The sequence below is a fragment of the Adiantum capillus-veneris genome, chromosome 27 (genome assembly GCF_014529385.1).
Source record: "Adiantum capillus-veneris isolate H3 chromosome 27, ASM1452938v2, whole genome shotgun sequence".
Lineage (NCBI taxonomy): Eukaryota > Viridiplantae > Streptophyta > Polypodiopsida > Polypodiales > Pteridaceae > Adiantum > Adiantum capillus-veneris.
The window spans coordinates 45,889,548-46,033,726 of record NC_140957.1 but is presented as its reverse complement, the minus strand read 5'-3'; the positions used below and the strand labels follow the sequence as shown (position 1 = coordinate 46,033,726).

The window sequence follows — 144,179 nt, the reverse complement described above, 5'->3', positions numbered from 1 at the left end:
CTAAAGCTAACCTTCAAGATGTCTTGAATGTAGCCAAAGTATTCAAGCTGGCTAGTCTGTGTATTCTCATCCCTGGCACTACTCCTACTTTTTTGGACGAAGCTTGCCCTAACACCACTGTCGAAAGTGACCCTTTGTTCGTCGATCCGTTGCACTCTGAAGTGCTTCCCATGCGACCACAAAGGTCCATATTTGTGATATTGCAGCCACAAAATTGAAACAAACTAAAAGTTATTAAAGCAAACTAATTTTCATGTGGAGCTCGAAAAGGAAGTTGTAAAATGTACATGCCAATCGCAACCCCTTGACATCTTCTCTTCCTCTTCAGTAATCAACACTCCACTCCTCTTTGCCTTTGAGAGTGTCGCATCTAACCATCGCCCAGTTGGAAAGTCATGCAATTTCTGAAGATGGTATGGAAAAGAAAGGTTTCTAGTTGCACGGTTGCACTTGAATTGAAGGCGATCTGTCAAACATTGTTGCTTTTCCCCTTTGTACCTCTCTAGCCACTTTTGCATGATGTCTGAGTTGAGAAGGCAAAATCTCATAACCTTTTCTCGCATTGTGATGTCCATCTTCCTAATGATGCCTTGTCCCTGCGGCTCATCCCATGTCACCTTGACGTTGAAAAGCCGTTTTCAAACATCGCATGCACCCTGTGGGAGTCTTGAATGAAGATATAGTCTTCTTCACTTGTTGCTCTTCTGCGTGACTCAGAACCCATGGACCTTTTGGTATAGACCACTTTCCATTGGGTTTATGTCGAGGCCATATCTCTGGCATTCAACCCACAGCCTGCAGCTCATCTCTTTGGGCCTTACTCTCCCTTTTTCCAATGATGGTCTTCCAGATGATCTCCCCCACATTCTTGAAGAGTGCATTGGGTTGAGCAAATGATTAATCAACAGGTCACTCCAGTACGGGAGATCATGGAAAATAGAAAGTCTTTTCATTCCAGGTGGCATCCAATCTCCCCTCTCCAGCCACATCTTTTTCCAATCGCTCGCTTTCAGTGGATGCATGTCATGTTTGCATATGTTTGGTCCACGTAACTCATGTCCTTCAGGCAAAAATCTACCATGCTCCTCATAAACTGTCTTGCTCAAATGCTCAGAGCGGCGGGAGCCAAGTCGAAGACCACATTTCGCACATGCATGATTGTCCGAGTTACTCAAGCCTGAAACATCACATATTAATATTTAAAAGCGACATAGCCATGAATCACATGCGTGTGAGGGTTTAAAGGCACTTACCTGAGCACTCACTGAACCCTGGCCAATCGTGCATGGTCCACATGAGAATGCCTTGCACATGTACATTCCGTCGTCCGATTGGTTGGGACATATCAACCACATTGATTCCTGTCCACAAGATTTAGAGCTCTTCTATAAGTGGTGCCAGATAGACGTCCATGTTCTTAGATTTGTACTTTCTTGGGACGATCAATGACAACAACAGATGGCCCTTCTTGATAGCGAGCCATGGTGGAAGATTATAATTAACAAGATAAATAGGCCACGTGCTCCATGACGAACTCCGTAATCCGAATGGGTTTACTCCGTCCATTGCCAGACCAAAGTAGAAACATCGAGGCTCATTCTTAAATGTAGGCCAACTTTCCTCTATGTGCTTCCATGCACGAGAGTCAGTAGGTACCCGCATAACATCATCTGTCGATCTAGTATTTGAGTGCCATGTCATCAAAGCGGCTATGGATTTGCACCTGAACATGCTCTTTATTATTGGAATGATAGGAAAGTGCCGAAGGACCTTTGCAGGGATAAATTTTCCTTGTGTGTCCTCCCTGTACCTGTTTGATCCACAATTGGGACACTGTTCCAGGTTTGTATACTCATTGCAAAAAAGTATACAACCATTAGGACATGCATGTATTTTCTGATAATCCAAGCCCAAATTAGTAAGAAAATTTTTAGCAGCTGGACGAGTAGGGGGCATGTGATTCCCTTCTGGAAAGATTTGCTCATTCAACAACCTGACATTACATGAACAAGTCAGCCCTGTGATCACTTTATATGAACTGTAATTTACACTTTACCATGCTTAGGATAAATATGTTTACCTGAAAAGCTCTGTGACTGAGACGTCAGACCAACCGTAGACAGACTGCAAATTAAGCATTGCCAATGAGGTACAGAGAACTGAGATTTTTGCACCAGTGTAGAGCTGCATGCGTGCAAGACTTTGCATAATCTTTGCCCTCCTCATCGTTGCTATCATGCCGTCGATATGAACGGATGGTTGAGGATGGTCCACAGTACTGAGTTCAATGTTTTCGCCTTCTATGTTGGAATCCATGTCAAAGAACGCGTCCAACATCTGCTTCATCTCTACTTCTTGAAATGCCACTTCAGGTATTGGTTGGGAGGACTCAATTGATGGCTACTCGTTTGAAAATCATCTTCTCTGGGATGAAGTTGGAGCATTATCTACTTGCGGACTTTGACCTTCAATCTCTAGACCATGAAATGGACAACGCAGGTCTTGTACTTGCTCTATCGGAAAGAGACAGTGATTGCGTATGTGCTGGTCACATATTTTTCATTTTCAAAAGATCTGATGCTTGCAATACGAACAAGGACACGTCATCCTATCGTCCATACTTTATCTACCAATGATGCAACAAATAATTAAAACACTCTAGTTGTTATAACTACACAGTACTAAGTACATGACAAGCTTTAATAACCTCACATTCTCTAGCCATGTCCGATCCATGCTCACCTCGGTCTAGAGGTGCACGGAGATTAGGACCATAGGGTAATAATCTCGTCTTTATTGGTCAATGAATATATATTAGAGTTCTTGAAGTCTGTGTGCATTTTGAAGTTCGATTGCATTTTTCCAACTATTTTTTGCTAGCTCTAACAACCTCACATTCTCTAGCCAGGCCCGATCCCCGCACACCTCGGTCTAGAGGTGCACGGAGATTATGACCACAGGGTAATAATCTCGTCTTTATGGGTCAATGACTATATATTAAGGTTCTTTCAGTCTGTGTTCACTTTTGAAGTCCGATTGCGTTTTTTCTACTATTAAATATTTGACACTAGCTCTAACCTTACCTATAATCTAACTTAACCCATAAGACTTCAGTTAGGTTAGGTTATAGGTTAGGTAGGTGTTATAAGATAGGTTACATTAAGTTAAGTTAGGTATAGGTTTTACGTTAGGTTAGATTATAGGTTAGGCATAACAATTGTAGGTTAAGTTAGAGCTAGCGTCAAATTAATAGTGTAAAAACGCAATTGGACTTCGAAGATGACTCGTGTACTTTTAAAAACGCAAACGAACTTCGGTTAGGTTAGGTTATATGTTAGGTAGATGTTATAAGTTAGGTTACATTAAGGTAAGTTCGGTATAGGTTTTACGTTAGGTTAGATTATAAGTTAGGCATAACGATTATACGTTAAGTTAGAGCTATCGTCAAATTAATAGTAGAAAAAACGCAATCAGACTTCGAAGATGACTTGTGTACTTCTAAAAAAGCAAACGGACTTCAATTAGGTTAGGTTATAAGTTAAGTTACATTAAGTTCGGTTAGGGTTATGTTAAAAGTACACGAATCATCTTCGAAGTCCGATTGCATTTTTAGAAGTACACGAGTCATATTCGAAGTCCGTTTGTATTTTCTCAACTATTATGCAGTCGATAGCTCTAACCTAACCTATAATTTCACCTAACATATAACTTAAACCTAACCTAACTTAACATAACAAAAAAACAACACAATGGTGAGGCCTTTAGCAAAACGACAAGCCATACAGCTTGCCCACAATGCATATGCAATGTGGGCAAGCTCTATGGCTTGCCAATTTGGCAAACGGCTCACCATTGTGTTGTTTCTAGAGTTGCGAAGCGATTTTATGGCCTGAAAACCTCTCGTAGACATATAGACAACACAATGGTGAGCCGTTGGCAATATGGCAAGCCATAGAGCTTTCCCACAATTCATACGCCTTGTGGGCAAGCTTTATGGCTTGTCGTATTGCCAAACGGATCGCCATTGTGTTGTTTTTAGCGGCACGAGGTAATTTTAGTGCTTGAAATCGCTCGCAAACATAGACAACACCATGGAGAGCCGTTTGGCAATACGGCAAGCCATAAAGCTTGCCCACAATGCATCTGCATTGTAAGCAAGATCTATGGCTTGCCGTATTGCCAAACGACTCGCCATGGTGCTATTTTAGGACTTGAAAACTGCTCGCAGACTTATAAACAACACAATGGCGAGCCGTTGGCAATATGGAAAGCCATAGAGCTTGCCCACAATGCATATGTGTTGTAGGTAAGCTTTATGGCTTGCCGTATTGACGAACGGATCGCCATTGTGTTGTTTTTAATATGCACTGTGGGTAAGCTCTATAGCTTGCCATATTGTCGAACGTAGCTTAACCTAACTTAACCTAATGTAGCTTTACCTAACCTAACGTAGATTAACTTAACCTAACCTAACTTAACGTAGGTTAACCTAACCTAACCTAATATAACTTAACCTAATTGTGCGCTCCTTGACGCACTGTCGAAGCAAGGGACTTGCCGATACACCGTGTGGGAGCCACAAATGGCTCCAAGCACACAACAAGCCTAAACTAGCAAGCTCAAGAGAGCAAAGGGTGTGTCACTCACCGCTCTACGCTCGCCTTCGTGGTGGATTCCTCGCCGCGATGAAGAAGAAGCTGCAGTCGTGCCGTGCTCAACCGCTTCGCCGCCGTCGTGCCTTCATAATGCTCGATCGCACACACACTCTCCCTCTCTCTCTCTCACATACACACACACACACAAGGAGGTGAAGAAGAAGAAGATGGAGATGGAGCAAGAGCACTCTTCTATTGCACAAATGAGAGAATGAATGAATTTTATGTTTAGTTGGCTTTTATATGAGCTCACCCCATTCACACTTGGGCGCCCATGCTTAGCCAACTAATCCCTTGAATGTCCCAGTTAGAGTGCGCCTCTCATCGGCGATCACTCTTACCCTTTTCCTATTGGTCGGACAAGCCCGGTACCTGACTCTACCAAATACATAATACACGTCCGTCATAGGTGATGGGGTGTCCGTGAGCCGTGAGGGTTAACATGCCCCCCTTCCTGATCTAGATTCCGTCCTCGGAAGCTATTGAGTTGAAGCTCGTTCGTCGAGGTGGAAGAGCATTTGAGATGAATGTCCTTAGCCTTCTTCAGTCACTGCAAAATCAAACAACATTGGCACAATAAGTGCATTCTCATAAGTGATTAAAAAGCATATGCAGTTTTAGGTAGACAAATTGATTGGTAAAAGAATTTCAAACAATTTGTCAGCAATGAACATTAAATTGCAATGTAATCAAATGCATAAATAGATGTAAAGGTAAAAAATTAAACAAGTCCGGGGTCGCTAATTTGACGGTCGAAAGGCACTAGAGATCGAATATTAATACCATGGATAAGCTTCTTAATTTTCTGTGGTCAATTAAGTTGTTTAATCGCGAGAGCCAAGTATTCATGTTTGAGGGCTGACTAGAGGCTATATCTAGAAGACCTTGTAGTTAAGCTACCATAAAAGGAATTTCTCATGAAATCATCGCCTGACTGATTACTTTTTCTTTGACCCCCCAAATTCTTTTCACAGTGATTCAATTTTGATGTGTGTGCTTATTTTGTATGCCTTGGGTTTTTTTTCTTTTCAAGTAAAAGCGCCCATACTGGGAACCTCTAGGGCTCTAGTACCATAGGCAATACATGTGAGTGAAGTACCAAATCAAGCTGAGATTTCTCTTCCAGCTTAAGATTTTACAGTGTGGCACTTTGATTTTTTGTTTGTTCATTTTCAGCATTTTAATTTTGTAACTTTGGGGGGTCATATAACACTGATACACCTCCCCAGGCTCATCACACTAGTAAACTCCCTTTATAATACTTAAGCTAAAGGTCAATAGGGTCAAGCCCACTAGAAATCCCTAGTACATTTCACACAATGCTGCCTAAATCGGATTAAGAACCTAAGTAACCATTGATTATTAGGAAGGCATTCCCCATGGTATTAAGAGAAGATCTCTAACGCCTAACTTGGTCAAACTAGCTTAGTCGGACTGCTTGATTTTTAAACCTAGACAAGTGATTATGACAAAAAATTACATTGAATTAAATGTTTGATACTAAGCAAATGCGGTGAATATTAGGCTACCAATCACAATTAAAGCAGACAATCATAGATGCAAAAAAGATAAGGGGCAATGCTAATGGACAAGAAACACCTGTTTGTGTCGATGGCCGCGCTTGATTTGAAGAGTGAGTCGAGATAAAGATTCTATGAAGATCCAAATCCTATCAATAGCAACACGCTCCTGTACACACTAGGAAACAAAAGGAATACCTCCAGGAGGCACATTAGTGGGAAAAGGTACCAACACTTATTGAACACAACAAAAAACATAAGGAACCCTAACCTAATTATTTGCACTCCCCCTAGAGAGTCAAGGGAATAGGATATTGTAGAGGTTGGGGGGAAACCCTAAGGCTAAACCCCTATCCTCGTCGTCGAGATAAACAAAGTCATCATCCATGAGACCATATGTGCCATCCGTGTAGTCCTGTAAATTTTCTTCTTCATCATAGGTGCCCATGTTTACTAAGAAGGTCACTAGACGCCTATAGTCATCTTGGTCAAAAGGGTAGGCTTGTGCAATGGGAGAAACGCTCTCTACTAAGTATGGATCAGACGTGGTCAAGAGACGTATCAGCCATTCTAACTCCTCAAAATTCCTCTCACATGCTAGCGTACCTATCAAATCCCATTCACATGCAAGCACTGGAAAGACCATGTGAAATATTTGTGAAAAGTAACAAGGGTACCTCTCACCCAAGGCACGAGTGGATGATTCTAGCGTACTAGCCATATCTGTACACGCAAATAGATGATGGTTAGAGTGCAAATATTATAAGGGTCGTGTTCTTGTGCATAATTTGTTTTTATGATTTGTGTTATGGCTCTTGATCTTTTACTTTTTTATCTTGTTTTTGTGAGTATAAGGCTTTATATATACATTCCCTAAGATTGGAGATTAAGGGATCAGGGGGAAAGGTTGAGAGGAAAGTGAGTGAGTGATGACTGTCAGCAAACACTCCCCCCTTCCTTGGGTAGATCATACCGTTTGAAATGAACTCGTCACCCTTTGAAACCAATTGTTCCAGTTGGTAATAGGTGAGGCTTTTTGCCATTAGTTTTCTATTATCCTAGGTGCCTCGTCAAGTTACAAGGGTGGTAAGGTACTCTCCCAGGATCGAACTTGAAGTGGTTCATCAGGTGATTCTTGAACACTGGGAGGTGTGGATTCTTTTGTAGCTTCATGGAGGTCCACTACTATAGATGGAAGCTGTGTAGAAGCTTTTACCTCTATGGATGAATTACATGAGGAGCTAGAAGCTTCAGGGAACTCCCCCCTTCCTGAGCTAGGTGGAATAAATTGGTTTTGCCTTGGAGCCCAAACTAGCTCTGGACTAGGTGTGTAGCATTCTGTGATCTTTCCCTTCCCACGGTCTGCCATTGGCTTTAGCGTTACACTGTTTGACTCATATGGGTTTTTTGTCGATAGGGAAGGACACATTTTACAATTAGGTACCCAAATTTGCTCATTTCCATCATAGTAGCCTTGGGCTTCTAATAGTCGTTTTGGAATCCATCGTGATTTGGTCTTGAATCTCCTAGAGCGCGCTCTTGGTTCTCCAGGGAAAATTTTTCTTGAAATGGATGGGAGGGTTGAGGTAGTTGGAAGTAAGGCCTTGGGGACCCATTGATATGTACTCTTAGGTCGTGCAGGTTGAGTACTTGCAATATTACTGCTTGCTGCAACTACAAGTGTTGAAGTGCTAGGTTCATGGGTAGCCGACAAAGACGAGTTAACCACCTTGGCTTGTGAATGTTGGCTATCCTTCAACTTTGCTAGAGTTTGCAACGTAGGTGACTTTGCTTGAATGATAGGGGTAAGAGTCGGTGGTCGCGTCGTGACACTACCAGTATCCCAATCAATAGTGCATTTGGTTGCCAACATCCACGTGCGTCCCAAGTTTACGTTGCCTTCCATAGCTCTCGCGGGCATGACTAGAAACCTCGGCACTATGCTTCCATTGTCATAGACAATAGGGGTCTGAAGGACTCCAAGAATAGCAGTTTTCTTTTTATTAATGCCCTTGACTTGCATCGTACTCGGGGATAGGGTCGGTTTCCCTAATTGACACCAAACTCCATAGGATAACAAATTGTGTTTAGCTCCCGTATCTAATAAGGCATTGTAGAGTACTTTCCCATAGGGGCTATTTAGCTCAATTGGGTATCGTAGGGGTGGCTTAGATTCTAATGAGTCATCATCTGTGTCCTCGAAAAATGCTTGCGTGATTCCCAGATTAGCCTCTCGTTGGCGTCTAGGACGTTGTTGTCGTTCTCGAGCCTCAACTCTTGCTTGGATTTTTTAAAGCTCTGCTTGTTCCTTGGCAGCCTTCTTTTGATGGATGGCTTGCAACTCTTCCTGGCTTAGAGGATCATAATATCTTTTGAATTTACTCCCATTAAGGAATCCAATGGTTTCAACTCCATCTAGAGTCTCCACACGAATGGTACCTTGCGGGGTAATTTCACACACTCGATATGGTCCCTTACCAGCGTATTTCAATTTCTTCTTTTCATTACACACCCCGTACATAAGAACTTTATCACCAACCTTGATGTCTTTATCCTTTAAATGGCTATCGAACCACTTCTTTCTCCTATCCTTCTCCACTAGAGCATTTCGCACAGCTAATTGCCTCTCTTCATATAGCCTTTCCAGGATATATAATCGCCCAACTAAGGGGTTACCATCCCAACCTTCTTGAGAAGCTACTCGAAGACTAAGAATGACAAACTCCCATGGCATAACTGCTTCTTGGCCATACACCATTTTAAACGGTGTGCAATTAATAGCAACTTTATACGCAGTACGATAAGCCCATAAAGATGATGTAAGCTTTAGGTCCCAATCAGTGCGATTAGCCTCAACTGTCTTTTTCAAAATGGAGATGAGAGTTTTGTTGGTACTCTCAGCTTGGCCATTTGCTTGGGGATAATAGGGTGTAGACTTGTGGTGAGATATCATGAAGTTTGATGTGAGTTCTTTTATTACTTCATTTATAAAATGAGTTCCATTGTCACTCACAAGTTCAAAGGGGTATCCAAAATGTGTGATAATGTTCTCAAAGAGGAACTTAGCTATTGTTTTTGCATCCGCCTTTCGTGTTGCTTTTGCTTCAGCCCATTTGGTTACATAGTCGGTAGCCACAATGATATATCGTGATTGCGTGTTACGTGCAGCCGGACTAATCGGTCCTACAAAGTCTAAGCCCCACTTTTCAAATGGTTGGGTTACCTTGATGGGATGTAGAGGCATCCTATCACTTCTTTGTGGCTTCTTGAAACGTTGGCATTCATCACATCCCTTTGCAAAAAGTGATGCATCATTAAACAGAGTGGGCCACCAATAGCCTGACTGTAAGATCTTTCGGGCAGTCAACTTTCCTGAAAAGTGACCACCAGTTACGCCCATGTGTGCCTCTTGTAGAATATATAAATACTCATCCTCGCAGGCACAGCGTCTAAGAACATCATCTTTTCCTCTCTTATTGAGAGTTCCAGCTAGTAAGCAATAGGGTTCGCATTCCTTGATTAATTTTTGAGCTATATCTTTTCGCAGTTCTTTGGGTGGAAAACCATTAACTAAGAAGTTAACAATCTTTTCACTCCATTCAGGCATTGTCTCAATAATCAACAAAGGAGTATCAGGCAATTCATCATCAACCCCCGTAGGAGCTTCGCCATTAGGGATACGAGATAAATGATCCGCCATGACATGTTTCCTCCCAGGCCTCACAACAACGGTGAAGTCAAACTCAAGAAGAATTAACAACCATCGTGTAATTCGACCTGTGGAACACGGCTTGTTTACCAAATATAGCAATGCTTGATGATCAACATAAAACACAAACTTGGTAGCAAGAAGGTAATAGCGAAATTTCTTTACTGCGTAAATCATAGCTAGACCTTCGCGCTCTGTAGTAGTGTAGTTCATCTCGGCATCATTTAATTGGCGACTTGCAAAGCTAATAGGGTAGTCTAATTTATGTTCTCTTGGTTGAGTTAGAACACACCCAATAGCAAAATTTGATGCATCAATATGCACATGAAAAGGTACATTCCAATCAGGTGTTCGCAGGATTGGAGAACTTGTTAGGGCCTTCTTTAATAACTCATAAGATTGATGAAATTCTTCCGTCTAGTGAAACTCGATAAGAAGCTTGTACAATGGACGTGCTATCTCGGCAAAGTTTAAAATAAATCTTCGATAATAACCAACATGACCCATAAATCTTTGAATTCCTTTATAGTTCGTAGGTGGTGGCAAATCGGTAATGGCTTTAATCTTACTCTCATCTGTGGATATCCCGTTCTTGGACACTATATGCCCTAGAATGACTCCATGCTTAACCCAAAATTGGCATTTGAAAGGGTTCAATGAGATGCGATAAAATCTGCACCTTTCAAATATTTTTCGTAGATATAACAAATGCTTCTCGCAAGAAGAATAAACACAAAGGTCGTCTAGGAAAGCTTCACAAAACTCCCTTAGAAATTCTTTAAACGCAGTGTTTATTAATCGTTGGAATGTAGCAGGGGCATTTGTTAAGCCAAAAGCCATAACACGAAATGCAAACACTCCAAACTCTGTGATAAAAGCAGTTTTAGCTTGGTCCTCTAATGCAATTGTGATTTGATTGTAACCAGAGTACCCATCTAAAAAGCTATAAGCTTCCTTGCCCGCAACTCTTTCAAGCACATGTTCTGAATATGGCAAGGGATAATGATCTCTCCTAGTAGCTGCATTAACTTTCTTGAGGTCCACGCACACTCTTAGTTTATCATTCTTTTTTGGCACAATGACTATTGGAGAAACCCATTCTGAGTGCTCAATAGGGTATATGAATCCACATTGGATAAGTTTTTCAATCTCCTCTTGTACAATTTTGGCGTACTTAGGATTCATTGGATAGGGTCGTTGCTAGACGGGTTTAGCAGTGTTGATCATGGGAATCGTATGTTGCACCACAGAAGGTGGGACGCCCTTCATGTCATGATATGTCCAAGCAAAGATATCCTTGTATTCCTTGAGGAGCTCCTTAAGTATAGCCTCTTCAGTTTCGGTAAGGTCTTGAGCAATAAAAACTGGTTTGGACTCCTCACCTGGTTCTGCTAATTCTATCTCTTTAACTACCGCTGGACCATCATAGACTCCAGTGCTTCCATTGGTAGGTATTCGTTGGGCTTTGGCATACACAACCTTTCGCTCCCCCGTGGTATAAGATTTAAAATGTTCAGGAGCCGTATGTAAGTCAGCAGGCTCTTGTCCTGACAGAGACCTTTCTTTTAGTTCTGCCTCCTTTTGTTGTTGAGCTAACTCTCGGTTTTGACGTCTTCTTATAGTTCGACTCAATTTCGGCTCTGTAACCTCCAATTGAGCGAGGTCAATGGGTCGCGGACTGCACCACATGACACTCTAGAGATGTTCACCCCAATTGTCTACTAGCTTTCGATGAGCATCACATGCCCCTAGATAGCTAAGCCATTCTGCAGTAGATCTTTCCTTGTTTATCCTAGCTCTCACATTTGCTCGATATCGTCGTCTCTTATATGACCTTTGTTTCTTGTTAAGGTTTTGATTTTGGTAAATGTTTGAACTCGACTCGCCTGATAGGTCTTCGCTTGTATCTTCTTCACTCTCATATAAATTACCATAGATGGTTGTACTAGGCCTTGAGTGTTCAGTTTCTATACTTGGTTCACTCGATGTTTCCTCAGGTTCTGAATCCATTTCTCCCTGAGATTCCGTTTCTGATGTGTATTGGCCTGAAGCCTTTGAGGAATCATCGGTTTCACTCTCAGGTAGGTGTGCCTCTTTCTTATCATCGGATGTTACCTGCGCTACACCTAACATGTTTATTGGTGCAATGTGTGGTATCTCTTCCCCATCTGGTGTTACCCAGGTTGTTCCTCTAGCTCCCCATGTATCTATAGTTGCCGCTAGGTGTACCCAATCGACATTGTCTGACTCAGCCATTCCGGATAGGATATCCATATAAGGAGAGTTCTCCCCAATATCCGTGTCTTCGTTACACGTGTAACAATACTGTAATGGAGCTGAGTGAATTGTTGTGTCTGATCGATTATCAATACTGAATTTATTTCCTAGAGGATGCGTTCGACCACTTAAAAGATCAACTCGAATGACAAAGTCTTGGAACTGTAAGTAGACGTGGTTTTTGGACCAGTCATGCACCATTTTTGCTTCCCTCATGAATGGACGCCCTAAGATCATCTCAAATGACATAGGATGCTTGGAAAAATCCATAACAATGAAAGTCTGCCTTACCTTGTGTCCCAAGACTTTGATCCTGAGATCCTTTAGCATTCCAATAGGCGTAACAATAGATCCATTAGCCATTTTTACCACTACGCTTGTGGCTTCAAGGTGAGGTCGCCCCATAGACTCCCAACAACTCTTTGTCACCATGCTGACTCCCGTACCACCGTCAAGGACCCCCTTTACAGTTAATCCTTTAGTAGTGATTGGTAGAGTAGCATTAGATTCATCACCTTCAAAGTATTGCCCCAATTTGTTAACGGGTACTTCAATTACAGATTCATGTTCCGCTAGGTCAGATGGTGGTGCTAAATGTTCCTCATCATTCATTACCGAGTCAAGTTTGTTCATATGTGCAAACTATGGTAATCCGGCCTGTAATTTTCCATTGAGGAAGGCTCGAAGAGCTGAGACTAGCTCGGGGTCTTTATATAGTTTGGACATGATGGTGGTTCTAACTTCTGAAGACATGAAATCCATCAATTTGGCAACATTTAATGGCATCTTGTGGGACATAGGACCCTAACAAGAGAATGGTGAAGATGGAATCTCCACTTCCTCAAGGGGGTCGGGCATTCCCTCACCAAACATTCTCTCTAGTAGGAAAGGTGTGTGTCCACTTTCAGATGTCCTACCCTCACTCTCTTCCCGAATGATACTGGGTATAGCTAACGGCCTGTAGTTCTTGTGAGGTTGAACTTGTGTGGGAAACACTGTGTCCGACATCTGGATATGTTTGGGTTCAGGTTCTAATGTTCGTTGAGTTTCTTCCACCAAACCCCTCAGTTGTTGGACTCGTTCAATTTCCACTGTTGGGTTTGGATAGGTTCCAATCTTTCTCTTGCAATCCTCATTTTTTGTCTCTCGTGGCTTATCTTGGGGGTTCGCAACTCGGTGGTTTAACTTTGAATACTCTTTTGGTGTTCGTCGTAATTCCCTCTCGTGATCCTCCTCACTGGCTTTTTCCTTTGTAGTAACAGTTTTGGCCTCCGTGGTCTCTATCGAATCTGAGTCATCCTCAGGGTCATTCATATACACGGGATCCTCTCCTGTCCCTATGTTAGTCTTCGAACTAGGTTTTGAGCTAGAAGCATTAAGGGATTTCTTTCTTCGTGTTTTCTTCTTTCTCGCTCCGCCAATGGATGCAGCATCTCTCTCTTCGAGGATGTAATTTTGCTTTTGGAGCATCGACCGTGTGAGTGCATTCACTGGTGCTATGTTTATAGTTGGTGGTGTCCCATCAACAATCTCTATTAAGTTCAATGGTGTGATTTTCGGCGCGTTTGGATTGTTAGGACACTGTGCGATCAAATGATCTATGCCACAACGATTACAAGTGAGTATTGGCATTGCCAATGCACTCCCTTGACTTGTTTGCATTAGTGCGGCATTCTTTTACATTCTAATGGGGCACTCAGCTACTCGATGTGGTCCACCACATTCGTAGCACTGAAGAGGTGGTCTCCTAGCAAAACTATTAATGTTTTGGCCTCTTGCTGCTAGCGCAGTAGCTTGATATACCGGTATGATTTGTCCCCAATGGTCTTCCATATAGTACATGGGACACTCCTCAAGCATGTCGACTCCATAGGTGATACTAGAGTCTATGTCCTCTTCGCAATCTACATAAGTACTAGATGACTCACAACCTATTTGGTTCATAGGTGTAACTCTTGGATGAGGGGGTTGCGGTCCTAGCACTGGAGGTGGCAACGGTGTGCTTTGGACCACATTTTGGGTTCTAGGGACCATGTGCTGTAATGGCAACTGTTGCTCCATGGGTGGGGTAGGCATCAATGCAGGAACTCGAGGTGAGTCTGCCCAAGCTATAGGCGGTCTATTTTCCATGATGCGTTTAAGCATTAGGCAATCCTTCGCTTGATGGCCATACCTACCACACGCGTTACAAGTCCCGTTAAACTTTACTCTGAAAGTAGGGCATTCACTCGTAGTATGTGGGCCCAAGCAAATTGAGCACCATTGTTGCTCCCTTCTTGGATACATATGAGTGTTTTGTGGAGCACGATTACCCCTAAGGCTTTCTTGGATGGCCTTGGTGAGATCTGCCAAAGTCATCTCAGATATTGTTTGCTCTTTCACGATTGGATTTATCTTCATTGGCTCATGCCCTGATGCTTGCGAGCTACTAGACTTCGGCTCGGCGGACACTCTTTCTCGTGCAATCATTAAATTATCCTCCAATTGGATTGCATTCATGGTGACTGCTTCCCAAGTAGTGATTCCTCTAATGACTAGGCCATTATTGTTACCATATACATGTGGTAGTGATGTGTGTGAACACACTAGGACCGCCGGGGCATTTTTTCCCTCTTTAGGAGGTTTTTTCCCCCGTGCATTGTATATACGTCCATCACTCTAGGGCTAACTATCTTTCCATTGTACACTAAGTAACATACTCTCTATTGTGTGCCTTGAGCTTCCTTCGTCTTCTCCAAGCTGTGTGTGTTTCTCTGCAACCCTAATTCCAACAATTGGTATCAGAGCAGGTCACGTCCTCCCGGGCTTAGTCGCCAACTGCTCCAGCACACGCCTGCTCACTTTCTCCGATTTCAGTGAGCTTTGGCGAGCGTTCGCAAGTCGACAAATATTTTGGGCAAGCTTGAAGAGCTTGGTCTGCTCAGAATTTTGATTTGGGTTCATTTCGGCCTCCGTTTCCACTACGGGCAGTACTGCACATGCTATTTCGTCATTTTGTGCAGATTTTCTGTCAGTGCCGTTTTCTGCATAATAGGTGCCTTATAGTCTTCTACGGTTTGTGCTATATAGCACAAGTTGTTCCCGCTCCATTTCTCCTATTTTCGGGTAGTTTTCACATCAAGTGCAGCATTTACCATGGCTGACAACAACAACACATATGTGTTCAAGATGTTTGCTGCTGAGGACAGGTTGGATGGGGACAACTACCCTATGTGGGCTTATATGATGCAACATGTTCTTGTGTCAAAAGGTGTCTGGAACATTGTGCAGGGCATTGATGTACGTCCTGGTTCTGAAGATGTAGGCGATGTTGAGGATGTTGCAGGTCTTGCTGCAAGGATTGCAGCTGTTAGAGTTGTTTTGCCTACGGCAGAACAAGCTCGTTGGGATGTTAAGGATGCGCAGGCTCATGCATTGATTGCGTTGTCTGTGAAGCGCACCATTATTCCTCACATCCGTTCAGCAAAATCTGCAAAATAGGCTTGGGATATTCTAGCAGGTCTTTATGCAAGCCGCAATGAGGCTAAAATTGCTTTGCTGCGTAAAGAGCTAGAGTCGAAGATTATGCATGAGGAAGATGATATGGACACTTTCCTTGCTAGTGTCAAGGATATCAATGAGCAACTCATTTCTGCAGGTGAAGTCATTTCGGACAGTTCCCTTGTGCAGACTGTTCTTGATGCCTTACCAGATTCCTACCAGACTTTTGCTAGTACTTGGAGACTGATGACCCAAGGAAATCCTGAAGTTGTCAAGTTTGATGCATTATGCACATTGCTGTTGCAAGAGTCACTTTCTAGAAAAAACAGGACTAGGCAGCGTGCAGTTGAACAGGCTTTTATTGCTTCTCAAAGAAAGGGTGGTAACAGTAATGCAGCCACTTCTTATGGTTCTGCTGCGAGTGGCAAAAATTCTGTTCCTAATGCTTCTGCTGGCAGCACTTCGTCTGGCAATTCTGGTGATAAGGGCAAAAAGAAGATGCGTTGCCATTATTGTAAAGCCAATGATCACTTGATCAAGTCGTGTCCTAAGTTGAAGGCCAAAGAGGCTAAGAAGAAAGAGGGTGGTTCCACTGCAAATGCTGGTTCCACTACAAATGCAGCCATTGTTGAGTCTTCTGTGAAAGGAGATTGTGATGCTGATGTTGATGCAGAATGGGCTTTTAGCGCAGAGTGCACTTACAATCCTGCTATCCATGATGCATGCTTGTCAGTTGCTGCAGATTCACATGTGTGGTATTTCGACAGTGGTGCTACAAAGCACATTACCTCACATCGTGAATTGTTTACCTCTCTCGAGTCTGTCCCTCATGGGAATTCAGTCACTTGTGCCAACAACGCCTCTTATCCAGTTCAGGGAGTTGGAAAGATTGTGCTCACTGTTGCTAATGGCAGTTCCTTCACACTTGTTAATGCACTTTATGTACCTGGGATCAAGAAGAATCTCTTGTCTGTATCCGCACTTGCTAGACTTGGACTTGTAGTCAAATTTGTGGATGACAGATGTACAGTTCATGATCTCAGTTTTGGTGATGAAATTGTTGCATCTGGGCTTTTGTGCCGTGGGCTGTATAAGCTCACTTTCTATGACAAGTGTGGAAAAAATTTTGCAAATGATGTTGTAGATTCAAGGGCTATTTCAGATGCAAAACTTTGGCATGCACGTTTTGGTCATCTGAATTTTGCCAGTTTGCTGCGTTTGCAGAAATCTGATATGGTTGCTTCTTTGCCGCCTCTTGAAGCACCTGTCAAACATGTTTGTGAAGGCTGTATCCTGGGTAAAATGCAGCGTTCTAAGTTTCCAAAGGATGGTTCAGTTAGGGCCACATGCAGGTTGCAGCTTGTGCATAGTGATGTTTGTGGGCCCATGCAAACTCCGTCTTTGGGCAATTACCTGTACTTCGTGACTTTCATTGATGATTACTCCAGGCATGCATGGGTATTTCCACTTAAAGCGAAGTCCGAAGTTTTTATGTGCTTCAATCAATTTTTGGCTATGGCTGAAAATGTCTCAAAATGTACTATGGGCACCCTCCGTTCCGATCGAGGGGGGGAGTATATGTCTCATGAATTTAATGCATTTCTCGCTAGTCGTGGGATAAAACACCAATGTAGAGTGCCTTATACACCTCAGCAAAATGGTGTTGCTGAGAGGAAAAACAGGTCACTAACAGAAATGGCACGATGTATGGTCAAAAGTCAAGCTTTGCCGCATTCTTTTTGGCTTGAGGCCATCATGTGTGCCACTTATGTACTTAACAGGTGTCCTACGAAAGCTTTGCAGTCTATTACTCCATATGAAGCATGGCATGATAGAAAACCTTCTATTGAGCACATGCGTGTTTTTGGCTGTTTGGCATATGCTTTGGTGCCACAAGTGCAGCGCAGAAAATTGGATGATAAGGCTGTCAAATGTATTTTTGTTGGTTATAGTGCTGAAAGCAAAGGTTACAAGTTGTATCATCCGCAAACAAAACGTATTCTGGTTTCACGGGATGTAGTGTTTGTGGAAGATTCTGTTCAGCCCTTGCTGTCATGTACTAGAGACAGTAATGTAAGCTCACAGGACATTTATGACACTTTGTTGCCTCTTTTCAGTGGTGGAAATACGAATGTAAGTTCCAATGAGGCAAATGTACAGCCTATGGGGGTTTCTGAAAATGTTTTAGAACAGCCTATTACTGATGCAGATGTACATGATGTACTTGATGAGGAAAGGGCTGAAAATGAGCAGGCTAGAGGTATGCCAAAATGGCTGGTGCACACATTGCGTGACAGTAAATTGGATGCACCTTTATCTAGTCGTACTCGTTCAGGCTCTCGCCATGCATCTTATGCATCAGATTGTTATGCTTTGGCTGTGTCTAGTTTACATGATGTTGAGGAGCCTCTGTCTTTTGATGAAGCACAGAATTCAGAAAATTGGATTGCTGCCATGAAATCAGAATATGATGCACTTATAGAGAATGACACATGGACTTTATGTGATTTGCCTCCTGGAAAAAAGGCCATTGGTACGAAGTGGGTTTATAAGTTGAAACGCAAGCCGGATGGTGAGATCGATCGCCATAAGGCTCGACTTGTTGCAAAGGGTTATGCACAACAAAAAGGCATAGATTATGAAGAGACTTTTGCTCCCACTTGTCGTATGACTACTGTACGTTTTCTATGTGCATTGGCAGCTCATTTTGGTTGGGATGTACATCAATCAGACATTGTTACTGCTTTCTTGAATGGTGACATATTTGAGGAAGTTTATGTAACGCAGCCTCGCGGTTTTGTCATAAAAGGACAAGAGGACAAAGTGTGCAAATGTAAGAAGGCTTTGTATGAGTTGAAGCAATCTCCTCGTGCTTGGTATGAGAAAGCTGACACTCATTTGGTTAAACGAGGCTTTCGTAACAGTCCAACAGAAAGCACATTGTATGTAAAGCGTGAGGATGATGTATTTCTCATTGTGGTTCTTTATGTTGATGATTTGCTGATCACTGGACCAAATGAGAGACATATTGCTGAATTTAAGGCTGATTTGAATGCTACTTTCAAGATGAAAGATTTGGGGCTGTTGCATCATTACTTGGGTATACAGTTTAAGCAGTGTGATGGTGGTATTGCCTTGTGTCAGAAAAGTTACATAGAGACATTGCTATGTATGTTTGGACTTGAGGATTGCAAACCTATTGCCACTCCCATGGAAACAGGTTTGAAGTTGAGTCTACATGATGCTGGCGATCCTGTTGATGTCACTCTTTACCAAACTGCTGTTGGCTGCCTCATTTATGTATGCAACACGAGGCCAGATATTCAGTTTGCAGTCTCGCAGGTCAGCAGATTTATGCATAGCCCAGGGTCTAAGCATTGGCAGGCTGTCAAGAGGATTTTCCGCTACCTTAGTGGCACTTTACATCTTGGCTTGTTTTATCCCAAGGGGGGATCATTGCCGCCAGACTTACATGCTTTTTCGGACTCAGATTGGGCTGGTTGTTTTGACACGCGAGTGTCCACAAGTGGTTTTTGTTTCATGCTTGGCAGTTCATGTATATCATGGTTGAGCAAGAAGCAACCTATTGCCGCCAGACTTACATGCTTTTTTGGACTCAGATTGGGCTTTTTTTTTGACACGCGAGTGTCCACAAGTAGTTTTTGTTTCATACTTGGCAGTTCATGTATATCATGGTTGAGCAAGAAGCAACCTACTGTGGCCACTTCGAGTTGTGAGGCTGAGTACAGGGCAGTCTTCACAGCTACGGTTGAGTGTGTATGGCTCAGACGCCTTATGGCTGACTTGGGTGTTGGACAGGACACTGCCAACACTATCTACACTGACAGTCAGAGCACATTGGCAGTTGCGAGGAACCCAGTTTTTCATGCTCGCACAAAGCACATTGAGGTGCATTACCACTATGTCAGGGAGAGGCTCTCAGCAGGAGAGATCAGCTTGGCTTATGTGCCAACACAGGACAACCTTGCAGATGTTTTCACAAAGGCATTGTCTCGTGAGAAGCTTGAAGCTTTTCGCAAAGCTTTGGGCTTACTCCCCTTTGTGGACTGATCGTGTCCTCAGGGCATGGCACTTCCCTTTACTCATGTGCCAGCTCTCGTTCACCGCATCACTCCAGGGGGGATTTGTTACCATATACATGTGGTAGTGATGTGTGTGAACACACTAGGACCGCCGGGGCATTTTTTCCCCCGTGCATTGTATATACGCCCATCACTCTAGGGCTAACTATCTTTCCATTGCACACTAAGTAACATACTCTCTATTGTGTGCCTTGAGCTTCCTTGGTCTTCTCCAAGCTGTGTGTGTTTCTCTGCAATCCTAATTCCAACAATTATAGATACTTTCATGTCGTAGTCCCCTAATGAATCTATCGAGCAATTGGTTGTTGTTGAATCGCTCGTTTGGATTGCATCGAGAATTCAAATTCTTTAGGCGACTAATGAAGTCTCTCACGGATTCACCTTCTTCTCGTTGGGCCTTCTGGAGCTGAGAGACTACACCCCAAAGTACTCCCTCTCGTATGTATTCTTTTAAGAACAGTCTCCTAAGAGTAGAGTAGATCGTTTTCTCTTCTACTCTTAAGGTTCTATACCAATCTCCAGCCTTTCCGGTTAGGGTCAAACTCAAATCCTTACACTTATGTAGCTCATTGTGCTCTTCCAAGGAATCGCACACATGTTCAAAGACTTCCATATCCTTCTAGCATCTCTGTCTCCACTGAATTTCTGTGTGAGCTTAGCTACTTGAACTGCCTTGCTCCTAGGCTCTCTATCAGGTGCACTATGCATGTTTTCCGCAATAGAGCGACCGATAGTTTGAGCAAATGCTGCCAAATCTCCTATTTGAGCAGGTATAATGGGTGTATGTGCTCTTGGAACCACATGTGAGATGGGAGTTGGCCTTGGCCTTGGCATACGCGCGGCTCTTGGGTCCCATATTTCGTATGGTGGTGTACCAGACGGTGGTCCAAAGTTTACAGGCGTGGCGCTAGGCATAGGGGGTGCCTGATATGGCATGTTATTATTAAATGGCATGGATCCACTTGTATGAGAGCTTGGATAATGCCATTGTGGATTGTAAGCTCTTGGAATAATCGGAGGTGTGGGAGCTACATGAGGCTGAGGTACGACAGGTGCACATGATTGATACATACATGTAGGTATAGTTGGGGGCACTGTGCTACTAGGCATTGGCGCAGTGTTAACAAATGAACTCCATGGTGTACTTCTTGTCATGCTCACCACTGGGATATGCATGGTAACCGTAGTGTCATTAACAGAAAGATGAGCTAGATATGGGAAGGTAAAGCTGCCACTTGTGGGCTCAGATTGTACTGAGGCTCCTGGCGAAACAACATATGGAGGATCAATGGGGCTCACTGAGGGAGACTCCATTTGTGATAGGGTTGGTTGGTTGGCCTTTCCCGTATCCAAGAATCTCATTAGGCCTATTGAAGGCATCTTGATCCCAGTGTTCTGTCTTTCTAACTCGACAATCCTATGGAGGACATGACAGACTTTCTGTTGTTGCTCATCTATGCTAGTAGCACCCGATGTGGATTGTAGAACATCTAACCAACCCACATGATAGGTGTGTCCTATGTACCGATCAGTTAAAGCTTCTGCTTGTAGGTCATACTCCCAATTTTCGTTTAGGAATATCCCATCTAGGCCTGGCGTGCTAGAGGTTTCCCTTGAAGTGGAAGCATTATTGCTCCCCATTGCTTGCCCTCCGTGACTGCTACCTTGGGAGCACTCGGTTGCTCGGCTGGCATGATTGTTGTCATAGGAGCCTTTGCTTCCAGGGCTCGACTTTGTTCTAGCTTTCGTAGGTTCTCAATTTCCCTCTCCCTTGTTGCTTGCATATAGCGTTCGATCTCTTGCACTTCGGCAAGACTCCTACCATCGGGTAGTAGAACCTCAAAGGGAGATAGTCCTAAAGGATCAGGAGGTGCAGTGGATGGAACATTCACATGCACACTCTCAAGAAGCATAGGGTCTATTTTAGGCATGAATGATGAATTTACTTCCCCACTCCCTTCATTTATTTCATTAACCGCATGTTCGGAGCGAGTAGCTCTACTAAGGGTCTCTTTTAAGCGGCTAAACACGCTGGACCCGGGCCGTGGGCCCATGGCATGCATGTCTTGACTTGAACTATCAGGGTTTGGTGTAGGATACCCCTCCATGACTTCGTAGTCAGAGGAAGAATCACTAGACGTGATATGAGGATCTTGGGTCGCGCTACCTTGAGTCCCGGCCGAAGGTCCAGAACCTAGGGTGGAGGAATAATGGGTGCCCGCGTAAATGGAGGCACTACCAATATGCTCGTGCTCTAACACTCGTCCAAAGCATAGGTTCATATGACTTCCACACTCTAAGCGCGTTGGTGAGTGCCCGTGAAGGCCGCTCACTTAGTTTTTTTTTGTTTTTTTTTTAAAGGTGTTTATAACCCAAGTTTTTCGTTATTCTTGGTTATTTTTTGTAAGCAAGCCACAAAATATGGCGTGTAATAGCTCAAGACGAGCGTTTTGGCTAAAGGAACGTGCCGTGCTTTACAGCTCCCTATTCGGCTACGTGAAGCCCTCGAAATCCTAAAAATAGTCTTTATAGTCCTCGAAATCCTAAAAATAGTTTTTAAATATAAAAAGGTGTATAAACTATATTTTAAAACTGAGGACTGAGGTCTGGGTTTGAGCTTGGGCTTGGGGAATGATCCCCAGCCCGATCCTTCTTTTTAATTTTTTTTTTTAAAGATAAAAAAAAAAAAGTCGCCGCAGTCGCGCCGCGCACGCGCGCACACACACACTTAACCTACACCTAACTTATCTACTTACAGCTAATAGAGATATTGCTACACACACTCTAACACTGTTTACACAGTACTACAGTAGCTAACATATCTACAAAACTAACCTTACAGAACTAACATTGAACCTTACAGAACTAACATTCCATAGCTAATACCTTAATTCTAACAGTACATTGCAAAAAAATTGTAACTCCTTCTTTACAGAAAACAAAAAAGACAGTACAGTGTAACAAAAATCTTCTCCACACAACCACACACCTTCCTTCTTCACAAATCCTTCTCCACACAACCACACCTTCCTTCTTCACAAATCCTTCAATTGAAATTGCATCACAAGAAAGCGTAAAGTGCTTAACCGAGCTTAGTGTAGGACATTTCCCCGGCAGCGGCGCCAAAAATGTGCGCTCCTTGCCGCACTGTCGAAGCAAGGGACTTGCCGATACACCGTGTGCGAGCCACAAATGGCTCCAAGCACACAACAAGCCTAAACTAGCAAGCTCAAGAGAGCAAAGGGTGTGTCACTCACCGCTCTACGCTCGCCTTCGTGGTGGATTCCTCGCCGCGATGAAGAAGAAGCTACAGTCGTGCCGCGCTCAACCGCTTCGCCGCCATCGTGCCTTCGTAATGCTCGATCGCACACACACTCTCCCTCTCTCTCTCTCTCACATACACACACACACACACACACAAGGAGGTGAAGAAGAAGAAGATGGAGATGGAGCAAGAGAACTCTTCTATTGCACAAATGAGAGAATGAATGAATTTTAGGTTTAGTTGGCTCTTATATGAGCTCACCCCATTCACACTTGGGCGCCCATGCTTAGCCAACTAATCCCTTGAATGTCCCAGTTAGAGTGCGCCTCTCATCGGCGATCACTCTTACCCTTTTCCTATTGGTCCGACAAGCCCGGTACCTGACTCTACCAAATACATAATACACGTCCGTCGTAGGTGATGGGGTGTCCGTGAGCCGTGAGGGTTAACACTAATGTAGCTTAACTTAATCTAACGTAACGTATAAGATAACTTAACCAAACCTAACATATAACTTAACATAACAATGTAGCTTAACTTAACGTAAGTTAACCTAATGTAACTTAACTTATAACTTAAACTTAACCTAAAACATAAACCCCATCAATTACATAATTTGAAAAACGACATAATTCAATAAACAATTTCTTCAAAACAAGATTTTTTCATAAACTTAAACAAATTTATTCCATAATTTAAAATGAAATTTTACATAACAAATCCTAATTTCTTATAAAGCATTCAAAGTTTAAAGCATGAAATTTTCTTTTCTTAATATATAAAGTAATTTAAATAAACTTAATATGCATTTAAAGGTTTGAGCACTCACATTCGTTCTATTTGAGCAATGAAAGTTGTTGTAAAAGTCCTGGAACCTGCAAAAACGCACACACAAACACAAAGTTAAACCTAAACCCTAAATCTACAAGTAAACATGAAAACAATCTTACCTTAGTGTTATGCGCTAACCCACAAGCAAGATGAGCACCTCCGACGGCGTGTATCATAGCATATCTGTGAGAGATGGTGAAGAGGAGAGCTTGAGATGTGGCGCAAGAACTAGGAGAAATGTGCAGAGAAAGCCCACGGTTTTGGTTTTTGCAGGTACCGACGGTAAAGCTATCGGTACAGCCGTCGGAACAATCATCTAAAGGGGTGTCGGAATGCGTATTCGTGCTGCCGTTGGAAGACGTGTCGAAAGAGGCGTCGGAAATTTGAAAATGAAATTAAAAAAAAAACCTTGGCTCTCTCCATAAATACACACACATATACCGACGCCCGCCAGTGACGCCGGTAATGTGGCGCCGGAATTCAAGTGACCTCTTGTAGTGATTGCCAATTGTGGGCTGCGTGCCTTGCTGACAAGAAAGTGGGAGAGAGAGAGACCTTGAGATTGTGTGAGAGAGAGATAAAGATCACGAGAGTAGATGCGCCATGCTATCCGCTCTGCGAAGCTAGCACGCTCTTGTTGTGGGCGCCAACAATCCACTATAGCCTAGGTGGTACCTTCCACCTATTGCCTCACTGATAGAGATATATAGAGAAGAGAAGAAGAAGAGGATTTTTAACGTCATAGAAAACTATCCCAAGAGACCTTAAAGATCTATCGCACGCGGAGAGTTCAAGACTTGTTATTCAAGAGGGACATGCATAGGAAGCGTAGACCTCCAAAAAGAGTTTCACCACATTTTCTCCTACATGGAATTCGCAAAGATTCCACACAACCAAGAATTTTCAATTAATCGATACCTCCTCCTTCAAATACAGGTTGCCACGAGTTGGGTAGTTGAGAGAGAGCTTCAAAAAAACATTAAAATATAATAATATTTATATAGAGAGAGAATGAGTTGGGTGGCAGCGAGCCTGGTTGTGATATGGGTCGGCCTGCATAGATTTGGGCAACGTCATAGCCCCGATCCCAAGATGTGGCCTCTTGTAGGCGCGCAACTGGAAACTTTGCTCAACTTCCATTGTCTGCATGACTGCCTCCTCCTCTTCTTCAGCGGTTGCCACCGTACAGTCAAGCTCTCGCTCATCTCTTCCACAACCTTATTCTTCACTCTGGATCCTTGCAATTTTGAGCACATCCTCAAGGGAAACTTCTACAACCATCCCAAGGTACTCCTCTCTCCTTTCTTCTTCCTCTTCCTTTTTCTGTGTCTATATTCCCCAACTATCCCAAGGTACTCCTCTCTACTTTCTTCTTTCTCCTCCTTTTCCCTTGTGCATGAATCTGAGCCTCTTTCTTTCGGCATCATGTGTTCCTGTCAAATAGTACTTTAGATTTTACTCAAAATTTAATTTTTGTTGTTGAAAGCTGGTGATGACAGGGAGAGAGAGTGTGTGTGTGTCATGCAATGTATGATTCCTTAGCTCGGATGGAGAGACATGGAAGAAGCATCGTAAGGTGGCCAATCTTGAGTTTTCAAACAGAAAGCTGCAAGATTTCAGCACAAATGCTTTTAGGGAAGATGCACTCCTCCTCCTTCAGATTCTTGACGCAGTACCATCCTCACAGAAAGTTGTTGATTTGCAAGTAATGGTCTTGTACCTCAATTCTTTACAGCACAAGCATGGAGATTCACCCACACACACACAAACACATGCGCACACACAAATGCTTCAGTAGAGGACATTGCCAGTGCTTTACAAGTGGTTGCATGCATGCATGCACAATAGCCATGATTAAGTCTCTCAAAAAACCACCAATTGACATCTACATAACACATGCTGGATTGGTCATTTAGAGAATGAATCTTGTGCATATGCAAACAAAGTTGGGTACAACCTTTTCTTTTTTAGATGCAGGGCTTAAAAATTACAATTTCTAGAATTGAGAAACTGGATGAGGTTGAGACAGATTCGGAAGCAAATTTATAGCAAACAAAATCTCATTGATTGGGGGCGTAGATTCTTATCTGCAATTTAGAGAATTTACTCCCTTCATGATCTCGATGGGGAGCTGTATGAAGATCTAAGTTCATGTACGGTTTTGAAATAGAGGCGGGAGAATCCGTCGACCATAGTCTTTGTTATTGGCAAGAAGCCTATGTTCTGTGTTGCCATCTAAAAACCTTGCATAGTGGTCAGGATGTAAGGATGTAGAGTTTGAACTATGATCGGACCCTCTTTTGTGCATCCAAAGAGGGTCACATCAAACCAAACATGTGACCCTCTTTTGTGCATGCAAAGAGGGACGAGGAGCCAACAAGTCTCTCAACAATGATGACAAAAACATAATGCCAATCTTTGTATGTACCTCAATATCTCTTCCACAAATTCTTTCGGATATCCCATTTTTTCGGATGAGGACTCTGACTTCAGCCTCAGTTTTCTCAAACTTTCCACCAGATAGCTCCTAATAGCTCTCCTACAACGTTGTTGCAAAGCCAAGCAGGATCAAGAATGATAGGTGCCGTGACAAGAATGATAGGTGCCGTGACAGGTCTACAATTTATTTTTCGTGCCACACATGGATTAATCACACAACTTTGGAAAGCCTTGAGTGTTCTTTTCTAACCAGGTTTCAATATATGCTAGAGGCTAGGATTCTTTTTTTCATTGTTGCTTTCTAAATTACTATGAAGTAATTGCTACTGTAAGTATCACAATGTTGTGCTAGTAAGGTTTCGTTGTTTCAAGCTGCCATGGCTAAAGCATTAACTTGGTGTCAGAAGTTTAAGCTTTAATACAAGCTAATGCTCATAAATCTACACTTTTGTGACAGTTTGTACACTGATGCTTGATTTATGGTTAACCGGATATACTTTATTTATGCTTTGGAATATATTTTAATTTTATTACTTCATTGTTACACTTCTTTCCAAATAATATAATATTTTATTGTGATACCACATGTTTTAAAATACTAGTGTCGCTTTCTATTTTTCTCTCTCACAAAGAAGCCTCTTATTATGGAATACCCATCAATAGCCTTACTAGACCATAGTTAATTTTCACCTTGCTTAAACTTTTTGATTGAAAGTGAAAAAGCATGATGACAATCTCATTGGAATTTACTTTCATATTTAACATTGAGAGACACGTTTGTGACATTTCAAACTTTTTGTCTTTCTACTATATAATATGTCTGTGTCAATGCTTATCTCATGAAAATAATAATAAAACAAAATACTAAAGGTACTTTATACATTTTACAACAATAAAACAAATTGTCAGGGTAATTCATTTAACGAAGGATCCATTCACTAACTAAACAAATGCACGATGGGGAGGATTGTCAGGACACATTTGAAAGTTTTTGGCTTTTCAACATGTACTAGTGTGTGACCCGTGCGTTGCTGCGGCCAAAGAAATATTGCCTCTATTCTTGTAGGGCTATCTTCTTTTCCAAGTGGAACACTATCAATACTCTCTTCCTATTATTGCATTTTTTGAAATGATGCATGACACAACCTCTTGATATATTCTAACAAACATAAACATATGTAAGATGCAACAAACATAAATATATGTAAGAATACTGCAAATCATTCTTTGATACCAAAATTGGAAGCTTTTGATAGACATTAATTTTCATGAGGTGCTAGCCCTTGTTCAACAAACTTAGGAGTACTCTACTTCTATTGGGGTAGGTAGAGAGAGAGAGAGAGAGAGAGAGAGAGAGAGAGAGAGAGAGAGTCGTGCTTTTGGTATATCTTGGTCTAGCAATGCTACCAAACTTGATTATATAGATTAGATAAGTTAGCATTCTGTGAAGTGATGAAAGCTTAGAGAAGCCAATGTAATAATAAAGTTTTTTTAGCTTGCACAAAGCCATAGGGGAAGGTTGAGAAAATGTGCATCTTTTGAACCATTGATATAGAGGTTTTTGATGGTGGACAAAGTCCTCTTTGATTGGAAAGGAAGGTTACATAAATGTTATCTTTCTTCTATAATGTAAATGTTCTTTTACAACTCTCATCTACTTTTGCATTACATTTCCTTAGCAGGCCACAATGATTCTTCACCTTGTTTTTCTTTCTTATTATGCACTAGGCTTGTTTAGATTTTCTTCTCTGGACATTGGACACTAAGGTGCATTCGCATGCTATAGATGCAGCAGTTTGGGGTACGTAAGCAGTTCGAGTCGGATTGTCTAACCAACTCGCATGCACGTATTGGTTGAAAGCCATTTGAAAAACGATCATGCTCATATTTTTCCTTCAAAGAATCCAACAAACTCACTTCAAATTTTCATGAATAGAAGAGAGTTGATCTCAAGCATACGACTAAGAGCGTCATCCACCACATTGTATCATCTTTTACGATACCGGAGCTTTGCGTCATACTCCTGAAGAATCTTCGTCCACCTGGCCTTTCGACCCTTCAAAATCAATTTGTTGTGTAAAGCATTTTATGCTTTCATGGTCGAACACAATCTCAAACTGAGCTCCATACAAATAATGCCACCATGTCTTCAAGGCAGATGCTATTTCATATAGTTAACATTCATAAGCAGAGTAACTCTATTCTGTTGAATCGAGCTTCTTGCTTTCAAATGCAATTGGCCTGCCCTCCTGTAGAACGGTTGCTCCAATAGCATGATTACTGGCATCTGTTTCTAAAACGAATGGCTTCAAAGGATCCACAATAGTTAGAATAGGAGTTGAGCTAATGCATCCTTGAGAGTATCAAAACTTTGTTGTTGACGGTACCCCACTAAAAGGTTTTTCCCTTGCTTTTCAGTTGGTTCGTCATCGGCATAGCAATGTGAGCATAGTTTTTAACGAACCTTCGATAAAAACTTGCAAATCCCAAGAAAATCTATAACTCTTCCAAGTTCTTGGGAGAAGGCCACTTCCGAATGGCATCCACTTCGGATTGATCCATGTGAAGTCCGTCAGCTGAGATGACATGCCATAGATAGTGAATTTCCTCCTTGAAAAATCACACTTCGAATCTTTGGTATATAACTCGTTTTTTGCGTAGCAATTCAAACACCTGCCACCGCTGCAGATGTTGCAAGTACTCTTCTTCAGAGGCACTGTACACAAGAATGTCATTGAGAAAGATGATAACAAACTTATCCAAATACAGTCTCAAGACACTATCCATGAGCATCATGAAAGTTGCGGGCGCATTGGCTAACCCAAAGGGCATAACCAAAAACTCGTAATGTCCAAACCTTGTTCGGAATGCAGTTTTGGATATATCAGCAAGTTGAATGTGTACTTGGTGATATCGCGACCGCAACTCTATCTTAGTAAAAATACAAGTCTGAGTGATTTTGTCGACCAACTCATTCACTCGTGGTAATGGGTACTTGTTTTTAACAGTTATCACATTCAAACCACGGTAGTTAATGCACATGTGCATGCTATTGTCCTTTTTCTTCACCAATAGAATTGGAGAAGCCCATGGTGACGAACTAGGTTGAATAAACCCTCTACTAAGATATTCAGCAAGCTGACGTTCCACCTCAGCAGCCTCAGAATGGCTCATTCTACAGGGTGGTTTGCTAACCGGTTTACTACCTACAACCACGTCTATGCCATATTGCACAGATTGCGTCAATAGTAATCCTGGTGGTAAATCATTGGGAAAAACATCTTGAAATTTCATTAACAAATTTTTTAAGTGACTAGCAACTTTGCTTGTTCATTAGGAAGGGAATGGGGTATAGAAGGGCCTCTTTATTTGGCTGTTTAAGGAAATGCTTAAAGCTTAAGCCAAGTTTGACCAAGCCTAAAAGAGAGGGCAAAAAGGCCTAAGTTGAGATTTTAAAAAATACCATTTGTATATTTTGTATTTTGAAAATAAGCTATTTTAACACAAAAGAGAGGTGGGTAACTGAATTTTATAATGTCTTTTCCCCATCTCTCTCCTCTCTCTCTCTAACATATAAAACACTCTCGCTCACTTTGTTCTCATTAAAAGAAGCACTTTTCAGTCCCCCAGTCGAAAAAGCAGATTTTGCATATTCTCTCATTGAATTCTCTCTCTAAAACGTGAGCCAAATCTTTCTCTTCCCCCCCCTTTTCTCTCTTGTCACTTCCACCTCCCAATCATCAAGAGGACATTCTATGCTGCCTACATCTGACAGAAAGTGCAGATCCTCCAAGGATGCAGATCTACTCTCTCTCCCACTCTCTTCCTTTATGTCTTTCTCTCTCTCTCTCTCTCTCTCTCTCATGCTTCTCCCACTCCAGCTTCAGGTGAGAGCAATGGAGAACTCCATTACCTCTGTGTGAAGATGCATTTCTCCCTCTAAAGCTCTCATGATCAACATTTTGAATTCAAATGAGATTGAGCTACACTCACTCTCTTTCTTCCCTCCACAACATAATCCTTTTCTACTATCTCTGAGTACCTTCCACTTTTTCCCTCCATAGCTAGCTTTCCCTGCTTGCAGCAGTCACCATTACACATTCTCTCTCTATTTTGCTTAATTAGCTATCAAAAATTTCATTCAATCGCCATCCACTACAAGATATTACTAATAGGCCAAAACGATATAGATTAAATGCTGATTTGGAGCAGGAGTACGCTACTGTCCAACTTGGCACATTGAATCCCAATGTTGCAGATCAGCTACAAAGCATTGGGTGCAAGGCAATCAACTTATGGGTTGATGGCCACATTTACCCAAGTGATCCAACGACTGATGCACCACTACCCTTCGTAATGTCATCGAGCTTCTGCATTTTATTGGAGATGGAAGAGACGGACTGTTTGGCTACTGTCGGAGATTGTATTCAGCTTTTGTCAATGAAAGGGAAGCAAGCAGGGATTTCAAAATGACGTGATCACACTATAATTTCAGGTTAATAACAATAGAAATGCAAAATAACAAATATTATGCTAATTGACATTCATCTTTTTTGACCTGCAAGGAGACTTGGAGACCGGCTAAAGGCCCGCCGGGCTAAGTAGTTAACCCGCCGGGCCCGCCGGGTAAAGCCACTTCCCCGCCGGGCCCGCCGTGGCTATATAAAGACGACGCCGGTGCTTGTCTTTTTCACAAGAGAGGTACATTGAAAAGTCTTCTTCACCAAACTTTCTGGCAGCTTTCCACATTCTCAAAGCAGTGTAGCGGTAATTTTTTAATCCCTTCCTTATTTTATTGATGTTTTTTTGAGTTTTTTGCGTTAAAACTCGAAGGTATAAAATTTCTTTTATCAAATCATCGTACGTGGATGCACAGGCATATAGTTGCAATTGCGGCTATGTGTGTCATTGGAAAAGCGTACGATGATTATGTTTTATATTGCTCCCAGTCATTCATGCTTCGGCACATGGTTGCAATTGCGACTAGGTGTGTTGCTTCTAGATTGACGGTAGCATCTGTTTGAAAGAAGTCACCGTGCGTGGATGCACTGGCACATGGTTGCAATTGCGGCTAGGTGTGTCATTGCAAAAGCGTAGGGTGACTATGTTTTATGTTTCTCCCAGTCATTCATGCTTCGGCACATGGTTGCAAATGCGACTAGGTGTGTTGCTGCTAGAATGACAGGAGCATCTGCTAGAAAGAACTCACCGTGCGTGGATGCACTGGCACATGGTTGCAATTGCGGCTAGGTGTGTCATTGCAAAAACTCAAGATGACTATGTTTTATGTTGCTTCCCGTCATTCATGCTTCGGCACATGGTTGCAATTGCAACTAGGTGTGTTGCTGCTAGAATGACGGTAGCATCTAATGCATGAATGTGTGCTCAAATAATTTCATAATATTTCATATGCTTGAATCTTGAAAGAAGACATCGTGCGTCGATGCATTGGCACATGGTTGCAATTGCGACTAGGTGTGTCATTGCAAAAGCGTAGGATGACTATGTTTTATGTTGCTCCTAGTCATTCATGCTTCGGCACATGGTTGCAATTGCGACTAGGTGTGTTGCTGCTAGATTGACGATAGCTTCAGTTTGAAAGAAGTCACCGTGCGTGGATGCACTGGCACATGGTTGCAATTGCGGCTAGGTGTGTCATTGCAAAAGCGTAGGGTGACTATGTTTTATGTTGCTCCCAGTCATTCATGCTTCAACACATGGTTGCAATTGCGACTAGGTGTGTTGCTGCTAGAATGACAGGAGCATCTGTTTGTAAGTTGTTGTACGGTGAGGCATACTGCACTTTTTCTATACTGCACTTTTTTTTTCACGTAGAAAAGATCCAAATGGAGTGGCACATAGTTATATTTCACAATGTGTCGTTTGCAATAATACCATTGCAGGCAAAATGGATCCTTCTGCTACTTCAGTGATAGAGTTCAAAAGGAAAATTAGACAATTGTTGATTACAATCGTCAGTGCACTAGATCCCGACGATATAGCGCAGATTGTTGCAGATGAGTCTAGATTGCAATCATTATATAGTGAGATTGCCCGCAAAATTTTGTTGTTATATCCAGACAAAACAACCAAATCAATAATCTCATTACTGAGCAGTTGGGTGGGCAATTTGCCCAAGGTGGCCTCTGATTTGAAAGAGGAATGCCCTCAAGAAGTAGACAAGGGTAAGCTAGAGCATTGGAACGCGAGATGGAGAGCTGAAAAGGAGAGGTCAAGGCGAGCATCCCACATAGACACACAGTTTGGCCTAAGCAAGAAAATGCGACTGGCTATCATGAGAGTTATGGGGAGCAGCCAAGTTGGAGAACCGTTTATTGAGGAGGCTGCCATTGAGGGAACATCGGGTGCTATTGCTTCTGCCAGTCACCTGGAGAGCAGTATATACAATTCTGAATGTAGTATGACTTTGGGAATTCCAAATAAGTCCATTAAGAAGATCAAGAAACTTGGGTCAGGGGCTTATGGCACAGGGTGGCAAGTTCAAATCAAAGGGATCAGTTTCCTTCCTGCAACGAATACTTATTGTGCCAAGGAGTTCAAAGGATAGGCCAAGCATCAGTGGAAAAGCTTTGCATCAGAAAGTGGAGTAGATCTCAACCATAGAGGGATTGTGAGGAGTATTGCCCACTCTGTAACGTTGCCATGGTTTCTGATATTCCCCTACTTCAATGGGGGGACTTTAGGTGATCTTATGGAGACAATGCCCCTTCCACATGGCTCTTTCACGACGCTTGTAGCGCATCAAGAGGGGAAAGGAAAGATCCTTGAAGACTTTAAATGGGAGCAGCCCTCTGAAGACAAGAAAAAACGTATCAAGAGCCTGTGCAATCATGCTCCCTCGTTGATCCATGCCTTGGTGAAGGCATTGCGATTCGCACATGACGAGGGAGTGATCCACAATGATCTCCATCCATGGAACATCATGTTGGACTTTACCAAGGATCTCACTCCCCGTATTGGAATAATTGATTGGGGATTGGCTCTGCGTGTTGGCTTAGAGACACAAAAGACCAACAATACCAATGAAAACTGGCAAAAGCTTCATCCTTGGCGAGCTCCTGAGTTACTAGATGGCAAGAATTTATGCCCATGGACCAAGGCCACATATGTGTACGCCATAGGATGGGTGATATGGAAATTTTGTAAGTTTTGTGGAGAGTTCTCTGACTACTACAAAACAGATTGGTTCAAACATAAGGTTTCAGTGGAGATACAAGCCATATCTAGGATTTTTGTGGAAGGTTGGGTGAGGAAGAAATCCACAGATAGAAAGACCTTGGCACTTTTGGACGAAGAATTAGAAAGATTTGAAGCCCAGCTAGAACGACGCTTACGCCCTCCCTCTGAAATGAGTGTAGCCTTTTTTTTATGGATATATGATGTACTTTATTAAGCAAGGTTTTCTGAGACTTGTGACTTATAAAAGCACTTTTAAACATTGGGTTTTATGCGCAATGGATGATGTATGAGTAATAAAAACACTTTGTTATATCTCAATAGACAACAAATTTTCTATGAGTTTTGTTTTTTTACTTAAGTTTCAAGCAATAAGCCACGTGGAGTCACTGATTGTCATTCATTGATTTAAAAAATGGTGGTTACTCTTATATCAATTGATTGTCGTAAGATGGTGGTTATTCTAATATCAATTGATTGACGTAAAATGGTGGTTAAAATTATAGCAATTGATTATCATTAAGTTTGTATGCCGTAACTGAAGTATAGTGTTTAATTAGGATATGGATAATGATAATCAAAGGGCTAAGCACGCTTTTGAGCGTCTCAGATCCATGTGTCAAGGCGGTGGAGTGAACGACACCGCTCGAATTGCTGCTCGTTGCTCCCAGTGGGCCAACCCGGTGGGTACACAATGGAAAGAGGTGAACACTAGGATTGACTGAGAAATGGTGAAATCCATATGGCCATGCGTTGCAGATGACAACATCAAGAAAGGCCGACTCAAGCTATCACAATGCATTAATGCAGACATACGAGACAATGGAGAGAACATATATCTCGATGTTATGGGTCATCCTATGCATCATATGGATTGTCCATTGTGGTTTGCCAAGATGTTATACATGCATTATGTCTTGGGTGAAGCAGTGGACTTTAGCTCAAGGACACCTCACATGACGGTTGAGGACATTCGCAGTACTGCAATCGCCGTCACACGGCAAGAGATGTCATTGGCACTAGAAGGTGCATCAATGGAAGTGCATCAAGTTAAGGAGGAGCTTCAAACTCAACTCACGCAAGCATCACAAGCTACACAAGGCTCTCATGCAGAAGAAACCCTAAATAGAGACTTGCAAAGGGAGGTGAAGGTGCTATCTCGCCACGTAAAAGAGTTAGAGGCGACTATAAAAAAACAAAATGCTGCCACATTGATTGAGCACCCAACATCTATTGAGGCCCCTCCAGCTTTTGGTGAGCACGGTGGTCCTTGCCCCATATGTAGATCATTCTTTCATGAGTGGTGTGGTCACTTCAGCTTGCCATGCGGACATATGTATCATATATCATGCTTGATGCAAAGCATGATGAATACATTTCATTGTGCTATATGTGAGTTTGAGATATCCAAAAAGCTATATGCAATGTTTAAAATGTCCGAAGACTATAATAAGCTTAAATGTCAGCGTGAACAGGAGAATGAAGATATTCTCACAAATATTTCACTATCACTTGGATAGTTTTTCTAACATTTGATAACATTGACTCCTTGTCTTGCGAGAATTTATTAGTGAATTGTGAATTGTCTTCTCTTCAGCTTCAATTATGATATGTGATAATGCAACGATTTGTTAGGGCTTTGTATATTATGAAGCTTTAATAGTGATTTGTGGCCTTGTAAAGGTTTTTAAGGGCTTTGTTTATTATTAAGCAAATGTCTGAACCTTAAACTAAATATAAAAAAAAGCTTATAAGATAAACAGTTTCTGAACTTAAGCAAAAGTCACTCAATGGATTCGATAATCTATTAATTAAACCACCGTCGCTTGCTGCGACGGGTCAAAGTTGGTTCAATTTCCAAATTCTCTTCAATCTCTTCTAAAGTACACGTAGTTTCTACTTCATGAGATTCCCCTTGCAGCTCACTGTCTTCGTCCACCTCATCATTGGTTACATCATAAGTCCAACACGGCATCTCCTCTTTGTAGTTCTCAGCTTGCACTCTTGCCAATAGCCGATGGTTGCAGTACATATACACCAATTTTTCAGCTCTTGAATTTAGAAGGCGGTTTCTGATGGTGGAATATACATATTTATATGTACTCCAGTTTCTCTCAGAACTTGAATTGGATGCACATTGGGCTAGGATTCTAACAGCTAGGCGTTTAAGGGTGGGTGCACTACCACCATTCATCATCCACCACTTCCACGCTGGTTGCTCCGTGGCAAGTTTCTGCACAAATTCTGTACCGAACTTACCCTCTTTGAGTTTAAACTTCGTAAGATCAGTAACAGCTGATGCATGCTCATCAAGATCATCATAAAACCTGCCTATCACATCATAAAAGTCTTCCAGCACCTCCTCATCAAGTTTGTCTATTTCCATTGCCCAATACTCTGGATCCAATAAGAAAGCTACGCTGTGTAGTGGACTATGTGCTCCAACCCATCGACCATGCACATACTTTCTCAAAATTTCTCTCCTCTTTTGAGTGAATGGTGTCTTCCAAGGCTTCACAATTGGCTCCTGGGGCTCCTTTGGATTTGCAAGGCTTTCTTGAACAGTCCACCAAGCCATCCACACCTTACCTATGTTAGGCAAGGCAGAATCCAGTTGGCGTAATGCGAGCATAATGGGCATCATGACATTGTGCACATCCACCACATCATCCCAGAAGTGGCGATCAGCTAGTAGATCTCTGATCACCCCTATTTTGCTTTTTATCTTCTCCCTTTGACCAGCCTCCCATTCTGAAAAAGTGGCACAAACAAATGTCTCCATCACAGCATTCTTATTTTTTATTAGTGATTCTACCGTATAGTAGTTGGTGCAAAATCTAGTTTCGCACGGCAGTTTTAACATAGTAGACATCCTCTGACGGTACATGTCAAGAATCCTCTGACGCTTCAAAACAAACTTGCCTATTAAGCGAGCATTGTCTACTATCCATTTGAACCACTCTGTGTCCTCCCTCTTGTACCAATCTTGCAATACCAAGTTCAAGCTGTGTGTACTGCAACCAACACTATATAGGTGAGAGAAGCGACTTTCAAGTATTCTACCTGCAGCCCTGCAATTTTTGGCATTGTCCATGATTACTTGGACAACATTTTCTTTTCCAAGTTCCTCAACTGCGTCGCCAATGATGTCAGCTATAAAACTGCCAGACTTTATTTGACCAGAGCTATCCATAGCTTTGATAAAACATTCACCACGAGGACATACAAGCATGATGTTGATCAATGGCCGCCTTTGAACGTTGGACCAACCATCACTAACTATGGTGTATCCAGATTGTTCTGTTGCATTTAATATTACCCTTTGAATATCCTGTTGTGTGCTTGTGTAACATTTATCCAACAGTTGGTTTCTCATATGGTGATATGTTGGAGGGGTAATTCCAGCACCATACTCCCCAATGCGTTTCCAAGCTGACTTCCATGCATCACGGGTGACAATGGCCAATGATCCCCCAGTGAAATAGACGGCTTTAGCTAGTGCAAGTTGTGCTTCTTCTAAGGCAAGTGTTTTGAAGCTCGTCTGTAAGCTAACCTGTCTAATTTTTGACGAACCTACCTGAAAGTCAGGAGATCCATGGTTTGGAGGAGTACTTCCATCGATATGAGAAGTTGGTTCCCTACTTTGAGTGCTTCTATTGGTGGGCGTTACACCCAATGATCCCTCATACTGATTTGATCTTATCGATACGGGGGTGTGATGGTCGAAAGTAGAGAGTTTTGATCTTTTGCTCGTGGAAATTAGCTTACCAATTAAAGCTTTTAAGCGCATAGCTGCTTCTTCTGCACCTAAGCCCTTGCACTTTCCTCCTTGAATTCTGGTATTGCCACCTAGCAAATGATCCCTTATTCTTGGTGCTCCTCCAGATTTCTCTTCGCCACAAAAGTTACATTTCCAATCTTGATACTTATTTAAATTTGTGGCAAAATTTCACTCGGGTCCTGGACTTTCCACCTGCCTTTCGCTTGCCCTGCGAAGTGGTGCCCTGCGAAGCAAGACCTGGCATCGAGGTAGGAGGTCTCCTCAAGGAAGCCAGGCTTGGGACACCAACACCACCGCTGACGTTCCCGGTGGAAGACATACTTATTGGATGCCTGCAATACCAATAAACACAGCTCAGTATGCTATCTTTTCTTTCAAGTATTATTCAAACCAAACATTAGCGTTATAATCAATATCACACACAAGCGTAGTAGTGAAGCCTGAAGGGAATAACCTCAATCTACTCAAACATGAGCAAGCAAATACAACGGTGAATCAAATATGTGATCAGTCCATCCCAAAAGTAGAGATATCAACCCAAAGATTCACCTTCCTACCCCTTTCATGAATCAGTCCAGTCCAAAAAAGAACTAATGACCCATGATTGGAGCTCTAATAGAAATAGCAAGCAAATACAGCGGTGAATCAAACATGTGATCAGTCCATCCCAAAAGTAGAGATATCGACCCAAAGATTCACCTTCCTACCTCCTTTCATGAATCAGTCCAGTCCAAAAAAGAACTAATGACCCATGATTGGAGCTCTAATCGGAATAGCAAGCAAATACAACGTTGAATCAAATATGTGATCATTCCATCCCAAAAGTAGAGATATCGACCCAAAGATTCACCTTTCTATCTCTTTTCAAGAATCAGTTCAGTCCAAAAAAGAACTAATGACCCATGATAGAAGTTCTAATCAATATAGCAATCAATTTAGCAAATATAACGGTGAACCAAACATGAGATTAGTCCATCCCAAATGTAGAGATACCGACCCAAAGATTCACCTTGCTACCTCCTTTCAAGAATCAGTTCAGTCCAAAAAAGAACTAATGATCCATGTAACTGGGAGATAGTTCTTCTATCAAGAGAAACTTAGCTCAACCACCATCATTGCTAAAATGGAAAGAGTTGGTCACTTGTCACAGCTATTCCAGGTTGGTCAATTAGAGTTAGTTCAGACCAGGCAAGCAAAATCAAATAGAGACGTCAAATATCTGAACAGACAGACCAAAATGAAATACGAGACTTGAACTAAAAATTGAAATGGAAACAGGAATGAGATGAAAGTGGAATATATATTCAGATGAGTACAATTGGAGTACAAATAATATGAGCCAAAAACTGCTTTGGGCTTAATGACAAAAGAGTATAAGAGCATAATGATCTCCAAGACACTAGATATCGTGGTAGTGGAAATTAAAGTACAAAATGAATAGAAAACCCTATTTATAGCTTCTAGAATGGGCCTCTCATACTGATTGTCCCTGTGCAGTTATTGCAGTAACTTTTGATATTTACCATTTTTTGCTGACTTTGCGACTAGAATTTGCGTTACCATATATGTGGTAGTGATGTGTGTGTGGCATTTTTCCCCGCACTAGGAGGTTTTTTCCATGTGCATTGTATATACACCTATCATTCTAGGGCTAACTTATCTTTCCATTGTGTACTAAGCAATACACTCATTGTTGTGTGCCTTGAACTTCTTCATCTTCTCCAAGTTGTGTGTGCATTCCTGCAACCCTAATTCCAATAATTGGTATCAGAGTAGGTTGTGTCCTCTCGGGCATAGTCATCAATGTCACTAGCATCTGCCTCTTCATTTTCTCCGATTTGGGTGAGCGTCAACAAGTCAAAAAATTAGGTATTCAAAAGCCTACAAAGAGTAATGAAATTTTTCCCACCCCTTGAAGAGTACTTAAATTTCCTTTAGATTATTCCCATCTTAATGATTTTTGAGATCTCTTAACTGGGTCTTCACCTAAAGTGTTTGGATGTGCTTGCCCACTTTATGGACTCACTCTCCCATTTGATGAAGCATAAAATTCAAAAAAATAGTTAGCTACTCTGCAATTTGAGTATAAGGCTATTGTGGAGAGTGGCATGTGGTCTTTGTGTGATTTTCCTCCTTGGAAAGAGGCCATTGAAACTACGTGGGTTTTCAAGTTGAAAGGTAAGGTTGCTAGTTGTGTTCATTGCTACAATGCTAGACATGGCAAAAGACCATTCACAAGAGAAAGGCATTGAATTTGATGAGACTTTTGCTCTCACTTATGACTATCATTTATAGAAATTTGTGCATTTACAGTAATGGTTTAAAAGGTATTCCTAATGGCTTCAAAAAAATTAAAAGGTTCTCTTAATTCAAAGATTCCACTCAAAAACAAAAAAAACGATGAGTTAAACTATAGCACGTAATGATAGGCAATGACAAAGCACATAGATTGGCAACAATATTGTTGGAATTAGGGTTGCAGAGAAACACACACAGCTTGGAGAAGACGAAGGAAGCTCAAGGCACAATAGAGAGTGTGTTACTTAGTGTGCAATGGAAAGATAGATAGCCCTAGAGTGATGGGCGTATATACAATGCACGAGGGAAAAAACCTCCTAAAGAGGGAAAAAATGCCCCGGCGGTCCTAGTGTGTTCACACACATCACTACCACAGATATATGGTAACAAATCCCCCCTGGAGTGATGCGGTGAACGAGAGCTGGCACATGAGTAAAGGGAAGTGTCATTCCCTGAGGACAGGATCAGTCCACAAAGGGGAGTAAGCCCAAAGCTTTGCGGAAATCTTCAAGCTTCTCACGAGACAATGCCTTTGTGAAAAGATCTGCAAGGTTGTCCTGTGTTGGCACATAAGCTAAGCTCATCTCTCCTGCTGAGAGCCTCTCCCTGACATAGTGGTAATGCACCTCAATGTGCTTTGTGCGAGCATGAAAAACTAGGTTCCTCGCAACTGCCAATGTGCTCTGACTGTCAGTGTAGATAGTGTTGGCAGTGTCCTGTCCAACACCCAAATCAGCCATAAGGCGTATGAGCCATACACACTCAACCGTAGATGTGAAGACTGTCCTGTACTCAGCCTCACAACTCGAAGTGGCCACAGTAGGTTGCTTCTTGCTCAACCATGATATACATGAACTACCAAGCATGAAACAAAAACCACTTGTGGACACTCGCGTGTCAAAACAACCAGCCCAGTCTGAGTCCGAAAAGCAAATAAGTCTAGCGGCAATGATCCCCCCTTGGGATAAAACAAGCCAAGATGTAAAGTGCCACTAAGGTAGCGGAAAATCCTCTTGACAGTCTGCAAATGCTTAGAGCCTGGGCTATGCATAAATCTGCTGACCTGTGAGACTGCAAACTGAATATCGGGCCTCGTGTTGCATACATAAATGAGGCAGCCAACAGCAGTTTGGTAAAGAGTGACATCAGCAGGATCGCCAGCATCATGTAGACTCAACTTCAAACCTGTTTCCATGGGAGTGGCAATAGGTTTGCAATCCTCAAGTCCAAACTTACATAGCAATGTCTCTATGTAACTTTTCTGACACAAGGCAATACCACCATCACACTGCTAAAACTGTATACCCAAGTAATGATGCAACAGTCCCAAATCTTTCATCTTGAAAGTAGCATTCAAATCAGCCTTAAATTCAGCAATATGTCTCTCATTTGGTCCAGTGATCAACAAATCATCAACATAAAGAACCACAATGAGAAATACATCATCCTCACGCTTTACATACAATGTGCTTTCTGTTGGACTGTTACGAAAGCTTTGTTTAACCAAATGAGTGTCAGCTTTCTCATACCAAGCACGAGGAGATTGCTTCAACCCATACAAAGCCTTCTTACACCTGCACACTTTGTCCTCTTGTCCTTTTATGACATAACCGCGAGGCTGCGTTACATAAACTTCCTCAAATATGTCACCATTCAAGAAAGCAGTAACAATGTCTGATTGATGTACATCCCAACCAAAATGAGCTGCCAATGCACATAGAAAATGTACAGTAGTCATACGACAAGTGGGAGCAAAAGTCTCTTCATAATCTATGCCTTTTTGTTGTGCATAACCTTTTGCAACAAGTCGAGCCTTATGGCAATCGATCTCACCATCCGGCTTGTGTTTCAACTTGTAAACCCACTTCGTACCAATGGCCTTTTTGCCAGGAGGCAAATCACATAAAGTCCATGTGTTATTTTCTATAAGTGCATCATATTCTGATTGCATGGCAACCATCCAATTTTTTGAATTCTGTGCTTCATCAAAAGAAAGAGCCTCCTCAACATCATGTAAGCTAGACACAGCCAAAGCATAACAATTTGAGCCTGAACAAGTACGACTAGACAAAGGTGCATCCAATTTACTGTCACGCAAAGTGTGCACCAATCATTTTGGCATACCTCTAGCCTTCTCATTTTCAGCCCTTTCCTCATCAAGTACATCATGTACATCTGCATCAAGTACATCAAGTACATCTGCTCATTTTCAGCCCTTTCCTCATCAAGTACATCAAGTACATCATGTACATTTGCATCAGTAACAGGCTTATCTAAAACATTTTCAGAAACCCTCATAGGTTTTTTCATTTGCCTGATTGAACTTACATTCGTATTTCCACCACTGAAAAGAGGCAACAAAGTGTCATAAATGTCCTGTGAGCTTACATTACTGTCTCTAGTACATGACAACAAGGGCTGAACAGAATCTTCCACAAACACTACATCCCGAGAAACCAGAATACGTTTTGTTTGTGGATGATACAACCTGTAACCTTTGCTTTCAGCACTATAACCAACAAAAATACATTTGACAACCTTATCATCCAATTTTCTGCGCTGCACTTGTGGCACCAAAGTATATGCCAAACAGCCAAAAACACGCATGTGCTCAATAGAAGGCTTTCTATCACGCCATGCTTCATATGGAGTAATAGACTACAAAGCTTTCGTAGGACACCTGTTAAGTACACAAGTGGCACACATGATGGCCTCAAGCCAAAATAAATGCGGCAAAGCTTGACTTTTGACCATACATCGTGCCATTTCCGTTAGTGACCTGTTTTTCCTCTCAGCAACACCATTTTGCTGAGGTGTATAAGGCACTGTACATTGGTGTTTTATCCCATGACTAGCCAGAAATGCATTAAATTCATGAGACATATACTCCCCCCCTCGATCGGAACGGAGGGTGCCCATAGTACATTTTGAGACATTTTCAGCCATAGCCAGAAATTGTTTGAAGCACATAAAAACTTCGGACTTCGCTTTAAGCGGAAATACCCATGCATGCCTGGAGTAATCATCAATGAAAGTCACGAAGTACAAGTAATTGCCCAAGGACGAAGTTTGCATGGGCCCACAAACATCACTATGCACAAGCTGCAACCTGCATGTGGCCCGAACTGAACCATCCTTTGGAAATTTTGGAACGCTCCATCTTACCCAAAATACAGCTTTCACAAACATGTTTGACAGGTGCTTCAAGAGGCGGCAAAGAAGCAACCATATCAGATTTTTGCAAACGCAGCAAACTGGCAAAATTGAGATGACCAAAACGTGCATGCCAAAGTTTTGCATCTGAAATAGCCCTTGAATCTGCAACAGCATTTGCAAAATTTTGTCCACACTTGTCATACAAAGTAAGCTTATACAGCCCACGGCACAAAAGCCCAGATGCAACAATTTCATCACCAAAACTGAGATCATGAACTGTACATTTGTCATCCACAAATTTGACTACAAGTCCAAGTCTAGCAAGTGCGGATACAGACAAGAGATTCTTCTTGATCCCAGGTACATAAAGTCCATCAACAAGTGTGAAGGAACTGCCATTAGCAGCAGTGAGCATAATCTTTCCAACTCCCTGAACTGGATAAGAGGCGTTGTTGCCACAAGTGACTAAATTCCCATGAGGGACAGACTCGAGAGAGGTAAACAATTCACGATGTGATGTAATGTGCTTTGTAGCACCACTGTCAAAATACCACACATGTGAATCTACAGCAACTGACAAGCATGCATCATGGAAAGCAGGATTGTAAGTGCACTCTGCGCTAAAAGCCCATTCTGCATCAACATCAGCGACACACTCTCCTTTCACAGAAGACTCAACAATGGCTGCATTTGTAGTGGAACCAGCATTTGCAATGGAACCACCCTCTTTCTTCTTAGCCTCTTTGGCCTTCAACTTAACACACGACTTGATCAAGTGATCAATGGCTTTACAATAATGGCAACGCATCTTCTTTTTGCCCTTATCACCAGAATTTCCAGACGAATTGCTGCCAGCAAACTCATTAGGAATAGAATTTTTGCCACTCGTAGAAGAACCATAAGAAGTGGCTGCATTGCTGTTACCACCCTTTCTTTGAGAAGCAATAAAAGCCTGTTCAACTGCACGCTGTCTAGTCCTGTTTTTTCTGGAAAGTGACTCTTGCAACAGCAATGTGCATAATGCATCAAACTTGACAACTTCTGGATTTCCTTGGGTCATAAGTCTCCAAGTACTAGCAAAAGTCTGGTAGGAATCTGATAAGGCATCAAGAACAGTCTGCACAAGGGAACTGTCTGAAATGACTTCACCTGCAGAAATAAGTTACTCATTGATATCCTTGACACTAGCAAGGAAAGTGTCCATATCATCTTCCTCATGCATAATCTTCGACTCCAGCTCTTTACGCAGCAAAGCAATTTTAGCCTCATTGCGGCTTGCATAAAGACCTGCTAGAATATCCCAAGCCTGTTTTGCAGATTTTGCTGAACGGATGTGAGGAACAATGGTGCGCTTCACAGACAACGCAATCAATGCATGAGCTTGCGCATCCTTAACATCCCAACGAGCTTGTTTTGTCGTAGGCAAAACAACTCTAACAGCTGCAATCCTTGCAGCAAGACCTGCAACATCCTCAACATCGCCTACATCCTCAGAACCAGGACGTACATCAATGCCCTGCACAATGTTCCAGACACCCTTTGACACAATAACATGTTGCATCATATAAGCCCACATAGGGTAGTTATCCCCATCCAACCTGTCCTCAGCAACAAACATCTTGAACACATCTGTGTTGTTGTTGTCAGCCATGGTAAATGCTGCACTAGATGTGGAAACTGCCCGAAAATAGGAGAAACGGAGCGGGAATAACCTGTGCTATATAGAACAAACCGTAGAAGACTATAAAACACATGTTATGCAAAAAACGGCACTAACAGAAATTCTGCACAAAATGACGAAATAGCCTGTGCAGTACTGCATGTAGTGGAAACGAAGGCCGAAATGAGCCCAAATCAAAATTCTGAGCAGACATGTGCTGGAGCAGCTGGCGACTAAGCCCGGGAGGACGTGACCTGCTCTGATACCAATTGTTGGAATTAGGGTTGCAGAGAAACACACACAGCTTGGAGAAGACGAAGGAAGCTCAAGGCACACAATAGAGAGTGTGTTACTTAGTGTGCAATGGAAAGATAGATAGCCCTAGAGTGATGGGCGTATATACAATGCACGGGGGAAAAAACCTCCTAAAGAGGGAAAAAATGCCCCGACAGTCCTAGTGTGTTCACACACATCACTACCACAGATATATGGTAACAAATATTACCTACTAACAAAGATGAATACAACATTGCGAGAGAGAGAGAGAGAGAGAGAGAGAGAGAGAGAGAGAGAGAGGAAAATGCTAAAGAGAACTTAGAAGAAAACGCTAAAGGAAAAATGAAAGAGCAGAGAAACACCTATTTATATGGACACTAAAAGGTCTTTTGACTTTCCATCTTCAGTTGCCTTTTGACTTTCTATCTTCATTCGTCTTTTGACTTTTCACCTTCATCTGTCTTTTCATTTCCTAAACTCACCCTTCACTTGTTCACTTAATATGTTTTGAAAGAATTTTTATTTTCGTGAGATTGGGGAGACCTAATGATTGAAACGTACATCAATTGGACATAAAGTCTACATTTTTTAATAGCGATTTTCATGAAGAAATGTGTGTAGCACAGCCTCATAGTTTTGTACAAAAAGGGCAGGAAAGCAAGGTGGGTGGGCTTCAAAAAGCTTTGTGTGGGTTGAAGCAATCTCCACGTTCTTGGTATGAAAAGATACATCTTATTTGGCTACACATGGCTTTCAAAATAGTCCAACTAAAAGAACTTTGTATAACAAGCATGTGGATGATGTATTTCTTATCATTGTGCTCTATTTTGATGATGTGTTGCTCAGTATACCAAATGAGGGATATATTATTGAGTTTTAATTTGAATCTCTCTTTTGAAATGTTAAGACTTCAAGATTTTGCGTCATTATTTAGGCATATAGTTTAAGGAGATTGATGGAGGTATTGGTAGTGTCGGAATAAAGTACACTAATACATTATTCTGTAGGTTCACTATACCAAATGAGGGACATAGTACTAATTTTAAGTCTAATTTGATCCCTCTTTTGAAATGCTAGAATTCAAGATTTTGCATTATTATAGTTTAAAAAGATTAATGGAAGTATTGGTGGTATTAAATTAAAGTACATTAAGACATTGTTACAGAGGTTCAACCTTGAGGATTGCAAGCCTATTGCTACTCCTATGAAGCTAGGTTTGAATCTTAGTCTTCACATGCGAGAACTTACTTTGATGTTACTCTCTATCAATAGGCTATTGGGTGCCTTATTTATGTCTCCTTTACCAATCTCCAATACTGAACTAGCCTAAAGGTTGGAACTCTACACAACATGCTAACTTATGATATAATACTTTATATCCATATAGAATGACTTAATGACTTTTACAATATTCATGTAGCACAAGTGCTTAATGAGTTCATCTTTCATTGGTATGGGAGAAGTGCAAGAGAAATGTGTGCTTCTATTTGTTCATTGTGTGACAATGATTTTAGCACTACGTTCGTCAAAGTTGTACCAAAGTTAGATTTTGGACATTCATTATCCAAGTGTCCTACGATGCGATTGTGAAAACACCTATAATGTTTTCTTTACTCTGTCATTTTTTGTTTGTGAGCTTACCTACTAAGATGACTTGTGAAAAAAAATGGAGCGAGCCTAGCATCATTTGAATAGATATAGTGGTCTTTTTTGATGCATCGAAATTGTGAGACTAATAATGTTTTTTTCCATTCTTGCCACCTATGGACTTGAATAAATTTATCAAGAATGGATCCTTGGGTGTCTTCAACTTAGCTTTGGTGTTCTTCATCTCCTATAGTTGGGTTAATTGACTAGTGTTGCCAATCTCATTGGGTTACTAGCCTCCATGCAAAACTTGATCAATGGTCCAACCCAATTCACAAGGCCTTTAAAAGCTCCTAACTTGCTTTTCTAAATTGCCCAACTTTAAAGTCTCTTGGACTTTTTTACAATTCTGCATAAAATCCCAAAGATCCTACTTCAATGCATGCAAGTATTGTGAAGGCATGCAGAAAGCCTTTAGGTGGTTCTTGTGTAGTCGCAATAGCATAGCAAGCCTAAGACACACATCCCTTGGATTGTTAGCTTATGAGCATGACCTGGCTAGGGCAAGGAGCATCTCTCCTAAAGTGAGAGTTAGAAAGGTGACCAATTGGAGAGGAGCCATGGCAAAGCACCCTCCTACTTCCTATCACCCTCTCACACACACAATCTACTTGCTATATACCTACAGTCTCTCTCTACATGCACACATACACGTGGAATGGCATAGATTTACATCCATAGACAACGACACACCTCAAACTTCTCAAAACACATGCATGCATGGAGATGAGTCGACAAAGAACAAGCATGCTCAAGCACATAATCTACTTGTTATCTATCTACAGTCTCTGTCCACATGCACACATACACGTGCAATGGCGTAGATTTACATCCATAGACAATGATACACCTCGAACTTCTCAAAACACATGCATGCATGGAGATGAATCGAGAAACAACAAGCATGCTCAAACACACCTCGCTAGCATTGAAAGATGCAATGGGTGGCCCTATGATTATACATCATGACACTAGGGTTGTGTAAGCACAAACCCCTTTGTGGTTGTAGGCAACATGTGTAGAATCTATTTCTTTCAATTCAAAGAAAACCTCATAAAACAAAGGATTTTTCTCAAATAGTTGAAACAATATACAAAGTTTTTTCACACTACAATGTGTTTTTTCAAGGATCATTGTTTAAGAACAATGGGACAAAAAGTGCGCAATATCAATGATACTCAATGTAGGCCCTTTGAAAACTTCCAATGCAAACAAAAATCTTTTGGAAAGTACATTGACATGTGCGCAATGCAATTCTATAAGTATAGTATTTTTTAGGGTAAAAACTGTCAACTAATTTAGGCCTATGCCACCATAATGTGACAATTGATTTTGTAGCTTTTGACACATTTTTTATTTCAAAAACATGATTTTCTATTGTTACATAAAGGATATTCCTCTTTGTAACGTGACCTCATTGGTAGACTATGTTCTCTGCTTGTTGATGAATTCTCTTAGAGCAAGTTGTCCCTTACTCCCTCTGCATGTGCAATGTCTAGCCTTGTCCAGACCATAGCATACATTAGAGAACCTACCGTTGCAACATATGAAACTTTAGACATATAGGCTATCTCCTCTGGCATCTTTGGACACATATCATTGGTTAGTTTGAAGTGACTAGCCAAAGGTGTAAACATTTTGCATCTTGCAAAACATAGATGTAGTAATAATCATAGACAATGTAGGTTGTTTTGTATAGCAAACCAAATTGACTTGCCAAGCTCAAAGCAAATCGATGATGTGATTGGACTATTCGAGTCGCATCAATTTTTGGAAGTTCTGCTCACCAAAAGTGGGAAAAAACCCTCCAAATAATTTCAATGATAAAGTTAACTAGCACATGTATGCAATTAATAAGATGGCCAACACATAAAGCTCACGGTGTATTGAAAGACAACTTCTTTGCCATGTAATATGCTGGAGTCAATGGTGCTCGACTGAGAGTGCCACTTGAAATGAAAATCCTTGACATTTGGGCATAATATCATGAAATGAACATCACGATATAATAGTGACATATCTTAAATGCATCCCATGTAGACTGTCAGACAAGCAAATGCTACTTGACCAATGCAGTAGATTTGGCGCGACTACCAAGGGGACATGGAATAACAGAACATGGCAGGGAAAGACCTTTTACTCCCCGAGGGGGGAACCTGCTTCTTGCCCCCGGCAGCTGGAGGCTCTTTTCCCCTTGCCAGCTTGCCGGCTTGCCGGCTCTAGCCCGAAAAAGTAAAAAGTAAAGTAAAATAGAACTACATATCAATGTAAGGTACTTACACCTCAGCTCACTACAAACCACAAAAGAGAACAAGAAAACTGTCAGAAGGCGGTGGAACCATAGATAAGCTTTATTCGTACTACAAGTATATCACCATACTTGTTTCGTCCACCATAAAAACAATGGCTCCAGCCTGCCACATGCAGGACTCCCGTGCTGTTCAGCATTGACATTTTGTCACTGCAGAGCAAGGTATAGAGTAACAATACAAGCTTCTGCATTGCCAATATATCCATCGAGCGCTATGAAAGAGAGCCCCATGTTTCATAGATGACCAAATTTTAGGCCCACATTATCAAAAAATGGGGTCTAATTCTTTGCAAGAGGCACTCGCAAGCAGTTCGATACATCTTTTCACAGCAGTATGCCTCATCCTTGCTTTGCATTCCTGATGCACCCAGGAAACTAATCTGACGATGTAGCTTTATCTGAAGCATTGAAAGAAAGCTCCACGACCGGCGCATTGCCATAGAACTCCTCCAGATTGTAGAATGCTCTCTCTTTTGGAAGAAAGACATGCACAACCACATCTCCTGTAATACAGATAAATCGTCATATTGAGTCTGCACATACACACATTCCTATACAGTTCAAAACCTCATGCAAAAAAAAGCACCAACTGGTGTATTAAGCTACTCCGCTAGTCCAATATGCATTCTGTGGGCTAGAGTGCATGTACTCTATCTATAAAAAAAAGGGGGGAAGGGGGGGGGGGGTGTAGCCTATGCATTACATAAAGTTACACTATATATCAATATACAAGAAATATGGGAAAAACCCTGGAGAAGATACAATGACATCAAAGGGACAAACAACCACAGGATAAATGAATGATAAGGTACAATCAATCATCAAGAATGGTAAACTGGCTTCATGAAGTCATACACAAATTGTCACAAAACGGACACAGAACTGAATTTAGCACTTTAAGAATATCAGAAAACCCCTCTCAGAAGCCAGACTGTGAGATGAGACGAGGAAAGCATAGAGAGTCAACACCAGACTGGGGACTAGAATACCAGTGCCTTTCAACTAGAATGGAGAGCTGAGCTGGTGAGTTGAGCACCTAGAGAGAGAGAGAGAGAGAGAGAGAGAGGAAAAAGAAGAAGAAGAGAAGAGAATTTTAACGTCGTGGGAAACTAGACAGAGAGACCAGATTAGGGAAGGGATTGTCACAAAATGATGATGTGGCAGGACTGCCCGGACAGCAGTACGGACAGATGGTGTGGCAGCATGGTGACGTGGCACTCTGTACGGTGTGATGACCTGGCAGAACTGTAAGGACACCCGGATTTTGCGCTGGCATGATGACGTAGCAGACTGTACGGATTTCTGCGTTTTGCGTTGGCTGCTGACGTGGCAATTGTACGAAGTTCGGTAAATTACGTTGGTGCTTTTTGCTGGCAGATTTTGGGAACAATTGCTTTTGGAACAGTTTGCTTTCGAGTTTAACTACTTTTGGGGCTCTGCTTTTGGCATCCCTTGAAAGAATAAAAGAGCCGTAAGGGCCTCACTCTTCAGAGCATCTGGATGCAGAGTCTAAGAGCAGAGGACCCTTTGAGAGTTGTACTTTGCTCAAAGATTAATATAAAAGAAATACCGAAAGGGGCGCAAGTCTTTGGGGCCGCCGTGTTGACCAAATTGAACTATGATTTTAAAGTTGTGAGTATATTAAATGATTCTCTCTCGTGTCGCGACAAAATCTTGACTTGGGGTGTCCCAAGTTTGTTACAGTGGTATCAGAGCACAGAAAGATTCTTCTTCTACGGAGGATCCGATCCTTTTTGCAGCACACGCAGACTTTTGTGAAAGAATCCTCAGGCCCAAACCTCGGAGTTATTAGCCACTCCCACCCTTCATACATCGCGCATCGGGCATGCTCCCGTCTTCATCGCTCTGTCTTACAGGGCATAAAGCCATTAAGAATCCCAGATTACACATGGGTTCTCGTGGAGAATCTGATAGAGATAACACCTCTCAACGGGAAGGCAAAGAAAAGTTGAAATCAAGCACGGGTGTCACAAACTCCTCACGTGTCAAGTCAGTGAAGAGCAGACCCAACCTTCAGATAACGGCCGAGGGGCCAGTTACACATGGGTTCTCGTGAAGAATCTGATAGAGATAACACCTCTCAACGGGAAGGCAAAGAAAAGTTGAAATCAAGCACGGGTGTCACAAACTGCTGATGTGTCGAGTCAATCAAGAATAGAGCCAACCTTCAGATACGGCCAAGGGGCGTAAACCCTAAGAAGAACAAGCAACAGCAAAAGAAGAAGTCCTACCAACTAATGGGACCCCGTCTCATGGGGCCCAAGTGCATAAAGGCATATAAATAAGGCAGGACCCACACACACAGAAAGATTTGCGTGGAGCTTACGACGTGGCGACAACTGTACGGATCTCCGCGATCTGCACTAGTCAGTGGCAACTGTACGGAAAATCCGGATTTTCCGCTGACAGTGTGATGTGGCAAATTTCTGCAAAACGCACTGACAATGCTGACGTGGCAGCTGTACAGATTTCCGTGATTTACGCTGGCAGCTTTTGGGCATCGCTTTAGGACCAGATGCTTTTGAGTTTAAAACTTTTCACCGTAAATGCTTTTAATGGCCAAGGGCCTTTAAATATGAGGCTAAGACTCATTCTCTAGCATGCTTCCTAGAGAAGGTGCAGAGTTTGGAGTACCGGCTTGTACTGAGTTGATGCAATATAAAGAAATACCGAAAGGGACGCCAAGGTTTGGGGCCAATTATCTCTGGGTTGGAATTCCGCCACTCCGTGTCGCATGTCATCTCTCTCTCTTTCACTCCAGTTGTTATTGAAGTGCTCAAAGTCTGTTCAGTCTGTTCTTTTCTATTGGCACGTGGTGCCCGTCTTGTGACAACAGGAATCGAAGAAAAGAAAGTAGAATTGGGCCCAAAAAAAATAAAATGGGCAAAGTTTGCCAGAGCAGAACACAAGCGTCCACTGCAAGTTGACATGGGCGTGAAAAGATTGATGAAGTACTCCAGAGACCCGAGATTACGAAACACCTGAAGGATTACCTGATTGATGAGATTCACTCGAGATAGCGTAATGCCATTGAGTCTCCTCTCAAGACGGGGTGGAAAGCTGAAAGGACAGACGAGTGCAAAAAAGCGGAAGCTTTACTCGCAGGAAGAGCTAGAACAGAACTGTTGACCAGAAGAAGAACCAAAACTGGAAAGGACACTGAAAGGGATATTGATGTACTGACAATCTGGTTGTTTGAGACAAATTACAGGAAATAGAAGCGAGGAACTTGCTTCAGTATGGATTGGGAAGCATGGAGCTTGACATCCACTCTTTTTTGTTGCCCAATCTGAAGATGCCAACGGGGATGCTCGCACGTGCCCCTCTCTTTACCGCCACCCCGTTTGAAACGCCATCTCCTTGCATGTTTTGCAGGTGAAATCGAGGATGAGATGGTGACATCGAGAGCGACGGAAGCTCAGGAACGAATCGGATATCCTTTCGATTCGAGATAAGAACGATGAATTGGAATGAACAAATGATTATGCATGTTGAATGATTCTAGTGCATCAAGATTCCCATATGAATGAGATGACTCGATACTGTGGTGAGCGCATCAAGAGTTCCTGCCAGATGAGATGGCTACACAGGGATCTAGGTGCATCAAGACTTCTTGACGGATGAGATAACTAGATGATTGGAACACTTTGTTCAATATGAACTAAGTGTGTGAATAAAGAACTTTGAAATAGGAATTTCCGAAGATGATTCTGATTTATGTATGAGATTGATGTTGTCTGAAGAACTTGCTAGTTGTGTGCAGATAATAGGTGAAATTGATGATGATGAATGCAATGGGGAGCAATGACTGCCCCAGAATAAATCCGTTAAGTATCATGAACTTTGAATGAAACTAATATGGAAGAATTTTCTATTTGTGAACAGACAATAGGATTGAGAATGAGATCATGATGATGATTTGGGAGCAGTGACCGCTCCCGACTAAACCTGATAACGAATCATGGATCACGACTGATTTAATCGAATAAATGATTAAACCACTCTGTTCAGTATGAACTTGGTGATGGATTGGGACCCCCGGAAAAGATTTCTCGCATACAACAATGCTTGAGGCGAATGATTCTCGCACACGATAGTACTGGAGGCGAATGACTACTTGCACACGACAGTGCTTGAGTCGAAAATCACTACATAATCGTAATATGGGATTAGTTAACCCAACATAAGTGAGGTCCGGAATGGATCTAGACATGGTTACTAAATACGTAGCTGGCAATCATGGTCTAAGATTTGGAATGAATTTTTCTGTGATTTGTCATGTGATGTCTTGTAATGTGAATGTCGTCTTTGTACAAGTGCTAGATATGTCGTGTCTAGTGATCTAATGAACTAGTTTATGACTTATGTCTGATTTTGCAGGCGTAATCGAGGGCGATTACAATTCTTTCAAGAGGGGGGTATGTCACAAAATATGACGTGGCAAGACTGCCCGGATAGTAGTACGAACAGATGGCGTCGCAACATGGTGCGTGGTAGGCTACACGACGTGATGACGAGGCAGAACTGTACGAACACCCGATTTCGCGTTGGCATGACGACGTGGCAGACTGTATGGATTTCTGCGTTTTGCGTTGATTGTTGACGTGGCAATTGTACGGATTTCCGTAAGTCACACTGGTGCTTTTGGCTGGGAGATTCTGGGAACAAATGCTTTTGGAACAGTTTGCTTTTGAGTTTAACTGCTTTTGGGACGCTCTTCAGAGCATCTGGACGCAGAGTCTGAGAGCAGAGGACCCTTCGGGAGTTGTACTTTGCTCAAAGATAAATATAAAAGAAATACCGAAAAGGGCGCCAATCTTTGAGGTCAATCTCTTTGGGTACGGGACTACGTTGGGCCGTGTCGACCAAATCGAATTGTGATTTTAAAGTTGTGAAATATTTTAAGTGATTCTCTCTCATGTCGCAACAGAATCTTGACTTGGGGCGTCCAAGTTTGTTACACGGACTGATTTTCTAGCGCCTGGAATAGGGGGCTGCCTAGTGATATCATCTTATGGTAGTGATGTGTGGAAACACTTTGGACCACCACCCTCATCACTAATTAGCACCTCCCTAGGGAAAGTGGGATCAATTGCCCACATTAGGCGTCGGGAAGCGGGAGCATTCCGAGCAATCCGATCACCTTTTGAAGTAAGTGTGCACCTCACCAAATTTTGTGTGAACTCAATGTGAACTATGTGTGAGCTTGCTGTGAACTTGGGAGGGTATGTGTACCACACCAAATTTGGTGTGAGCTCGATGTAAACTAAGTGTGCACTTATCCGCGACGAGGTGATCTATAAACTTATGATACAAACACTTTCAATGAGCACATGATAGCTTAGCAGTTAGAGTTGATCTCAGGGGGAGAGGGGGAATGGGTTCAAACCCCAGATCTGAAAGCGTGGGAATCTTTTGCATTCCCTAGGCAATCCAACGGTCACGATCAACTGGCAATCGTGACCCATTGATCCCACCTCCACAAAAAGAGGTGTCAATTAGTGCCATGGGACAAGCAGAGCGCTTTATTCCTTGTTGCTAGGAGATTTGTTTTTCCCAATTTGTATGTACGACCGTCACTATAGGGCAAGCCGTATCTTTGTACTGGCACACTCAATAATATTACGCTTCTCCTTCATCTTCTCCATATTCGCTTGCATTCCTAGTGAAACGAACTCAGGGAGTGGATCTCCCGGCTACACGGACCGCCTACAAACATCTCGGACGAACCACCCGACCATAACCACCATCCGGCAGCTCCCCCCGCGCTGGGGCCAGCATCAAAGGACGTAGGCGTGCACTTGGAAGACTGAGCGTCCCATACCACTCGGACTCACCTCCTCGAGGTGACCTCGCGCACTCCTAGCCTCGCGGGCTAACCACTGGCACTCTGCCAGTGAGGGTCGATAACTGCAAATGAGGCCTTGGCCTCCCTTTTATTATAATGGCCGGCCACACTTGCTGTGTTCACACTACGTCCGCCCGGACACTAGACGCCCATCTCGACGGCGTCTGGGCTAGATCTCCTCTCTGTGAGCGGGACATAATATACTTCACCCCTTAAGAACCATTGATCTCCCATCTTGACCCTTCCATTTAATTAAGTACTCGTCATACGCCTTTTGGCGCGAATGACGCATACAAAGATCTAAAACTGCCTTTGGTTCTCGAGGAATATACTCTGTTTGCATATCTTGCCATACATTTTCCTCGATGGGCACAACAACGTCGGCTTCGCCCAATTTCACTTTAAGGCGGCTGACATGAAACACTAGATCTACACTAACATCCGAAGGAAGAGCCAGTTTATAGGCAACTTGGCCAATTTTCTTTTGTGATCAAGAACGGACCACAATATCTAGCTGAAAGCTTATAATGCTTTCCTGTTCGCATAGTCTTGAAATCCTTAGGTATCTTCAAATAGACCCATTGTCCCACATCAAGAGTCCTTGGAGATCTCTTTTGATTAGCATAAGTAGTGACTCGATCACGAGCCGTTCTTATACTATCTTCAGCCAATTCGAGCATTTCTTGCATGTCATACAGGAAATCACGAGCTTGGCGTTCCTTGACTTTCTCTAAGCCAATAGCAATCGGGGATTTAGGCTCAAATCCATACATCGGCATGAAGGGGCTAAATCCAGTAGCAGAATGCTTGCTACTATTATAGGCAAACTCTAACTGTGGAAGATACCTTTCCCAATCAGACTGCCTGTGAGAGACATAAGCTCTCAACATGTCTTCTAACGTCTGATTCATCCTCTCAGTTTGTCCGTTGGACTCAGGATGGTCAGAAGACCACATACTTAACTTCGTCTGAAGATGAACAAACACATCTCGCCAAAATCGGCCAGTGAACTTAGTATCTCAATCACTGACGATCCCCTCTGGCAAACCATACAGCTTATAAAGCTGACCGACAAATAAAACCGCCAACTCATGGCTTTTTACTGTCGACTTCGTTGGTGTAAACTTCGCCATTTTTGTGAGTCTATCGACCACAACCCAAATGGCGTCATTGCCCCGACTAGTATTTGGCAAACCAACGATAAAGTCCATGGAAATACTCTGCCACTTGGCATCTGGATTTCCAATGCATATAGCAGGCCAGCTTTCTTAAGGCGCTCTGCCTTATTGACCTCACACTGAGCGCATCTCTTCACATAGCTCTCTATGTAAGAGTGCATTCTTGGCCAATAAAAATATCGCTTGACCAAAGCCAAAGTTCTTTGAATGCCTAGGTGCCCAGCGCTAGGAACATCGTGGCATTCGCACAAAATCCTTTGTCAAACCTCATCGATTTCCGGCACGCAGACTTTACCATTTCTGAACAATAGTCAACCTCTAATGAAATATTGTCGCTGTCTCGTCTCTCCAGCACGACTCACTTGGGTCTCCGGATCACCCAAGACTGTACGCGAGTCATGCCCCGCTTCGACCTCGTCCCATATCTTGCCAAAATGGCCATCGAAACGACATAGCCCTCGAAGAGAGAGATAGAGATCCATCGAGATTTCAGCCATAGACAAGGCGTTAACCTCAGGAATCTTGCTGAGCGCATCACCAACTAGATTGCTAGATCCTTTTCTATAACGGATCTCAAAGTCAAACTCTTGCATAAGCTCAACCCATCTAGCCTTCCGGCCTCTGAGATCACCCTGATCACAGATATAGCACAAGGAGTGATGATCTGTCCATGCAACAAACGTAGAGCCGTACAAGTAGTGTCGCCATTTCCTCAAGGCGTGGACTACGGCGTAAACCTCCTTCTCATACGTTGGATAACGCATCTCAGCATCATAAAGTTTCTTACTTTCAAACGCAATAGGACGTCCATCCTGGTATAACGCCGCACCAATGGCATAATCACTAGTATCCGTTTCAACCACAACGGTTTGCTAGGATCCACAATGTGCAATATTTGGTAGTAGTCACCAAGTGCTTCAGTGTCCGAAAGCTCTCGTCGAGACGCTCATTCTAGACAACAGGGGGGTTACTTTTATGGTGAGGACCCGAAGTCTTCGGCCCTTTTAAAAGTTGTGTGAGCAGAGCAGCAACTTTAGAGTAATCCTTGATGAATTTGCGAAAGAATCTTGTAAAGCCTAAAAAGGACTGTACTTGGCGCACATTCTTCCGAATGGGCCAATTTCGCACTCTATCCAATTTTTCAAGGTCGACGTGAATTCCATCGCGAGTAATGATGTGACCCAAGTAAAGAAGCTCTTTTCTAAAGAATTCACACTTAGAAGCCTTGGCATAAAGCTTCTCAATTCTCAGTACTTCGAGAGCAGCGCGTATATGCGCTAAGTGCTCAAACAAACTTCGACTGTAAATCAAGATGTCATCGAGAAATACAACAACGAAGTTGCCAAGAAACGGTCTCAGCAGATCATTCATCATCTACTAAAACGTAGCTGGAGTATTGGTCAAACCAAAAAGCAAGACCAAAAACTCATAGTGACCATAACGTGTATGGAAACCTATCTTAGGAATATCTTCCAGTTTGATTCGTATTTGGTGATAGCCTGATCGCAGGTCTATCTTCGTAAAATACAATGCTCCATGGAGCCAATCTATCAGATCGTCCATGCGTGGGAGCGGATACTTATTCTTGACAGTGAGCTTATTCAACCCCTTGTAATCTACGCAGAAGCGCTAGTGTTATCCTTCTTTCGAGAAAGTAACATTGGCGCTCCCCACCGGGATTTACTTGGGCGAACAAAGCCCATGTCGAGATAATCTTTTAGCTGTTGCTGAATCTCCTCCTCCTCAATTTTACTAAACCGATAGGGTTGCTTTGAGAAGGGTTGACTACCAACCACCAACTCAATGCCATGATCTACTCCTCTCGAAGGCGGCAAGCCAGGAGGTAGATCATCAGGAAAAACATCCATGAAATCAATCACGATTTCTCGGATAAGGTTGGATTCGTTGGAATCCCCAAGTTCAACAAAAGAACATGAAACACTTTTACGAAATTCAGTGACAGAAGTACCAAGCACTAATGAATCAAACCAAGTAGATGGTACACATTGATAAAAGTCAACATCAGAAGACTTTGTATCTTTATACATTTCCAAAGCAGTAACAACCGGTATTGCAAAACCATTATTTACAGAATTTTGATTACAAAGTGACACAGATACATGAGGCATGTCCTGCTTAACAAAAACAAGAGAGTGATGTACATAGTCTATATACAATGAGTCTTATTGATCATAAAACCATGGGATTCCTAAAATAACATCTGCTCTGTCCAAGCGCATGATGTGGAAATCCAGGTTCTCTTTGTAATCAACTACCTCGAGCGACAAATCTAGAACCATCCGATTCCATACATCCGTATCCTCGCCACGAGCCATCTTCACGCGATACTCATGGTCACTGTCCTAACTCCTGCATCCGCAGGTTCAGTTTCTGCATCAATTTTGCATCCACAAAATTGTGTGAGCTTCCATTATCAAGGAGTACGGTCACGTCATGACCATTGATCTTCCCGAGGAAACGGAGAAGATCGTGCGTATCAAACACTTTGGTGCTAAAAGTACAGTTAGTGCATGAATTGTGCGCTAGATAATGAATTTCAACTTGAATGACATTAGAGTTACCTGAGATCTCGTGAATCTGAACCGAAGGACGACCTTGCGGTTTCTTTGTCTTCTTCTTGGGGCAATCCTTGATTTGATGACCCATCTGGCCACATCCGAAGCAAGCCCCCTTCTTCACTGCGTCAGCAACTGGAGCATTTTTGGCTTTCTTCTTCTCCTGAGAAAATCTCGGCGGTGATTTGGACTTGAGTTGAAATCGAGGTCGCTTCCTCGAAGCGCCCTCACTGGATTGATGGTCAAACTTCTTTTCTTCTCATAATTCGCTCTATTTATTAAATGGAACGTCCTGGCCTTTGCCACTGCGTCCTCGACATCAATCGGGGCTTTGTCCTTGATTAAGGCCCAACGGTAATCTTCATGTAATCCCAACAGGTACATGCGCACAGCGTGCGTAGAATCAACCTTGCAAAAGGTGAGCACCTCTTTGAAAGCTATTATGTACTTATCAAAAGATAGAGCTTTCATCGAAAGACTCTGCAATTTGGCGTAAGCTTTCAAAGGATCCATTTTGGCGAAATCCCTCTTGAATTTCACACCGAAATCAGCCCACATCGTAGGCTTCTTTGTCATGTCGCGCCACCAGGTAAGCGCCTTACTGCGCAGATAGAGAGGAATCGTCTGAATCCTCCGTTCATCATGCTCCCCATGGATGTCAAAATATGTGGTCCACTAATGCAACCAGTTATTTACGGCCAGTTCCGTACACTCCTTCTCTTCCCCTGAGAAATTTGTAGTTTTGTACGGAGTCGTGGCATTTGAACCACCCTGTGAACACCCAAAAGCAGCAATCTGCGTTCGCAATTCCTGGAGATGGGTTTCGCCCTCGAAAATTCGCGCAGTCGTCGCGACTGGGCCGTATTTTCCAGAGCGATAAGTCGGAAACTAAGCCCTTGCACGACCCTTCGAGAGAGGCCAAGCGAATGTTCGTATGAACGTTCGCATTTTCTAGAGCGGTAACACGTTGGTCGAAGCTCTCGAAAATACTTATAATCCATGTGTGTAGAGCATGCGTAAACGGAATTTGAACATTACATGGCACGTCGTCACGCTACGCATCCGAACTAGAGGAATCCATGGCAAAGTGCATGAAAAACCGAAGGTTTCACGCGAAATTAGACCTTTTCTATACTTTTCGATCGCGAAAAGTCGAACTCCGAAGAGCGCTACGCGTCGTCGTATGCGTCCGAAGGCAAGCACGTGATGGCGAGAGCGCGGGAGCGAGAGAAGCAAAGGGCTGGAAGATGAGTTTCTCTGTAGGGAAATTCACTCTTTCTAAGTGACTTTTGATAGCCACTAGGTTTCATACTCTCTTAAAAACCCAAAATGTCCAGGCCCCTTTTGTAAAATAACTCAAGTATGGTGTCCTTGGCCACTTAAATAAAAGGCCACTTAGTAGAGTTAAAAAAAAAAAAGGCAGCGTGTTTTATAACAGCGCAAGGCTACCAGCGTTAAAAAAAAAATCAGCGAGCAGCCAGCGCTTACGAACGCGTGGAGAGAGGCAAATCAAACGCCAGCAAGAGTGAACAGTTGACGCGTGGGAGGAGGGATAAATTGATTTAGGCGTGTGCCCGCTTGTGCAAACCACGCGAGAAGGCCACGCTGGCTTTCTCTCTCCTCTTGCGCAAGCAATCTCTCTCCTCTTCTACAGCGCAAGGATTCAAACACTCTCTCTCCTATTGTTCCCTGCACATCCAAATAAGCACACACACAGAGGTCTCTCTCTCTCTCTCTCTCTCTCTCTCTCTCTCTCTCTCTCTCTCTCTCTCTCTATGTATTTCACACAGAAGAGGAGTACAAAGAAAGATTAAAGCTGAATTTAATCTAAAGTCAACAAATGAATAAATTAATTACTGATTTTCATCAAAAATCAGCAAAAACAATAAAAATCCACCGATTTTCAGCACTTCCGCTTGCTAAATTGCTGAATTTTGTCAAAAATCAGCAAAAAGGACATTAAACTTCACCTACAAACACACTCATGAGAGGAAAGTAATCAGTTAAACAGTTATTTCATCAAAACTTGCATGAAACAATAATTATCCGACTCTAATCAGTCCGTAGGTGTGCACACGGTCCATCCCGTAGCCAAGCCGGCTCTGATACCATGAAACGAACTCACGAAGTGGATCTCCCGGCTACACGGACCGCCTACAGACACGCGTCGGACGAACCACCCGACCATAGCCACCATCCGGCAGCTCCCCCGCACTGGGGCCAACGTCCGAGGACGTAGGAGTGCACCTGTAAGACCGAGCGTCCCATACCACCCGGCCTCACCTCCTCGAGGTGACCTCGTGCACTCCTAGCCTCGCGGGCTAACCACTGGCACTCTGCCAGTGGGGGTCGATAACTGCAAATGAGGCCTTGGCCTCCCGTTTACAATAATGGCCGGCCACATTGGCCGTGTTCACACTACATCCGCCCGAACACTGGACGCACGGCATCTGGGCTAGATCCCCTCTCTTGTGAGCGGGACATAACACCTAGAGCAGTACTTTGTATCACAACTGGCTCCAACATCCAGGGTAGCATCGCCTGGAACCGTCCAGCTCCAAAGTTAGCCGAAATGCGAACAGGAACAAGAACGGGAGGGTTCGAAACGGGCAGGAACGGGAGGGAGGAGGGGGGGCCAACGAGGAATGGGAACGGGAACGGGGCCGGAACGGTCGACTAAACAAACTATAATGTTATAAGTATTATAAGCTCATATGTTGGAAAACTATAAGCTAAGCTTTCGAATTCGATCACTCTAATTAGAACCATATTTAGGCATGTTTTACGATGGCGAAGCTTGAGAGCGAGGGGTGGAGTTTGACTCTTAAGATAGAGATAGGGAAATGGAGCTTGAGACACGAGAGGGAGGAATGGAGCTTGAGAAAGCGAGATAGAAGCCACATTTGTTCTTTGAGGGTGATGTGCTTTCCCGAAAAAAAAGAAGAGGTGGAAGCTAGAGCTCCATGTCCAAGCTTAAAGCTTTAGCAAGGAGAGAGCTCATTAGAAAGAGACGTTGAGAGCTTAAAGAGGAGGGGGAGCATGAGACGAACCCCCAGACAGCCCCAAGTTTGCCCTCCAAATAGCCCCAAACCTGCCGCAAAATCACCGAAACTTAGAGAGAGAGAGAGAGAGAGTCGACATGGCACGGCAGAGTTTCGAGCCAAGACACACTAGCCCCAAAGACTAGCGCCCCTTTCAGTATTTCTTTATTATTGCTCGTCACAAAGTATAACTCCCGAGGGTCGAACTCTCTTCGAGACTCTACATCCAGATGCTCTTGAGAAGATTGACCCCAAGGGCACTTATAAACTTACTAGGGTTGCTCAAAAGCAGAGTCCCAAAAGAGCTATTGTCACTCCGTCTTTTCGTCTGATCACACGCCGGAAGTGATTACATGGCATGCATTCTAAAACCTTACTTGGCATGTCCCATAAGTCTCTGAATAGAGTGGAACAGCTGGTGCAGACAATACTGTCGAATCTCTTTTGGCAAACTACAGCAAAACCGCTCAATCTGGTCCCTCAAGGTGACCCTCCAAAAGAAGGACTGGCAAATAGGTAACCCAAAATCTCTGGCAGTAGTCATCCAACGTGTCTTTCTGAGTTATTCTCTTGCTCTCCTTCTCTGAACTGCTAGATGGCCTCTCATGCCTTCAAGACTTTTTCAAAAATCAGCTTTTCAAGATTTTTCTCTGCTTCTTCCGCCTTTTCTCATCCTCCAGGACTAGAGGACGATAAATTGTCGTAACTCTCTGAACACAAAGAAAACTCTGGTCATCCTCAAAGGGAACACGCTTATTGGATCTGCTTACCACCTCGAAAGTCTATATATATACCAAGATGAATCCAAGATAAGCCCAGATTCACCCTTGGCAGAAAGTGCAAGGTATAGACCCATGGTCATCACCCACAAGACAATATAGCCACTGAAACTACTGAACTTGACACTTGACTCACTTTAAAGATCAAACACTAAAATTTTGCCAAAATGACTCCTAACCTTCGTAGCTGTGCCTTAGGTGTGGCCTCAGGCAGCTTTAACTCGATTTGTATTGAACAAAGTCTATTCCACGCACATTTGTGTGTGGTCTTTAGCAAAAAGCCTAGGAAACTTCTTTATCACACCTTTAAACTCCTCTCTTTCTTCCTTTGTAAGGTTTTTTTGACAGCATTCCTTCTAGTATCCCTTCATCTTGCACGCCTTGGTTCTCTTGGGGACCCACCTCCTCCAAGCCTTAACAAGATGTCTCTTGGTTGCTTGGCCTAAACCTTACCCCCATGACTTCGATGGAAGACTCCTCTTCAACAATGATGACGCTACTCTCTTCTTCTGAGGCGCTATCAATCCAGACTTCTTCCGTCTTGCTTTGAGCCCACATTGGGTAATTGTCCCCATCCAATTTATCCTCAACAGCAAACATCTTGAACACATGTGTTGTTGTCAGCCATGGCGAATGCCTGCACTTGATGTGAAAATTACCCGAAAAGAAGAGAAACGAAGTAGACCAACACGTGCTATATAGCATAACCCTTAGAAGATTGTAAGGGACCTGTTATGCAAAAAACGGCACTAACAGAAATTCTACACAAAATGACAAAATTGCCTGCGCAGTATTGCTTGTAGTGGAAACGGAGGCTGAAACGACGGTCGACTTGCCGACGCTCACCAAAGCGCACTGAAATCTCAGAAAGTTTCCTAAGTCTTCCAATGCTCCGAGTCAACAGACAAATGCCAATTGTCAACAAAGGCCTACAACAACATCAGCATAGTATTGACTAAATACCACATCCCCACTAACATCATCAATGCCCAACAGTGGGTGTAGAACAAGATACTGACATATGCTCCCAAACACCACACACACCACACTCTCTCTCTCTCTCTCACACACACACATCATCACATATCAACATAAAGATCAGCGTATTGAGTTTCTATCATGACTCCAGAGATCAAGGACGGGACTCGGTCATAATGAAGTCTAGCACTAAAAGAAACATTAAATCAGAAAAATTAGTACAAAAATAAGGTAGTTGATAAGGCATACGCACCACAAAAGATAGAAAGAATTAGCACTATCAATTGGTCGTAACTCGGACGAAAATTTCACAATGTGAACTCTGCATGTCCACTATACGACTAAAAAGTATACCTAGATGAATCCAGGATAAGCCCAGATTTCACCCTTAATGGAAAGTGCAAGGTATAGACCCATGGTAGTCACCCACAAGATAATATATGTAATGTGCAACGGAAGTGAATAATGGTGTATGCTCAAAATGAGTGCTCAGTTCGTGCCCAAGGTTCGTCTTAATGAAGGGGAGAGAGAGCCCCCCTTTTACTTTATAAGAGATTGTGCAATAGACTAAAACAAGAGAATGCAAACTGTGAGTGAAGGTGCTCTGTGTGTGTGTGTGTGTGTGTGTGTGTGTGTGAGAGAGAGAGAGAGAGAGAGAGAGAGAGAGAGACACCACATGGAGTCCCAAATCCCCCTCCAAGGGCCCCCTCTCTATTGCTAGAGAGGTATTTGCTTTAGATTGCACAAAGTCCAATACAATGGTTCTAGATGCTGAGATGCTTGATGACGACGACAATGACGACGACGACGCCATTGATACTTGCGGTAGGTGTTGAGACTGCCAGGCTAAAGCGCTGAAATCTGAAAACGCTATGGGTATTGGATGAGAACTGCAACTGCGACGAGACCGCGGGCTGATTTGCTATCGCCGGTGGTGGCGATAGGCTGAAAACTGAGAAACGCTGAGGTAGGTGCTGCTGAAAACTGAAAACGCTGGTGGAGCTGCGGCAAGGACTGCGACCGCGACGAGGCTAGGGCTGTATGCTGAGAATCTGCTGCGGGGAAGGTGCTGAAGTAAAACGCTGGTGGCTGGTTCTGAAAAAACGCTGATGGCTGATGGGAAAAACTCTGGCCTTGCTGGTGCCAAAACGTCGGTCTTGCTGGTGCTTCTGGAGAGGCTTTGTCACTGCTCCTCTGCCTTCTATTGGAGCCTCAAAGGATTCCTTTTATAGGTTCCAAAAACTGGGTCGAGCGGCATCCAGCAACCCCCACGATTCGGAAAACCAAAAGTCACTTATGAACTTGGCTCAAGAGCCAAGATCTGTCCTCTACGACTTAATGCATCTGCAACAGGGTTAGCTTTACCAAGAACATATTCAATCAAACCACTAAATTGCTCAAAAAACTGAGACCACCGTGCCTAGCAGTCACTCCAATGTGCACCAGGCATAGACTGGAGCCACTTGAGGGCTTGATGATCTCTACCATACATTAAATGCTTCGAATGCTTTAGTTAGAGAATGAATCGCAGAGCGAAGTTCCGTATACAAAGTAATTCTTTTCAGCATTGTTTAATTTCTACTCAGAAATGCAACTGGACGGCCATGCTACTGCAGCACAGCTCCTATGGCGTCATTGCTCGCATCTGTCCATACCTCCAAGGGATTGTCCCAAGAGGCAAGGATGAGACATGGAGCCTCAATCACCTCAACCTTGAGAGCTTCAAAAGCCTCAACGGCTGCCTTGGGCAAAACAACGCACTGACGGCGAGTTTTCACCCCTTTCAAAACATCGGTCATTGGTGCGGCAGTGCGTGCAAAATTTTCTATAGGCGACCTATATGCCTGATAGAGACCTAAAAAAGAACACAGACCATATGCTATTTTGGAAAAATACCAATTACGAACCTTCTCTACCTCTGCGAAGTCCAACCTAACACACTTAGCTTGCACATGAGAAATGAGGGGTAAGGAATGGAGACCCTGATCATTGCGAATGACCACAGGAGAAGCATCTACGAGTGAGAGAGTGAGCGTAAACCACTTCATGTCGAAAAATCATATCACATCTTGTGAGAGGTTAAACAACAAATTTGCGGCGGAAAGATGCCTGCTGAACAAAGACTAAGCATGCCGGGAGCGAATCCAAACACCTCGATAGGAGCCACTGGAGTAGCTTCTAAGCGAGCCCTCTTTACAAGAAAATCACTAACCACGTCACGTATACTGCCAAAGTCAAACAAGATAACCATACGCTGACTATTCACATGACCATAACACTTAAAGAGAGATCCATCAAGATGCTCATCAAAAACTTGTGGTGTACTACTTGGGTCGATCAAGACATTGACAGAGGACAATGTCTTAGGACAATCTTTTTTCATATGACCCTTAGTGTGACATTGAAACATCTTCCTTCTTTTCCATAAACGGTTCGTTCTTCAAGACTTAACCATCCTCCTACTATTCCTTGAGCAGATTTCTCATCAGGTGTTAACTTAGGTTTATCTTGCGTTTTAGCCTTTCCTTTATTATCATTGTGAGAGTTTTGTGCTCTAGGTATAGAGGAAGATTGAGAAGAAGAAGAATTACCGTTATTCTTACCCTTGTTCTTACCATTCTGTTGGTCTCAGGGTTCTGCAAGGTACTTTGAGATGACATTCTCCTTCGGCTTACCTTTCTTGCGCTTCATTTCTTGTGCGAGAGCTATCGTCACTACGGCGTTGTAGTCCGTAGGATTAAAGACGTGCACATCCAATTGGATGTACTAATCCAACCCAAAAAGGAAAGCCTCCCTGCGTTCTGCATCCGATTTACGCAATTGAAAACCAATCTGCAAAATATGGTTAGAAAAAGACATAACAAGAGAGCCATTTTGCTTAAGCCGTGCCAATCTTCTTTGAACCGATCAAGGTACTGCCGTGGCATTCTCAATCCAAATCAGAGCTCTTGATATCCTGGGTCGTTGGCTTCCCAAAAGAATCTCATCCAATAAGGAGTCTTATTCCAGACCGGATCTCTTGATATCCTGGATCGTTGACTTCCCAAAAGTATCTCATCCAAAAAGGAATATTCAGTGGTCGCCACATCACAATGCAACACAAATGCTCTCACATATACATGTTACAAGAATAGAAACATAAAGCCGTCGATGAACACTCCTCCCGCATAACCTAACAAGGTCTGAGCCGAGAGATATTCAATGACTCCCTCATCACTCCTCTCACATAACCTAACAAAGTCCGAGTCGAGAGATATAGAGGCCTTTTACAACCAAACGTCCCCCAGACCGCAACTAGCGTCGTTTGGAGGTGCTGAGAGTAACCACTGCTCAAACTTCTTAATACTCCTCCCGCATAACCATCCAGGTCCAGGCCGGGAGTAACAACAACGATACTTTTCAAGCATTCATTACTCCCTCCGCAAATAACCACAAGGGTCCGGGCCATGAGAATGAACAAGCATTCTCAACATCATTTCTCAGTACTCCACCGGGGAGTAAAAATCACCAATCATTGAAACCAGTATTAAAACCATAGTCAAACAACTCAAATTGGCATCAAGACAGGTTCAAAACAGATACCATCCATTTCAAACAAATTCCAAACAAGATCACCAAACACATTCTCAATTCAAACTTGAAAAGCTATCTTGACATCAACCGCGCTCAAAAAGTTGATTGACTTTCCATCCTGAAACCTGCACCAAAAATTAGGGTTAGGTTCCTTCCATAAGGTCGTAGCCGACCGCACCATGGTCCACAAACTTTTGAATAGTTGAAACAAGCCTCGACGAGCAATGTTCCTGTGGTGGTGATGGTAGTCCAAGACCTGGCAATCACATTGGACCTCCAAGGTTTTTAGCTCGGGAAGAGACACCTCATGGGAGATGTCGAGAAACTTCAAGTCGTATTTTGCTATGGTTTCCGTGGCAAGCATTTCAGAATACACCACTCTGCCAGAAGTTGCACTCAAAGGAAGATGTCAGAAACCATATAACTTCGGGCAAAAATTTTCTTGAAAGCTTGCCAAGTCCTTGGAGTGTGCAGATCGGTAGCTATAGTCATCAACCTATGTATGGCACTGCCTCTGAGAAAAACAACAGCTCGAAACAAATCCTTGATCCTTCTCTTGCAAGTGAAGAAGAGAGCGCGCCCGATGCGTGATGAAGTAAGGGTGGGAGTGGCTAATAAGTTCGGGATCGAAGCACGAGATTCTTCAAATAAAATTCAAGTAGCGTTTGGAAGCGCCAGTTTGCTCTGTTTGCTCCTTTGTGGGACCGGTATGCTTTTAGAAAAGCACACGCCTGATGCACTGATACCATTGTAACAAGACGGGCACCACGTGCCAATAGAAAAGAACAAACTGAACAGACTTTTAGCACTTCAATAACAACTGAAACTAAAAGAGAGAGAGCACACGCAACACGGAGTGGCGGAATTCCACCCCAAAGAGGGCCCCAAACCTTTGCGTCCCTTTCGGTATTTCTTTATATTACTTGAACTCAATACAATCCCGGTACTCCACTGTCTGCACCTTTGTACTGAAGCGTGCCAAAGAATGAATCCTCTCCACATATTTGAAGGCCCTTGATCTCAAAAGCAGCTACATGAAAAGCAGTAAACTCAAAAGCAATTGGCCCAAAAGCGTCATCCCGCAAAACGCGAAAATCCGTACAGGTGCCACAAGGCACTACCATAGTAAAACGCGGAATACCATACTGCATGCCACGTCAATATGTCAATGTAAATTGCAGAATTCCGTACTGCTTGTCACGTCAACATGTCAACGTAAATTGCAAAATTCCGTATATTTGTTGCCACATCATCAGTTGTGTGTGCATTGGTCCTTTATTTTAATGCCTTTATGTCGTAGTAGGTACCCTGTAACAAACTTGGACACTCCTAGTGAAACCGGTCCGTAGGGAGGTAGACTTTGGCTTTCACCCGAAACTTTACTTTAACTTTACGACACAAAGGAACTTCACGAATAAGCCTGTAACTGGAAATCAACACTTCAAGACATTTCACGACTTGGTAGCTAGAGCGCTCCCAAGCAGATAGCGACACCCTATTGGCCCCAAAGACTGGCGTCTCTTTCGGTATTTCTTTATTCTTATTACACTTAAGAAAAACCTGTAAATTTCTACAAGTTGTCCCACTTTTATCGGGCTGAAATTCCTCTACTCTAACCCGATTTCAACAGCATAACCAGAGCAGAAGTCTCCACGGACAAAATCCAAAGTACACAATGACTTTCCACACACTTTAGAGCACTTCACAAAACCTGGCGAGAAATTGCACCTCGCTGAATTCTCTGTTTTGCGCTCCGATATGCGTGCCGATCACTTCTGTGGATAGCCCTCGAGCTCTCACACCTGTCGGGTCACTTGCCCCTTGAAATAGACGAGATTCCTCGCGGGAATTCTCTCCAAATTATCTTGTACAAGCACCCAATGCTTTCTCGAGGCTCCCCTGACAAATAAATGATCCTAACGCTTCCACCTAACCCTCACCAAGCTATCCAGACCTGTCCATGGCTGTAATTGCAGGTTTTTGACCCAATTTCGCCGCCATAACGGCGCAAAAATCCCTGTGGCTCAATAGTACACGTCAAGGACACTTTCCCTTGCGGTATGGAAGCTTTCCAGTGGGTGCCCCCTCTTTCTGATGCTTATGGAAGATGCATCTGGAGCCGCCATGTGTCCCTTATGCCTCTTTTGAGTTAATTCCCTAGTACCCACTGACTTATAAGTGTAGCGAGGGGCCTAAATGACTTTGAACTGAGCCTAGACACCCTTTTAGTGCTCGGATTCCAGTGCCAATTGGCCCGACCAACTCGTGGTGACCTGCCCTTCCTAACTGCGGGTGAAACTCTCGACCGTCGACCGTTTCACACTGGCCATACAATGTGCATCCATTACCAACTTCAAAAAGAGAGTCCCAAAATCATCAGAAAGAAACCAACAACTCAAGTTAGCAATTGCCACATCCTCGTGACATACCGCCCTCTTAAAATCGCAAACGTCCTCGATTGCATGCCATATATACACGCCATAAATGATTTAGTGTGGTAAGCACCCTTTATCATCTCATGCATCCGCAAGAAAGACTATCAAAACATATGTACAAATAACTTAAAAGAGACCTTCATACTATTGTCAAACAATGTACATTGCTATTGCACTGAATCCATGAGTACATTTGATGTGCTAGTTCTATCATTACCCCTCCTTAGCAGACGTTGGGTGCGGGCATATGTAGGTTGTATTCCAAAGGCCTTAAGGTAAAGTTGCAATACATTTGGTGACGCTGAATGTTCATGCTCTTCCATCCACTTTGCATCCATAGGTGGATAGTTCTTGAACTTCACCAAATAGCATCTTGCAACCTGGCCCTTAACTTTTACCTATGCAAGAGGCTCTTGCCTCTGCAAACGAGCATAATTCCACAACACTGTAGCATCCTACCCACGACCAAGTAAGCTCAATTTTCAAGATGATTTACCAATGCGTCAAAGAATCCAAGCAATCGCCTCAGAGAATTGGTGAGCAGCGTGCCACCTGGCAGACCCACATCACTCCCGCAGGAGATCTAGTGGCCAGTCTACCACCACGAGACCTCTCCCTATGTCATCTTGGTTCATACTTGCAAACCCTAAAAACGTAGCAGAAAATCAGCCCTAATTTGACCACTTTTTGACAGGGCGAACGTTGAAAAGGTTATGTAGGAACGTGCGGAATTTCCTGTCTGTGCTGTGAAGAGGAACCCTCTTCCCTGGTGTCATCCATCTTGTCAGCCATAGTGTAATTCCAAGTTTCTCTGCTTTGTGTCTTTGCTCAAAAATCAACCGAGGCTCACTTCTTGAGGAGAAAGTGATTCTATCCCAGCAATGGAACCATGAAACTCGTCCGTAGGGCGGTAGACTTTGGCTTTCACCCGAAACTTTACTTTACTGCCTTTGGCTTTCACCCAAAACTTTAACTTTACGACACAAAGAAACTTCACGAATAAGCCTGTGACTGGAATTCAACACTTCAAGACATTTCACGACTTGGTAGCTAGAGCGCTCCCAAGCAGAAAGCGACACCCTGTCGGCCCCAAAGACGGGCACCCCTTTCGGTATTTCTTTATTCTTATTACACTTGAGAAAAACTTATAAACTTCTACAAGTTGTCCCAGTTTTATCGGGCTGAAATTCCTCTACTCTAACCCGATTTCAATAACATAACCACAGTAGAAGTCTCCACGGACAAAATCCCAAGTACAAGGTGACTTTCCACACTTTAGAGCACTTCACAAAATCTGGCGAGAAATTGCACCTCTCTGTATCCTCTGTTTTGCGCTCCAATCCGCGTGCAGAACACTTCTTTGGATACCCCTTGAGCTCTCGCACCTATAGGGTCTCTTGCCCCTTGAATTAGACAAGGTTCCTCGCGGAAAATCTCTTTAAATCGTCCTGTACAAGCACCCAATGGTTTCCCGAGGCTCCCCTGGCAAATAAACAATCCGAAACCTAACCCTCACAAAGCTGTCCAAACCTGTCCATGGCTGTAATTGCAAGTTTTTGACCCAATTTCGTCGACATGGGTCAAAAGTACACGTCAAGGACACTTTCCCTTGCAGTATGGAAGCTTTCCATTGCAGGTCAATTTCAGCATGCTGGAATTTTCTGTTTTGCCACAACTAGGTGCCTATTGTCTTGTACACGCATCCCAAGGCCTTTTCGAGGCTCCCTTGGCGATTCGCTGCAATTTAGGTGTGAAACCCTAAACCTGCAGAAAAACACAGCAAGCTATAATTCTCTATTTTGGACCATTTCGAGCGAAGCGAGCACGCCTACGTGAGTCTTAGGTGCTCCCGCGCACGATGGGACAGTTCCCCTGTAAATCAGACAAGTTTTCACGCGAGAAAACTCTCCATTTTTGCATTCGTTCGCGATGGAACGATGCGTACCTGAAGGGGATTAGCAATTAGCTAATCGGTTCCTGTACATAAGGCTCTTGCCTTGGCAAACGCGTATAAAGCCTCCAGAACTATACATGGTCATCTGAGAAGCCCAACTAGAGAGGCATTACCATATGTGCAAAGAGGAGAGAGAGAGATGTGTGAGAGAAACTCATCACGCTACATAGAGCAAGGGAGAAGACAAGCTTTCCATTTAAGCTGTGAGAACTTGCACCCACTACTCACACACACTGTAGCACACTTATCAAGTCAAATCAGGTCCCCCCTCTTGAAATGGGTGCCCCCTCTTGCTGATGCTTATGGCAGACGCATCTGGAGCTGCCATGTGTCCCTTATGCCTCTTTTGAGTTAATTCCCTAGTATTCACTGACTTATAAATGTAGCGAGGAGCGTAAATGACTTTGAACTAAGCCTAGACACTCATTTACTGCTCGGATTCTAGTGCCGATTGGCCCGACCAACTCGTGGTGACCTGCCCTTCCCAACTACGAGTGACTCTCTCAGCCATCGGCTGTTTCACACTAGCCATACAATGTCCAGCCATTTGCAACTTCAAAAAGAGGATCCCAAAAATTAAACAAAAATCATCGAAAAGAAACCAACAACTCAAGTTAGCAATTGCCACGTCCTCATGACACCAAGTCTGGAATCTATCACAACACGAGAGAGAGATTCACTCTAACACTTCAGTCACAATTCAATTTACTCGATACCGCCCGACATAGTTCCGTGCCCACAGGTATTGGGACTAGCACCCCTTTCGGTATTTCTTTTTATATTAATAATTGAGCAAAGTACAGGTGCCCTTGGGTCGTCTCTGCTCATCGGCTCATCAACACATAATGAGCCAAAGAGGACCCAAAGGACTTATTTTAAGGCCCTTGGCATGGTAAAAAACAATACATGAAAAGCCTTGAACTCAAAAGCATTAGGCCTCTCCAAAAGCAACCAGCGCATAATGCGGAAATCCATACAACCTGCCACGTCACCTTAGCGTCGCGTTTTGCGGAGAATCGTACGGACAGTGGTCAGTAGCCTCAACGTGTTTTGCAGAAATATCCGTACAACCAGCCGCTTTGATCTTTTTATTTTCCCCAGTGTCCCTTGGGGCCCCGTCGACAAGGTGCCCATAAGTTGGAACAATTTTATCTATTAGGCATGCCACGTCATCAGCTCGTGAAATACCCCCCTCTTGAAGAAATGGTAATCGCCCTCGATTATGCCTGCAAAACGGACAGAGGCCATAAACCATTTCAGTAGACACTGCCTCTTAAGTACCGATGCACTAGACCACACACATCTAGGACTTGCACGAAGATGACACAGTCAGTGCACATTCACATTAGATCAATCACATAAAAATTGATTCCAAATCTAAGACCATGATTCCTCGCAACGTATTTAGCAATCGCATCTAGATCCATCCCGGACCTCACTTATGTCGGATTAGCTAATTCTTATTGCGATCATATCTATAGATTCTCAAGACCGAAATGATGCAATCACTTCGTCTTTCACTCTTGCACTCAAACAAAATCAGATGAGAGAGTACACATCAATCAAGCTCAAGTTCGGGAATTCACATTTTCAATATTCATAAAGTCATACAACAGAATGTTGTCAACACAGCAGTATCCCTGAAATCCAAAGGGAAATCAGTGACTCTATTCCATCCAGGTAATCCACGACAAAGGAGCGGAGTGAGAGAGTACACATCAATCATGCTCAAATTCGGGAATTCCCATTTTCAATATTCATAAAGTCATACAGCAGAATATTGTCAGCACAACGATATCCCTGAAATTCAAAGGGAAATCAGTGACTCTACTCCATCTAGGTAATCTATGACAAAGGAGCGGAGTGGCTCCTGTCACCAGCGTGTGACTACTATCTATCCTTTTTGTTGATTTCTTTCTTATTATCTATTTACTTTCACTTTTTGGAAACACCCCTCGGGAAATCTAACTGCCCTGCATTGCATAGCTAGTGTGGAACTGTCCAGAGGGAGTCCAGGCCGGAGGGCAAGAGAGCACTAAGGTTGGACAAGGACTATGGTTAGCCAAAGTGGGGTCATTGACTAGCCAAAGTGGAATCCTTTGCTACAGAGGCTACATTTCAATTCTGGATGTGGCTACAGTGTACAAAGGGGGTCAGATGACCTAGAAAGATACAATGGCAGCATCTCCTAAAATTTAGGGAACTGCTATTTTGGGACCTGAAAATGTGTTTGCGTCATTACCTCCAGAATGACAAGGAGAACATTTTCTTACTCTGCCATGAAGTCAACTGGGCAACCGGTTGGGAGATTTTTAGGCGGCAACCCCGAAACGGGAAAATGCTTATAAATGTGCCAAGTGGCACCTTCTGGTTCACTTTCCTCATGCAAGAGAAGGGGGCACTAAATTTTAAGCTGGGAGAGGCTGATTTTCAGTTTTGTCACAGGTTAAGAGCTATGGAGTGCTTGCTTTCCCTCTTATGCACAGTGCGGTGCCAGGGCCTAGGAGTGATGCCCTGCACGCTACGCACTGCCCTCTCTCTCCCCTATGGCAGTATGTTATGCCCCTCTAGTGGGCTTTTCATTTGACCAATGTACAGTTGTGTGGGTTCATGCACGATTGCCGAGGCAGGAGCCTCTTGCACAGGTACTGGATTAGCTAGCGGCTAATCCCCCGCAGGAACAAGTGATTCGGAGAGGTTTCACGCTCGAAATCTCGTCCGATTCAAAGGGCAAGTAGCCCTACAAGTGCGGGAGCTTGAGGACTTGCTACGGATGCGACCGGCACGCGAAACGGAGCCCGAAACAGTAAATTACAGCCTGCTGTGTATTTTTGCAGGTTTAGGGTTTTGGCCCTAAACGGACCCTAATACCCCCAGGACGTTCGGGGACGCAAGGGGACCGCTGTACAGGCAATCTGGCATATTTTCAGGGCTGAAAACAGAGAATTCAGCGTGCTGCAGATTCTCGCCAGGTTTTGCAAAGTGCCCGTATGCGTCGAGAAAGTCATTTAATGCGTGGGAATACAGACCGTGAAGGGTTCTAGTACAGTTGTGCTGCCGAAATCAAGCCAGAACAGTCAAAATTCAGCCAAGGTTGTGCAGGGCAGCTTGGAAAGAACCACAGCGTTTATTCCCTCTTTTAAAGAATAAAGAAATACCGAAAGGGGCGCCTAAGTTAGGGGCCAATCTGGTGTCAGACTTCTCATACAGGTGCATTCTAGCATCTGTATCCCATTCCCCTCTCTTGTGTCATTATAGCACACGTAGAATAGACGACTAATAATGGGTGAAAGCTAAATCAAGGTTTGAAGTAAAGTCTACCGCCCTTTTTGGATTGAACAGGTCGGTTTCATGGTTCCATCGACGGGATTGAATCACTTTTTCCCATAGAAGTGAGCCTTGGTCAGGTTGGGCTTGAAGACACAGGGGATCATATACCAGACACAGGAAATAGCAATTATGGCTGACAGACCAGATGATGTGATTGAAGAGGTTTCCTCTTCACAGGGTCAACAGACACATGAAGTGGGTAAGTCTTCAAGACCACCACAGACAGATGATGATATATTCAGGACCCAGTTGGCTACTGCTGTGGCTATGTTCACACAAGTAATGCAGAATCCGAGGTTTTTAGCCTTTTTGCAACCTCCTGTTCCGTTTCAGCAAGTTGGGTCACGGGATTATATTCAAAAGCCTGTTAAGGCTCGAGCACATGTGATTCATACTGCACAGTCAATGGAAACACCTGTACACTTGACGGAGAACATGCAGTCTCCACAACCTGTGCCTAAGGTGCAAGGACAGGTGGCTGAGATGCCAGTCTTTCAAGCTGTACCAGTTCAGCCAGCCACTTTTCAGCAGCCTATAGCTGGTTCTAATGGGCAGGGAAGCAACCTATAGGCTATGCAACAAGTCTTCCCACCACCTTCAGTACACCCTGGCTATTTTGGAGGAGGATCGGTATTCCAGAGCATGGCTGATCATGCACCTAGAAATCAGTTTTACACGCCAGGAACAGTGTTCGGGGGTGCTCAAACGATGATGCCTAACCCCGTGTATGGTGTCACGGGCATGCTACCAGGGTTTCAAAGCACTCAGGGCCAATTTGGGATGCCACAGGCAAATTTTGGTATGGCTGGAATTACAAATCAGCAGCCAAATATCACATTTCCAGGTCAACTTAATTGCGGTCAGGGAACACAAATGAACCCTAACAGTGTTCCCATGTTTCAGTCACTTCCATATGACAATTTAACGCCGCTGGAGAGGCCAACTCCGTACAAAGAAGGTGGCAAAGGTGTAGCTTTCACGACCTTTACAGGGTTTGATGACAGGAAGAAGGCTCTCTCAATCCTCCAGCAATTTGACAAGGCCTATGTAGGGGGAAACTTTACAGAGGCTTCAAAGATCCGCAAGGCAGCCACTTTCTTGACAAGGAATGCGGGACAATGGTGGACAACTTTATTGCTTCAAGGGCAAGCTCCATCCACATGGATTTACTTTAAGCAGATTTTTGCAGCACCATGGTTATCTGATGACTTTGAAGCAGATGTCATAACAGAATGGCACCAACTTAATGCTGCTACTTGCAAGAATCTGGATGATTACAATCGGAAGTTTTGGAAAGCTCTACTTCCAGTAACTTCCTATAGGTTTGTGCCATTGACAGAACAGATTGAAAAATACTGTTGTGGCCTACCCAAAGGATTAAGAAAGTACTGTACGAAGACCAAAGTCACTACTTTGACGCAGCTCATCGAGGTAGCAAACACTGGCAATGGTTTGCTCAAGGGAGAAGATTGTGAATTTAATACTGGCGTCAAGGAAGGATCAGCCAAGAAAAATTCAGCGAAGAAGTATGTTTCCAAGGAAGTTCCTAAAGTGACTCAGGAGCCAGCCAACGCAGGGAAAGACAAAGCTACGGCTGAATCAGAAAAGGGACCAGGGAAGAAATGGAAAAGACGTTTTCCTTGCAAGTCGGAGGAGCAAAAGAAGGTCCTAAGGTCAGAGAACAAATGCTTTATTTGTGAGCAGCCTGGCCACATTGCTTACAACTGTCCTACAAAGAAAAGGCCAGCTGATTCTGAAGACAAGGAGGATAGGAAAGGAAAGAAGCCCATGGCTGGTCTAGTGCCAGATATGGTGGACGACAAGCCAAATTCAGATGCAAGTGAGCTTTGTAGAGCAGGGGGAAAGGTCAGGGATCAAACAGTGCTTATCTTCTTTGATCCAGGTGCCAAAGCAAACTTCATTTCCCCAGAATTGGCTTCAAAGTTGGGAATCAGACCTGAAGAGATGGGGTATACAGCAGAGGCAGGTTTGGCATGTCTTGGCCATACAGAGGCTGTGACACCCATCATTGGAAAGTTGCGTCTACATATCCAGTCCTATGTAGATGCTGAAGAATTTTACATCATGCCACTGGACGGATGTGATGTGTTGCTAGGTATTCCTTGGTTGTTTCGTGTACAAGGAATCATGGATGCCTACAACAAAAAGATCACTGTACACAGCAGGGGAAAGACTCACATTCTGGATGTAAAGCTTAAAGGGGAGTCTATTCCCACTGTATCAACTTCTGCTATTACTTCTGTAATGAAAAAGCATCTTTCTGCGTACTTGGTTTTTGCACGTGAAGTGTCAGATTGTGATGAATCAAATTTATCTATGCTAGATAAAGAAAAGTCAATGTTTTTACAACAATATAGTGGCTGTTTTTCTGATTCATTACCGTCTCAATTACCGCCAGAGAGACCCGAGGACCATGCGATAGATTTGGTGCCAGGCAGTAGCCCACCAAATAAGCCTCCGTACAGGGTTAGTGCGGCTCAACAGAAAGAGATAATGGGCCAAGTACAGGAGCTGTTAGAAAAGGGGCTGATTCAGCCCAGTTCATCTCCATTCTGTTCTCCAGTGTTGTTGGTGTAAAAAAAGGATGGCTCATGGCGTATGTGCATCGACTACCGTGCACTGAATAAGAATACCATCAAGAATAGGTTCCCTATACCTAGAATTGATGATATTATGGACAAATTAGAAGCAGCAGCTATGTTTAGCAGGATAGATCTAAAGAGTGGGTACAATCAGATCCGCATTAGATCAGAGGATGTGCATAAGACTGCTTTTAGAACGACGTTTGGCCTTTACGAATTTTTAGTGATGCCCTTTGATCTCACAAATGCTCCTGCTACGTTCAATAGGATGATGGACAGAATTTTCCGTCCACACCAGCAGTTTGTTGGTACATTCTTTGATGACATGATAGTCTACTCAAAGAATGAAGAGGAGCATAGGCATCACTTGGCCATTGCGTTTAAAGAGTTACGCAGTGATAGGTTGCTCATCAATGCAAAGAAAAATGATTTTTTTCTGGAAGAGATTCATTTTCTCGGACACATTGTCTCAAAGGATGGTGTCAGAATGGATCCTGCAAAAGTTGAAGCGATCAAGTCATGGCCAAATTTGAAGACGGTGCACGATGTCCGAAGCTTCTTGGGACTATGCTCCTATACAGAAGGTTTATCCGAAATTTCGCTGAGATTGCTTCACCTTTACATGCTCTTCAAAAGAAGGCAGTCACCTTTAGATGGACACAGAAAGAGATTTCAACTTTTAATCTCTTAAAGGAAAAGATGACTTCAGATCCAGTCATTGTATTGCCAGATCTTAGGAAGTCATTTGTGGTCCAGTGTGATGCCTACGATAGTAGCATTGGTGCAGTGCTAATGCAAGATGGCAGGGTAGTAGCCTATGAGAGCAGAATTTTGCAAGGACCAAAGATGACCATGCAGGTCTATGAGAAAGAGTTACTGGCTGTGATTCATGCGCTCTTAAGTTGGAAACACTACCTGCTAGGTGCAGACTTTGTTGTCCAAACGGACCATCAGACCTTGCGATACTTCTTGACACAGACAAAGTTATCTGAGAAGCATATGCGATGGGCAAATATTTTGTCCATGTTCCACTTTCAGATCGTGCATGTGGAAGGCAAGAAGAACGTTGTGGCTAATGCCTTGTCAAGGAAGCCACAAATTTCAGTTGTGTCGATTCCTTATCATCATGCACTTGATGATATGAGGGAACAGTATGAAAATGATGAAGATTTTGCAAGGGTCTTCGAGCAGCTAATGCATGGACAACGTCATGAACAATATCTTCTCAAAGATGGGTTCATGATGATGCATGGCAGATTGTGTGTCACAAAGCCATTGCGACGCAAAGTTATGGAAGAGAGTCATGTCCCACCGTATGCAGGGCATCGTGGTATCGATGCTACAGTTAAAGCGGTTGAGACATTCTTCTACTGACCTACATTGAGAAGAGATGTGGATGCCTTTGTGCGAGAATGCCTAATTTGCCAGAAGGTCAAGTTTGACAGGCAAAAGGCACCAGGGTTATTGCAACCACTACCTATTCCAGATAAACCATGGGAAAGTATTGCTATGGATTTTATCTTTGATCTTCCGAGAACGCGGACAGGAAATGATGGTATTTGGATCATTATTTGCAGATTCAACAAACAGGCTCATTTTATTCCTGTCAGGAAGAAGATAAAGCCAGATCAGATGGCACGCTTGTTTATGAGCAATATTTTCAAGTATCATGGCATGCCACAGTCGATTGTTAGTGACCGTGATCCACGCATGACAAGTTTGTTCTGGAGAGGCTTGTTTGAGAATATGGGCACCACCCTCAAATTCTCTTCGTCATTTCATCCTCAAACAGATGGGCAGTCAGAAGAGGCAAATTCTACTGTCCTAGATCTGCTAAAGTGTTATGTGTCAGAGCATAAAGGAAAGTGGGAGCAGTATTTGCCATTGGTGGAGTATGCATACAATAATACAGTGCATTCATCAACTGGCAAGGCACCTTTTGAGATAGTTGAAGGTGGCAAGAAAGTTCCTCCCATACTGCACACAAAGGACAAGATATTTGAGCAGATAAGTATGTTCAGGACATGGATGAAATGTACAAGAAGGTCAAAGTGGCCTTAGAGAAGACTCAGGCAAAGCAAAAGAAAGCAGCTGATCGTCACCGTCGTGAAGTGGTATATTCACTTGGTGATTGGGTGCTTTTACACTTAGAAAAGGCAAGGTTAAAGAAGATGAAGGGCAAGGAAAGACTGTTTCCAAAGCTCAGCATGCGTTACTATGGGCCTTTTCAAGTGTGCGACATAATCAGTGATGTTGCATATAGGCTGAAATTGCCTGACAGTTGGAAGATTCACAATGCGTTTCATGTGAGTCTTCTCATACCCTATGTGGGTAATGTGCCAGAAGATATGCCAGTTGAAGATCAGCCGGAAGTCGAGGAACTTGACGAGATCTTGGTCCCTGAACAGATTTTGGCACACAAAGAAAGGAAAGTGAAAGGCAAGGTTGCTAGGCGTTACTTGGTAAAGTTCAGAAACTATCCACCAATGGATGCTAAGTGGATGGAAGAAGGTGAACTTGCAGAGTCACCAACTGTGTTATCACTTTACCTTGAAGCCTTCGGTTTGCAACCTACCTTGACCCCATGAGTTTCAAAGCTACATGGATTGTCAGTGTGACAATGGCTTCTGAAACAAATGATGTACATGGTATTTAAAGTGAGCTCAAATCAAATACATGCTACATGAATGTTAGAGCTGTACAGATTGTCAGTTTGGCAATTGCTCTTATGGAATGTCCAAAAGTTTGGTTAGAGCTATAGAAGTGAGTATTTCTTGTCAGTTTGTCAAGGATGCAGTAATTGCTTCTATTAAAGAGTACATGTGTAACTGCATTCTTAAACTGTCGGTTTGGGTATGCTCGAAAGTGTTACAAGATCCAACGTGTACTATAAGACATTGGCAAAATGTGCAGCTACCATTTTGTCATTGGAAAGTTAGTGACTCAAAGCAATGGCACAGTGCACAGCTACCACTATGTCATTGGGACAGGGTTCACACGCAGGCAATACATGTGTCGACGAGGTGTTGCATACACCAAGGTTGACAATGAGCATGTATGTGTCGTATATGTGTCGACAGGTGTTGAATACATCAGCGTTGACTATGAGCATGTACGACATAGATGCAAACGAGGACGTTTGAGATTTCAAGAGGGGGGTATGTCACCAGCGTGTGACTACTATCTATCCTTTTTGTTGATTTCTTTCTTATTATCTATTTACTTTCACTTTTTGGAAACACTCCTTGGGAAATCTAACTGCCCTGCATTGCATAGCTAGTGTGGAACTGTCCAGAGGGAGTCCAGGCCGGAGGGCAAGAGAGCACTAAGGTTGGACAAGGACTATGGTTAGCCAAAGTGGGGTCATTGACTAGCCAAAGTGAAATCCTTTGCTACAGAGGCTACATTTCAATTCTAGATGTGGCTGCAGTGTACAAAGGGGGTCAGATGACCTAGAAAGATACAATGGCAGCATCTCCTAAAATTTAGGGAACTGCTATTTTGGGACCTGAAAATGTGTTTGCGTCATTACCTCCAGAATGACAAGGAGAACATTTTCTTACTCTGCCATGAAGTCAACTGGGCAACCGGTTGGGAGATTTTTAGGCGGCAACCCCGAAACGGGAAAATGCTTATAAATGTGCCAAGTGGCACCTTCTGGTGCACTTTCCTCATGCAAGAGAAGGGGGCACTGAATTTTAAGCTGGGAGAGGCTGATTTTCAGTTTTGTCACAGGTTAAGAGCTATGGAGTGCTTGCTTTCCCTCTTATGCACAGTGCGGTGCCAGGGCCCAAGAGTGATGCCCTGCACGCTACGCACTGCCCTCTCTCTCCCCTATGGCAGTATGTTATGCCCCTCTAGGGGGCTTTTCATTTGACCAATGTACAGTTGTGTGGGTTCATGCGCGATTGCCGAGGCAGGAGCCTCTTGCACAGGTACTGGATTAGCTAGCGGCTAATCCCCCGCAGGAACAAGTGATTCGGAGAGGTTTCACGCTCGAAATCTCGTCCGATTCAAAGGGCAAGTAGCCCTACAAGTGCGGGAGCTTGAGGACTTGCTACGGATGCGACCGGCACGCGAAACGGAGCCCGAAACAGTAAATTACAGCCTGCTGTGTATTTTTGCAGGTTTAGGGTTTTGGCCCTAAACGGACCCTAATACCCCCAGGACGTTCGGGGACGCAAGGGGACCGCTGTACAGGCAATCTGGCATATTTTCAGGGCTGAAAACAGAGAATTCAGCGTGCTGCAGATTCTCGCCAGGTTTTGCAAAGTGCCCGTATGCGTCGAGAAAGTCATTTAATGCGTGGGAATATAGACCGTGAAGGGTTCTAGTACAGTTGTGCTGCCGAAATCAAGCCAGAACAGTCAAAATTCAGCCAAGGTTGTGCGGGGCAGCTTGGAAAGAACCACAGCGTTTATTCCCCCTTTTAAAGAATAAAGAAATACCGAAAGGGGCGCCTAAGTTAGGGGCCAATCTGGTGTCAGACTTCTCATACAGGTGCATTCTAGCATCTGTATCCCATTCCCCTCTCTTGTGTCATTATAGCACACGTAGAATAGACGACTAATAATGGGTGAAAGCTAAATCAAGGTTTGAAGTGAAGTCTACCGCCCTTTTTGGATTGAACAGACCGGTTTCAGCTCCCCTCTTGTGCAGTCCCGTCTACACCAGATTCAACCCTGTTGATCCGCGAGATCTTTTGGACTAGACGTAGCTAATCCAAAAGCCTCAAGGCAAAGTTTCGAAATCTGAGGAGTATCTGCTAGGTCCTCCTCCTCCATCCACTCACATCCAATGCTGGATAGTTCTTAAATTTCACTAAGAACCGCCAAATCAGTTTATCTTTCACTTCTCTTTCCTTATGTGACAAAATCTACTCTGGAACGAGTATCTCCTCGCTCTCTTCCACTTCGGATTGCTCATCAGTCTCCCCATCGACTGGCACCTCATCCTTGAAGGGTTTCAAAAGACTCACATGAAACGCATTGTGAATCTTCCAAGTATCTAGCAACTTGAGTCTAAATGATACATCATTTATCATTTCCTAAATCTATAAAAGGCCATAATATCTCATACTAAGCTTTGGTAAAAGCAAATCCTTTCCCTTTCGTTTCCTTAGGTATGCCTTCTCAAAACGTAGGAGCACCCAATCATCCTCCAACTTCAAGTCGCATCGATGTCGATCTGCTGCCTTCTTGTGCCGTCTTGAGACTTCTCTAGAGCCTCATCAACATTTGCAGAAGGAGTATCCAAGTCCCTCGTATATTGATCGGCTTCAAAAATCTTCTCCTTGGTGCTTAGAAAAAGAGAGACCTTCTTAGCACCTTCGATTACCTCAAATGGTGCCTTCCCCGTCGAGTAGTGAACCGTGTTATTATAGGCAAATTCCACCATAGGCAAATGTTTTTCCCATTGAGTCTTCCAATCCAAGATGTGAGCCTTCAATAAATCCAAAACCACTAAATTGGCTATCTTAGATTTCCCACATGTCTGCGAGCGAAATGATGACGAGGCCTGCAACCGCGTGGCAATGTTCTCCCAAATAGCCCTCCAAAACAAACTCGTGAATCGCAGATCTCTATCGGAGACTATGGTCTCACACATGCCATGTAATCGAAAAATCAGAGCAATAAACAGTCTCGCTAAATGGTCAATAAAGGCATAAAGTCAAGGTGGGACTACCAACAGAAAGTATCCGACAGTTGGGCCACATTGCACTTTTGGATGCGATCCCAATGAGGATAGATGGTCAGATGACCAATGGGAGCCCAACGGAAGCATCTCCTAAAATTTAGGGAATTGCTATTTTGGGCCATGAAATGTGTTAGCGTCATTACCTTCGATATGACCAAGGAAACACTTTACAACTCTACCGCGAAGTCAACTGGGCAACCAGTCGGGAGACTTTTAGGCAGTAACCCCGAAACGGGAAAATGCGTGTAATTGTGCCCAAGTGCATTTTAGTGTACTTTCCTATTGCAAAGAAGAGGTAGCGCTGAATTATAAGCTAGGAGGCCTCATTTTGAAGAACTGTCAAAGGTTAAGAGCTATGGAGTGCTTTCTTTCCACTCTATGTACGGTGTGGTGCTAGGAGGCCTCATTTTGAAGAACTGTCAAAGGTTAAGAGCTATGGAGTGCTTTCTTTCCACTCTATGTACAGTGTGGTGCTAGGAGTGATGCCGTGCACACTACACACTGCTCTCTCTCTCCCCCCTACGTGCAATTATGTGATGCCCCACAAGAGGGCTCTTCATTTGAAGAAGAGTCCTTCAAATTTCCGTCGCAAGTTTCCTTTGCACGTTCTCTCTGTGTGTGTCTAAAGTAAAGAATTTCGGGTGAAAGCCAAAGCCTACCACCCTACGGGCCTGTTTCACTCTTCTTGTTCTAGGCGCTTACCAGCAACAGGTTCTCCTCTCATGGCAATCACTCTCTATGCAACAAGCGTTAGCCTCTACAGGCCTTTTCATCGCGAAAACCCCCTCCTCCTCTCCCTGTGTTTTTTGGTGGAGCTGTCCAGCAAGAAAACACCAGCGTTTTCAGCAAGTGCTGGGCAGGAGCATCAGCGTTTGCACCAGAAGCAGAGGAAGACATCTGCGGGTTTCAGCAGCATTTTTAGCTTTTGGCGAGGCAAAACAGCATTCACAGCAGCGTTTTTGCAGATGAGGGGGAGTGTTGGACTTCCCACCCACTTGGTCCTGCAACCACCAAACCAGCTTGGCATCCGATGCCTTGCCGGGCCCGATCCTCTTCATATACTCTAGTTTTCAGCCAGCATTCACTGCTGTTTTCTCTTTTTCCAGCCCACCCAAGGTTGCTACATTGATTCACCACCCTCCCTACACCCTCGGGCCTCTGCACCGCTCCGGACCCTGCCAGAAGCGTACGAGCATGCTGAAATTCACTGGACAGCAGCGTTTTCTTCACCTCGCAGTTGTGTTTTTGGGTGGACAGCAGCCACATGGCTTGAGTGTTTTACAGAGGACCTGCCAGGACACCATCCGATGGTGGTCCATGCAGTCTCTCAGTGAGTGCTGCAATACACAGTAGTTTCGATATCCGCTTGATCATACACGGGTGTACGATCCTTGGGAGACCCATTCATTCCAGCCATCATTTGGCGGTTGCGCACTCCTGAGGGGGTGGTGACTTGTGGTTTGCTATGGGGTCATGGGCACACCTATGCACTCATCAGAGAAGTTCACATGAGATATGGACATGCTCATGGCATATAGGATCACGACATTCCCAGAGAAGACACCACCATCTTGGGTGGACAGACTCTTACCACTTGACCTCGACATGTCTGATCACTTGCTTACACAGAAGCATATACATGGACTTAGGGAGAGGATCTTGGATCTCTTCTTGGCTAGGTTCATTGCTTGGATCTACAAACTGGAGTGGGACTTCAATGCTTTGGACTCTCTTGGAGAGTTTACCCGCAAGTGTGGGAGATCAGGCATCATACGCGACTACATCCGGAGTCACCCCGAGCTTGGCTTGGATGGTGGTGCAGTAGCTCTTCTACACTCCTGATCATTTGGAGTGCTACCTTCAGAGTTGCTTACACTCACCCTCGGTAACCTTACAGCAGACTTATCCCCCGGCTTGGGCAGTAGGCCACGCCCAGCTCATTCACATCCTTTTGTGTAATCAAGAAACACCTGCCATGGGTGCTTCGCCACCTCGGTGTCCTCGAACGCTATGATGCATGTGATTATCAGTTTTTGCGCTTCTTCGATTGTTTCTTCAATGGCTTCTTCGCTTCCAGAAGTTGGTTGTGATTCGTCTTTCGACAGCATCATTAAGTTTTTCAGTAAACATCCTTGGGGTAGGAGGTTTCTTGAGGGCCGATTTTATGGGTGAATCAATGGCTTTCTGCCAATGTGTATGCACTTCGTCAATCGGGTGTCGGGTCAAAAATTTAGCATACTGTGGATCCTTTGCAAACTGGAGCATCTGCTTTGCGCACTCGTCAACCTGTTGTTGACGTTGCATCTCCATAAGGTGTAGGCCGAGGTGGCCCGTACTCGTGATCTGCTAATCCACTCAAATTATCCGCACTACCTCCCGTGCCTGAGGTGGCAAGAGGAGACGTCTTATTCTTGCCTGAATCCATGTGTGTTGCGAGAAAAGGGATCGAATTTCCTTGTAGAAGAGAAATCGACTGAGCTTTCATACCACTGTAACCAACTTGGACGCTCCAAGTCTGGAATCTGTCACGACACGAGAGAGAGGATTTACTTGACACAACACGGCGTAGTTCCATGCCCCAGAGGTATTGGCCCCAAAGACTGGCACCCTTTCGGTGCTTCTTCTTATATTAATAATTGAGCAAAGTACAGGTGCCCTTGGGTCAAAAGACTGGCACCCTTTCGGTGTTTCTTTTTATATTAATAATTGAGCAAAGTACAGGTGCCCTTGGGTCTTCTCTGCGCACCGGCTCGTCACCACACAATGAGCCAGAGAAGACCCAAAGGACTTATTAAAGGCCCTTGGCTTGGTAAAAAGCACTACATGAAAAGCCTTGAACTCAAGAGCATTAGGCCTCTCCAAAAGCAGCCAGCACATAATGCAGAAATCCGTACAGCTTGCCACATCACCTTAGCAGCGCGTTTTGCGGAAAATCGTACGGACAGCCAAGTCAACAGCCTCAGCGCGTTTTGCGGAAATATTCATATAGCCAACCGCTTTGATCTTTTTATTTTTCCTAGTGTCCCTTGGGGCCCGTCGACAAGGTACCCATAAGTTGGAACAACTTTAACTGTTAGGCATGCCACATCATCAGTAACATATCCAACATATGCCCCCACACACCACACACACACACACACACAAGCATACATGAATACAAAGATCTACGTACTAAATTTCTGTCATGACTCTAGAGATGCACAAAAAACTCGGCCATAATGAAGCCTAGCACTAAAATAATCATTTAATAGGAAACATTAGCACAAAAAAGAGGTAGTTGATAGGGCATACGCACCACAAAAGATAGAAACAATTAGCACAATATCAACTGATCGTAACTTGGATGAAAACTTTACAATGTGAAGTATGCATGTCCGCTATACGGCTAAAAGATATACCTAGATGAATCCAGGATATGCCCAAATTTACCCTTAAAGGAAACTGTAATGTATAGACTCATGGTAGTCACACACAAGACAATATAACCATCGGCTCCATCATGTATAGTATTGACTACATACTCACACCACACCCACCCCCACACACCCACACAACACACACACAAACACAAGCATACATGAATACAAAAATCTGCGTACTGAATTTCTGTCACAACTATGAAGATGCAGGGCAAACTCAGCCATAATGAAGCCGAGCACTAAAAGAATCATTAAATACGAAACTTTGGCACAAAAAAGAGGTAATCGTAGGGCTTATGCACCACACAAGATAGAATGAATGGTAAAAATTTGCTTGGAAAAATGACTCTCTTACAAAGTGAGGGTAGTCTAATGGAGTATCTCTCACACTGATCCTCCAGAGAAAAATTCAATACTAGTAGATAGGCAACCCAAAACCTCTTCGCATACTTTACAATTGAATTTTTGCAAGAGATCACAAGAGAGACAAAGATCCCCCGGAGATTGTTGGCTCCCACTAGGGGCTCCTGGCGTTATAACTTATTTCGTCATTTGACAAATTCAAGCCAAGTGTACAACTTTTTCAAAGAGCCCGTCACTAGCACTCAAGCCACTTATTTATACCTATGTGGCAAGACACCTCCATAATCCTACACGTTTCATATGAATTTGTTGAAAGAGATGCTTGTTAAGGAAGAGTTGTCTGTCCATCTCTATGGAAGAGTTGTCTGTCTCTATGATGTACACAAAAGTTTATACAAGTGAAAAGATGCCCTTGCAAAATTATTTAATCTGGCATGCAATTTGCGGCATTGAGTGCCATGAACATAAAAGAATATTTACACAACAAGCAAACATAATAATACCATTATCACAGATGCAAGCAAGATAATACCATAATCAAGCAGTGTCCAAGCAGTGGGCTTAGACTCTGCTCTTGGATGAAGTTTGAACCTTTCATCACCCACATCACGCATCTTCTTCCTGTGCAAATTGAAGCCAGGGAAAAACAAACAAAAAAAAGTGCATTGATTTTTAGATCTCTGAAAGGAATAGATTCTTCCACCTCTTAGTAAATAGCATTCATACATACGCTATAGCTGCCAATTGTGGGCGAGAAAAAGCAGTTGCAATGACAAAAAATCTTGTCCAGTAAACTAGTGGCTTCACGTGTAAAACCAATATGTCTACTGCCTTAATGTCGTTTGCTGCTTCTGCGAGTGCAACAGCAACTGTAAACGGAGAGGCCACAAAACTTCCATCATGTTAGTCTAAACTCCCATAGAAGAAAACTACTGTACCGTGGAGTACCAGCATAGTCTAGAAGGAAAAAGCATAATCCTTACGAGCTAAACTTTGAGAATCGTCGTCAACCTCGGCAGAGGCTGGAGTAGAATCACTAATCACCACCTCCCCATGCTTTTCAAACAAATCATCCAGCTCATCTTCATCCAGTTCCTCGTCCATATTCTGCATTATACAAGTGGATGTTCAGCAATTTTACAGGCAACAAGAACATGGAAAAAACATATACACAAATGGTGATTTGGAAACACATACAGCTGTAGTCAAAATAGGCAAGCTGTAGTATGCCCACAACCATGCATTAATCCCTTGCTATGAGTTGTGTTAAGTTGTAATATAATTGCATTAGGAAGTAAGATTGTGTTACAAGCCTGTTAGATCAATCCACATCCTACAAGGCCTGGTACATCGTGTTCAAAATCTTGTTAAAACACGCTTAATGGAACATCGCAAGTTACGCTTTAGTTAGGAGCCTTGTTGCAATTTAACAAACTTGTGTTACAAGCCTCTCGCTGCAGCTTGTGTTGCGATGTAACAGACAGCATGGGAGGCTTACTAGAACAGACCAAAAGAGGTCAGAAACCCCTCCTCCCCTCTAAATCTGCATTCAAGCAGTAAAAGGTGGTTCTGGTAGCATGTCACCAGCAACAAAAGGCTAAACGTAAACTCAAAACGATCTGATACTATGCACATGAATTCCCTTAGTCCAGTTCACACAAGAGACAAGTGTGAAAGAGCTGCATTGCCATAGCATTTGATGTGGGCAAGTATAAGAGCAATCACCCTTCAACCAGAAGTAAAGCAAGCCTTTTTCATACTGAGAGAGCATCTATGCCCTTTTGCGGGCAGCTGATCTGGGACTGATATAGCAGCTTTTCTTCCAAGAGGAAGGAAATATGTACATATAAAATCAATCAGGTGACGTCAAAGCAAACATCTTTTTTCAGCCGCAAAACCATCCATGTCATTTTGCGAGCACAGATGATCTTTCCGTACGAGGCCATTACCATTGTTGCTTCCAAAGAAAGGATGGGCGCATATCAATATTTGAAGCTTCAAAAAAAAAAAGGATTGCAATCTGTACAGATACAAAAAAAATAGACTTGGAAAGGGTCTTCAGCAATGAGTCAACAATGAAACATATACTGAAGAGAAGGGAAGCACTTGTGAAGAGGCAGGTATGTTAGTCTGAGTACGCGAATCGCCAGCTCGCTTAGAAAAACGGAGTGGGTTATGCAGAGGCCGTCGTTTCCGATGATACAGAGACTGCTGCTGCAAGGTTGAGCTCACATGGTGGCATTTGGAGCTAAGCACCGCAGAAGCGGAAGAGTCTCGTGAAGCATTCAGCAGGGATGGGCAAGCGACCCCCTGCTGCAGCACGAACATCTATAAATGTTTTATATCATACAAATCCAAGCATAAAAATATAAGTTGTTCTGGGCATGTTAATATCATCTTTAAATGTTTATTATCATACAAATCCAATCATAAAAATATACTTGGGCATGTTAAAACACGCTTAGAGAAGAAGGCACAAGGATAAACAAAGTGTGTGCGCAAAGGCTCTGCCCTTTATTATTACTAGTATGGCCGGAGGCGGCCTCTCTCTCTCTCTTACTCTCTCCCTCTTTATAGTGCGCAGAGGAGCTTCTTCTCCTTCTTCTCGTTTTGGACTTTAGCCTTCATCTCGCAGTTGTTGACACGTGTAAAGCGCACTCGCCCTGCTGTTATAGAATACATATAGATTATTATCACTATAACTTGACCTTTGTATTAATCAATAAGTGAGACTCCCACCGCCTACGACAGCAAAAAAGAAAAGAGAGAGATTCAACTAGAACAGGCAATGCATTCCAAAAGACCATATATTTGCCAAGAAGCTCGTCCACAAACAATATGTGCATTTGTTCAAAAATGTGAAGTTCTTGCATGTTGTCCCATGACTTAGAGATGCAAGCTTAAGCATAGGCAACCACATTTAGAGAGTCGCCCTCACCTTGGATCTTACATTAACAAGCTAGAGCTTCTTTGTCGTCCCCATGCTCGACATACCCCACAAAAAATGGACTTCAAGAGGAGTATGTGGGCTAGGCAGCTCATCTAGAGACAAACCACCACTCTACATTTGAAAACATCTCAATGTTCCATGGTCGAGGGCCCTATCTCTATTGCACATACCTTGCTATAATGAGTTCCAAGAAACCACGTCCCTAAAAAAGGAATCCAATATGTATAATACTCACCCATGGGAACTTTTTGCACAATGCCACGTCCCTTCAAAATTCAAGCTAGGTGATTGTGTTTGAGAGGGGCCCTTAGTTTGCACCACATGAAAATAGCCTAGATCTTCTTTGCCTAGCCCGATGACATCTTGAACCAACACCTCATTAGGAGAAAAGCCCTAAATACGCATATTCCAAACAGCAACACGATGCTTCTTGGAGTTCTAGGCTTGCTCCTATGGTGGGTCCAATTGAGCATAACCTTGTATCAATGCTTCAAACGGGGACCACATGCAAATAGTCGACATCTCGAATCAAAAGCGCATCTGGAAAAACCCTTACTTACATCCATTGAAAGCAACCCATTGCTTTATGGATGTGCCTCTGCTAGACATGTCTTGCAATCAAACCAACATATTGAAAGTTTGTGCAGTCTTTAAAAGCTGAGAGGGAGAGGGAGAGATGTGTTTGTATGAGCACCACTCTAATAAGGTTTTGCAACTTCTCAAGGTTGAGGTTCAAATATCTCTTCTTCTTCTTCTCCCTCTCCCCCTCTCTCTATCTAGTTCATTATGCACTAACATGATGTAGCAACAAATAGACTCTCTCCCTTCTATTGCCCAAATTTGTTAGATGGGCTATCTAAGTTCCCCTTTGAGGAATAGGTCTTGAGTTTAAGCCCTTTGGATCGATCTTCAAACTACCTAGAGATTGTTCCTATGACATTAAAAACTTCTCTTCTTTTTTTCCTCTCCCTCTCTCTTCTTTTTCTCTCTCTAAGTCATTGTGCACTACTATCATGCAGTTGTTGTTAATCTCTCTCTCTCTCTCTCTCTCTCTCTCTCTCTCTCTCTCTCTCTCGCGTAATGGACCAATTTTTTATTTATCAAAACTTGTGGAGGCACTGAAGGCTACCTTCAATGTTCTTGTTGGATAACCTCAATGTGCACAAAGTATTTGCCTATCATAGTCAATGACTCTAGCCAAGATGTTGCAAAACCTTAAGTTGATGGGCAGCAAGATGCTAAAAATTATGCTCTCTCTCTCTCTCTCTCTCTCTCTCTCTCTCTCTCTCACACACACACACACATGACAAGGTGCATGAATCCTATACTTTTGAGTCGTGTGAATAACGTACCAAAAAATAAATATCCTAGAGATCCATGTCGCAGACTCCCGTCGTTGCCAGCTTTGACCAACTTCGCTTGCTTGCCAACCCCGGTTTGAAGCTGCAAATGCTTGCAATCGCAAGCTTCAACCATTTGTACATCACCGGCTTGAGCGTGCATGCCACCTCGAGCTCGAGGCTGCACCATCCTACCACACGAATGTACATACGACTACCCGTCTACCATCATTGACTTGGCGTGCACTCTCTGTCCCAAGCTATCCAAGAAGTCGGTGGGCCTAGTTGTGGAGCAAGCTTTTGAGCGAGCTTTGGAGTTAGCTTTTCTTCTCTTTTTGCCTAGATGTTGTATTTCACCAAAAACGCTTGTTCAAGAGATGATTGGAGCGAGCTTTTGGGAGAGAGTTTTTTTATTGTTATATATGTCTCTCTTCCTCTCTACATTTCTTTTTACCTCTGTCTCTCTTCCTCTCTCTCTCTCTCTCTCTCTCTCTCTCTCTCTCTCTCTCTCTCTCTCTCTCTCTCTCTCTCTCTCTCCCCCCCCCGTGTGTGTGTGTGTGTGTGCACACACACACACACACGGGGAGAGAGAGAGAGAGAGAGAGAGAGAGAGAGAGAGAGAGAGAGAGAGAGAGAGAGAGAGAGGGAGGTAACCTTCCTGTGATGCACGAATCAGAATGGAAATATTGACTATACAATATACAACGATCAATAGAAGTATGTGTTTGCTCAATAGGGAAAGGTCATATGAGATCCTTGAATTGATCCCAAGGTGATTAATTTGAACCCAGATAGGCAGTTCACCTTCTTGCAAAGGAAGGGAACTCAATCAAGGCAGCAACTCTAATCCCCCCAACATGCTTATCAGTATGTCTCCACTCAAGAGGCAAAGGTCTTATGAGATCCTTGATTTGATGCCAAGGCGATTAATGTGAACCCGGATCGGCTGCTCGCCTTCTCCTAAAGGAAACTGACAAGGAAACTCAAATTGAGGCGGCAACTCTTAGCTTTATGTATTGGCCAATGTTCACAACATGCTCATCAAATTCAAGACATCCAGGACTAAGATGAAAACATGTTCCAACAGGATTGTAAAGGCTCACACATAGTTGGGTTGTTGGTGATTCCCAAATTTCTCGAGATCATGCAATGGAATCTTGTATCGAGTATCAAATGCTAATTGTGTACCAGTTTCAAGCCACTTACCACGAAACTCCAAAAAGGGAAAAAGCAGTACGTAGACTTTGTAGAGAGCCAGATTTTTAGCCTTTAGATCTAAGTTGTGCTAGGGTATAGCAAGGACAGTGGGGAGAGTGAAGAACGTGGTTGCACTCCCTGGGTGAAAAAGTGTGGTTGCCAGAAATCTCCAAATCAATTCGTGATTCACCCCCAAGATCCACGTTGCATCACTCCTTAGCAGGACAATAGTGTAATCCTACAAAAACCCAAGGGATAGTGGAGTGTTTACAGGGCTACGAGAAGGTAGGAAAATGGCTATTATTGGGAGATTCCTTGACTAGTTAGCCCTTGCTAACCCTGGGAGCGACCCTGCTCTTATAAGCGTCTCAAGCTCTAATTGGCCACCCCTTTCTATTTCAAGTGTTGCCCCCAAACCAAAGTTAACACTCCAAGGGAGACCTTGTGGCCCTGTTTCTTTGTCTGGAAACTCTTAAATCTGTATTAACTTCAAGCGTGCATCACCGTCATGGATGCCTTGAAAACAACTTGAGAAAGGGCCTCCATCCACCCAATCTACGGGATAGCTGCAACGGCGGGGCCTATTTTGTATATACTAGCACCATGGCTCTCAGGGTCATGTCCACACGCAATGGGACCATCAAGATCAATAGCATGATGGAGCTCAAGCCGGAAGATTGCATGCAAGTGCGCTAGAACTTTTCAAAGGCAACACCAAGAATTTCAACGAGGTGGGTAGCCGTGAAGGTTTTTGATGATGAGGTTCATGAAAGTGTTCATCATAGCCCAGTTTTTCACCATTATGAAAAAGAGGCTAGCTAGTGGTGGGGTAGAGAGCAACCTGGCACATAAAAGGGTTCCTGAGCAGAGGCAAGCCCACTATAGATTGCTCGGGTCCTCTTGTCCATGAGTATGTTCCTTAGGCTACTGAGAATCACTAGCCTAAGTCTCTTGAGTCATGATCTCCTGGCATCCATGCACGACTCCCCCCCCCCCCCCCCCCCTCTCTCTCTCTCTCTCTCTCTCTATCTCACCCTAGTGGGCACTTAGCACCAATTCATCTTAGTCTCTCTCTTTCTCACCCTAGTGGGCACTTAGCACCCAGTTGATCTTAGTCTCTCTCTCTCTTTTCACCCTCGTGGGTACTTAGCACCCAATTGAGCTTGTGGGGGGGGGGGGGGGGGGGGGGGGGGGGGAGAGAAGAGAGAGAGAGAGAGAGAGAGAGAGTCATGCACGACGATGGGATCGCGATTTGGGCAGAGAAAATAGCGGCACTAGTGTCAAAAACCTAATGACCAAAGTGCTCACAAATTCTTTAAGTCCACACACCTGTGCAAATAATATATTTTTTTCCATCTTTAAACAACCTTGATGTGATGTTGTCTCTTGCCTCATGTTTGATTGGAATCTTGCAATCTATTACAAGAGCAAAATCACGCATCCAATTCCTTTCATCATTAGACAGCTCCACAGAATAGACCCCTTGTCGACAACATTGATCCTCAGATTGTTGTTGATCTTGCAACCATTGCAAAACACTACAAATGAGGCTAAGGGTTTTGCTCGTTCCTGCATAGGTTAGACTAGTAGGGTCTACCGCCTCTCTCTCTCTCTCTCTCTCTCTCTCTCTCTCTCTCTCTCTCTCTCTCTCTCTCTCTCTCTCTCTCTCTCTCTCTCTCTCTCTCTCTCTCTCTCTCTCTCTCTCTCTCTCTCTCTCTCTCTCTCTCTCTCTCTCTCTCTCTCTCTCTCGCGCGCGCGCGCAGTGGAGCTTCTCTTGTTTTGGACTTTAGCCTTCATATCACAGTTTTCGACACGTGTAAAGGCACTCGCTCTGCCGTTATAGAATACATATAGATAATTCAAGATTTGATTAATGCCAACTACATAGGAGTTTGTTTTTTGGATAGAGTACGCATGTAAAGTTCAGGGCTTGCCACGACCCATGTAGCCACACGAGAGATTGCACTTAAATATTGATCAGTTGTGTGTGCATTTTTTGCACAGCTTTAGTATATGCGTGTGTACATCTTTTCTTACTTAGCGTAAGAAAGATACATGTGGACTCTCAATGATGACCACTCCCCCCCTTCTCTAGAGCATTGTAGACAACTCGCATGAGCTGAAGCTGTACGGGGTAGGGCTCGAATGGGAACACTGGGAACTCAATTTGCAAGCTTGTGAAGCCATGACCAAACATAAGACGCGCGGCTCTGGTGGTGTCAGGACACCGGCAAGGCCGGACTAGACAAGGGCAAGGCTGGGCTAGGCAGTGTGGAAAGGGAGTCCAACTAGGGCAAAGAGCCAGGGGCCATGCTATATAGTGGGTGGTTGGGTGGTGGACTCCTAGGTTCTAGTTCCCCTTCTCTAACATTGTTATCAAGAGCTTGGTTCTTTTTTTGGGAAAGGCACAGCTGTGGAGGAGGGAAGCCACACAAACTTGCATGAACTTTTGCATGTCGGGGTCAAGGGAGGGTGGAACACACCTCCTGTGAGGAGGACGACATGCCGAAAACTGTGGGCAACTCTCCTTGCAAGGAGAAGCCGCTGAGGCGGGACCTGCACCAAACACATCCCTTGTGGGCTCTACGGTATCGCATCGGGTGGGGGAGCAATACTCGACCCAGGGCCGAAGCCCCTTGTGCCCTGCAACGACCGGCCATGGCTTCATCTTGCTCCTCACGCGCTACTGCAGTGGCCATGGTGCCTGTGAGTATTTGATTTCACATTCAAAAACGCAGGCCTTAGGACTTTATTGCCACAAGGGGTGATACACACCCCGCCTCAAGCAAAGAGCTCCGATTCCAGAGTTGGTAAGCAGTAAGCATCGATCCAAGGGAATCAAAGGCAGGGCCGATAAACACACACACCCACACCAATTCTCTGCGTATTATCGGCAGAAACTCGGAAATTTAATCAAAGCATTCCGACGGGAGTTCAAAGTACCATTATCTTCCAAAATCAATTAACGGTTGCAAGCATAACTGATTCGGCTACCAACAAATTAAGGAATTCCCTATACGGCGGACATTTCGGATCGATTTTCACTGGGATACTATCGATTTTGACGGAATTAGCAAGGCTAATTACACTTTGCAAGTGCTCTCAATCTCATGTATTTTCCTGACTATTCCTTGCACCGCACTGTGCCGCCATGGATTCAGATATCAATATGACTTTTGATTTTGAGCAAAGTATGTCTAATCCTGCCCATGACGGATCCTCTGAAGGAGAGTATCCACGACGCTACGGCAGGTGATGACACTTATGAATTGCTCAACATTCAAGAATTTCGTACACTTCAGACGCGCATGTCAGTCATGGATGAAAATTTTAAAGCTTTAAATGCAAATGTCACTAAACTATCCACCTTACCAATTCAATTAATGCAACAACAGTCCCAAGGGTCCTGTTGCCACGCACATGCACGAGCACGTCGCTACACAAGGGCAACGCCCTTCTAATCCATGGCAAGACCCAACTGCTGATACTTTGCACACTCTCACTGCAAAAGAGGTGAATGAGTTGTTGAAAAACACCAAACCACCGATTTTTAAGGGAGAAAACCGAGACCGCAATAAGGATGGAGTGAATATCTTTCTCAACAAGTGGGATGAAATTCACGCCTTATGGCATACTTCGGACACAGTCAAAGCCCTGCAAACGAGCTTAACTCTGGAAGGCAAGGCCTACAAATGGTGGATGTCTCTCAAGGAGAAGAATATCATACCACAGAGTTGAGCAGCTTTTGAAGCTATGTTTAGCAAAGAATTTTTGCCTACAAATGAGGCAGATCGAAATTGGATGTCTTGGGACACGTGTTCCATGCGTCAATACCCATCATTGCTTGAATACATATCTCACTATCGGGATGTTATCCTCAAGTTGGAAGGCTTAGATAACTTTCAACAAGTACGGGGGTTTATATGTGGTCTGACACCAGAGCTTAAGAAGTACGTCAAGACCCAAGACCCTAAAACACTTTAGGAAGCCATAGTGAAAGCACATATTTATGATGATCCAGATGAAAAGAAAGCACATAATATTCACGTGCTTGCTAATACACATGGTAATACACGCACTCAATATGGGCACAATAAAAGGAAATTTATAGTAGCCGATTCAGATGCATCTAGAAAACCCAAGGGGTCTAGAGGTCCTTGTTAGAAAATAAGACGTAGCTAGCTAGATTTTTGAGTAGATTACTTAATGGAGAGAGATAGATTTCACACACAAGAGATTATACTACACTACAAGAGGTTGTGTGCTCTTGTGACGCTGTTAGCGACGGAAATACATTTGGTTTTTATAACCCCCGACGTCGCTAAAACCGTCGCTATAAGCGTCGCTATATAGCGACGCTTATAGCGACGTTTACACAGAAGTCTATTGCGACGCTCATAGCGACGCTACAGAGCCATAAATAGCGACGGTTTTAGCGACGCTCGAGATAAATTTTTTTTGGTGACAGGGCATTGAATGCCCTGCCACCCATCAACCATATTGTACTTGATTCACTTTTTAAAAAAAGTGCAAGGGTAGATAATAGACCCAAAATAGTCACCCACAAGACGCATTGTTTGCAAAATTGACAAGCGTAAAATTGACAATTGTACACATCATAGGCAAAATGAATTGATTGGCAAATGTAATAATGACAATTGTACAACATCATAGGCATAAAGAATTGATTGGCAAAATGAACTGCGGTGACAAATGTAATAATATACATGGTTCAAAAAGATGTATAAAATCCGTCTCATGATACATAAGCTATGAGAAACCCTAAACTAATGCTATCTAGCTACGGCTAAACCGACGTCGTCTAGTCAGACGTCTCATCGCTTCCAAGCGACATATCTGTCGGATTCTGCAAAAAAAGACAATAAGACAGCTTTCAGTAAGTATAAACATATAACGACATTTATAAAGCAATACAAAGAATAGAAAAGAGTAAACCCTAATACTAACCATGCCGCCGCGAGAACTGAGAATGTCCATCAGGGCGTTTAAGCCCTTCCTGCCTGCGTACTCGCGCTCGTACGGTGTGGGATCACGTCCTGTCATCGACCACTGTCAGAACATACAAAGATTTCATTATGTTAGAATTAAAAAACTCATAAACCCTAAACTATCGAACATAAAGAGCAATGCGAAAACACTTACAAAATCGGCCTCAAATGATGCCCATCCATCGCTCCCCAAGTGGTGCGAGCTCCCTGCCTCTACTCGCGCTCTGGCTGCATCCTTTTGTTGCTTCCACTTGTCGGGATTCTCGCACGCTGCTTTCTTCGCATTCTTCCAATCTTCTTTGGCCAGCCAATCTGGCCTGTTCCACCCATGCTTGATTGCTTTTTGCACTTCGGAACGCTTGTGTTTGCAGTATTCGCGCATTCGAATCTTCATCAGGTCTTCATTGAAGCGCTGATCCCGTGTTGGAACGGGAAACTCATCATGAAGTATGCTGATGACTCTGGCTTTTAAATCACTTGGTACTTCACTCCATTTGTTTAGTATGTAGTGTCTAAACAGCTGAGAGCAAAGACCACGCATGCGCGAGATCACCTTCTTGTCGTCATCATCCATGATGATGCCGCTGCTGAAGTCGACGGAGTAAGGCAAGCCCTCTGGCGAGTGACGCGTGAACCTGGGTGTCCCGGCAGGGGTCTCTAGCGGCGTGTCGATGGGGGTACGGACGTCAGGTGTCTCCACCGGCGTCTGGGTCCCGAAGCGAGGAGTGTCGAGTGGGGTGGCTCCTGGCGGAGTAGGTAGAGGTGTGTAGCTGCTAGGAACAGTCAGCCGCGCGAAACCTGGCGTAGATGGCGATGTTGTGGCTGGTGTGGGGGCGGGCAAAGAAGGGGAGGGTAAAGAGCCTCGTCGAACACGAGGCGGTGTGGAGGCATCGGCGGAGGAATCCCCACAACAACCACCACCGCCACCACTAGAGCGCCGGTGTATAGACGAGTGTGAAGATCGTCTCGTCGACACCGAAGCTTCGGAGCGCGCCGAATGCTCCGAAAGAGAGGGAGATGCGGATGGAGTAGGAACGTGCGATGATGCGCCAGAGCGATGACGCTCCACGTACCACTGTCTCTGCTGCAGTGACAAAGAAGAAAGAAACTCCTCATCATCCATACTTGCATTAAACACACGAATATTTAAACTTAATATTGAATGAATAGAGTAGACAATGACGCAAAGACCATTAAATACAATGACGCAATGAATTGAGTGATAGAAGAGGCAAGTCGAAAACTCAGAATTTTCAATCAAATGATGTGAGCGCGAGTAGAAAAGAGCGTTATACACCATGGAAGGTACTTAGAGAGCCAGAGCTTTTACAACACGGAGCAAAATTGTTCAAATACAATATTTGTGGCTTTAAGAGATCTCTCTCTCATCCTCGCATAACTCAGCATAACTTCCTATATCTATATAGAGCTCTCCGTTTAAACACATATCCTCTGTTTCATTTTGTAGCTCCTCTGCATGCACCCCATATAGAGTAGTAGTATCTTGATGCTCGTCTGGCACCACCGCAGCAGCTTCTGATTGAGCATCTTCTCTGATCTCCTCCATTGATGCCGTTGTGATTGGCACATGGTAGCCTTCATACGTCCTTGCACTACGAGGGGCTACCTCTATGACGTACCACCAGTTTGATGTAGACTTTGTAGGATGAAATATTACCTGCCAGAGCCACATAACTTACATGAGAGCTTTCAAGCACATAACTTGTAAAAGGGGGATGTTAACTATTTACATACTTACTTGTTCACAATTCTCGGGTAGTACGAAAGTGTCTCTTAGGTCAATCCATTTCTTAGTAGAATCCACCTCAAGAAAACCAGACTCTCTTCTACGCACAGTAGCGTTGCGACCCTCCATGATTATCTTGAACCATTGCACGTCGAACAAGTTGACAAAAAATCCTCTGTAATCGATCCTCAAAATCTCTTGTAGCGTGCCGAAGTAAGTGAGTTCCGCCACCACAGGATCTGCATCAGAGGAACATCGTCGACTAGACTGTTCAAATTTTGCCATGATTCCACAATCTTGAGTAAAACGCTTTTTGTCAATCCATTCCACCCTAAAATGTCGACCTTTACACCATGCTACTGTGTATGACTTATACTACAACGAACAAAGATTATGAGTGGCCGTTCAAACGTTTAAAAATAAAGTCACTAGCTAGTCGTACATTGCAAACTTACCTTGGTCGCGCAACCCCGAGAGTACTCCCACTCTTCCTCAGTCACTTCGTCACCGCATTGTTGTGCGCTTTTCAATTGGTTGTGCAACCATCTTAAGCTCATGAATGTTGGTAGGCTCTCCAGACCCGTCGGATAGTGCATCGGTGGTCGTCTTCCCCGTCTCCACTCGATTCGTGCCCTTTGTCGCTCTTGCTTTGCGTCCTCATATTGTGAAATCCACTTTTGCATCACTGGATTGTGAAGCATGCAAAATCGGTTGATTTTAGCCTCTAGATCTTCCGTCATCTTCTTCTCAACACCGAGATTGCACATGATAATCCAAGATATGCGCTCATCATCTATGGTTCGCCATAGCGTGTCTCGGGCTTTATCAAATCCGTCTAGCCACTCTCCAATGTACACGTGCCCCTTCTTCGTAGTCAACCACGGGGGAATGTTGTAGTTGACGATGACAACGGGCCATACACTGTAAGATGTTGATCTTTGACCAAATGGATTTACGCCATCCATAGCCAGGCCTAAGCGCAAATTTCGAGCTTCCCTGGCAAAATCCGACCATGTTCCATCTATATGTTTCCAGGCTACGCAATCTGCAGGAATTCGTAGCACACCATCCGAAGATTTATTCTCCTCATGCCATGATGCTAGGGCGGCCATGGACTTACATTCGAAGAAATGCTTGATGCGAGGAAGCAAAGGAAAATGTCGCAAAACCTTTTGTGGAATTTTTGTCCCGTGGAGATCTACTCGATATCTTTCGGAATCACATTTCGGACACTTCTCCATGTCTATGTATTCCCCTCTGAAAAGAATGCAGTCATTAGGACAAGCGTGGATAGAATTGTAATCCATCCCCAAGTTTCGCAAAATCTTTCTTGCTTCATCTCGGGAATCTGGCATCACATTGTCAGCTGGTAGTATGTGCTCTTTAAGCAATCTACACAACATAAAAATACGATACAGTCGTGTAAAAATCTATCAGATCATTATACATTTAGAGTTTTATTAAAGTAAACTAATTGTAATAGATCACCTGAAAAGCGCTGTGACGCTAGTGTCACTCCATCCAAACTTTGCCTGCATGTTGAGACGAACCAGGAGTGCTTTCAATCTAGACATACGTGCTCCATTATACATTGGCATATCGGCTTCACTTTTCATATCATCATAGATAAGCCTTTCTGAATCCATGATCGTCTCGATCATTTCATCAATCTCGGGCTCAAACATTGCCTCGTTGGGAATGTGCTCTGCATGATCATCCCCCGAGCTGTCAGAGGCTACATCTTGTGGCCTCACATATGCTGCTTGACCAAAGCGCCTGCGAACACGTCTATTGGGTTGCAAGATTGCTGCTTGTTGGCCAGTGTGAGAGTCCGACGAGTTATAATTGGCAACAACTCGATCTATAATAGATGGATCGAACTCGCCAAATTCATGAACGTGCTGCAAAGAAACACGTCTTGTCCGTCGCACAGCATGCTTGCATTGATTACAAGGACATAAGACCCTCGTTGAGAGATAGGTGTTTCGGTTGGACGGTCCCACATCCTCGTCACTACTCATAATGAGGATAAAAATCTTATAACCTGGACAACAAATTTAATATTCTATTGGCATTCTTCGTCTTATCTCTCTCTCTCTCTCTCTCTCTCTCTCTCTCTCTCTCTCTCTCTCTCTCTCTCTCTCTCTCTACCTCACATTCTCTAGTCATGTCCAATCCCCGCACACCTCGGTCTAGAGGTGCACGGAGATCAGAACCACCGGGTTATAATCTCGTCTTTATTGTTCAATACCTATATTTGTGGGTACAAGAAATCTACAGACCCACGTCTACATGATACTGCATGTAGTGGACAAAACCCCTTTGCCTCTTCTCTAGTTGTAGCACTTCACAGCATCTTAACATCTTTTCACAGTAGATCTTTTCACTGTTCGTCTAACTCTAAACCCTAAACCGTAAGTAATTCTTGCGTGGACTCGATCTAACGTAAATAAGCATAAATCTAAATAAACGTAAATCTAACTAAAAATAAACCTAAATCTAATTTAACGTAAGTCTACATCTAACCTAATCTTTAACGTCTTTTGGGATAGTTTCCTACGACGTTAAAACTCTCTTCTTCTTGTGTGTGTGTGTGAGTGTGTGTGTGTGTGTGTGTGTGTGTGTGTGTGTGTGTGTGTGTGTGGGTAAACCTAAATAAACCTAAGTCTAATCTCATATAACATAAATCTAAATCTAACGTAAATTATGTTATATTAAAAACAAAGAACTAAACTAACAGTGATTATAAGAACCTTAAAACTGATTTAACACATAATTTTTCACATAACTCGGCAAGAGTTGGCATTCTCATCACTAAAGATGTGAGAGTTAACTTCCGGCGGTGACGCTGCCTCATCTCCATCCACATCTGACGACAGCAATTGGCCCTTTGGACCGTTCTTGCTCTTGTTACTAACTTTGAAGTTGCTGTTGAATGACTAGAGGTTGTCTACATGGTCATTGTCGGGGATGTAGTGACTCTTGCCGCCCTGAAGATCCACCTTCTTCCCTATCTTCTGAAGACATTTCACCAGTACTTTTGGATCGACGGAGCCCACCATGAGTGAAGGCAGCAATACCCTATATTCCATTAAGGGCTTTCTTCACCCGCTTCATGCAGGCATCGCAGTCTATGGAGACCTAAATCTAATCTAATATAACGTAAATCTAAATCTAGCGTAAATAAACGTAAATTTAACTAAAAATAAACCTAAATCTAATCTAATTTAACTTAAATAAACCTAAATCTAATTTAACGTAAGTCTACATCTAACCTAATCTTTAACGTCTTTTAGGATAGTTTCCTACGACGTTATAACTCTCTTCTTCTTGTGTGTGTGCGTGTGTGTGGATGTGTGTGCCAATAAAAAGAGATAAATGGTATAACCTTTCTATCACCCATGCCAAGTATGATAGATTGGTTATGCCATTTCCCTCTTGAATAATAGGTCTTGAGTTCAACTCCTCGTCGGCTAGATCTTTAGGTCTTTTAATTTTAATTAGTTTCCTACGATGTTAAATTAGTTTCTCTCTCTTTCTCTCTCAATGTGTGTGCGTTTTTTTGTTTATACATGTTTTCTCTCTCTTTTCCTCTCTCAATGTGTGCGTGTTTTGTTTATGCATGTTCTCTGTCTCTTTTCCTCTCTCAATGTGTGCGTTTTTTGTTTATGCATGCTCTCTCTCTCTTTTCCTCTCTCAATGTGTGTGTGCATTCTTTGTTTATGTATGTGTGTGTGCGTTTTTGTTTATGTTTGTACTCTTTCTCTCTCTCTCTCTCTCTCTCTCTCTCTCTCTCTCAAAAACACTATGTGTGTGTGTGTGTGTGTGAGAGAGAGAGAGAGAGAGAGAGAGAGAGGGAGAGAGAAAGAGGGGAAGGGAGCATGAGAGTGAGGAGAGGGAAGGAGCATACCTGGCTCTCCTTCCTCTCCTCGTGTGTGTGTGTGTGTGTGTGTGTGTGTGTGTGTGGAGAAGAAAGAGAGAGAGAGAGAGAGAGAGGGAGAGCGTTACCTGCTCCTTGCTTGAGAGCGCCGAAAAACTCAAATCTGAGATTTGAGTTTTTGGGCGCTCTCTGTTATTTTTTTTAGCCCAGCCGGCGTCGCTATGAGCGTCGCAAATTTACTTGTAAATTTGCGACGCTCATAGCGACGCCGATATTTTTTTTTAATAGCGTCGCTAATATGAATAGCCTCTTGTAGTGCTAGAGTATAGAGAGAGTACACACGATATACGTGGTTCACCCAATGTAGGCTACGTCCACGGGAAAGCAGCCACTCAATGGCTTTAGCACTTCAAAAGAAGAAGTAGTTTACAAAGGGATTAAACCCTTGATAGAGCTCCCGCCTTGCTTCACTCTCACCACCTCGCACTCACCTTGTTGCATCAACTTCACACTATGAAATGTGTGTAGAAATGGCCTCCTTTTATAGGCCAAAAGGGCTACCCTCTCTTATGAGAGACAGCCATGTGTAGCCGCCCTTGTGCGAATAAGTCCAAATCGGACCCTCCAATCCACCCATGTGTGGCCGCCCTTGAGAAGACAAGTCCGCTTTTGAATTCGGCCACCGGCCATTGAATTCGGCCATCGGCCACCGGCCACCGGCCATTGACTACCGGCCACCGGCCAACCGACCGGTTGTTTTCCGACCACTTTTCGGCCGCTGTCCGACCATAATATTCCGACGAAAAAAAGTCTCGGGGGCGGAGAGGCCTCTAAAGTTGCCCCTGATTTTTGTCCATGAAAATTTTGGTTTCCGGTGAGTGATTTTTCTTCACGCACGATGACTTCTCCTCATAATGGGGGCCTTACAAATGTGCGCTTTTACCACAGAAAATTACAAGGGTAAATCAGGCTCCATACTTAACAATCTCCCACTTGGAGACTGATCTCCTAACCAAACCTTTGACTGCTTTCCATTCTCGCTTCTTATCCTTGAATACTGATTGAAGATGAGCAAAAGCTCAACTTCTCCTTGTTGACCACCTTTGTAAATATGTCTGCAGGATTTTCACTTGTATGCACCTTTCCTAGCTTTAGCTGTCCCTCTTCCAAAAGAGTGCGTATGAAGTGATATCTCACCTCAATGTGCTTTGTCCTTGAATGAAAGGCTGAGTTCTTCGCAAGATGGATAGCGCTTTGGCTATCACTGTACAAGACACAATTGTCTTGTTTGAATCCAAGCTCTTCTAAGAATGTGTGAAGCCACAGAATTTCTTTGCTTGCCTCCGTCATTGCTACATACTCTGCTTCCGTGGTAGAAAGTGAAACCACTTCCTGCAGCTTTGAAGCCCAGCTTACTGCTGTGCCTCCAATAGTGAACACATAGCCAGTAGTGCTCCTTCGAGTATCTTTGTCACCTGCCATATCTGCATCAGCATACCCTTGTAGAAAAATATCAGTTCCTCCAAAATACAAAGCATTTGTTGTTGTCCCTTTTAGATACCTAAGTATCCACTTCACAGCTTGCCAATGCTCTTTACTTGGGTTGTCCATGAACCTACTCACAACTCCCACTGCATGTGCAATGTCTGGCCTTGTCCAGACCATAGCATACATTAGAGAACCTACCGCTGCAGCATATGGAACTTTAGACATATAGGCTATCTCCTCTTGTGTCTTTGGACACATATCCTTCGTTAGTTTAAAATGACCAGCCAAAGGTGTAGAGACTGGTTTTGCATTTTGCATTGCAAACCTTTCTAGTACCTTCTTGATGTAATCTTCTTGAGATAGCTTTATTGTCTTCTTCGTCCTGTCCCTTGATATTTTCATACCAAGTATCCTCTTTGCAGCACCTAAATCTTTCATTGAAAAATATTTGGACAGCTCCTCTTTTAGGTCTTTGATGTCCTGCATGTTAGCACTTGCAATCAACATACAACATTAAGATGATGAATTTCCCATCTCCCAAATTCTTCGTGTAGACGTAGTGATCCGAGTTGCATCTTTTGAATCCATGATCCAACATCCATCGATCAAACTTCAAGTACCACTGTCTTGATGCTTGCTTTAAACCATACAAGCTCTTCTTTAATCTGCAAACCATTTTCTCCTTACCTTTTACTTCATACCCCTTTGGTTGAAGCATGTAGATTTCCTCCTCTAAGTCACTGTGAGGGAATGCCGTATTTACATCCATTTGCTCGAGATTTAGATCATGAGCAGCCACAAGGCTTAAGACAAGCCTAATTGAGTTCATTTTTACAACAGGAGAAAATATTTCATTGAAGTCAATACCTTTCTTTTGAGAAAACCCTTTTACCACAAGCCTAGACTTGTACCTTTTCTTCCCACCTTCTTCTTCTTTCAGCTTGTACACCCATTTGTTTTGAAGTGCCCGCTTACCTTTAGGCAATTCAACCAACTCCCATGTTTGGTTGCGATGTAGTGAGTCCATCTCCACTTGCATGCACTTCGTCCATTCTTCTTTGGATTCATGTTGCATAGCTTCTTCGTATGATTCCGGCTCTCCAGAATCTGAGATCAAGAGATGGTTGAAGGAAGGAACAAACCTTTCTGGAGGTCTAGTTGCTCTTGTAGATCTTCAGGGAATAGGTTGAGGCTCCTCATTTGGTTGACGTTGTTGCACATTGTCACCGTTTGCAGTCCTTGAGTCTTCACCGTCCTCAAGCTCCATGTACTCATCACCTGTTTCTTTTGTTTGTTTTCTTTCCAAGTAATCTTTGTACATATTTTGTTCGTTAAAAATTACATCCCTACTCCTTAAGATTTTACCATCTTCAGGATTTCATAGGCGATACCCAAAGTCTCCTTCTCCATAGCCAATGAAGAAACACTTTTTGGACTTTGCATCTAGCTTTGATCTTAGGCTTCTATCTATGTGCATGAAAGCCTCACACCCAAACACTTTGAGAAATGCATAATTCACCGGTTTACCTGTCCATGCCTCTTTTGGAACTCCCCCATCCAATGCCGTTGAGGGTGACCGATTGATTAAGTACACAGACGTACTTACAGCTTCCGCCCAAAGCTCAAGTGGTAGGCCTGTATGTAGCTGCATGCTTCGTGCTCGTTCCATGATTGTCATGTTCATCCTTTCCGAAATCCCATTTTGTTGAGGTGTCCTTGGGGTTGTCCTTTGCCTCCGAATGCCATTGCTAGCACAAAAGCTTGGCTGCAATATTCGCCTCCATTGTCGGATCTGAGGCATTTAACCTTGGTACCTGTTTCATTTTCCACAAAGGCTTTCCACCTTTGAAATATGGAAAATACATCGGATTTATTCTTCATGACATAAACCCATGTTTTTCTAGTCGCATCGTCTATGAATGTTACATAGTACAATGAGCCACCAAGTGATGGTGTACTTGCAAGACCCCAAACATCAGAATGAACCAACTCAAGTTTTTTATTTTTTCTTTCATTTCCCGATTTTTGAAATTTTACCCTCTTTTGTTTACCATAAACACAATCTTCACATAACTCTAAGTCCACTTCTTTCAAACCTGGTAGAAGATTCTTTGTTTGAAGGATTTGCATTCCTTTGGCACTCATATGCCCAAGTCAGTAGTGCCACACCGCACTGTCAACTTCTGTAGTTGCTGCACAAGCTGAAGGTTGCGTGCTAACAGTACACAAGTAAAGTGTACCGACTTTTTCTCCCTTGGCAACCACCAAAGATCCCTTTGAGATCTTCCACCGTTTGTTTTCGAATGCAATGTTGTGACCTTCATCGTCCAATTGTCCTGTAGAGATCAAATTTTTGCGAAGAGAAGGAACATGCCTAACATCTTTAAGCTTCCATTCATTTCCGTTAGCAGTTTTGACAGAAACTGTACCTTTGTCGACAATCTCACAAGCTTCATCATCTCCCAAGTATACATACCCAAAATTACCTTTGGTGTAGTCTTGGAAATGTTGCTTGTGTGGTGTCGCATGGAATGAAGCCCCGGAATCTACTATCCAGGAATTAGACACATTGTCTAATGAGAGAATTAGAGCATCTTGCTCTACTTAACCTGCCACATTGGCCTCCGATGTTGGCTTGTTATCTTGAGACTCAATCTCCTTCTTCTTCTTGGACCAGCAATCCTTCTTGACATGGCCCTTCTTGCCGCAGTTCCAACATTCAAGAACTGACTTTGTGCGTGACTTGCTCCGCCTTGAGCGATCACGACCCTTTTGGTTTTTGAACTTCTCCTTAGGCCTTCCTCCTCTTGAGCTTCCCTTCCTCCGCCATAACTCCCACTCAATTCAAGAAATCCTTTCCTTGAGATAATTTAGCTACGAGCAAACCTTGCTCTGATACCAGTTGTTAGAAAATAAGACGTAGCTAGCTAGATTTTTGAGTAGATTACTTAATGGAGAGAGATAGATTTCACACACAAGAGATTATACTAGAGTAGAGAGAGAGAGAGAGAGAGAGAGAGAGAGAGAGAGTACACACGATATACGTGGTTCACCCAATGTGGGCTACGTCCACGGGAAAGCAGCCACTCAATGGCTTTAGCACTTCAAAAGAAGAAGTAGTTTACAAAGGGATTAAACCCTTGATAGAGCTCCCGCCTTGCTTCACTCTCACCACCTCACACTCACCTTGTTGCATCAACTTCACACTATGAAATGTGTGTAGAAATGGCCTCCTTTTATAGGCCAAAAGGGCTACCCTCTCTTATGAGAGACAGCCATGTGTAGCCGCCCTTGTGCGAATAAGTCCAAATCGGACCCTCCAATCCGCCCATGTATGGCTGCCCTTGAGAAGACAAGTCTGCTTTTGAATTCGGCCACCGGCCAACCGACCGGTTGTTTCTTGACCACTTTTTGATCGCCGTCCGGCCATAATATTCCGGCGAAAAGGAATATTCCGGCAAAAAAAAAGTGGCCTCCGTCCCCGAGGCCTCTAAAGTTGCCCCTGATTCTTGTCCGTGAAAATTTTGGTTTCCGGTGAGTGATTTTCCTTCACACACGATGGCTTCTCCTCATAATGGGGGCCTTACAAATGTGCGCTTTCACCACAGAAAATTACAAGGGTAAATCAGGCTCCATACTTAACAGTCCTCTCTCTCCTGAGGACTTTGATAAAGCTAAGAAAGAGAAATTATGTTTTCAATGTTTAGGAAGCGGTCATGGCAAAAAGGATTGTTCCAAGGGGAAATCTGCTGCTCGTGGCAAGGAGAAAGCAGTGCACACGGTGCAACTGCTACCTCTTGAGTCTTCCTCACGATTCTCTGCAGTGGAAGTAACACACACTGAGGTGGTACATGAATACTGTCTCACACCTTCCCTGTGGCAACAAACCTTTGGACCACATGAGTTAGTACGTATACACGGATCTCTGCAAGGCCACAAGGTGCACATCTTGGTAGATGACGGTGCTACTCACAATCATCAATTATGGATTGGTGAAAAAACTCAAATTGCTTCAAACTCCGAGTACCCATCGCTACAAAGTAGCAATGATGAATGGACATGATACCGAAATCTGAGATACTCAATGCCGAGCTGTTCCGTTGGAAGTACAAGGTTACTCCACATGCTTGGATTTTTAGGTTATGAACATGGAAAGGGCAGACGTGGTCCTTGGTAGGGAGTGGTTGCATAGCCTAGGACCATCACTGAAGCGTAGCAATGAGCACAACAACTTGATGCTTGAATCCCATGGCGCACATGTGTTGTTGTTAGGAGAGAAAGATGTACCTTCTTCACCATTGATTTGTACCGCTGAGCTTATGCAGCTCGTTTCTGATAATGAAATAGATCAAGTTTTCTTGTGTTACTCACTGTCTCGTTTTCTTTATAAATTGAATCTGTTGAACATTCCTCAGCGCCGCATGCTTCTCTCTCATCTCTTCCACCAATGGCTAATTCCAAACAAGCAAATGTTGCTAGTGAGTTACAAAAATTATTAAAGGAATTTCAAGGTGTTTTTCCTAATGATTTTCCATCAGCTACAGCTCCCATACTAGCTATTGTAGATCCTTTGAAACCATTCGTTTTGGAAATGGATGCCAGTGACCGTGCTATTGGAGCAGTCTTGTTACAAGATGGACGACCAATTGTATTTGAAAGTAAGAAGCTTGATGTAGCTCAGCAGAACTGCTCTGCTTATGAGCGCGAACTCTATGCAATAGTGTCTGCCTTACAAACATTGCGGCATTATTTGTATGGTGCTCAGTTTGAGATTGTATTTGACTATGAAATCATCAAATGGTTTACACAACAAACGGATTTGAAGGGTTGGAAAGCCAGGTGGACCGAGATTCTTCGGGAATATGATGCCAAACTAAGGTATCGTAAAGGTCGATACAATGTGGTGACTGACGCTCTAAGTCGTATGCCGGAGATCAATTCTCTCTTGTTCACGGAACTTCGTAGTGAATTTGAGCATGATGAAGCATATTCCAAAGTGTGGAGCCATGTTCAAATGAGGGATCCTTCTCACTCCAATGATGGTAGTGTAACGTTAATCTCCACACTTAGTTCTCCTCTATTGAGTGATGAACTACAGCGATGGAAGCATTTCACCATCGACAATGGGTACCTATTCCATAAGGGGAGAGTTTGTACCGACGGACACAGACATTCGGTGCCAAATTCTTTATGAATGTCATGATAGTCCAAGTGCAGGGCACCCGGGTATTAGAAAAACTTATGCTCTCATATGACGACAGTTTTACTGGCCAGGTATACATGGCTTTGTTCAAGCTTATGTCTTGCACTGCCAAAAATGTGAAGCTAACAAAGCAGAGCGCCTGAAAGCAGGAGGACTCTTACATCCTTTGGAGATTCCCAATGGAAAATGGGAAAGCATCTCTATGGACTTTATTGTGGGTTTACCAACCACTGTACGAGGTCATGACTCAGTATGGGTGGTCGTAGACCGGTTGACTAAACTATGTAAGTTTATTCCCACCAAATCAACGGTTAAGACACTAGAACTAGCCAAGTTATTTGTGGACAATCTATACAAGTTGTATGGTTTGCCAAGTAACATTGTTAGTGACCGTGATCCCAAGTTTAACAGTCACTTCTGGAGGGCTGTGTTTAAACGATTGGGTACACAACAGAACCTCAGTACAGCCGATCATCCAGAAACAGATGGTCAGACTGAACGAGTTAACCAAGTGCTAGAGGATATGCTAAGAGCATACGTCAGCAAAAAACAGTCAGATTGGAAAGAATACTTACCTATTCTTGCCTACAACAGGTCTAAGCATGTCACAAATGGATTTAGTCCTTTCATGCTCATGTATGGGTTTCAACCTAGATCACCTGTTACGGTGGGGTTGGCAATTGAAAAGCTCTAACAGGTTAAGGATTTTCTCCAAGATCACATGGATATGCTGAAACTCGCTCGTCAGAATGTCCGACAAGCACATGATTAGTATAAGAAGTATGCTGATGAGAAACGTCGGCAAGTTACCTTCGAGGAAGGGAGGAAGTATTTTTACGTGTGCCAGAACATTTAGAAAGTCTGAAAACTAGGCCAATACCTAAATTATCTCCCAGATATTGTGGGCCTTTCAAAATACTCAAGCGAGTAGGTGATCGTGCCTACAAATTATTGCTACCTACACATTCTCGTATTCATTCGGTGTTTCATGTAAGCCGTTTACGTAAGCGGTTACATGGGGATGACAATGTCATTGACCAACAGATTTTAATTGATTTCATTGAACCTCCTACCTTACCGCATGAACCTGAACGTGTTCTCGGTTATCATGAGTTATGTACATGTCATCATGTACGTCAACAATCCTTAATCAAGTGGAAAGACCAACCTGAGGAAGGTGCCACTTGGGAAAACATTAGTGTTCTTAAGAAGAAGTTTCCCACTTTTGTTTTCCAGAATGAAAACTCTTCTTAAGGGGGGAGTAATGTCAGGACACCGGCAAGGCCGGACTAGACAAGGGCAAGGCCGGGCTAGGCAGTGTGGAAAGGGAGTCCAACTAGGGCAAAGGGACAGAGGCCATGCTATATAGTGGGTGGTTGGGTGGTGGACTCCTAGGTTCTAGTTACCCTTGTCTAACAGGTGGAGGTGGTGAGAGAGAGAGAGAGAGAGAAGAGAAGGAATGTCGAGCACATTGTGGATTATAGGCACTAATCTTGCCATCACCGTTTCTGCCCTTCAATTCCCTGTTAATCATTGAGCATGGCACTCCCTCTCGCCTTTCAACTCAAACCTTGCGTCGCTACATCCTCTTCAATTTTGGGAGCACATTAAACTTCAAATTTTGACCCTGCTCACATGGCCTCGGCCCTGAAAGGGACCCTAGCACTGGATCTAGAGGTGAAAGGCGACCATAAGTTCACCCTCAATCCATCCTTGGTTAAGCCCCAACCCTGTGTTTCTCTGCGTAACAACATAGTAGATCACAATATCCACACCGTTCTTTTCAAGTAAGATGCCGCTTGTCGCTCCCTAGAATGTTCTGAGAACTTCTCTCCAAAGAAGGCAACGTCAAACTGTTGTACAAACTCAAGGGCTCGATGGGTGTCCTGGTAGCCTGAAAAAAAAATCGTATGAAACTTGACGGCCTGACTCCCTTCCTTGAACTCCTTGGTTTTTGTGTTAATCTAGTCATTGTCAAAAAGAGGATGAGCTCTCCTCCTTTGAACTGGTAGATGGTCTTCCATGCCTTCTAGACTTTTTCAAAAATCTGCTTCAAACAAATCTTGTCTTTGGTGCTTAGAAATTTAGGAACCTTCGTAGCACCTTCTAATACTTCAAATGGCGCCTTTCTCGTGTGGCGTTGTAGGCAAACTCCACCAAGGACAAATACTTTTCACATTTAGTCTTCTAATCCGAAAAAGAAGACTTGAACAAATACAAAAACCATTGAATTGTCTATCTCAAATTGCCCATCTAACTGTGTGTGGAACGAGGATGAGAAATGAAACCACGTGCCAATGTTTACCCAGATTGCCATCCAAAACAACTCGTAGACCGGGGATCTTTGTCCAAAACAATGGACTCAGGCATGCCATATATTCAAACTGTTTTGCCAAATAATCGGACTTAACTATCTTCTTTACCGCACTGACTCTTTTGATGACTGTCCAAATGCCATCGTGCCCACTTTGAGTCTTAGGCAGATTAAAGATGAAATCCATCACAATGCTTTCCCAGGGGCGGGTGGGAATGGGTAAAGGTTGTAGTAATCCTTGTGCCTTATGTCTGTCAAACTTGACCTTCTGGCATACAAAACAACTGCAAATAAAGTCGTCCACATCCTTCTTGAGTCTCGGCCAAAAGAAATAATGCTCCACACCTTTCAAGGTGGTGTTGATGCCGCGGAGACCCATAAAAGGTGGACAATGGCACTCGATCAAAACCTTTTCCCTCAACAATTGTGTAACACACAACATTGTTTTCTTCATCAAGTAGCCATTGCGTATGGAATACCCTCGTACTATCTCCCCATTCTGTATCCGAGTAAACAAATCGAAAAAAACCGAATCGTTGGCGTACTGATCAACCATATCCTCAAAGCTTCTATGATGAATCACAAAAATAGCGAAGACTAGGGGCTTCCAAGAAGACAATGCATCTGCCACTAAAGTTTTTTATCCCTGAACATAGACAATTTGGAAGTGAAACTGTGACAAGATGTTAGCCCGTCGCATCTGATTTTTTGAAAGATGCTTCTATGACAAGTAGCGTAAACTCTGATGATCAGTAAAGAGTGTGAAATCAGCTCTTAGTAGGTAATGTCGCCACTGAGTAAGAGCATCGATCACTGTCAATAGCTCTTTCTCATAAATTTGTGATGTTAATTATGGTCTTGAAAACAATCTGCTTTCATAGGCAATCACATGGCCTTCTTGCATTAAGATCGCTCCCAGACTACGACCACAAGCATCATGGAATTGGAGATGATCTCTTTAGATAGCTGATTCCAGTGTTAGAAGTTTACAGCTACCGGTGATGTGTTAGTTCAAACAGTAGAACTGGAAAAGGAAATAGAAACTGAACTAGAATACATCTCTTGAAATGAGAAATAGACTGAAGTACTGAGAATGATGTTCAGATTCAGAGAGAATAAGTACAAAGTATGTATGGCTGAAGTACACTGGATTGCTATGGTTAGGATTACAGATGAAAGATTACAGATGGAGATAATGTAGCTCAGGAACAGCTCAATAACTAAGGATTATGAATCAAAAGCTAAGCAGAAGTATAGCCGACAAATGCCCACCGTATTACAATGTAAGGGGTCCTATTTATATACCTTGGGAGTTACTCTGGTAATTGTCGTGGTAATTACTTACTGATCTGCTGTTTGTCTCACAAGAGCCGGTTCCCACCCAGTGAGACTGTCTCCGCCATCCACATCCTTCCCTCCTTTCTTGAATTTTGGCAAGATTCCAAAATTTTTGAAAAAAATCCACCGTGATTCTTCTGGAATTTTGCTCGTTGAGTGCTTGACACCCCTATAGTTGTAATTCCAGGGACATCCTCAGCCAAGAGACACCAAGTCGGACTGAAAAATCCACCGTCTGCTGTGGAAAAATCCACCGTCTGATTCGAAGACCGGTGGAAAAATCCTTGACCGAATTATGAGATGGAACTACCCGGTATCCTTCCACTGAACCCGCTTTCGTTTACCCTTTGGCCTGGATGGCGTCTGAGAAGTCCTAGTGCCAGCATTCTCCTTCTGAATGAGCCTATAAATGGCCTCCTGCTCAAGCTGATCCCGCCCTTCTATGGACATCTCAATTTCATAAGGCGTGAGAGGATGATAAGTTTTGGTGTTGGGATCATAGAGCGTGCATCTACCTTTGGTGAGCCGAGTTCTGGCCAGTTTGTGACAATGCGAGGTTGTATGGATCCATCCTTCTGGAAGAGGCTGACTGGCTTTGATCCAAGCTTCAAAAAGAATCTCAGCAATCTCTCTCTATTGTGGTCCTAGGCATGGTTTAGATGTAATGTCCTTTTAGGGCACTTTAGAGGACTCAACATTGAGTTGCAGCAGTTGGTTGGTGATCTTAGTGGGGCCTCTAAGCTGAATTTTCCGCTGGCCCATACATACTGATCTTCTACACCTCATCTCTCAGCTCCTGGAGATCATTTAGTTGGAGAGCGTTGTTGAACAGTGTTTGCCAGGTTTTCAATTCCACAGTCGATCGCTCATACCAATCCTGAAGATCATCAGTAATCTTGAAATATGTGAGCCGATCGACTGGTTCTAGATGTTGAGGGTAGAATGTTGGAAAAAATCTTGGCAACTTTGCCTCTCTTGCTGGTAAAGCATACAAGAGAACTGGGGAATCATGCACAAATTCCAAGAAGTTAAGGACAACCTGGTTCTCTTGCTGCATCATCTTTCTGGTTACTTTAACCACCTGAAACAGTCGCCGGAGAGAAGTTGCCTGTTCTCCCACTGACATTCAAGTTTGAGGTCCCTTGCTGGTGGCAGTATGGTCTTCAAGAATAGTTCGCACCCTTTGATCCAGAACTCCCTTAGCAATCTGCATTTGCACTAAGACCTCTTTCAATTGATTCCTGACATCCTTCATGCATTTAGATGTTGGCTTGTTCCCCATCAAAAGCTCTAATTCCATGGCCAGAGAGCGACAATCTGCAGTAGACCGTTGTTGCCGATGTGGATTGGTTATTCTCTCTTCTGTTGGAATTAGAGTTGCAGAGAAACGCACACAGCTTGGAGAAGAAGAAGGAAGCTCAAGGCACACAATAGAGACTGTGTTACTTAGTATTCAATGGAAAGATAGATAGCCCTAGAGTGATGGGCGATATACAATGCTCGGCTGAAAAAACCTCCTAAAGAGGGAAAAAATGCCCCGGCGGTCGTAGTTGTTCACACACATCACTACCACATGTATATGGTAACAAATCCCCCCTGGAGTGATGCGATGAACGAGAGCTGGCACATGAGTAAAGGGAAGTGCCATGCCCTGAGGACATGATCAGTCCACAAAGGGAGTAAGCCCAAAGCTTTGCGGAAAGCTTCAAGCTTCTCACGAGACAATGCCTTTGTGGAAAGATCTACAAGGTTGTCCTGTGTTGGCACTGTGCGCTCCTTGCCGCACTGTCGAAGCAAGGGACTTGCCAATACACCGTGTGCGAGCCCCAAACGGCTCCAAGCACACAACAAGCCTAAACTAGCAAGCTCAAGAGAACAAAGGGTGTGTCACTCACCGATCTACGCTCGCCTTCGTGGTGGATTCCTCGCCGCGATGAAGAAGAAGCTGCAGTCGTGCCGCGCTCAACCGCTTCACCGCCGTCGTGCCTTCGTAATGCTCAATCGCACACACACTCTCCCTCTCTCTCTCTCTCACACACACACACACACAAGGAGGTGAAGAAGAAGAAGATGGAGATGGAGCAAGAGCACTCTTCTATTGCACAAATGAGAGAATGAGTAAAAATTAGGTTTAGTTGGCTTTTATAGGAGCTCACCCCATTCACACTTGGGCGCCCATGCTTAGCCAACTAATCCCTTGAATGTCCCAGTTAAAGTGCGCCTGTCATCGACGATCACTCTACCTTTCCCTATTGGTCTGACAAGCCCGGTACCTGACTCTAAATAATACATAATATGGTTACAGTGTCCGTCGTAGGCGATAGGGTGTCCGTGAGCCGTGAGGGTTAACATGCCCCCCTTCCTGATGTAGATTCCGTCCTCGGAAGCTATTGAGTTGAAGCTGGTTCGTCGAGGTGGAAGAGCATTTGAGATGAATGTCCTTAGCCTTCTTCAGTCACTGCAAAATCAAACAACATTGGCACAGTAATTGCATTCTCTTAAAAAGCATATGCAGTTTTAGGTAGACAAATTGATTGGTAAAAGAATTTCAAACAATTGGTTAGCAATGAACATTAAATTGCAATGTAATCAAATGCATAAACAGATGTAAAGGTAAAAAATTAGACAAGTCTGGGGTCGCTAATTTGACGGTCGAAAAGCACTAGAGATCGAATATTAATACCATGGGTAAGCTTCTTAATTTTCTGTGGTCAATTAAGTTGTTTAATCGCAAGAGCCAAGTATTCATGTTCGAGGGCTGACTAGAGGCTATATCTAGAAAACCTTGTAGTTAAGCTACCATAAAAGAAATTTCTCATGAAATCATCGCCTGACTGATTACTTTTTCTTTGACCCCCCAAAGTCTTTTCACATTGATTCAATTATGATGTGTGTGCTTATTTTGTATGCCTTGGGTTTTTTGCTTTTCAAGGAAAAGCGCCCACGCTGGGAACCTCTAGGGCTCTAGTACCATAGGCGATACATGTGAGTGAAGTACCAATTCAAGCCAGGATTTCTCTTCCAGCTTAAAATTTTACATTGTGGCACTTTGATTTTTTGCTTGTTCATTTTCAGCATTTTAATTTTGTAACTTTGGGGGGTCATATAACACTGTTACCCTCCCCAGGCTCATCACATTAGTAAACTCCCTTTATAATACTTAAGATAAAGGTCAATAGGGTTAAGCCCACTAGAAAGCCCTAGTACATTTCATACAATGCTGCCTAAATCGGATTAAGAACCTAAGTAACCATTGCTTATTAGGAAGACATTCCCCATGGTATTAAGAGAAGATTTCTAATACCTAGCTTGGTCAAACTAGCTTAGTCAGACTGCTTGATTTTTAAACCTAGACAAGTGATTATGACAAAACATTACATTGAATTAAATGTTTGATACTAAGCAAATGCACTGAATATTATGCTACCAATCACAATCAAAGCAGACAAACATGGATGCAAAAAAGATAAGGGCAATGCTAATGGACAAGAAACACCTGTTTGTGTTGAAGGTCACGCTTGATCTGAAGTGTGAACGAGAGAAAGGTTCCATGAAGGTCCAAATCCTAACAATAGCAACACGCTCCTGTACACACTAGGAAACAAAAGGAATACCTCCAGGAGGCACATCAGTGGGAAAAATTAAAACTCCTAAAAAACAAACTCAAAACACAATCTAGACCCCTAACCTACCTATCTGTCACCCCTTTTAGAATCAAGGAAAGAGGATATTATATAAACCGGGTGGCCACCCTAAGGCTAGGCCTCTATCCTCATCATCTAGATAAATAAAATCGTTGTCCGTGAGGCCATAGTCTTCCTCGGTCTCTATTAGTTCCTCTTCATCATCCTCTTGTGCAAGCATGCTAATCAAGAACCTCGTGATGCGTGGATACTCATCTTGTGCAAAAGAATAAGCATGTGCCATTGGAGACACATTCGCTACAGGGTAGGGATCACTAGTTAGCCATAGACGTATCAGCCATTCTAACTCCTCAAAATTTCTCTCACATGCAATGCTCTCTATCAAATCCCATTCGCAAGAAAGTATAGGGTAGCATACGTAGAACACTTGTTGAAAAGACAAGGGGTACCTTTCATCAAAAATAGAAGTGCATGCCTCTGGTGAAGTAGTCATTTCTGACAAGACAGATAGATTTGGTTAGGCCTTTAAAACATAAGAGTTGTTTTTGTGTGTTGCTTGAATTGACACGGTGAATTTGGACTTATATGTAAGATCTGATAGGGTGCTCTCTCATTGCTAGGCGCTCTTGCTCTTTACTATTTTTGTTTTTTTGTGAGTATAAGTCTATATATATACATTCCCTAAGATCGGAGATTGAGAGGTCAGGGAAAAAGGTTGAGAGGGAAACAAATGAATGAGGACTGTCAGCAAACACTCCCCCCTTCCTTGGGTAGATCATACCGTTTGAAATGAGCTTGTCACCCTTTGAAACCAATTGTTTCAGTTGGTAATAGGTGAGGATTTTTGCCAGTAGTTTTCTATTACCCTAGGTGCCTCGTCAAGTTGCAAGGGTGGTAAGGTACTCTCCCAGGATTGAACTTGAAGTGGTTCATCAGGTGATTCTTGAACACTGGGAGGTGTGGATTCCTTTGTAGCTTCATGGAGGTCCACTACTATAGATGGAGGCGGTGTAGAAGCTTTTACCTCTATGGATGTATTACATGAGGAGCTAGAATCTTCATGGGACTCCCCCCTTCCTGAGCTAGGTGGAACAAATCGTTCTTTTTTTGGTACCCAAACTAGCTCGGGAGCGGGTGTGTAGCATTCTGTGATTTTTTCCTTTCCACGATCATTGATTCGTTTTGGAGCTACGGGATTGGGCTCACTTGGATCAGGTGTTAGGTAAGAGCACAATCTACGTTTTGGCACCCAGATTTGATCATTTCCTTGATAGTAGCCTTGGGCTTCCAATAGTCGTTTAGGGATCCATCGCAACATTTTCTTACTTTTATTGGAGCGAGTGGTACGTTTCTTACAAGGCTTCTGTTTTTTAGCACTAGCTATGGTCGCTAAGGAAGCTTTCGGGACCCACTTGTATGTTTTCTTCGTTACCTTAGGATGAGTCTTGTATGAAGCGATATGCATTGCTTGTAGCATATTTAAGGGTATAGGCATTTCATCCCCCTCAGGTGTTACCCAGGTCGTCCCCCTATTTCCCCAAGTGTCTATGGTTGCTGCTAGGTGGACCCAATCCACATTGTCTGATTCCGTCATACCCGGTAACACATCCATGTAAGGAGAATCTTGGCCAATGTCTGTATCCTTCTTACAAGTGTAACAATATTGTAGTGGGGCCGAGTGAACTGTGGTGTCAGAGCGATGATCAATAATGGTTTTACTCCCTAAGGGGTGTACCTTACCAGTCACCAAATCCACTCTAAGGACAGAGTCTTGGAATTGCAAATAGACATGATTTTTAGACCAATCATGAACCATTTGTGCTTCCCTCATGAATGGTCGTCCTAAAATCATTTCATATGACATAAGGTGTTTAGAGAAATCCATTACAATGAACGTATGTCGTACCTTGTGTCCTAGAACTTTGATCTTAAGATCCTTGAGCATCCCCATAGGTTTGGCTATGGTACCATTTGCCATCTTTACCACAATGTTAGTAACACTGAGGCGGGGTTTTCCCATGGATTCCCAACAATCTTTTGTAACGATGCTAACTCCTGCACCACCATCAAGAATTCCCTTTATAGTTAATCCCTTGGTAGTGATGGGTAGGGTCGCATTAGACTCGTCGCCTTCAAAATACTGCCCTAATTCGTTAATGGGTACCTCGATCACAGACTCGTGTCCATCTAAGTCAAGTGATTGCACATGATTTTCCTCATCAATCATAATCGAGTCGGGCCTATTTGGTTGCGCAAACTGCGGTAATCCCGTTCGTAGCTCTCCGTTAAGGAATGCTCGAAGTGCAAGGAATAACTCAGGATCTCCATACAACTTTGCTATGATCGTGGTTCGGACCTCAGAAGACATGAAGTCCACTAGTTTGGCAACATTCATTGGCGTTTTGCAGGGTGTAGGTCCTTGACTAGGAACTGGTGAGGATGGAATCTCATATTCCTCAATGGGATCAGGTATTCCTTCGTTAAACATCCTTTCCAACAAGAAGGGTGTATGCTCACTTTCTGATGTCCCGTCCTCACTCCCTTCTTGGATGATACTAGATATGGCTAACGGTCTATGGTTCATGTGGGGTGGATGAACTTGCGTGGGAAACACTGTGTCATGAATTTTGACCTGCATGGGTTCTGGTTCTAGTTTCCTTTGAGTCTCCTCCACTAAACCTCTTAGATGTTTCACCTGCTCAATCTCGTCTACTGGGTTTGGGTACGTCCCAATCTTCTTTTTACGATCCTTCCCTTTTTGCCCCTGCGGTTTATCTTGGGGGTCTTGGATTGGATTTGGAAACACTTGTGGTGTTTTCAGAGGCTCTTTATGGTTTTCTCTTATTCGGTTTTCATTTGGTTCCATGTTACGGTTTTCTTTGTCGGTCTTTCTCTTTGTGGTATTGGTTCTAGTCTCCATTGTCTCGACTGAATCTGAATCATCCTCGAGGTCATTCATATACACGGGGTCATCTCCTGTTCCTATGTTTGTTTTGGAACTTGGCTTTGAATTTTCCGTATTCTGCGACTTCTTCCTTCGTGTCTTCTTTTTCTTTGCTTGGATAACTGACGCGGTATCTCTCTCTTCGAGGATATGTCCTGGCCCTTGAAGCATGGACCGTGTAATCGCATAAGCGGGTGCGACGGGTGGTATTGGCGATGTCACACTAGCAATTTTGACCAAATTCAGGGGTGTGATTTTAGGCGCATTTGGGTTATAGGGGCATTGGGCAATCAAGTGATCTATGCCACAACGATTACATGTGAGTATTGGCATTGCAGACGTGCTCCCTTGATTCATTTGCATCTGTGCAGCATTCTTTTGCAGCCTAATAGGGCACTCCGCTGCTCGATGTGGTCCACCACACTCGTAGCATTGAAGAGGTGGCCTCCTAGCCTGGGTGTTGATATTTTGACCTCTGGATGCGAGAGCAGCAGCTTGATAAACCGGCTTGACTTGTCCCCAACAATCTTCCATGTAGTATATAGGACACTCTTCCAATGTATCAAGTCCGTAGGCAATACTAGTGTCTATTTCCTCCTCACAGCCATCTGCATAAGCATTTGATGGCTCGCAACCCACTTGGTTCATAGGGGCGACTCTTGGATGCGGGGGCTGCGGTCCTAGCACAGGAGGTGGTAGCGGTGTAGCTTGTACAACATTTTGAGATCTAGGGACCATGTGTTGCGGTAGTTGCTCAACAGGTGGAGCAGGCATCAATACAGGAGCTCGAGGCGCATCCGTCCAGGCTACAGGTGGTCTATTTGCCATCATACGTTTGATCATTAAACAATCCTTAGCTTGGTGACCATACCTACCACATGCGTTGCAAGTTCCATTAAATTTTACTCTAAACGTAGGGCACTCACTAGTGCTATGTGGACCTAAGCAAATGGAACACCATTGTTGCTCCCTTCTTGGATACATGTGACTATTTTGAGGGGGTCGATTATCCTTAAGAGACTCTTGGATTGCCTTGGTGAGGTCTGTCAAGAATGTCTCAAATACCTTTGGCTCATTGGCAATGGGCTTTGCAGTCATGGGTTCATACTCAATGGCTTGTGAGCTAGTGGATCTCGTGTCAGTAGACACCCTCATGCCTGCTATCATCAAGTTGTCCTCTAATTGGATTGCATTGGCAGTGACATCTTCCCAGGTTGTGATACCTCTAATCACTAGTCCATTATAGATTCCTTCATTCCTCAACCCTCGAATGAATCGATCAAGCAGTTGGTTATTGTTGAAGCGCTCATTTACAGGGCAGCGAGAGTTTAAGTGCTTTAGACGACTAATGAAGTCCCTTACTGACTCTCCTTCCTTACGTTCGGCCTTCTGTAGCTGAGATGCTACACCCCAAAGCACACCTTCTCGTATGTACTCCTTTAGAAACAACCTTCGAAGGGTAGGGTAGATTGTTTTCTCGTCCACCCTTAGGGTCCTATACCAATCTCCAGCCTTCCCACTTAATGTCAAGCTTAAGGCATTGCACTTATGTAGTTCGTTGCGTTCCCCTAAGGAATCACATACTTGTTCAAACACTTCAATGTGTTTCCTAGCATCTTCGTCCCCATTGAATTTTTGCGTGAGTTTGGCAATTTGTACTGCCTTACTTCTAGGCTCTCTATCAGATGCATGACACATATTTTCCGCGATAGATCGACCTATGGTTTGAGCAAACGCTGCCAAGTCACCTATGTGAGGAGGCAGGGCCGGTGGAGGTACTCTTGGAATCATATGTGGGAGAGGGACGGGTGCCGGTCTTGGCATATGTGTGGATGATGCAGGATATGGAACATAACCGGGCATAGGTCCACTCGGATAAGGGCTAGGGAGCGGCACTCGAGGAGCATGAACAAGTGGTACAATTGGAGGTGTGGGGGCCATGTGTGCATAAGGGGCTAGAGGCACATATGGTCGAGGCCCCATATTAGGTACTACGACACTAGGTAGTGGCACTGCGCTAACCGTAGATGTCATCGGTACATTCTCTGTCAGGCTTATCCCTGGAGTGAGCACTGTGTTTTCCTTGATAGAGGGTTGAGCCAAGTTAGGGAAGCTAAAGTTTTCGCTCGGAGGCTCAGATTGCATAGAGACCCCAGGTGAAATGACGTAAGATGGGTCCATGGGGCTCATTAGAGGAGTCTCCATTTGTGATAGAGTAGGCTGTTGAGCCTTGCTCGTATCCAGAAATCTCATGGGGCCAGTTGAGAGTATATTTACCCCTCGGTTTTGCCTTTCTGATTGAATAATGCCATGGATAACATTACAGATCATTTTCTGTTGATCTTCGATGCTCGTGGCACTAGAGGTGGATTGTACAATCTCTATCCATCCTACATGGTAGGCGTGGCCAGAGTGTAGATCCGTCAACACCTCAGTGTGGAGGTCGTATGTCCAATGATCATTAATGAACAATCCTTCTAGAGTCGACGTGTTAATGGTTTCTTGTGAGGTAGAAGCAATGTTGCTCCCCGTGGTTTTACTTGTCACCAACGGTACTCTAGAGGGAACTTCTGAAGGAGGCAGCTCAACAGGGCCTTCTTGGTAAGAAGTTGGTAGGATATCCACATGGACACTCTTTAGGGGTGTGGGGTCCACGTGCGATGTGAAAGGAGATTCCACTTCCCCACCCCCTTCGTGTGCTTCATTTGCATCAGGTTCCGAGCGAGTAGCTCTACCTAATGTTTCCATGAAACGGCTAAACATACTAGTACTAGGCTGTGGAGCTTCGGGAGGTGCATGGCCTTCTCTCTCAGTGTTTTGGGTAGGGTATGCTTCCATGATTTCTGAGTCGGAGGAGGAATCACTAGCGGCTATTTTAGGGTCTTGGGTGGTGCTACCTTGTTTCCCCGCTGAGGGTCTAGAGCTTATCGTGGATGGGTAATGGGTGTCCGTATGAACAGAGGCACCCTCAATATGCTCGTGTTCTAACACCCGCCCAGAGCGTAAGTGCATGTGCTTTTGATACCCTAAGGTGTCAAAAAGCTGCTCTAGGAGGCCTTGTGACTAGTTTTTAGCGTGTTTTTTGTTTGTTTTTTTGCTAGATTTTTTAGAGCGTGTCGTGGAATGGGCCGTGTGATAGCTCGAAACGAGCGTATCGGTCAGAGGGTCGTGCCGTGCTTTACAGCCCTCCGTTTGGTCACTCTATGCCCTCGGAATCCCTAAAACTGTCAATTTCCAGTAGGGAACTAAGCCCAAACTAGAAAGTCTAAGGGTGCAAGTGGGAAGAGAAAGGAGGAGAGTGGAGGACTTGTCCCAAATTCTCTCATTCTCTCTTGAGGGAGTAGGGTATATATATAAGAGTGAGTCTAGTATATATCATAGGACTGAGGCCTGGGCCTGGGCTTGGGCTTGGGCTTGGGAAAATGATCCCGATCCCGATCTATCTTTTATACAAACCAACCCGTCCGTTTTAAGAGTCACGTTTTTTATTTTCGAAAAATTTCGCCGCCCGCTCACTCGCGTTTTTTTTTTTTTTGATAATTTTTTTTTTCCCCAGAAATTGAAAATGCAGAAATTGAAAAAACGCAGAAATGCAGAAAATTGCAAAAATTGAAAACGCCGAACTTGAAAATGCAAAAAATGCAGAAAATTGAAAAAACGCAGAAATGCAGAAAATTGCAGAAATTGAAAACGCCGAACTTGAAAATGCAGAAATTACAGAAAATGAAAAAACGCAGACAATAGCAGAAATTGAAACTTGACAGCAAATGCAGAAAACGCAAAAAGCAGAAATCTCCACACACTCCTTCCCTGCCTTTCCTATGATAGAAATTGCACCACAAGGAAGCGTAAAGTGCTAACCGAGCTTAGTGTAGGGCATATCCCCGGCAACGACGCCAAAAATGTGCGCTCCTTGCCGCAATGTCGAAGCAAGGGACTTGCCAATACACCGTGTGCGAGCCCCAAACGGCTCCAAGCACACAACAAGCCTAAACTAGCAAGCTCAAGAGAACAAAGGGTGTGTCACTCACCGCTCTACGCTCGCCTTCGTGGTGGATTCCTTGCCGCGATGAAGAAGAAGCTGCAGTCGTGCCGCGCTCAACCGCTTCGCCGCCGTCGTGCCTTCGTAATGCTCAATCGCACACACACTCTCCCTCTCTCTCTCTCTCACACACACACACAAGGAGGTGAAGAAGAAGAAGATGGAGATGGAGCAAGAGCACTCTTCTATCGCACAAATGAGAGAATGAGTAAAAATTAGGTTTAGTTGGCTTTTATAGGAGCTCACCCCATTCACACTTGGGCGCCCATGCTTAGCCAACTAATCCCTTGAATGTCCCAGTTAAAGTGCGCCTGTCATCGACGATCACTCTACCTTTCCCTATTGGTCTGACAAGCCCGGTACCTGACTCTAAATAATACATAATATGGTTACAGTGTCCGTCGTAGGCGATAGGGTGTCCGTGAGCCGTGAGGGTTAACAGGCACATAAGCCAAGCTGATCTCTATTGTTGAGAGCCTCTCCCTGACATAGTGGTAATGCACCTCAATGTGCTTTGTGCGAGCATGAAAAACTGGGTTCCTCGCAACTGCCAATGCGCTTTGACTGTCAATGTAGGTGTTGGCAGTGTCCTGTCCAACACCCAAATCAGCCATAAGGCATCTCAGCCATACACACTCAACCGTAGCTGTGAAGACTGCCCTGTACTCAGCCTCACAACTCGAAGTGGCCACATTAGGTTTCTTCTTGCTCAACCACGATATACATGAACTGCCAAGCATGAAAGAAAAATCACTTGTGGACACTCGCATGTCAAAACAACTAGCCCAATCTGAGTCCGAAAAAGCATGTAAGTTTGGCGGCAATGATCCCCCCTTGGGATAAAACAAGGCAAGATGTAAAGTGCCACTAAGGTAGCGAAAAATCCTCTTGACAGCCTGCCAATGCTTAGACCTTGGGCTATGCATAAATCTGCTGACCTGTGAGACTGTAAACTGAATATCTGGCCTCGTGTTGCATACATAAATGAGGTAGCCAATAGCAGTTCGGTAAAGAGTGACATCAGCAGGATCGCTAGCATCATGTAGACTCGACTTCAAACTTGTTTCCATGGGAGTGGCAATAGGTTTGCAATCCTCAAGTCCAAACTTACATAGCAATGTCTCTATGTAACTTTTCTGACACAAGGCAATACCACCATCACAGTGCTTAAACTGTAAGACTCGTTTAACCAAATGAGTGTCAGCTTTCTCATACCAAGCACGAGGAGATTGCTTCATCCCATACAAAGCCTTCTTACATCTGCATACTTTGTCCTCTTGTCCTTTTATGACAAAACCGCAAGGCTGCGTTACATAAACTTCCTCAAATATGTCACCATTCAAGAAAGCAGTAACAATGTCTCATTGATGTACATCCCAACCAAAATGAGCTGCCAATGCACATAGAAAACACACAGTAGTCATACGACAAGTGGGAGCAAAAGTCTCTTCATAATCTATGCCTTTTTGTTGTGCATAACCCTTTTCAACAAGTCGAGCCTTATGGCGATCGATCTCACCATCCGGCTTGCATTTCAACTTTGTAAACCCGCTTCGTACCAATGGCCTTTTTACTAGGATGCAAATCACATAAAGTCCATGTGTCATTTTCTATAAGTGCATCATATTCTGATTGCATGGCAACCATCCAATTTTTTGAATTTTGTGCTTCATCAAAAGACAGAGGCTCCTCAACATCATGTAAGCTAGACACAGCCAAAGCATAACAATCTGATGCATAAGATGCATGGCGAGAGCCTAAATGAGTACGACTAGACAAAGGTGCATCCAATTTACTATCATGCAAGGTGTGCACCAGCCATTTTGGCATACCTCTAGCCTGCTCATTTTCAGCCCTTTCCTTATCAAGTACATCATGTACATCTGCATCAGTAATAGGCTGATCTAAAACATTTTCAGAAACCCCCATAGGCTGTACATTTGCCTCATTGGAAATTACATTCGTATTTCCACCACTGAAAAGAGGCAACGAAGTGTCATAAATATCATGTGAGATTACATTACTGTCTCTAGTACATGACAGCAAGGGTTGAACAGAATCTTCCACAAACACTACATCCCCTGAAACCAAAATACACTTTATTTGTGGATGATATAACCTGTAACCTTTGCTTTCAGCACTATAACCAATTATCATCCAATTTTTTGCACTGTGTTTGTGGCACCAAAGCATATGCCAAACAACCAAAAACAGGCATGTGCTCAATAGAAGGCTTTCTATCATGCCATGCTTCATATGGAGTAATAGACTACAAAGCTTTCGTAGGACACCTGTTAAGTACATAAGTGGCACACATGATGGCCTCAAGACAAAAAGAATGCGGCAAAGCTTACTTTTGACCATACATCTTACCATTTCCGTCAGTGACCTGTTTTTCCTCTCAGCAACACCATTTTTCTGAGGTGTATAAGGCATTGTACATTGGTGTTTTATCCCATGACTAGCTAGAAATGCATTAAATTCATGAGACATATACTCCCCCCCTCGATCGAAACGTAGGGTGCCCATAGTACGTTTCGAGACATTTTTAGCCATAGCCAGAAGTTGTTGGACGCACATAAAAACTTCGGACTTCGCTTTAAGCGGAAATACCCTTGCATGCCTGGAGTAATCATCAATGAAAGTCACGAAGTAAAGGTAATTGCCCAAGGACGGAGTTTGCATCCACAAACATCACTATGCACAAGCTGCAACTTGCATGTGACCTGAACTGAACCATCCTTTGGAAACTTCGAACGCTGCATCTTACCCAAAATACAGCCTTCACAAACATGTTTGACAGGTGCTTCAAGAGGCGGCAAAGAAGGAACCATATCAGATTTCTGCAAACGCAGCAATTCAAATGACCAAAACGTGCATGCCAAAGTTTTGCATCTGAAATAGCCCTTGAATCTGCAACAGCATTTGCAAAATTTTGTCCGCACTTGTCATACAAAGTGAGCTTATACAGCCCACGACACAAACACCAAAACTAAGGTCATGAACTGTATATCTGTCATCCAAAAATTTTACTACAAGTCCAACTCTAGCAAGTGCGGATATAGACAAGTGATTCTTCTTGATCCCAGGTACATAAAGTGCATTAACAAGTGTGAAAGAATTGCCATTTGCAGCAATAAGCACAATCTTTCCAACTCCCTGAACCGGATAAGAGGCATTGTTGGCACAAGTGACTGAATTCCCATAAGGGACAGACTTGAGAGAGGTAAACAATTCACGATGTGAGGTAATGTGTTTTGTAGCACCACTGTCGAAATACCACATGTGAATCTGCAGCAACTTACAAGGATGCATCATGGATAGCAGGATTGTAAGTGCACTCTGCGCTAAAGGCCCATTCTGCATCAACATCAGCATCACAGTCTCCTTTCACAGAAGACTCAACAATGGCTGCATTTGTAGTGGAACCAGCATTTGCAGTGGAACCACCCTCTTTCTTCTTAGCCTCTTTGGCCTTCAACTTAGGACACGACTTGATCAAGTGATCATTAGCTTTATAATAATGGCAACGCATCTTCTTTTTGCCCTTATCACCAGAATTTCCATACGAATTGCTGCCAGCAGAAGCATTAGAAACATAATTTTTTCCACTCACAGCAGAACCATAAGAAGTGGTTGCATTGTTGTTACCACCCTTTCTTTGAGAAGCAATAAAAGCCTGTTCAATTGCACGCTGACTAGTCCTGTTTTTTCTAGAAAGTGACTCTTGCAATAGCAATGTGTATAATGCATCAAACTTGACAACTTCAAGATTTCCTTAGGTCATAAGTCTCCAAGTGCTAGCATCAAGAACAGTCTGCACAAGGCATCAAGAACAGTCTGCACAAGGGAATTGTCTGAAATGACTTCACCTACACAAATAAGTTGCTCATTGATATCCTTAACACCAGCAAGAAAAGTGTCCATATCATCATCCTCATGCATAATCTTCGACTCCAGCACTTTACGCAGCAAAGCAATTTTAGCCTCATTGCGGCTTGCATAAAGACCTGCTAGAATATCCCAACCTGTTTTGCAGATTTTGCTGAACGAATGTGAGGAACAATGGTGCGCTTCACAGACAACAACACAATCAATGCATGAGCCTGCGCATCCTTTACATCCCAACGAGCTTGTTCTGCCGTAGGCAAAACATCTCTAATAGCAGCAATCCTTGCAGCAAGACCTGCAACATCCTCAACATTGCCTATATCCTCAGAACCAGGACGTACATCAATGCCCTGCACAATGTTCCAGACGCCCTTTGACACAAGAACATGTTGCATCATATAAGCCCACATAGGGTAGTTGTCCCCATCCAACCTGTCCTCAGCAACAAACACCTTGAACACATCTGAGTTGTTGTCAGCCATGGTAAATGCTGCACCTGATGTGAAAATTGCCCAAAAATAGGAGAAACAAGCGGGAACAACACGTGCTATACAACACAAACCGTAGAAGACTATGAGACACCTGTTATGCAGAAAAGGGCACTGACATAAATTTTGCACAAAATGACGAAATAGCCTGTGCATCACTGCCTGTAGTGGAAACGGAGGTCGAAATGAGCCCAAATAAAAAATCTGAGCAGACTCAAAAATCTGCGAATGCTTGCCCAAGCTCACTGAAATTGGAGAAAGTGAGTAGGCGTGTGCTGGAGCAGCCGGCGACTAAGCCCGGGAGGACGCAACCTGCTCTGATACCAATTGTTGGAATTAGGGTTGCAGAGAAACGCACACAGCTTGGAGAAGACGAAGGAAGCTCAAGGCACACAATAGAGAGTGTGTTACTTAGTATGCAATGGAAAGATAGATAGCCCTAGAGTGATGGGGGTATATACAATGCTCGGGGGAAAAAACCTCCTAAAGAGGGAGAAAATGCCCCGGCGGTCCTAGTGTGTTCACACACATCACTACCACATGTATATGGTAACATCTTCAGCAGTTAGTATCCATTCAACACCCTTTCTAACAGTTGTATTGTACTGGAATGCGCAAGCAATTGGCAGGCCTCTTGATCATGGAAAGCAGCTGATTTCCAATGCTTAACCATTTCCCTAGCGCCGACATACAGTCGCTAAAAGCGCTCCAGATCAGAGATAAGATCATTATCCTCCAGATACCGCCTGGTTATAGGAGCTTGCTGATGTCTCAATCTCTTGTTCAATGTGATGAGCTGTAATGAATGTTGCTCATCACTTGCTGGTCCCTCAGTCACATTTGCCTTTCTCTTTAACATCCCGACTGTGTTGTGACTTGTATGCCGTTGATTTTCCAGTGTTACTGGGTTGTTGCATTCCCAGCTGCTAATCGCTCGACTGCTGCCCTTCAGGTTGGTCTGGTTGGTCTGCCTGAGACTGATCATTTCCACCTGTTGTCCCTGCACCACCAATATCAGGTTATGAAGGTGGAGATGGAGGAGAGTAATCATCATCATCATTATGCTCTTCTTCTGGTTCATCCTCCTTCTCTGCTTCTTCTTCCTCCATATCATCATCCTTCTGGTGTTCAATAAAATCAAGGATAGCTTGATTTGCCAGAGCACTGTTATATTCAAAAATTTTATCTTGCAAATCACTCTGCATTGTCTCCATAAGAGCCCTCAAGTTATCCATGTCGAAAACAGCATTCCCTTCTGGATTCAAGATCTCAGCCATATTATTATAGATATACCTTTCTGTTAATGTGGCCTTTAGAGCAGTGTGGCTAGTTAGTAAGGAGTTGAACTCAACTCTCTTCATTCTGAGCATAGTTTCAAACGTATCAGCAGTTCTTTCAGCTTCTGCCTTTTCTTCCCGTATGGTCCATATCTCAGACTCCACCTTGTCAAGCTTACTTTGTAACTACTGAATAGTCCTAGTTGACTGAGCTTCAAGGATACTGTGGCATAGGTTCTGAGCTGCTCTCCCTTGCTCCAGCTTTTCAATCTGCTCCTCAGCCTCCCTTAGTTCAGTCTTTACCTTAGTTAGTTCATCTTCTGACCCTGCAATATCCAGCATTTGTCCCATGCAATTGACAATAGTGTTCCATGATGACTGAATAATCCTAGAACAACCATCCTTAACTGACCGTGGTGACAGGAGCCATGTAGGGTAATGTAGAATAATCAGATTTTTGCAAAACTAGGCGTCCCTTGAGAGGATGAGTCTGCATCTGCTGTAACCTATCTTTCTTTGTCAATAGCAGGGTTGCTTCACTGTATGGGACATAAACTCTACCAAGTGGACTTGGAGATGCTGGTCCTTTGCCCTTATCAGTTTGGTCTGCTGGCTGATCAGGACTGGCCCTTTCTGATTGGTCTTGTTCAGTATTGGTTGTTGCTGAAATCTAGCATGCTAGCTGGTTAACTCCACAAGTGGTTTGGATAGTATGCTGTTCAGTCTGGCTAGTTGAAGTCTTTTCAGTAGACACAATTTTGATTTGACTTTCTAGCTGCTTCAAGAGAGCCATGCTTGTGGTCAGTGTCGTCCTTGGCCTCTTTGAACTGCCAGCTTCCTCTTGTATAGCCTTTCTCTTTTGTCCAGTGGGAACTTACTAGCTTTCTGGGGCTTCTTCATCAGATGATAATTCCACATTCTGGGATACTGGGAATGGCTTCTGGCTCCAAGCCATTCATACCTGATCATGGGCGTGTGAAGATGTGAGCCTAAAAAATAATCCGACATATGCGGAATGAATGGAAGAGTTGCCTTTGCAACAGTAATAAAGGCTTGGGTTTTGTCGATAGTATCCTGCATCTTCTCTGACATTTTCTTCCTACCCATACACCTTGAGGACGATGAAGCAGTAGACGCAGAAGAAGATGACTTAATTGATTCGTCGAACCCGTATCCAAGTGTGGCTGGCAAGGATAAGAGACAATCCACAGTCTCCTCAGAAGAAGAGGTTTGTGGCTGTAGTGAGGAAGCTTCGGAGCTTGGCAATGGGGAATGGACAACAGAAGGTAAGCGTTGCGCAGGAGATTTGCGAGAAAATATGCTTACTCGCCTTACTGTTATACGCGTTCGTGCCATAAAAGCTCCACCACTTACCGTTCCTAGAGTTCTGTGCATCGCAAGTGACGTGGAAGACATGCATTGGACAAGAATTTTGCTCATCTTTGAAATGATTACTACTGATATTCCATCTAACCATTGGTCCCCCAAAAACTGATATTGGTGTCCATACTTTTGTGGTTCTGGTCTGGACAGGGCTTTATCACACTGATGCTGTTATGGCTTTTTGCCTGTTTCTAGAACTGGTTGTACATGGAAAAGACCTAAAATAGCTGATTCCAGATTTGCCTGGTCTTCAAATCCCATACCATCAATGCCAGTTCCCCTGGCTTCTGAATAATAAAGCTTGATTTTAGCTCTATTATATACCCCTGGCAACAATAATCCAGACAGATCTTTCAACCGTACCGTGGCATTTGAGAACACCCAATCAACTTCAAATGGTGCTACCCAGGCTATCTTTAAGTTTGGTTTCTTAGGACCTAATTTGAACTGATATAATAGAACCAAATCGCCTTTTTGAAACTCTCAAACTTTAATTCGTTTGTCATGCCAGTGTTTCCTTCTTTGACGAACAATTTCTTGTTCCAACATAGCCCTCTGTCTCAGCTCATCTAATTGTGTTAGCTCTTACAATCTGTTCTTCAGATTGTGGTTAAATTCTAAACCATACTCTACAGCCATTCTGAGACTGGGTATAACAAATTCCATAGGGACAACAACTTCAATGCCATACACCATTCTGAATGGTGTTAACCCCGTAGTGACCTTATAAGCTGTTCTATATGCCCATAGAGCAGTCTGAAGCTTCAAGTCCCACTGTTTTGGCTTTTTCTGCACAATCTTCGTGAGGATAGTCTTAATGGTCTTGTTGCTGCTTTTGGCATGTCCATTGCATCTAGGATAATAAGGTGTGGATTTTTTATGCTTGACTGAAAGCATATCCATAAGGATCTCCATAGTGTCATTGATGAAGTGTGTCCCTTGGTCCAACACAATCTCCACAGGACAGCCATAGTGGCAGACAATATTCTCAAATAAAAATCTTGCAGTGGATTTGGCTGTGTTGTCAAGAAGAGCCTTAGCTTCTACCCACTTGGTTACATAGCAGGTGGCCATCACTATATACCTATTCTTCCTGGGGGTAACCTTCTTGAATGGTCCCATGAAATCCAGACCCCATTTCATAACAACACCCAGTGGTGGTTGAACTGGTGTAAAGGGAGTCATGTGTGCAGTTGTGGGTCTACCCATTCTTTGACATATGTCACAGGTTTTGCAAAAACTTCTGACATCGGATATCAAGGTTTGCCACCATAAACCAGCCTGCAAAATCTTCTTGTAAGTAATATCAGTAGAAAAGTGTCCACCGGACTCTCCATTATGCACCTCTGAAATAACTTGCATTCTCCCCTCCATAGGCACACATTGGCGAAGAATCCCATCGACACCTAATCTGTAGAGTGAGCCCCCAATGATGATAAACTTTAAGCTTTTGATAACCAGAGCCTTCTTCTGGTTTTGCTTCCAATCATATGGGAAATTACCTTGAGAAAGAAACTGATATACTTCATATAATTCAAGATCGACTAATTTTGCCGCTTCCAGCTGAAATAATTCAACATCCACTGGTTCGTCTCTTAAAGACGCTTCAGAACAGCCCTCCGTACTCCTAGAGAGGAAATGAGCTCCACATTGGTTCTTGCCAGGTTTATGGAAAATTCAAAATTCAAATTTCATAAAGAACATCATCCACCATATTAGCCTGCCTTGAATAATGACTTTATTAATCAAGAATAATAGGGCCTGATGATCCACATAGAAATGAAACAATTTGCCTAGCAAATAATGCATGAATTTCGTAGCACTGAAAACCATCCCTAAAGCTTCTTGTTCAGTGGTTGTATAACCCTGTTCAGCCTGGCTGAATCTGTGACTGGCAAAGTAGACACGATAGTCAGTCCTTCCATCTGGTTGGGCTAGTATCGCCCCCATTGCCAGCCCCGAAGTGAAGGGGATCGGGGAGCACCACAGACGGAGAGTGAGAGAGAGAGAGAGAAGGAGACACACACGATGTGGGTGGGGAGACTCAAAGAGTGAGCAGCCCCCTATACACTTATGCTATGTATAAGGTATACAAGTTAGTGGGCGCCTAGACTCTGGGCGGTCGTGCAAGGCACAGGCGCCTATACCCCAACAACCTCCCACTTAAAGGCGACTGTGCCTTTAAGCAAGGGAACCTAGTCTAAAGACTACAAAAGGTGAGAGAAAACCGCTCTGAACCGATGCCCACTGGCTGGCTGTGATCGTGTGCATCCGGCTGTCCTGCTCCCGTGTAAGTCGATACACCACCAGACATACCGCACACGTACTGCAAGTATGTACGCAATACCTGCATATCTCCCTCGTGCACTATGCCATCATCAGTCAACAAACGACTGACAACCCCAACTGCAAATGCTCCCACTACAGCTGCAATATCCGGTCTCAAGATGAGCATCTCATACATGAGACCACCGAATGCCGATGCAATGCTAGCAGGCCCTACTAGCTCTACGGAGCATGCATCAACATATATATCCCTGGAAATAGGTATCTCTGACTGACAAGGCATGTCAGCCACATGCATCTCCTGACTGTCCACAAAAGACGCATCAACCTGTCGTGCAGTCTCAGAGCAAACCAACTGCTCTAGATGTCTGCTGGAAGACATATCCTGCACAACTATATCCCCATGCTCACTGTCGAGCATAGAAAGGAATGACTGCATAATCGCTGACATCTCAGCCTCCTCTACAATCATCCACTGCAAACATGACCACTCAATCTGCTGTGACTCACTAGAGCTCTCATGCTCTAACTCCGTATGCATAGACTCTTGCACAACGTCCTCCTGTCGTGACTCACTAGAGCAAGACCGCTCTACCTGTCTATCCTGCATAGAAGTATCTCGCACAACTGACTCTCTGCTTTGCTCAGTCACTAGCAAAGCATGCATGTCTGACTCTGTCACCTCTCTGTGTGACTGCTCAAGTTGTGCCCCAACTGTGTGCACAACGAGCTCACTACTCTGCACTCCATGCAAAGTACCCTGCAACCCATGAGCAAAAGAGACTCGCCTGCTCTCTCTCTCTCTCTCTCTCTCTCTCTCTCTCTCTCTCTACATGGCTGCATGATCACAGAGACAACACCGTCTCTCTTGTGATCCACATGCAATGGGTAACCTGTACCACTCCTGGCACCTCTCGCAATCACTAGCGAACCCAAATGCATCACAAAATCTCGCTCTCGTAGCGAAATCTGACATCCACTATCCCGTAACTGTCTCACTGAGATCAAATCCCGTCTCAGATCTGGCACATAACGCACATGACGCAGGGTAAATCTCATACCACTGGGCAAGGACAAACATACGTCTCCTGCACCCTCAATGTCATACACAGCACCATCAACCATGTGCACACAACCAAGTCTCCCACTAGAAAACGTGCTAAACCACTCACGATGCGACGTGACATGAAAAGCAGCATCTGAATCTAGTAACCAATGTGAAGACAATGTGCAATCCGATATGCAATCCGTAGACATAAGATCGTCTGAAGACAAGCTAGATGTAAATGTGACATCGCCGTCACAAGCATACTCAGTAATCACCGTACTGATCTCACTAGCATCTGTCATGCCCAAATCTGCATCACGCATCTGTCGCCTCCGTTGTCTCAAACGCCTGAAACATCGACGCCTAATGTGCCCTCTATGTCCACAATGCCAACATGTCAAGTCTCTATGCCGTCGAGACTTGCGTGTGGGACCAATCTCTCCCATGGACATAGAAGTGGGACTAGACTCCCCTGTAGACATGGATGTCGCGTACATAGCATGTAAACTCTGCCATAAAGCATGAGTTGTAGTCTCCCTTGAGACCTGCCAGTAAACAGACTCAACCAGATGCAAACAAATCGTAGACATTGCTAACTCATCAAGATCCTGCCAATCATCATCACGCATAGACTTGGGCTTCGCCGATAAACCACGCAAGGGTTTATCTTGCCCCAAATCCGCCAATGCAACAAGCATATGTTCCTTCCAAGCAACAAAATCTACACCATCAAACTATGTCAGACCATAACGTTGGAAGTCAAATGAAAAATCAGCCATAATGCTCGCAAAAGAGCAACCAACAATGAGTAGCAAATGTCAACCAAATCAGCCCTAAACTCGCTCTAATCGCATCAACAAAAGTCTGCAAATATGGCTGTAAAATATGGCTGCAAAACAGCCCCAAAACAGCCCCAAAATTCAGCTCTTAAACAGCTGCATAAACAAGTCACAAATGTGTCCCAAATCAGCTTACAACTGAGCCATACATGGACACCTGCAAAGAGGAAACTATTGCTGAAAATTCAGTGCCCAAATAAGCCCTCAAACCTGCCTGTAAACTTGTAAACCTGTAGCTGAAACCTACTGAAAAACCTCAAGCCATTAGTGCTCGAATCCGGCTACCTAGCTCGTAGCCACACAAGCATACATCACAATACTCACTCCTGTGAGTGTGCCAAAACCCGTGAGCTAATCACCAAGCCCACAATGTGCGGTATCGATGCATACACACGCACAAATCTCCCACCTGCAGAGAACACCGCACGCAAATGCTGAGTGCAACCCGCAATCTCTACCTAGATCGCATAAATGATACGCATAAAACTCTTGGGAAAATTTCGCCAGAGTTTTGACGCACAATGGCTATCAACACAAAATAACCATTGTCCTGCAAACTCAATACAATGAGCAATCAATGCGTATCAAACTACACTCAATATACATGCATAAGCTCTGCAAACCTGTGTCCAACAAATGCTCACAAAGAGTACCATAGGTGATCATACATGTCATCCATAACCAACCTCTGCACTTGCTCACAAGATCTACTGCTCACCACATAAGCATACATAGAGCATTACCCACTCAAACACCATGTATGCAAGCCACAACACTGCAGAAGAACCACTCAACTGCAACTGGCAACACCTGTGGGAGTACTAGACTCAACCTGTACCTGGGAGTCAAACCCGATCTTGTAACACCTCATATGTGCCTGCTACCTGCAGTGTACACGGGTAAGCTGTCTGCAGCAAAGAAAACAACAGAGCCCAAAACTGTCATGAAAAACAGTCTCTGTGTTTTTAATTTCAGACCCACTTGCACTCCGAATCAGAAAACGATTCCTTCTACAAAGTCGTAGAGCTCAAAGCCAGCTCCGTTTTGAACCAAAAAGTTTTGGAATCGGAGCTCTGTAGCTCAAGTTATGAGCAAAACAGTAGACTGCTGTCAAACTGCCAAAAAACTGAACGACTTTCTTCTGTGCTTCTTTGAGCTCATAGAAAGGCTCAAACTCACTTCCCACCTCGATGCGTGAGTTGAATACATCAATATCACAATGCTTCCATGTCTATGGAAGCTCCAAGCTCCAACCTGTCGCCGATGTAGCCGTTGCAAAGCTTGCCCGAAGAGGGAAAATGATGTACACTGTGGGCTGATCTGTAGAGGAACTCTGATCTGTGAGCACTAGGAAGCTCATGAGAGCTCTCCTACAAGCCTCTGTATGGCTGTCCACAAACCTCCTCTATTTCTTTGCTCAGATCTGTGACCTCTCTGCCATAGCTGACGAGTTCATCGCGAAGCCGTCCATCTACGCTCTCACACCTGTCGCTCTGATATCAATTGAAGGGGATCGGGGAGCACCACAAACGGAGAGTGTGTGAGAGAGAGAAAAGGAGACACACACGATGTGGGTGGGGAGACTCAAAGAGTGAGCAGCCCCCTATACACTTATGCTATGTATAAGGTATACAAGTCAGTGGGCGCCCAGACTCTGGGCGGCCGGGCAAGGCACAGGCGCCTATACCCCAACACGAAGCATCCACATGTACATGGTAGATAACATCCCAATTTGGTTGTCGAAGGACTGGTTTATTGATAATGACACTTTTTAAGTTCTGGAAACTTTCCTCACACTCAGCAGTCCAATTGAACTTGCTGGTTTTCTTTGTGAGCTCATACAATGGTAAAGCTTGGGAGGCAAATTTATGCACAAATCTTCTGTAAAAGTTAATATATCCCAAGAAAGAACTTAACTCATATGCATTCCTGGGCGCCTTGGCCTGCTGAACGCATTGGATCTTGTCGTTGGCCATTTCTATTCCATTGCGGGATACCACATGTCCCAGTAGCCCTTTCCAGACTAGGAAAACAGATTTGAATGGATTCATACAAATCCGCTTCTCTTGACAAAGCTTAAAAACCATTTCCAGGAATAGTAAATGCTATTCCTCGGCTGAATATACAGTGAAATCGTCCATGAATATGTCGAGGAACCGATGAAGAAATTCATTGAATATCTCCATCATGCACCGCTAGAAAGTGGCTGGTGCATTGCATAGACCAAATATCATTACTAGATACATAAATGCTCCCCACTCTGTCATGAAAGTGGTCTTCCCCCGATCCTCAGGAGCAATTTGTAACTGGTTGTAGCCACTATATCCATCCATAAAACTGTACATCTCATACCCTGCAATCTCATCAAGCAACATATTTGTGAAGGGCAATGGGAATGGATCCTTGATGGTTTGAGCGTTGAGTTTCCTATAATCTACACATACTCTCAACTTCCCATTCTTCTTGGGAACAACTACAATAGCAAACAACCAATCGCTATTGGCCACTTCAGTGATGAACCCAGCTTTGAGAAGGTTGTCAATCTCTTCCTTGAACTTCTTAGCATAATTGGGATTCATTCAGTACCACTGCAGTCTCACTGACTTGGCATCTGGCTTCAGTGGTATCCTGTGCTGCCAGACCTCTGGATCCACCCTTTTCAGATCAGTGTGTTCCTAGGCAAAGACATCTTTGTAATGCTGGAACATTCTACATGCTTTCTCCTTCATTGTAGGGTTGAGATGTTTGTTAACTTTGATCATTCTAGGGTTGTCTTCAGAGCCTAGATTCCATTCCTTGATCTCTTGGTCATCTGGGAGTAACCAGTTAGGCCCGTCGCCTTTTCTCTTGGTTGACTCTTTGGCATAATCCGAAGACGGCCCTTTGAGTTTCGAATTACTATTTTGATTTACCATGTCCTCCCCAAAATGTGATGGCTCATCTGGCGTGCTGGATTCCATTGATTCTTCTGGCCTTTTAGTTAACTGAAATGAACGTTCTCCTGAATTGAGTTCAATAAACTAGTCTAGAAACTGCTTCTTCTATTTGTCAGCCTGCTCCTTGCTCAGTAGAACTGCATTGAGATCAATTTTTGCTAAGGGAAAAATATTTAGAGCTGCTAACATCCTTTCAATCTTCTTGACCTTATACTTTTGGCATAGTTCTTTAGGTCTCAGCTCCTTTCTCCAGCTTCTAGTGTTGTTTGTCTGAATCTGGATCCTGCCACCCACTGGCCCCTTGTATAGTCAGAGTTTGATTAGCATAGTCGTGAACAGCCTGTGCTGTTCGCAACCATGGGTGCCCTAGTAGCATTCCATATGCTCCTTGCACATCGAGAACTAGGAAACTGGCCTTGAAGTTCTCCTTGCACACTTGTATCTGCATATTCTCGATCATACTAGTAGCTTGTACTACTCAATAATCTGCCATCCGCACTTTGAAAGGTGTTGGCTTCAGGTTTGTGATACCCATCCTCCACTGAAGATGTACTCCCATGATGTTTACTCCTGCTCCTCCATCCAGAATCACACTCGAAAGTGGTTCCCATTGTTTTCGAACTTTGTAATCTACTTGAATTAGGGGCACTTTATCATCTCTGACATCCGTCAAGTCAACTGTCCTGGCCTCCGCCTCAGCCTTCCTTTGCTGTATGATGAATTTCGCTGCTTCAGGCAAAGTTCTTCTAATGTCTTCCAACTCCACAGTGAGTTTCTAGATTCTGTCACAGATTTTGACATGAATTTCCTCTTTCTCATGATCATAGTTGTTGTCGGAGCTTGAAGAACTGTAATATCTTCACAATGCCATTCCTTCATTTTAGTGCTTTCAGCTCCTCTATCAGCTCTCAACTCTTCAATCAGCCCTTGTACTGCAGCCAGCATGGTCTCAGGCATGCCGGGTTTTGATTGATCTGTCTCAGTATCTTTTGAATGACCCGTGCTTCAGAACTCTCTGGTTGCTCTGGCAGCTTCTTGGCTAAATCCTATGTGATTTTCGCCACTAGTTCTCTCTGCTCCTGCCATTCATCAACCACCTTTTCTTTACCCTTGGCCTTCCATACCTCTCTCTATTGAGTCCATTTGCTGCTTTCAACAGTGAGTGACTGGTTTTTCTGGAATCTCTGGGATTTCCTTAATTACTACCCCTTTGCTTCGTGTAACTGCTCGTACTAGGATTGGCTCTTGAACCTTCACCTCAGTAGCCGCAGTCATAGGTGTTTCTGGACATTGAGCTGCGAAATGCCCATACTTTCCACAAGTATAGCAATTTAGACTTCGGCTCTGGAAATTACCACACCCCCGGCCCCGGCCAGTACCTCCTTGGTATCTGCCGCGCCCTGGACCAGTACCACTGGTGCCTGGTTTCTCCTCCTGAGAAGTGTTGGCAGTTTCCACTCTTACTGGTTTGGCATGGTAAATGCCACCACTGACAAATCTTTGCCCTTTTTGAAACGACTGACATTTTCCCTGCCTTATCTTATCCAACTCACAGAGTATATCCTCATCCCCTCTGTTGTCTAAATATTCAAGTCGGAAAGCTTTATGCAGTTTATTATATGATCTGAGTTGACAAGCCGGGTAATGGTAGTACCATTTCCTTGCTGCCTCCTTTAATGTTTGCGGAAAGTAGTCACCGCAATCATCTTCATCAATATTTTTTAACTCAGCATACTGCTCAAAGGCTTGGATATGCACATCCGGGTCCTCCTTCTTTCCCCCTTTGAACATGGGAAAAGATATTTTCAATGAAGATGTGTAATCATGTCTATCAGCCTCATTTCTTCCTCTTCTTACCTTGGAATCTTGACTCTTTTTTGTAGCCTTCTTACAATAGTCATGTCTGCATCCCAATTAATTTCTACCTTTGTCTCAGTTGTTGCCGTCTCCTCTCTAGCTTTTCTACTAGAACTATGAAGACTTCCTTTACTGCCTTTGACACCTTTGTCTCCCTGTTTGGTATGAGAACTCTTGGCCTTACGTTCTTCCCTTTCAGATTTGCGTCATCTAGACTGACTAGAATGCTGAGAGTCCTGTGCCTCATGAGCATGACTGTGCTCCTCCTTAGCCTCAGTGTCAGTTACTTGTTCATCCTTGGGATCAGAGTCTCTTTCTGACTCCTCAGGAATAGGGTCAACACGGTAGGATGTTTTACGGCCACAACTGGGTTTGGGTGCCATTACTGCAGCTGAAACTTCAAACTGGGAGATAAGTTTTCTAGTCAACAAGCAACAACTCTAGCCACCGTGATCGCCAAAATGGAATTGGAGTTGATCTCTTTAGATAGCTGATTCCAGTGTTAGAAGTTTACAGCTACTGGTGATGTGTTAGTTCAAACATTAGAACTGGAAAAGGAAATAGAAACTGAACTGGAATACATCTACTGAAATGAGAAACAGACTGAAGTACTGAGAATGATGTTCCGATTCATAGAGAATAAGTACAAAGTATGTATGGCTAAGGTATACTGGACTGCTATGGTTAGGATTACAGATGAAAGATTATAGATGGAGATAATGTAGCTCATGAACAGCTCGGGGACTAAGGATTATGAATCAAAAGCTAAGCAGAAGTACAACCGACAAATGCCCACCCGATTACAATGTAATGGGTCCTATTTACATACCTTGGGAGTTATTGTGATAACTGCCGTGGTGTCAGGACATCGGCAAGGCCGGACTAGACAAGGTCAGGACAAGGCTAGGCGGTGTGGAACGGGGAGTCCAAGTAGGGCAAACGGCAAGGGGCTTGCCTATTAAAAGGGTGGTTGGGTGGTGGACTCTCTTACCCTAGTTTCCCCTGCTCTTCCACTAGTATCAGAGCTCAGGGAGAGAGGTGAGAGCTATGGAGGAAGGGGAAGGACTCTCTCTCTCTCTCTCTCTCTCTCTCTCTCTCTCTCTCTCTCTCTCTCTCTCTCTCTCTCAAAGAACATGGCAACCTCTCTCTTCCTTGTCGGGCTTGGAGTAGCACGGGCATGGCCTCTTGCAAGGCGGTTTGTAATAAAGCCGTGGGAAGCATGGCTTCTGTCCTTGACAGATTTGCGAGTGGGATAGCGGAAGCGTAATCCATGAAGTGGTGGAGGTCATTCCACCTGGCTAGCATGCCTTGCATGCAGAGTGATGGCCTCAAACGTGAGAACCAAAACCATAAGTGCCTTGCACAGTTTAGACTGGTAGGGATATTGTGAGATGAGATTCCCTATTTTGCCCGTTCCTTGAAGCCGTGCTTCCTATGAAATTGCCAAAGCACTTTGCTTTGCACAATGACAGTAACTGCCAAGCAAAGTGTAAACATGGAAAAGAACAAGAAAAATCGAAACTTGGCTAACCTGGTCGTTGCGGCTCCAACCAGTTGTCATGAGATTTGGAAGGAAAAACTCATTTCAAACCGGCTCATAGCCATATCAGCACAGACGCCCTCGTATATCCTATACACCCGTCTGGCACGTAATGAAATAACCTACAAACAGATTGCCAAATCCTTCCCAACTTTGTATGCTCATAGCTTATGCCGAACATGGGGAGTCTCAATGCCAGATGCCTGGCTTGAAGCCTTGCTTTGTATAAATAATGTTGTGGTCGTAGCCGACGGAGTCGGTTGTTAAGATACAAATATCATGACGAAAAGAATCGACCTTGTCGAGTGATTTCAACTGAAAGTAACCAGTACTGTGTGGCAACATCCTCGATCCGCTTAGAGAAATGGTGACAAGGAGTCGGCCATGCCGAGCAACCTGCCCCCCTGCATCCAATCTAGCAATAGGATGCACCAATCTCGTTGAGAGTCTGAAACATGGCAAACGTGCTATGCTTTTCCAACTATAAATATGCCCCATATGCAGAAAGTGTATACTGGCAATTATGTACATGAATGATCAATTTAGTCAGTCCTCCATGTCGAGAAATGGAAGTGACTAAAGTCAATATCAGCCCTGTTGTAATGACAGTCAAGCCTTGCTTGATTTAATTATGTCTGCCCTCATTGCCAACAAATGCTATTAATGACAGATGTTATAGCAAAGAGAAGTCGACCTTGTCGATCATGCACATATAAATGACTGTAGCTAAATGTATATCTGATTAAGAAATTAGAAAAAATACTTCGAGTGGAGATATCTATTACCTCCGAGATTGGTATGCCATTGTTCGTATCAATCACCACATAATGTGATTGAACGATGTAGAGGGATAGAAGCCATGCTTCTCCGCAACCCCAAACTCGGGGTCTTGCCCGTCTTCCTGAAATTGGCCATGCCGACCAGCAATCTAGCTATGCAGAACAACGCGCATTCGGAGAGCTGCTCCCTGCAGGATTTCATGCAAGTCGAAGGTTCGGCCCTTCCTCCTACTAAGCCGGCTTGCCCGCGGTGCTTATGGCCTCGACCAGTGATGGGTTGTTTAACACAATTGTTAGTTGTTATTAACACACAACCACACTAAAAGGAAAACCTAAATCTAGGACTTATTTAATGGGCAAAGTGCTAATGCTAAGTCCTTCTCATACAATCACGACCCCTGCAAGGTAGGTGGATTGGAATGAGTTTTGTGTTTTTATGTTACCTCTCTCGATGAGAGAGTCATACCGAAAAACTGGGGAAGGCTTATACAATAAGTTGCAATTCAGGCATAAGATGTCTAAGAGCACACATTCTGGGCACACACTCTACACATTTAAGGAAAGTTCCTTAGCCCAACATGCTCTTCTTCTCTCTCTTTTTCTTATTTCTCTCAAGAATAATGAAAACTTTCTAAGAAGCTTTCTATACATGTTTTGTTTGGGGGTCAGCATGAGCCAAGGTGCTCTAACTCTCACCTAGACATGGGCATCACATTAGTTTTCATCGGTTTATCGATTGAACGCTGATGGCCATAAGAGCTAGGAGCCACTCACACAGGCTGGCTAAGAGCCATTGTCAGATCTTGGGTAAGACCCAACTATTGGCATTCTTTGGGTGATTGTTTTCAATATCTACCCAAGGAAGTATACATCAACGTTAATGGACAAGCAAGAGTCTTGTCATTACGGATGTTGAGGGTGTCATTTTGGCACTACATGTTTTCAGTGCGACACTCAAGTTGAGTTTTTGATAATCTTCAACTCACAGAAGCTGATCTCTACAAGGAAGTATGGATGCAACAATCAGTTGCAGCAGCATGGTTGTCCATAAGAGCCTGGTAGCCAGTTTGATCGGCAAGGAGGATCATAGTTGATCTCTCCCAGTTATACTTTCAAGGAAAGAATTCTGCAATCTACCACGCGGTAGCGGACGAACACACTTTTCAAGTTCATTCCAATCATTCTGTACATGGTTGACTATGTTGGTTACCGTTATCTGCTAGTTGAGCAGTTTCTACAAAGAGTCTTACCAAGAGGTTTGACTGCGTAGATTCTAATCTAAGGACTTGGATTGCAAAGGCAACACCCAGGGTTCCCAGTGCAATGCTGTTTGTTTTTTCAGGTAGGAGACGTGCTCCTCTCCATTTGAATACGGGTAAGTGAACATTACGTTCAAATCTCCAGGTACGCATCTATTGATTTGGTGTTATTCCATTTTTAGTATGCTTTGCTTGGTTTTTCAAGACGTATAAGTACGCTTGAATGTTCCAGAGCCATGCCAAGGGCATGTCGGGACAAAGTATTTTGGGCCAACTGTCCAATCTATCTTTCTGTCTTATGCTGTTACGAGCCTATTTGTAGGGTTCAATTTGGCACATGTTGTGACATGGGATACAACATGGTCTAGGAACTCAAGGAGTTCAGTTTAGCCAGTGTGGAGCAATGAATGAGGGTCCCTCTTGTTGGGGTATAAAGCCCAATGTGGTCGCCCAGGTAAGTGGGCGGGCCGCCAGGTTTGTACACATATTCTTTTGTAAAAACCTAATAAGAACTCACTATGCTCTACACATTACAGTAGAGCGAGTTCACCATATCGTCGTGCTCTTCTTCTCGCACTCTCTCTCGCGTCGCACTTTCGCTCGTACTCCTTCAACTGGTATTACAGCTCAGATCGAGCCTCGGGGCAGCATTTGCAGGTAGCCAGAGTTGCCTGCTCAGATTGGAGTGAGATTCGACAAGCCATCGTTCGACTACGACAAAGATCTGCGCAGGCCATTTTCGACTACGTGGTCTTGGCGGGTGCAGATCCGACTTTGCAAATTTGGGGTTTCGACCTACGACTGCAAGTGCTGAGGATATCTGCACTTCCAGAGTGTTGATTTGTGGCTATCTACACAACGAAGGACGGCTTACAGTTCTTGGAGGCGTGTCACATACAACACGGACGCATCTACACACAGACTGTAGGCGACATCCACCAGTTCATCAGGTAGCTTGTGTTTGCTGCTTGATATTCCAGATTTCATCCTGACATTGTATGTACTTCCACATGGGATGTATTGTCAGAGATGATGTATGTCCGTTGAGGGTTTGCTGGCTGTGAGTCACACAGCAAACAACCGCTGCAGCGGTTACAACA

At 43.6% G+C, this 144,179-nt stretch overlaps 1 protein-coding gene and 1 pseudogene across 1 annotated transcript; both read right to left on the bottom strand.

The window, feature by feature from the left end:
• Positions 1 to 48,614: 48,614 nt before the first annotated feature.
• Positions 48,615 to 88,747, bottom strand: LOC147421891 (Lojap-related protein). The gene is made up of 5 exons (XM_086503509.1): positions 88,507 to 88,747; positions 87,384 to 87,507; positions 87,131 to 87,269; positions 86,933 to 87,021; positions 48,615 to 49,108 (listed from the first exon to the last, which is right to left on the bottom strand). Exons 1-5 carry the CDS (start codon positions 88,726 to 88,728, stop codon positions 48,981 to 48,983), a joined length of 702 nt encoding a protein of 233 aa, XP_086359635.1. The 5' UTR covers positions 88,729 to 88,747; the 3' UTR covers positions 48,615 to 48,980.
• Positions 88,748 to 91,585: 2,838 nt separating this feature from the next.
• LOC147421890 (uncharacterized) lies at positions 91,586 to 92,618 on the bottom strand (annotated as a pseudogene).
• Between the last annotated feature and the right edge of the window lie 51,561 nt (positions 92,619 to 144,179).

Coding starts and splice junctions, on each gene's coding strand:
- LOC147421891 (XM_086503509.1), bottom strand. CDS start 88,728: ATGTTCGTGCTGCAGCAGGGGGTCGCTTGCCCATCCCTGCTGAATGCT. Junction 87,508..88,506: donor ACATACCTGCCTCTTCACAA/GTGCTTCCCTTC, acceptor TGTATAATGCAG/AATATGGACGAGGAACTGGA. Junction 87,022..87,130: donor CCACAATTGGCAGCTATAGC/GTATGTATGAAT, acceptor CAATTTGCACAG/GAAGAAGATGCGTGATGTGG.